General features: G+C 47.8%; 4 protein-coding genes and 1 long non-coding RNA gene across 7 annotated transcripts; 2 read left to right on the forward strand and 3 right to left on the reverse strand.

The window, feature by feature from the left end:
- The first annotated feature begins 1,180 nt into the window (after positions 1-1,180).
- BSX (brain specific homeobox) lies at positions 1,181-5,162 on the forward strand. The gene is made up of 3 exons (XM_048328932.1): positions 1,181-1,679; positions 2,528-2,724; positions 3,627-5,162. The coding sequence occupies exons 1-3, from the start codon at positions 1,412-1,414 to the stop codon at positions 3,870-3,872; spliced, it is 711 nt and encodes a 236-aa protein (XP_048184889.1). The 5' UTR covers positions 1,181-1,411; the 3' UTR covers positions 3,873-5,162.
- A 4,833-nt stretch (positions 5,163-9,995) lies between these two features.
- Positions 9,996-25,243, forward strand: LOC125338368. Of its 2 annotated transcripts, none has more exons than XR_007208259.1 (3): positions 9,996-10,081; positions 23,464-23,557; positions 24,476-25,243. It is a non-coding gene; the product is annotated as an uncharacterized LOC125338368 (long non-coding RNA). The 2 variants fall into 2 exon arrangements; XR_007208258.1 differs by lacking the exon at positions 9,996-10,081 and adding an exon at positions 21,416-21,902.
- Positions 10,418-25,874, reverse strand: JHY (junctional cadherin complex regulator). Its single transcript, XM_048329041.1, has 9 exons — positions 25,829-25,874; positions 24,424-24,835; positions 21,861-22,335; positions 17,716-17,826; positions 15,159-15,745; positions 14,178-14,433; positions 12,291-12,371; positions 11,552-11,674; positions 10,418-10,813 (listed from the first exon to the last, which is right to left on the reverse strand). The coding sequence occupies exons 2-9, from the start codon at positions 24,810-24,812 to the stop codon at positions 10,610-10,612; spliced, it is 2,226 nt and encodes a 741-aa protein (XP_048184998.1). The 5' UTR covers positions 24,813-24,835; positions 25,829-25,874; the 3' UTR covers positions 10,418-10,609.
- A 281-nt stretch (positions 25,875-26,155) lies between these two features.
- CRTAM (cytotoxic and regulatory T cell molecule) lies at positions 26,156-38,101 on the reverse strand. The gene is made up of 11 exons (XM_048329042.1): positions 37,849-38,101; positions 35,236-35,388; positions 33,173-33,325; positions 32,841-32,972; positions 30,663-30,833; positions 29,848-30,246; positions 28,938-29,000; positions 28,431-28,535; positions 27,932-28,078; positions 27,659-27,742; positions 26,156-27,503 (listed from the first exon to the last, which is right to left on the reverse strand). The coding sequence occupies exons 1-11, from the start codon at positions 37,895-37,897 to the stop codon at positions 27,352-27,354; spliced, it is 1,608 nt and encodes a 535-aa protein (XP_048184999.1). The 5' UTR covers positions 37,898-38,101; the 3' UTR covers positions 26,156-27,351.
- Positions 38,102-42,277: 4,176 nt separating this feature from the next.
- On the reverse strand, positions 42,278-101,096 carry UBASH3B (ubiquitin associated and SH3 domain containing B). 2 transcript variants are annotated; one of them, XM_048328688.1, is made up of 14 exons: positions 100,844-101,096; positions 59,757-59,810; positions 59,013-59,199; positions 58,365-58,563; positions 56,164-56,333; positions 53,677-53,885; positions 50,630-50,765; positions 49,666-49,786; positions 48,738-48,860; positions 46,722-46,814; positions 46,248-46,392; positions 45,525-45,631; positions 44,511-44,620; positions 42,278-43,426 (listed from the first exon to the last, which is right to left on the reverse strand). In XM_048328688.1, the coding sequence occupies exons 1-14, from the start codon at positions 100,993-100,995 to the stop codon at positions 43,289-43,291; spliced, it is 1,944 nt and encodes a 647-aa protein (XP_048184645.1). In that variant the 5' UTR covers positions 100,996-101,096; the 3' UTR covers positions 42,278-43,288. The 2 variants fall into 2 exon arrangements, with proteins under 2 accessions (XP_048184645.1, XP_048184646.1); XM_048328689.1 differs by having other exon boundaries at positions 59,753-59,810; positions 100,844-100,989.
- Positions 101,097-140,402: the final 39,306 nt, after the last annotated feature.

The following is a 140,402-nucleotide window of genomic DNA, read 5'->3' on the forward strand; positions in this document are numbered from 1 at the left end:
TGGTGGCACGGGGAGCTCTCTGTCCCCCTCTTCCCGAATTTTGGCAGCTGCTGAAGGAGCCACCTCTGTCCCCCGCCCCCTTGGCTGTGGCCGGCGCTGGCGGGGAAGAGCCGGCACGGCTGGAGAACTCGCGGGCCGCACACTCATTAAAGCCCGACGGTTGCCGTTTCTATTCTTTTAAAGCTTTTTCCTCATCTATTTACCATTTACCAGCTCATCCATATGGAAGGCATGGCTTGCACTTCCCTGAGAACTGTACTTTTAGGACTAATTGATTCGGGTAATTAATTTGTTCTACCTGCTGGATCAGATGGAAACGCTGTCCGTGTGCCCAAGGATTAGCACTTGTCTTTCTAACATCTTTCTTAATTATCTAATAGCATGGGTTGTGCGAATTCTGGCTCTATTAGAACACTTTTACTATTAACGGTAGTGATTGGAATTGTGATGACAACTCGATTTCAACAAATTAGAGCTTAAAATCAGGAGATGAAGGAGAAGCGCCTTCTTTTAATTTCCCTGAGTTTAACATCAATAATTAGAGCAATTTTCCGAGATGCGAACCGAAATTATCTCAGCTATGATGTGGTGTATCACCCTCATTTGAGCAAATTGACTCCGGGGAAATGAATGGTGCAGATTAAGGGGGTGAGGAAAGGGGGGGAAAAAAAAAAAAAAAAAAAAAAAGACAAAACAGAGGAAAGACCCCCAAATTAAAATTGTTGGCGCAACAGAGAGCGGGGAAGGGATGGGAACAAAACCGTGACGGGATGAGAGCCTGAGCGCGAAGGGCGAAGCTGCGTGCGCGGGGACAGGCTGGGAGCGGAGCGTGGGAAAGAGCCGCTGGTTTATTTTTGCCCCAAGTTTTTTGGTTTTGTTGTTTTGTTTTGTTTTGTTTTTTTTTTTTTAAGGGAAAAAAAGGAGATACCCCCCTTGTTTGGGAAAACGCCCCAAGCGCCGCGCTCGGTGCGGAGCGGTGCGCGGGGGAGGCTGCGCGGCTGCGGCGCTCCTCCGGAGAGGCTCCTCGCCCCCTCCTCGCCCCCGGGGTGGTTTGGGTGGCCCGGCAGGCCCGTCCCCCCCCCGCTCGCCATTGGCTCAGCGCGCATCCCCCTTCCCACCGCGCCTCAAAGGCGCGCAGCGCCCCGCGCATCCCCGACCCGCCCGCCTCGCCTCCCCCGGCTCCACCAGCTTATTTCTGGCTGGGGGATAGATTTTTTTTTTTTTTTTTTTAATATTATCTTTATTTATTTTGACTGCGGATTTAAAAAACCAATTGTATTTATTTATTTTCATCATTACTTTCATTTCTTCCCTGGCGGCCCGGGGGTGCAGCCGGCCGCCCCCTCTCTGTCCTCCGGCAGCTCGGCGCGGCTCCCTCCCTTCCCCGCTGCCCGAGGGGCACAGAGCCGCCATGAACCTCAACTTCACGTCGCCCGTGCACCCCGTCTCGACGGCCAGGCCCACCTCGTTCTTCATCGAGGACATCCTGCTGCACAAGCCCAAACCCCTGCGGGAGGTGCCCCCCGAGCACTTCCCCGGCTCCTTGGCCTCCCGCGTGCCCCTCTTGGACTATGGGTACCCCCTGATGCCCACCCCGACCCTGCTGGCGCCTCACCCGCACCCCGCCCTGCACAAGCCGGAGCATCACCACCACCACCCCTATTTCCTCACCACCTCGGGTAAGTGTGGCAGCGCCTGCCGAGTTTGGGGCGTCCAGGTGGGGACTGGGGTGAGGACAAGAGTGACAGAGCCGCTCTGGGACGGCCAGGCATCTTTCTACATCCCCCGCCACCACCCTGGCTGCACCCCCCGGGGCAGGAGCCCCTCGCCCCGGGGCAGCCACTTCGTTAGCGGGTGCCCGAAACCTTGAGGGTTTCCCTCTCTTTGCCTTTAATTTTATTTATTTTTTTTTTAATCACTTTTTTGGGGGGACCGATAACGTCGCTTTTTCCTCGCGTTGTCCAGCCGGGTTTCGCTTTTCCGCTTCCAGCAGCAGCGCTGGGGCTGTGTCTCTCCTCTTCCTCATCCTGGGGCTCTTCCTGTCCCGGGGCCCGTTCTTTGCTCTGCAAGGAGAAAACCCCCGAAGTTTCCCAAGCCATGTATCAGCGGGGCCGTGCAGGATCGCTTCCCCCTTCCCAGCCTTTTCCAGGGCTCCCCCGGTTTTTTCCATGCCCATTTCGTTGTGGTTTCGTCGCCGGGAGGGTTCAGGTGTCCCCGCCAGCCTCGAGTCCCCTCCGGTGGCAGCGCTGCCCGGGCTCCCTTCACCTTCCCGGGGTGGGCTCGGCAGGGGCGAGGCGCTTGGGAAATCCTCCTGTTTTCAGCACAACAAAACCCCCAAATCCCCAAACCCAAACCAATAAATCGACCTCAAAAACGAAATAAACGAAAAAAATAACAAAAAATTAAAAGAGGCAGGGGGAGAGCCCACCCCGAGCCGCTGCAGGAAAGCTCCGACATTCCTGGGGGTTCCCCCGGATCCATCTCCCTGCCCCACCGCAGCGCGGGTCTCCGCCGTGTGTCCCCCCAGGAATGCCGGTGCCAGCCCTTTTCCAGCACCACGCTCACGCCGAGCTGCCCGGGAAGCACTGCCGCCGCCGCAAAGCCCGCACCGTGTTCTCCGACTCGCAGCTCTCCGGCCTGGAGAAGAGGTTTGAGATCCAGCGGTACCTCTCCACGCCCGAGCGGGTGGAGCTGGCCACGGCCCTCAGCCTCTCCGAGACCCAGGTACGGGCAGCAGGGACTGGCTCTGGCACCTGTCCCCACCCCTCATCCCGTCCAGCGTCCTCACATCCCGAGGAGCGTCCCCACATCCCATCCATTCAGCATCCCCCGGATCACTTCCAGCATCCCCACATCCATCCCCTCCAGCATCCCCACATCCATCCCCTCCAGCATCCCCACATCCATCCCCTCCAGCATCCCCACATCCCCTCCAGCATCCCCACATCCCCTCCAGCATCCCCACATCCCTCCCCTCCAGGATCCCCACATCCCTCCCCTCCAGGATCCCCACATCCATCCCCTCCAGGATCCCCACATCCATCCCCTCCAGGATCCCCACATCCATCCCCTCCAGCATCCCCACATCCATCCCCTCCAGGATCCCCACATCCATCCCCTCCAGGATCCCCACATCCATCCCCTCCAGGATCCCCACATCCATCCCCTCCAGGATCCCCACATCCATCCCCTCCAGGATCCCCACATCCATCCCCTCCAGGATCCCCACATCCATCCCCTCCAGGATCCCCACATCCATCCCCTCCAGCATCCCCACATCCATCCCCTCCAGCATCCCCACATCCATCCCCTCCAGCATCCCCACATCCCCTCCAGCATCCTCACATCCATCCCCTCCAGCATCCCCACATCCATCCCCTCCAGCATCCCCACATCCATCCCCTCCAGTATCCCCACATCCCCTCCAGCATCCTCACATCCATCCCCTCCAGCATCCCCACATCCATCCCCTCCAGGATCCCCACATCCATCCCCTCCAGGATCCCCACATCCCCTACAGCATCCCCACATCCATCCCGTCCAGTCTCTTTCTCCCTTTAATTTTTATTACTTTTTTCCCCCCTTCTTTTTCCAATCTTTCTCCCCCTTTCCCTCCTCTTCTCCAGGTGAAAACCTGGTTCCAGAACCGTCGCATGAAGCACAAAAAGCAGCTGCGGAAGACGCAGGACGACCCGAAGCAGGCGGGCGGGGAGGAGAGCCGGGAGCAGAGCTCCCCCGAGCCCGAGCTGCCCGAGCCGGCCGGCGCCGAGCCCCGCAAGGGCCCTCCCGGCCCCTTCCTGCTGCAGGACCCCGAGGACGAGGTGGACATCCTGGAGGAGGGGGACATCAGCGCCGGCCCCCACCGCCTCTAGGAGAGCCGGGGCTCTCCTGCCTCTCCTTGGCTCTGCCCCGGCCCCGCGGGGCGCCCCCGCCTCCCCAGCCTTGGGAACGCGCACAGGGAAGGGGGGCACGGCTCGGGAAGGGGGTGTGGGTGCGGGGGGAGCCCACTCCCCTCCCCGGGGCGAAGGTGGCGGTGCCCCCGAGGGGGCCGGGACCCCGCGGTGCCGCCGGTGCTCCCCAGCATCACCCCAAGCCTGGGCTGTGCTCGGAAATCTGGTGCGGGGAGAGTAAAACCGAGTTTGCTTTAGGTTCCCCCTTTCCTCCGAAAAGTGTCGGACTTTTCCTCGTTCCCCGAACTTTCCTCGGGTTTAAAATAAATGTATACTCGTGGCAGCATGTTGTGGTTCCTGGGAGCGGCAGGCAGGGCGACTTGCACCCTTTATTCCCCAAATCCCCAAATCCTCGCCGCTCTTTCCACGCTCGCCGTCTCCATCCCCAGTGCGGGAGGTCGGGCAGAGCTTCCGAGACGTGCATAAATAAAAAGAATTGTAAGAAAAGCCCTCGAAGAAACAGGTAAGGCAAAAATTCCGGTTTATTTCATTCCGCTGTGGGGAAGGGAAAGGGGAGCATCACCAATAACTCGATCCTGCCACAGCTGCACGGAGCAAACGGCGCTCCCAGCCAGAAAAAAGGGATTTTCTACAGCTTGCAGAAGTGTCGGCAGCCTGATTCCTGCCCGGCTTCCAGGTGTGGATCCCAGATAATTCTCTTTTGCTCTGAAACAGCCCCGGAGCGGGTCCCGCGTTTGGCTCCTGTCCCCCCGCCTGCATCTCCCCGCTTCTCCCTGCGCTCCGTGTCGCGCTCAGCTGGAGCAGCCCCCGGCCTCGCTCGCTTTGCCTTTACCTTCCTGCCAGGGAAATGGGGTTCATTTCCAGGTAAATTCAGATTTTTATAATTTATTTTTGGTTTTGGGCTGAGCTGCTGGCTGGGAAATGCGCCGGGAGCGCGGCGGAGGCTCCGCATCTCCGGGGAGGAGATGGCGGGATTGGGACTTTCCCCGGTAGAAACCTGGAGCGGGGGCTGTGCTGGCTCAGATATTCCCTGGCAGCCCCCGCTGCAGCAGCAACACGGCGGCGTGGCGGTGTCTCGTTAGGTTATTTAATTTATTACCTTGTTTTTTGGTTTTTATCGGGAATTTCATTTGGTTGTCTGGCGTTATTAGCACTTTCAGGGCTTTTTGGATCATGGGACATGTCGTTTTGTGAGGAGAAAAACGTTTAATTTTCCTGTTTAATATATAAAATATAGACGATTGAAATGTGTGCGTTTGCTTCCTTTTTGTGAGTCTGCCGTTCTGTTTTTCACATGCAAAATAATAAAGATCACGCGTTGTGTGTAGAGGAAATCCCCATCCATCTATCCAGGAAAAGCTGCTCGGCTTTAAAAATCCTTTCAGGACAATAATTTCCACCAACAAAATGCCACCCATCTCCCTAAAAATTAGGATTCAGAAGGCAAAGCAACCGCTCTTCTCCTGAAACCTCGGCGTGGTTTGAAGCAGAGCCGGCTGGAAATGCCGCTCCCAGCTCCGGGGCTCTTCCCTTCTCCCAGCTCCCGTGGGCAGGGATGCGATGGGAACTGGAAAACCTGGAAATTTGACACTTACCCTGTGTCGCCCCCGGAGTATTTTGCTCTGTGCTCGTTGTCAGCCTCCCCTGAGCGTGTGTTTGAGCGGGAATCACTAAAAATGATAGAGAAAAGCTGTGCACGAGATTTATGGGGTAACATTTTTTTGACCACGTCTGCCACTGCTGTTGCCAGGGTGGAGCGTGGCTCGGGGCTGGCCTGGCTCTGCTGTAGGGTGCCAGATCTATAAGAAAAGGTCAAAAATATGACTCAAAGAACCCTCAAATCTCCGCTGTGTCTCCCCTGCCACTCCAGGAGCTCCCTTCCCAAAGTATTCCTGCTGATCAATAAACCAAACCCCGCCACCATCTTCACCTCTGGGCGGTTTTAGGCACCTTGGCTGACAGTTAAAGCTACAAATCATATTAAAAACTGCACCCGCTGATCCCTCAGGGACAAACACAGGCAGAGCGGGAATGTTCCCAGCCCAGGGATGTCCCCATCCCTGAGCCTTGCAAGGGAACAGGAAGATTTGGGAACAGGCTGCTTATCCCACAAAGTTTAGTGCTCAAAACTCCGAAACTGAGACAGCTGAAGGAAAGAGTCACTGCCAGAGAAACTCCCTGTGTCACCAGCCAGCTCCTGCCCAGCTGGGAGCAGTGCTGGAGGTGGAAAAGCGTAATTTCCAGACTCAGCAATGTTTTGGGAAGAGGCTATTGGAGAATGGAGATGGTCCTGGGAGAAAGGAAGGGCTGGGTAGGCGCTTTTTTTCCTTCTTTCAGAGATTTTTCTCTTGGAATAGATGAAATGAGGTTCTATTCGTGCATCCTGAGTTATTCTGCGACAGCAGCCGAATTTTTCCTGCTCTTTCCAAGAAGGTTGAGGAGTAGGGGAGAGATATAGAGCTGCTCTCTCTCTCTTTTTATTTTAAAAAAATATTTAATGTGCTAATTTGGGAAATGCTGGGATGGAAGTGGTTTGCAGGGAATAATTGCTGGAAACAGGAAATATCGGTGGATTTCCTATTTTTCAAGAAGATTGATTTTGATTAAAATTCTTCAGTGAATTTTTCTGAAATGAAATTGTTTTCTGGTGATTAATTTAACACTTAATTAGTTAATGGGTTTTTTGGTTGTTGTCATTATAGAAAATCAAAGCCCAGTCGGTAAAATCCTGCCATGAACCTTCGCTTTCTGTTTTGATTTTGAGAGTTTTCCCGCGTGCTGCCTTCAACATTTTGAACTTTTATGAGTCTGGAAAACAGTTCCAACCCCAATTCTTTCATTCTGTGGCCAGAGCTCCATAAAAGCAGATCAGATATGGGTTGTAAGGACACTTGTAGAGCAAGTAATTTGCAGTTTCTTGCTGTTAAACATGTGGGGGGGCTCAGCCCCGGGGGGAAGGTGTAAATAACCCACGGCCAAGCCCAGCAACGACCTGGGCATGATGTGAAATCCTTTCTAATCTTCCTCTCCTCATTTCTCTCTGCCGACTGATGGATTCAGTGCATTTTTGTTTTTATCACTGATGTCCTGAAGCGAAGCTTCTGCGGGTGTGGGCCATGCTGAGGAGCTTTTCCTCTCTTCTAGTCACAACAACAAACAGCATCACCTTAATTAGCTGCAAACTCCTGCTTGGATGGTCTTGGCTTAAAAAGTGGCTGATGTCGGTCTTGGATTTATCTTGTTTCTAGAGCTTGGATGAGACGCTGGTGGCGTGCCCTGGGGTTGGGACAGCTGCTCTCAGCATTAATGCAGGGGCAGCGGTGCTTGGGAAAGGCAGGAGGGTGTAAATGTGCGATCCTGACCCCACAGGTGGCTTTTCTGCCCGTGAGGGCACATTTTTGTCAAGGCAGAAGTTGGGTTTAAGGTTTTGTGATCCAGGTTTGTGCTGCCAGGAGCAAGCTGGCCACGTTTCAGCTATTCCAGAGACCACTGCAGGTGCTTCCCTGGGCTGCCATTCCCTGGTGATGTGCACTCTGTCGGCTTTGCTGGGGCTGCAGAACAAACCCTGCAGCGCTCCCAGGACACAAACCCAGCTCTGAGCATCACCTGCAGCTCCCCAGTCCGCCCTTGGGATTGTGCAAAGCTGAAGATGCTCCTTTAGCTCCAGGATTTTGGCTCAGCATCACTTCTGATCCACCAGGATGTTCTGCTTCAGCTGCCCGCCTTTACCCCTCACTGGGGTTCCGTGTCCCCAGCTCCTCCTCACACCAGAGTTGCTCCTTTGCTCACATTCCTGCTTTTTCTCACAAGGAAAACACTTAGGTTTGGGCAACAAGGAAAAGAATGGATCCCTGGCAGGAGACAACAACAATCAGGTGCTTGGCTGGCGACAGCAGAGCTCGTTCATGGCTGTTTGAGGCGTTCAGTGACTGCTGGAGTTGGGCAAAACCTCATCTGGTTTTAGTCCTCACCTTTTTTTAGAGCTGTAATGATGGCTGTGAGGTTTCCCTTTATTTCATGTTTTTAACTGATAAACATTAATATTTTTGTGGGGTCAGCAGCCTGCTCATGCCCTTTGTGAGGTGCTGGGAAGCCAGCTTTGGTTATTTTTGGAAGGAACACAATGGGGCTGATATTGCAGCAGCACTTTGTGGGTAGGACTGAAGCAGACCTCAGCTGCGACACTTCCAGAACCTAAAATATTAAGAAATGATGGCACTGGAAAGGTGTTGCCAGGAAAAGGTCGGGAATTTCCATGGATGGAGCACACAGACCCCTCTCTGTGCTCAGTGACACCACGGGACCACGGCAGGTTCTGCTCCCACTCAACTCCTCCCTCAATATTTAACAACATTCAAGGCCGATTTCTTATTTAAATATTTTGCCTTCCATTAAATTATGGCCTTTGCTTTTAAGCAGGTGGGTGCTCACTGGTCCCCTTTCTGTGCCACCATGTCTGTGAAGTGCAGGGAAAATCTGAATTTGTATTGAGGTAGATCAAAAGATTTTCTTTCCATGCAAAACCGCCTTTTTCTGGGATTTAAAACACCCAAAACACCAGGACTAACAGAATTCCTAAACGGTTTGTGAGATGTTCATCAGTGTTTATAAAACAAAAAAATTATTGTGTGCTGCTCTAGTTGCAGCATTGTACCCAAGTGTAGCACAGGTTTTGTATTTAAATGCTTCCTAAAAATTCACTGGTTTTTTTTTTAAAAAAAACCCTCAAACCCCCCCAGAAATCCCCCTAATTTATGGGAGGAGGATGCCAGCGAGGGAGGAAGGTGATCAATTAAGACATTAAGCATTTTGCACCACATGGACACATCTGCATGGCAGCCAAATAATGCAGCCATCAGCTCATTTTCAGGGGGCTGTTGCCTACTTCAACTCAGTGCTCAGATCAAAGAGAAAATGTCTGCTTGCATTTTCTAATCAGAAAAGGGATGCTAATTTAGGTTCCTTAATGTGTGGTGATAAGAGACTTCTTCAATTAACTGAATTCTATAGCCCAGAAAATAAAAAAAAAAGGGGGATACAAAGGGAGTCAGGCTGGAAAGGCAGAAGTTCTCATTAAATCAAAGGTCCAATATTCATTACCTCCAGCATCTGGGGCTAAACACTAAACATGGAGCTCATCAAAGGGGGTTTAATGGGTTAAATGGAGAATATAATCTAATTAAAATATTAGATACGAGTAAATAGCTCTTTGATATTCATCTGAAGGTTTCATTAAAACAGGCACTTGAGGTTTGGATTAAGGGGGGATTATCACTTTTAAGCAGGAACAACAAGTTGAGGTGCCCTGATCAGAAATGCTTCAAAGTGTTACCATTTGGTTTGAAAAATAAAAGTAGGAAAGCAGAGCCTGGAACCATTTCCCAGCCTGGCAGTGCCCAAAGGAGTGGGGAAAGAGGCTGAGGAAGAGGAAGGTTCTGTTCCAGAAGCTGGAATTGGATGTTGAACGCGACAAAAATATCATGGAAAACATTCCCCCTGCAGCCTGCCCCACGTTCCCATACTGGATGATGATTCTCCCGCCAAGGCTTCCCAAAATATTCTCAGTATTTCTCAACATTCCCAAAAAATGCCCTCAACTTCCAGCTGTGAGCCCAAGAGGCTGATTCAGGAGGTGGAGGGGAGGTTCCTGCCCTCAGGGGTGTCAGGAGGGGTTTAAAGCAAGGCCCTGCCCCTTTGCCATGAGGAAGGGCAGGGTGGGGATCACTTTTTCCTATGTTAAATTGGGAGCCTCCCATAAAAAAAGAGACCAAATAAACGGGATAAAGCAATTCCACCCCATCTCAAGGTGGTTGGGGCTTTTTTTTTTCCTTTTACCCAGCCTCTTTTCCAGATTTTAACTCAAATTCCCTTGCTGTGTGCTCTAATCACATTTCATATGCTGGCTTAATTCATAATTTACTAAGTTAAAGAAATGGAAGCATCCTAAGAAACCCATCTGTTTGTTGCTATTTTTACAGCCTTAATCTGTTAAAAGCTCTTTCCTCTCAAACATGCAGCTCTCAATTATCCTTAGTTACCCAATATATTTTCCAACTGCTCCTGGTTAATCCCAGATTCTCTGCATGCTCAGCCAGGACTTGTTTGGAATTTTCCTGTCCCGGATGAAGCTTCAACATTTTGGGCTTGATGTGGAAAGTCTTCACTGAGAGGTAACAGAGTAACAGTTCAATAATTAACATTGTGTCATTACCAGCTGCTGCATTTGGTGCATAATTTTGTTCTCTTTTTTAGTAGCAATGGGGGTTTTTTTGCCTTTATTTCTGGCCAAAAGTCTCATCTGCACTTCAGAAAGAGAAATACTGCCTGGGTTAAGATGATCAGATGAAACAGAAGTTTATTTTTAATGTTTTGTAGCTATGTCTGTATGCTTATATGTTTAAAAATGATCCAGCTGTGACAAGGCAGGAGCTGATTGCTCTGAAAGATGCAATTTCTGGATTATTTAGTTCAAAGAAAAAGAACAGAGGACCAGATTTAAAGTGCTATAAATGCAAATGGTCAATTTATTAAACAAAATAGGTACAGCTAGAACCAATTCTAACATTTAAAAATGGTTAGGCTTAAGGCAGTTTAAATTTCAGTGGGCTGGGAAATCAAGATGTGATGGTCATAATGGCTCAAAATAAAACAATTCAGGCATTTTTGCCTTGAAGAGATCGCTAAGATTTCCCAAACACCTATAAAATATGAAGGGCTTTGAAAGCAGCCACAACTTCCTTCTCCTTCTCGTGCCTGTTCCACAAAGATTCCAGGGATGGGATTTGGGGTAAACTGGTTCCAGCTGGAGCCTGGGGCAGAGCCCTTTCCTCTTTCACCTCTTGGTCTGGTTGCTTTGTAACGAAGGTCTTTGGTCTTGGAATCTTCTTGGCATATTCCAGAGCCTAAAACCAGGAAAATTGGGGTAACTGATTAAGAGAAAACCTGGCCAACATTTCCAAGAATATTTAGGTGGGTTGAGTAAGGTTTCTCTGAATTCCTGATCTTGTTTCTGACAGAATTCAATCCCAGATTGCTTCAGGGGTGACTGCAAAATAACCCAGGCTGAGATTTGCTTCCTGACACCACTGAAGGCCACCTTCGACACTGAAGAAATGTTTTTATTTAAAAAAAGGAAGAGCAACAAAAATCTAATAAATTTATAAACATTTTTCCCCAGTCTCATTAAGCTCTGGTCCTCAGGCAGGAGTTTTGCAGGTGAACAGGACAAGCTCAGGCTCTACTGCACTGAACTATCAAAACTAAAAAGCAAAGTGATGCCTGGAACATGGAAGGCTGTCCTGGACAGGGAATGGAAGGAGTATGACAGAAATCCCAGAAGTGGCAGAGCCCTGGTTTAACCTGGGATGGGGTTTGGGGTCTGTGTTTGTTGTGTGGATTTGGAAGCACCTCTTAAGTCTCCAGGGGGAGTTGCATTATCTCATGTTCCTGGTGAGAGAGTGTCTGGGAAGTCTCCTAAAAGAACCCAAACAATGCAGTTTTGTCTCCTTGTGGTTTAGGTTTGAGAATAAATGCAAGGAACTGAGGAATTCTGATACTGAACTCCACAGCTTTGTTCCTGGAGCCTGTGGCTGTCACTTGCCACCTTGCAGAAATACCCTTTAAAGGGACCCAGTTCTCACCTTCTGTCTGGACACCGATGACACCTGGGGTTTTGCAGGTAACCTCTGAACCACAGTAATATTTTTCATGTTATATTCATTAATCTGCCTGGAATATTCCTTTTGCAGCTTTAGCTTCTGTTTCTGAGAAAAGCAGAAAAGGGCTATGGAATTAAATGGCTCAGGGATCCATCAATGAAACCCTTTTCCCACCAATATTCCGTTCCCACCTCTGCTGCTGTTCAACCTGGCTTTGCCATTGATCCCTCAGCAGAACACAACAGGAAGCCCTGATAAATGGCACAGCTTTTTTTAGTTGCTTTTCCCTCTTAAGAGCTTTTCCCTGGACTGAATGGAGGATGGAGCTCAGCAGAAATGTGACAGGTCCATCTTTATTCTGAATGTCCTGAGCAATCTGTCTCCATTTCACCAGAGTGCAGCCAGATATTTTCTTGTGTTTACACAACTTTTACTTCCACTTTGAACATCTGATGCATCTTTACACTGGGAATGGCAACTCAGCCACAGGAGCGTGTCCTTTCCTGATGAGCAATTAGCCCTGATTAATTCCTATTTCTGGATTTAAAAAAATTAGAGGGTTAAAGTTATCCCCAGGACACTTGTCTTTCCTTCTATCTGAATTTTCCTTTAGGATCTCCAGCTAGCCAAGGATATAAAGTCCCAGATAATCATAAATTGCTTCTCAGCAGTGATTTCTTTGCCATTCTCCCCTGCTTGAATTCACTTTTGGGTCACTCACTTTCTCTTTGATTGCTTCATAGTCAGGTCCGAGGCCTCCAAGCTTCATATTCAGGTTGATGTAGAATTTTGAGCTACACACCTGAAAAACAAACAGCAAACAGATTTTCCTTGATGTGATTTCACAGAGAGATTCATTAAAGAAAGTCTTGTAGTGGAAACTCCAGGATTTAATTTGCAATCTCAGCCTTACCCCTGGCACGTCTCATTTAAAATAAGTGGCCAACAGGACTGAGTTAATGGCACAAGTCAAATGACACAGAATTTCCTTTGGATCCAGGTGGGAAATTGCCAATTATCCAAAGCACAAACTGATATTTTCTCAATCAAGAATGACCTTTTGTGAGCTTTATTTTGAAACAGCTCAAAGCCACCCATTTGATGGGATTAGAATGAGACTCCAAAGAAACTCTTGTAAGAGAAAAAGGTAAAATTACCCGATTTTGGTGGCAAAAATTATCAAGTGATGTTGGTGACAGTAACCTTTCCTTGTTCTCAAAGCTGCACTGGAAAGTTGTCCACAGACAGCTGAAAAATCCATGTTTTGCTGCACAGCAAAGCTTGACAAGTGAAGGCAGGAGTGATGGGTGATGCCATTCCAATCCTTCAGGACATTACACAAAGGCCCCAGTATCTCCCTAATATTTTTATTCTCTTTCAAGGCCGCTAGATTATTTTTGGAAGGGAATTATGTTTTAAATGCTTGTCAGTGAAGCTCATGGTGATCAGCTCTGCAGTAATTTCACCCACAGAATAATGCAGCAACACCAACTGCTGTATGCAAATAAAGTGGGCATTTCTTCAAAACACAGGTTCAAGCTGAACTCAACTGCAGAGAAATGAATTCTAAGCACTAAATTTCCTATTTGAGGTTTCTTTGTGTCAGCTATCCCTACTCTTACATGCTACAACTCACTAATTTTTGATTTTAGCCACTCTGAGGAGTACATTTAGCTGTGTCCCACAAAACCCGGGTTTTGCTTTTGCAATGAGCATGAGTGCATTTGTTTATGAGGAAAAGCTGGATTTTCCTGGGAGACACAAACAGATTCTCTGTGCATTCCTCACATGTGAAGCGTGAGAAAACTGCCACAAACACAGGACAAGAAACAAAGGTTTGAACAGAAAGGGAAGGAAATCTGCCCTTCAGTTACCATCATAATCCTGATAATTCTTCTTAGAGGCACTCAGGCAGCAATACCCAAACTGCCTCCTGGATGAAACACAGGAATAATTATTCCAGCTTAGTTTGTCTGCCCTGAGACTTGAAGCAAACTTCTTGAACATTTAATTGGTCATGGACAGCTCTCTGGTGTCCCCCTGCAGCTGTGTTAAGTGCTGACACCAGGAAAAGTGGACACACAGAGGAGACAAAGAGATCCAAGTTTTAATAAGGACCCAAATGGGATCATCAGGAGGCTTGGAATAATGTTTATGCTGTTAGCTTTACAAATCCTCCAAGTTTGGGGTTGGAATCCCTTGGAAAGCAGGAGATTTGAGCTGGCCAGCAAATGAGCATGAGCAGGATAATGGATGGCTCAGATCTGAGGCCAGGCTGCCTGCTGCTCCAGCCTGATCCTAAATAATTTTATCTGTGGATAACTTATGGGACAAACACAGCTCTGTGTGTCCCCGGAGCTAATCCAGACTGACCCAGGGAGAGCTGGTGGATCCATTTGCTCTTTGGACTAAAATGATTTCAGTGTCTGTTTCTACCTTTGTTCCATGACTTTTATTTCTCTGCTGGGTGTCCATGTGCTTCCTGTAACAATGAAATATTTCTCTGTTCTCATCACTTTTTTTTCACAAAGAACTTTGGATTATTAAGGAAAAATGTTAGAGGAGGCATAGAAATCTTAAACCACCCAACCCACATCTATTTTCTCACCTTCTTGCTGGCTCTGGGCTGGTTTTTCTTTTCCATTGGCAGGAGAGATCCTTCTGAGTTGCTTCGTCTCATTTTCCTCGGATTTCCTTCAGCTCTTCCTGAATCTCCCTGTGAACCCCCCTGTACCTGGGACAGGGCAGGTGGGAGCAAACTCCACAACCACTTGTCAGCAAAATCATCTCTTAAACCAGAAATTCCTGGCTGATGTTGCTCCATTTCTGTAAAGTGGGAGGTTCCACAAGAGGCTGTTGGTGAACTGTGAACAAAACATGGAAAAAGCCTTAAAAATGAGGGGGAAAGAGTAAAAAACCTTAATTTACACACAGCAGGGAGTTCAACAAACAACCTGAACATGGAATATGGGAACATGGAGATGGGAAGACGGGGATTTCCCAATAAATGACTTTGCTTGCACCCAAGTGTATGGAAAATAAATGGAAAAACTTGAAATTTCAACCTGATGCAAAAGTAGCTGAAGCCAACGAAAGGCTTTGGATCAGGCCTGCTGAGTACTGAAAGAATTATTTGTTTATTTGAAATAAAAACTTCATTTTTTTAAATCAAGACAGGTGAAATTCTACATGACTCAGGATTTTCCTGCTCTCCCCTTTAGGGACAGGATGGACCCTGGATATTCACCCTGAAAAGCCAATTTTGCTACAAACTCTCAATTTATGCACAATGCCCTTTCCTATCTGTATTTTAAACTTTTCCTCCCAGCCTTCTAGAAGGAAAATTTCAACTGGGGAAAATTCCATCCCTGGAGGACAGAACTGTCCTTTTCCAATGCCACATTTAAAAAGCAGTAGCTACAATGAATCTTCAATTAGTAGCAAATCATAACGGCAGGTTTGTAGCAAGATAACTTTATACTTCAGACTTTAAAGCATTTTCTTGTCCATTTGTTCATTTTTTGGGCATCACAGCGTTATGATAACATCATTTTATCACTTATATCCTTACCACCAACTGTGCTGATACCTGTTATCCTCATGAATATGATTTTTCAAATCTTGAAGTGGTGCTTGATCCTTTGCCCTTTCTTGAAAACTTGCATTAAAAATAGATGAAATACTCCTGAATTTTGGATGTGCCTGGCCACCAGTGCTGTTATCCCTGGAAAAATGCTGCCCAGGGATGTGGCTGGTTGAGTGTTGCCGTGGAATTCCATGGGGAGAGTCATGCTGGTGTTTCTTGCTCTCCTTGCTGGGATATTCTGGGTATAAATCCTCTGCTGGGTTAAAATTACGGAATATTGGGAGAAAACGATAGGTAGATGTGGTAAAATCTGGGTGAGTTGCATTTGGGAAATTATTTAAGCCAGTTTTGGATTTTTCTGCTGGGCCAGGACCAACAGAAGAGCTTGGATTCAGACATTCCTGCAGCTCTGTGCTGCTGTCCCGCTCCACTGCACTGGGAGCAGCCTGAAATCCTGGGATTTGCTGGTGCCAAGACTTTGCTTCTGCTGCTCCTCCTGGGAGCTGCTGGCTGTCGTTCCTTGGAAAAGCTCTTCCATTGAGAGTCTGGTTGGATTCTGTTTTACTTGTCTGGGAGAACTTGTGCTGCTCCTGAAACAAGTTACCAACAGCTGGGTGAATTTCAGATTTCAGATATTCCTTAAGAAGTTTCATTACACACATCAAAATCCCTCCGTGCTGCTTGCATCTAACCCTGCTCATGGCTGGACTTAACCCAAAATTCAAATCTGGAGGAACCCTCAGTCCAGAACAGAAGCAGAGACGTTATTCAGGTGCTGCACCGTGAATAATTCTGCATCAAGACTTTGCTTAATGGATAAAAACAGGTCCCTGCAGATGCAAACCAGATGTGGTAAATGTGGATTGAGGGAGTTTTATCTGCATGAGGTGCAAAAATAGGTGCCCTGAAGTGCCCAGGTCTAACCTTGTGGACTGGTGGTAGCTCCCTGTCAACCACTTGGAAAAAATGCTCCAAAAATCAAATCAGTTCTTGCTTTTTATGTACCAAATTTCAGGGAAAAATGGCTTTGTACATACTGTGAGACTGGCCCATGGTAGAACAGACTGATGCCAATGATATCAATAATTTTACTTCTAAACCAAGCACTCCTCCCTGATAAACATAACCCAGATGATAAAAATTCAAGAACTTAAGCACACCAGGACTGCTGTTTAGAGCCAAACTGCCACACTCTAAACCCAAAATTCATTAAAATTCATCACTTTCCAATTACAGCATCAGGTGTTGCCCACTTGGAGGAAAGACTTGGATTCCACAAATCCATTCTCAGCCCATTAAATCTCTGTCAGGGCTGAAATCCTCCTCCCCACCCTCCTGTCCCTCCGGGGTTCTTTTGCGAGCAACCCTTGCAGTCAGCACGGGGCAAATGCACTCAGAATAACTGGTTAATGGTAGATGTGAAATCCACACAACTCCAGGAGGTTTTGGGAAGAGCTTTAGCCCTTGGAATCCTGACTCCTGGAGCTTCATGTCCTGGCACACTGTGGAATTATCTATTTTGGCCTGCTCCCAGTTTGGCTCCTGCCAAAATTATTATCTATTTAGGAGATTATATGGTTGATAATCTAAAATTACAAACTAGTACATGGTTGTGTTTGATGGTTTGGGAGGATTCTGAGCCAGAACTTCACTGTTTGTGCCTTATTTGTCCCCTAAAATTAAGGTAGAGTTAATTAATTGCCATAAACCAGAAAATGCAACCAAATAATCTCCTAAATAGATAATAATTTTGGCCAGAGCCCAACTGGGAGCAGGCCAATGTTTCCCCATTTAAACAATGAAATAAATAAATACCTACTTCATTCTGAAATGCCATGGAGAAAGCAAATCTTTCCCAGTGAACAGCAGCATAAAATCCTGTTTGTATTTTATAGCACTGCAAATACCAGTCTTGAAATTCCAGAATTTAAACAGTGCCTGGATCACTTCAGATCCTTGCAGCACACAGAGACTAACTGGGTTTGCCAATAATAACCCTGGGTTTTTTATCAGTGATGATAACCTGGTCCCTTTATTGCTCCAAAGACTGGATGACTGCATTGGTTTCAAGGCCAGCATAAATCAGATTTATAGATTGAGGAGTGTGGAGGAAGCGAGTGCAACTTCTGCTTGGAACATTTTCTGGTTTCTGGTAATTAATTAATTAACTCCCCCTTAATTTTAGGGGACAAATAAGGCACAAACAGTGAAGTTCTGGCTCAGAACCCTCCCGAGCCATCAAACACAACCATGTACTAGTTTGTAATTTTAGATTATCAACCAAATAATGTCCTAAAAAGATAATAATAGATAATAATAGATGCTGTGAGCTCAGAATTTGTTGGCATTTTGCTTTAAATGCATTCAGTATATAAAGCACACATGCATTAAATGATAGTGATTACCTATTGAGGTATATTTAAGGATTTCTTGTCAGTAATAGGGACTTTAAAAGCAACAAGATGACAGTTTTAAACATTCAAATTCAGTGCTTTTATAGATATATTTCAATTATTAAATTCTATTGAATTTCAGTTATCAAATTCTCTTGAAAAGGAACCTTGAGCTGCTGTCCTTTTGGGTACCCATTGTCTTCAGGCTTCATCTTCCCAGTCTGGAATGCTGGGATGCCCTGGAGTGGTTCTTCATCAGCTGGTGTAGGATCTGTAACCTAAAAACCAAGAATGTTCATGGTCACAGCACAACCAGATGAAAGGATTTCAAAATCTTGGGGGAAATGATGAGAAATAATTTGCATCCTATTAAAATGAAAATGCTACAGTTTGGCTCTGTAGAATGGGTAACAAGGAGAGAAATGGCCAAAAGAGAAAAAGAAGCAAAACCCAACTCACAGCTGGGAGGGAGGATTCCTTCTACTTTTAAGAGGAAGAAAGGAAAGGAAAATTGCAAGAAGTGTGCAGCACAGAAACCTTCTTGTACTTCTCAAATGCCTGGGCTCCTCCATTTCTATGAGAGCCACTGGATGCACCTAATAACAGAAAAACAACCAGAAACCATCCCTGGCCAGGCAATCAGACACATCCCAGGCCTCAACAAGAGAGGCTTGCAGGAAAAGCTGGCAAAACACAGTAATGGGGGGTGAAAAGCACAACGAGGAGCTGCAGAAATAAAGCATGGAATGCACAGAGCTCGGCAAAACAAGCTCGCAAACAAGGATATCTTCACGTGGCCACAGTTGTGGGATAACCACGGCTGGAAATTGAACTGGAGCAAGTTTTTGAGGGTGGTTGGTGGCACTGCACAAAGCCAGGTGATACCCTTGTAAATATAGCAATAATTAAAAATTTTCTTGAAATACTTAAATTTTTTTTTAATCTATAAAAGTGCCGGAAATCCAATTTTTAACGTTTTTTTAATTTAATTTTTTTGTCCCAAACTATCTTGCCGAGTATTGTAGTTGATGAAGTGTGTTGGGCAGTGTCACTGTGATAGGGAACTGTGGCACAGGAACCTCTGCTCCCCTGCAGAGTAGCCCCACAGGAAAACCTGCACTGAGAACATATTTATGACCAAGAGAATTATCAACTGCAAATCATCAGTGGGAAGAAAATGTGGGAAGCTGAACCTCTCACTTTGGGGCTAAGAGATTAGGCCAGCTAAGAAAAGGTGGGCAGGGTTTATTGCTGAGTTTATGGGTGACCTCATAGCTCCAAATACATTGCAAATCCCATTAGTTGTGACTGGAAAAATTCACAAGAAAATTAAAAAATACCACAGAGGTTTTCCTGAGCTGTGGACAGACAGAGCTTTGCAGTGAATAAGATGTTTTTGGTGGAACCAACTGACTCAGTGCATGGATGGAGTGCTGGGCAGGTAAAACATACTTCTACGTTATCTCTTTGAAAGAGGAACAGGACACAACCTCTGCCAGCATTTTTTTTTTTTTTTTTTTTTGTGAACCATTCTATTAATACCAATCAAATTGAGAAAATGATCAAATGAAATTGCATTTTGAGAATCATAAGCTGTGTAATGCCTATTCTGTTAAATTGAGGCCCATAATTGCTTCTCCACTGAAAAGATACAACAAAGACAGCAATCATGGCATGTCATTATCCCAGACTGGCAAACCAGCCTTTGCAGGGAGGACTTCAAAGGCTTGTGGTTCTCGAATTGCATTTGGCTGCTATTGTTGAAGCACAGGCAATCTTGATTAGGTGTTTACACCGAGGGAAGGCTCAGTGCACACAGAGTCTGAGTGCCTTGGTCTAGAGCCATTAAAAAATTGTACATTATGTTCCTGGCTTTGAAGTAAGGGGCTTGGAGGTAGGAAAGCAACTCAGATTGAGCACAGCTGAGCTAGATTGGGCCACTACTTCTCTTTTTGCCTCTCTCTCTCTCTCTCTCTCAGAGAAACTCATCATGGGGTTCGTTAAGAACCAGGCAACACTGCAAAGAACTTGGTGCTATATAAAATGCTACAGAAATTAGTAAATATACAGATCAGCACGGGTTTCTGGTGTGTTTTGGTACATCCAGCACAGCTGTAAATCTTGCAGAGCGAGGCTGCAAATATTTCAACTCGTGTTATGTCAGCTGTGCACCAAGTCCTGCCCTCACAGTAAACACTCCCTCATCACCCCAGCCCTTGGCAGCCAGCAGTGAGCAAATCAATAAATCCAGCTTCAACCCCCTGCAAAGCTCAAAATAATCCAGTCTAGGAAACAACAGTTTGACTGGTGACATGTGGCTCATTTATTTCTGCACATACTTGGTGGTTTTGCACTTTGGATGCAGTTTTCCAGGTGAGGTGACCAAAGTTGGCACCTGGATCACCAAGATGCTCCCCTCAGGCCATTTTTCACCCCTCCCAACAAGACTGAGCCATGGATATCCTGGTTAGGGATAAGTAAATACTTCTGCCTGTGCTGCAGCAAATCCAAAGGTGGCTGACAGCAGGTGGTGATGCTGCTTGTGGAATCACACAATTATGGAATGCTTGGGTGGGAAAGGACCTTAAAGCTCCTCTTGTTCCACCCCCTGCCATGGGCAGGGACACCTTCCACTAGCCCAGGTTGCTCCAAGCCTGGTCCTGGAACACTTCCAGGGATGGGAAGTCCACAACTTTGCTGGAAAACAAGCAGTTGCAGCTGTATTGACTTGTCCAGGTTAGGAACTCACTTCCCTACCCACTGCCCGGCCCTTGCTGTGTCACACCTCTGCTGTCCCCATGGCCACTGCAGCAAGACAATCTCATAGCCCTGATTTTAACAGATTCCTTTGCCTATTTCATATTTTTGAACAGTGTCTGCACAATGAAGTCCTTATCCCTGTCTCCAGCACTTGGATAGGCAAGATTTCCAGAATTCCCTGAATAGAAAATATAATCATATCAACATAGCTCTAATCAGCATCCATCTACATTCATTATTTTTACCATCATTCAAATTAGAACTGAAAAAACCAAGTGCTCTTAATAGCTCTGCTAGAAAAAAAATTTTGTCCATCATTCCTGCCACTGGAATGTAGTCAGAAAATTCCCTCTAATGTTGTGTCAACTCTTCATTAGCCTTGGCAGAGGTGTCACTTGAAGCACAGAGTCCCTGGAGCTTTCCAAGGTAAGAATTTTCTGTGTGGAGTGATTCAGTGATCCCCCCCCTTCCCATTCTGCATAATAAGTAGCAAGGGAAAGCAATAAACTCGTTTATAATGGTTCATTAGGAACTGTAATTACATTTCCACTCGAACCTTCCCACAAGTTGGCTGACACTGTGCAGCCGGTCAGGACTTCCAGACACAAGTGCTGATGTCCAATATCAGATTTGGTCTGGGATCTTGACAGGCTTGGGATATCAGCCCATGGAAATCTCATTGAGTTCAAGGCAAGCATGGTCCAGAAGAAATCATGGAGCTGCTCCATGGGCTGGAGCCCCTCTGGAGCCAGGCTGGGAGAGCTGGGGGTGCTCACCTGGAGAGGAGAAGGCTCCAGGGAGAGCTCAGAGCCCCTTGCAGGGCCTAAAGGGGCTCCAGGAGAGCTGCAGAGGGACTGGGGACAAGGCATGGAGGGACAGGACCCAGGGAATGGCTTCCCAGTGCCAGAGGGCAGGGCTGGATGGGAAATTGGGAAGGAATTGTTCCCTGGGAGGGTGGGCAGGCCCTGGCACAGGGTGCCCAGAGCAGCTGGGGCTGCCCCTGCATCCCTGGCAGTGTCCAAGGCCAGGTTGGATGGGGCTGGGAGCAGCCTGGGATGGTGGGAGGTGTCCCTGCCCATGGCAGGGGGTAGGATGGGATGGGCTTTAGGGATCTTTCCAACCCAATTTTGCATTTTCTCCACTGACCAAAACCTGGAATAAGCCATTAGCATTAGAGAGAATCATTATCAAACTCATGTTGGCCAAGCAGAAAAAATGAGAGGCAGCATAAAAAGACCCACTGCTGAGGGGCAAGGCAGATGCCAGGAAAGGAAGACAGAATTTCCTAAGCATCAAGATTAAAAACTAGTGTGAGATCTGTGCCACTTTCCCGGCCAGCAACAGGCAGCTGGAATGTGGCCATCACTGGGCTTGGGAGTAACTGGAGATTTGTCAATTATTCCATAAAGGGTAAAAAAGATTCTCCCTGGAAATCAGAAGTTGCCACTTGCATGATGGATTTCTAATCTGCTTCTCTCCTCTGCACAGCTGAGAGTTTAACTCCAGACAAACCTTAGCCCATACAAATTAGGGAATATATAAATTTACCCACCTGCCTGTGAAGAACTTGCTGCTTCTTATTGTGCAGCTCAAGGTAGGAATTTCTCTTCTCTGACTGTAACCCTAAAGTCCGTTTATTTTTCTTCACAAAGTTTTTTTTTGCTCTTTGGGGTGGATCTTGTTGAATTTCAGGAGGAAAAGCACGGCCAGGATTATCTCTGGAATGAAATCCTTCTGCAGGTTCCCTCCTTTTGGCTTGTGGCCCATCAGGTTCATTGCTGGCCACAACATTTGCTCCATGAAAGCTGAATAATTCTGAGAGCGAATCCTGGGTCTTTGCCTCCTGTTGATTATTTTCTGAGGAGCCATCAGAATGGAGGTAAAATGAATCCAGTGAGAAGTCCTCACTGCTTCTTACAGAAGCTTGGGATGCTTTCTCTGCCTTAAAAAATTCTGCTCCCTTTTTTGTTCTCTTCCAGTGAGGTTTGTACCTCAGGTTGGAATATTTGTCCACAGGCTGTTTTTTCCTAATTAAAAAACAAACACCGAATTATTTCTGCATAAATTGTACAAATTCTGTATTATTTCAGTGTGTAAACAGATGTCCTGCTGTGGCCAAATGAATTATTTCGGTGTGTTCAGTATGGGATCAGGATCAGAACAGTTTTATGAAGTATTTTTTAGGAGAAAATTTAGGCAAGGCTTCCTCTTCCTTTTTAATTTTCATCATCAGTGAATGATAAATTGATCTCCCATTCAGATCACAGTGGATTACAATCATTATCCCAAATTTGGCATAGAAATTGTAAATCTTAGCAGAATCAGCTAAAAGGTGAAACGATAAATTGCATTATTTTGTTGTTTCCTTAAAATTATACAGTCTGCAAAAGGCAGCTTGTGTTGTTCCTTCTTCAAAGACTCTGCTGAGTGAAATAAAAGTGAAATTCCTGGTAAAATCAGTCTCTCAAGTGTCCCTTTGAGGCTGTCCAAGCAAGAATAGCCTCCAGCTCTGTATTCTTATTTTCTCTTCTCATTCCCATGAAACACCATGATGCTTTGATAAAAAACTCCGTCTATAAAAGACTTAATACCACTTTTTATTATAAAGCAAGCTGTGATTGAGATAAGAGTAGGAAAACACAAATCAGAGAGATCTGTGAGTTTTCCTATTTTTTTAAGGAGTTGCCAAATTCTTGCTCTGAATCACATTTGTCATAAAGCAAAGCCAGATGCTCTGCCTTAAAGAACCCCACAATTGATCCAATTTCTGATTTCAGATCTGATCCAATGGGAGGAAAACCAACTACAGGAGTCAAATACATCCAAATAGGCTTCCAAGAGATGTGCAGGCAGTGGCAAGAGGAAGGAATGAGGGAGAAAAAAGCTTTTAACACTGTTTTTCTCTTCCCTGGACCTGCAGCACAGCCCTGGTTTCTTGGTGAATCTGCCAGAGGGGCATTTACAGGCACTGAAATCTGGTTGATTCTTCAGCTCCTATTAAAGAAATCTGCTGGATTCCCCATAGTGTGGCCTAGTTAATGATATTAACATTTCCCTAAATCATTTATTCCCCCTTTCTCAGTGAGTTCCATGCCTCTGCCTATGTTTCAAGTGGCTCCTAATAACAAAATAATCTGTTTGTTTTTGCTTTCCAGGTGAGCATTGGTGCCACGGTATCCTGGAGCTGATTTCCAGCAGGGAAAACATCATTATTCCCAGCTGGCAGGCACTGCAGGTAAACAGAACGAGGTGAGGCTGTTTTGAAGTGAGTACAGAAATATGTGAGCTAATTGCAATGATTGAAATGGCAGAGGATAATGCTAAAGAGTCCCTTTGTGCTGAAATGTGTGCACAGAACCCAATTGTGGGACTCAGCCCAGGTCACCGCGCGGAGACAAAATGAGTGTGAAGAGCTCCTTCATCCCTAATCATCCCCAGACAAAAAGGGCACCTTTTATTCCTGCCCCCAGCTCGATGGGGAGGTTAGATGGACTCTGTGCTCCTCAACAAAAGTGTGGTGAGCAGACAGCAGATGCAGCATTTCCTCTTCAAATTCCGAGGTTGGTAATGGATGTAGAGAGGGGGTTTCATATGTATATGCTGTGATATTTGCTCTGCTTAATGGACCGCACTGGAGTACTTACTGGGCTAAGTTCAAACAAAATAAAATCAAATTTCCATTTAATGAAGAGCCTCGCATTCAGCACAGTATTCAGTCCAAAAAAATTACTAAAAATTAGAGCATGTTTCTAGTACAATTAACATCATTTGCACTCACAATAAAATATTCAATAACTGGCCATTTTGCTTGTTGAGGAGGTGAATAAAAGCATGCTATTAATCATTTAGCCTTCATTTGTTTGTCATTTTATTTTAAGTAGACTATTAAATTGAAACTGCACATTGTTATTACTTCGGGTTTAATGTAATCCCTTTAAACTCCAGAATTATTCCCAATTTATCCAGGGTTAAACCTTCCACGCATATGACAGGATATTCAATTTTATTTTACGTACCAAGTTAATGCTTTCTGAAGAATGTTTAAATGTGGCATTGAGGAACACAGGGTTTTAAAGTGTCAGAATTATTCTACTCCACTGAAGTTTAAACCTTACCTTCCACTGCCATAATTCTTTTGTTTTCCTTTATAATTTGTGTCATGCTCAGCTCCTTTCTCTCCTGAACTCATCTCCTCCAAGCTGTCCTCTTCCAAGCTGTCATCCTCCAGGATGTCATCAGGATCCAGCCCTACCAGCCCCTCGTTTTCCAGGATCCTCTGTTGGAGTCCCAGCTGGTACTGCCTCTCCTCTGCCAGGCTCTTGGAGTCGGATTCCTGGGAATCATCCGAACTGGAGGCAGAGCTCCCATCCCTTCCAGACGCCCTTTCCCAACTCGCAGGTTGGAAAACGGGTGGCATGAGGACTTTTGGAGGGACATGGATGTTATTCATGTTGTAAGTGTGTGGGGAAGAGACTGAAATGTGTTTCACATTTGAAGAATTCATCCCGAGTTTGGCTTACACCAGCTCTGTGTTTGGAGAACACACAAACATAAAACATTGTTACCTTGTCATAATATTTAAAAGCTGAGTTTTGGGTACTGCCATTGGCTTAGGCTCAGAATTTGACCTTCTGTTGTTCAGACAACTCTTTATTCTCATCTGTCCCACTGATTTTCCTTTAAGCAGTAATATCAAGGTCTCTACATATCAAATACAGGATTTATTGCTACGAAATCTCCACTATTGATAGCAATAAAGAACGCAGAACCAGCTTGCGACAAAGAAAATGAAGCTGAGGCAAAGCATCTGTTATCTGTGAACTTTTGAGAGTTACAATGAATTTTGTTTGTTCTCTTTATGCAACTTTATACCCCCTGGACATGTAAAAGCAGCAAGAAGGTGTGACAGGGAACACAGTGAGAACTGGAGCTCTTTCTGAATTAGGATGAGAGTTTTCTTTACACTCGGCAGAAGCGCTCAGCAGTCATTTGCACTGCCAGACATTCCCAAGGTGAAGTGGGAGGGAGGAAAAGGAGTGTTTTGTGCTGAAATGTGCCTTAGTCACAGTCCCCTCTCCCGTGTCCCTGTCCCTCTCCCCTCTCCTGTTCCCCTGTCCCGTCTCCCTGTCCCCTCTCCCCCGTCCCTGTCCCTCTCACCCGTCTGTTCCCAGCTCATTCCCGGTCCCTGTCCCTCTCACCCGTCTGTTCCCGGCTCATTCCCGGTCCCCTGTCCCTCTCACCCGTCTGTTCCCGGCTCATTCCCGGTCCCTGTCCCTCTCACCCGTCTGTTCCCGGATCATTCCCTGCTCATTCTCTGTCTCTGCCCCTCTCACCCGTCTGTTCCCGGATCATTCCCTGCTCATTCCCTGTCTCTGTCCCTCTCACCCGTCTGTTCCCGCCTCATTCCCGGTCCCTGTCCCTCTCACCCGTCTGCTCCCGGCTCATTCCCGGTCCCCTGTCCCTCTCACCCGTCTGTTCCCGGCTCATTCCCGGCTCATTCCCGGTCCCTGTCCCTCTCACCCGTCTGTTCCCGGCTCATTCCCGGTCCCGGGCCCATTCCCGGACGTGTCGCACCCCCCCCCCCCCCCCCCCCCCCCCGTTGCCACGGCAACCGCGAAGGACGCCGGCCGCACCTACCAAGCGCGGGGCCGGCGGGGGGAGAACGGTCCCGCCCCCCCGCGGGGACTGTGGTAGCGCCCGGGGGCAGCCACTTTCCCCTGAAAAATGGAATTGTTTCCATTGAGATATGGAATTATTTCCATTGAAAAACGGAAAACGCAGGGGATTTTATCTCATTCGATATTCAAACCCCATTTTCCACCAGTTTTTCGTACTTCCAGTGAGAAATAATAGGCTCGAATGTGATTTATTTAATGAGATTCGTGAGATTTACAGTGTCCAGTTCTGGGCTTCTCGGTGCAGGGAGGTGCTGGAGGGGATCCAGTGGAAGCCAAAGGGATGATGAGGGGTCTGGAGCATCTGTCTTATGAGGAGAGACTGTCTGGGGAAGACAAGACTGAAAGAGGGTCTCATCAACCCATACAAATATATCCAAGGGGTGCCAGAGAATGGTCCCAGACTCTTTAGTGGTGCCAGTGACAGGATGAGGAGCAACGGCCATAAAATAAAACACAAGTTACACCTCAACACGAGGAAGAACTTTTTTCCATGAGGGTGGCAGAGCCCTGGAGCAGCTGCCCAGGGAGGCTTTGGATTCTCCCTGTCTGGAGCCATCTGGACACATCTGGACGTGTCCCTGTGTCACCTGCTCCAGGTGAGCCTGCCTGGGCACGGGGGTTGGACTGGGTGATCTCCAGAGCTCCCTTCCCACCCCAGCTGTTCTGTGAGTCTGCAAATGATAAAAATCATTGTGCTCCACATTTCCTTTATTTTAGGGATCTGCTTTTACCCTTCTGGAACAGGAAAGGTTCCCTGGGATGGTGTGGCAGAGCTCTGTGGCTGTCAGGTCCTGGGGAACTCGCAGCTCTGCTGCTGACCTCATTCCAGGATTTGGGCAGTCCCACGTGGAACATCCTCTGCACATCTGAAGACTTCACAGAATCATAAAATCATTCACTAATTTGGGTTGGACTTCTGGTTTTTATAACCCTTTGGACATCAGGCAGCTTCTCAGCTGGGTTAAATCCAGCTGGAAGTCCAGGTTTGGGGTCACAGGAAGGAAATAAAAGCCACAGTTGGTTTGTAGGATTCCCTGCTCAGTCCCATGGTCACAGAGGAGGCGACCAAAGCAACACATAAATATCTTCATTTGGGCCTGGATGTCTTCACAGGACCCTGATTGCCGTGGGGTTGGTGAGCTGTTTCTGGCAGTGGTTGTAAAATCCCCTGAGGGTTACAGGTGAACCAGTCCAGGTTTCCAGGAGCACCAGTCCCATCTGCCTGTCCTGCTGGGTAACCAAACCAGCCCCAGGTGGCTTTGGGCTGGAGGGCAGCTCTTTGTCCTTCTGCTCCTTGAAATCAAGATCCCTGAAAACTTGAACACAAATATCAGGAAACTGCAGTTTCCTGCACGTTTTCCATTGTTAGATATCTGTCTCTCTTCCACACCTGAACATTTTCTCACTTATTGCCATGTTTTTGTCGCCTGGATTCTTCTCTGTGGTTTCCAGATTCTTCTCTGGGGTTTCCACATATCCTTCTGTTACATATTGCGTGTTGGATTTGGGATTGACAGCTAAAACAAAGCAATTATTTATTATTTATTATTTATTATTTATTATTTATTGTTATAATTTATTATTTATTATTTATGGTTGCCACCTGCTCTGGCCATGGTCAGCAGCACTTAATTAAAACAAGGATTAACTTATGTTGATTAAAGCTTTTTACCTTGCCCGTTCTTCTCATGGCCCGGACTGTCTTCGTTAGATCTGGATTTATAACTCTCAAGTGTCTGCTCTGAAACATCATTTTCTGTAGAAAAACCAAATTTAATTATGAGAACGAGATTTTTTTCCCCCATGATTCTTTCTCACCCTCTGCTTTGAGCATAAAAATCCTGAGAGAATGGTTATAAAGTGGGGGTTCCACCAGCCTGACCACCTCAGAGATGGGCTTGGGACAACAATTCCAAGGTCAGGCTTGGACAGGGCCATCCCTCACCTCTCTTCCACACTCCGTGGGCTTTCTTCAGCTTCACCATGAAGAGCAGGACAATGATGAGCAGCACGAAAATCAGGGCAGCCACCAGGACTGGCAGCAGGAGATTCTTCTCCTTCTTTAGGATGCCTTTGGATTTGGGATTTTGCTCTGTAACAGAGGTTTGTGTTGTTAAACGTCCTGGTGATTAAGACAAGAATGATATCACCTGGATGAACATGGTGAGACAGCAGAATTCACCTTTTTGGACTTCATTTTAGGATGTGAGGTCAAGTTTTTTATGGCATGAACAAGAAAAACTGATTGAACTCAGCAGCCTTGTGCTCTGGCACAGGAAACAGTAAAATTTAGCTTTTATTTTTTAGATGATACAAATGGTTGTGTCTCTGTGGTCTCCCCCAGGATCAGAGGATTAACCTGTCACAAGATTTGGAGGGGGTTTGTGGCCAGAGAGACCCAGGAAGCTCATGGCAGGTTTGGAAGCTCATGAAAGTGTTTGTACCGAGGGTGAGGGTGGAAATCGCAGTCACGTTTTCACATGGTGCTGGCACCTCTGTCCTGGGAGGTTCCTCTTCTGTGGCATTTCCACTGGCTGCTGTTTCAGTCCCTGGAGGAAGGGAAAGGAGAACAATATTTCTCTGGAGGGATGTTCAAGAAGTGCTCATTTCCCCAGCAGCTTCAGGCCGCCAGGTGCTGCCCTTGACTCCAGGTCTGTGCTCACTTCCCTGACTCTGTGTTTAACTTTATTCTGAAGCTCACCCAAGCTTTATGAACAGCAAATCCTCAGTCTCGAACACATTGTTAGAGAAACAATTAAAACCAAGCTGAGCTTGGTCATTTGGGGCTTTCCCTGGGCATCGGTTTGCTCCTCTTGCCTGAAAAACCAGCCATGAGCAGAAATCCTCCTGCTTAAAGCAAATATTTTGGTATTCATGTCCTTGACTACTCCTTTACTAACAAGCCCTGTCCCTTGCCACCACCCCCTGTGTCTGATGAGGTAAATTCTTACCACTGAAACCCCCAGAACTCGATGAACCTCCCAATTCTTCTGCTGTTGTCGTTTCTTCAGGCCCTGTGCAGACAAAGAGGTGAGCTCAGATTTCTTATGGACACAGACAATACATCCTTCTGTGTAATTATATACATAACATATATAGAGTATAATTAACTTGTGATTTGCAAAGCTGAGATGCTGGGGTGTGCTGTGTGTACCAAACCTTTGCATTAATAAGAGATTTTCCTTTCCTTTTCGCACGTGGTAAAAGCCACAGAATTCCAGGCTGGTTTGGGTTGGAAGGGACCTTAAAACCCCTCTGGTTCCATCCTCTCTGGAAAGATTCAGGCTCCCTTTCCATGCATGTTCATCAACACACGTGTCAGGATTTATCAGCCGAGGGTTTATCAGGATGGATTCATTTTGTGCTGTTTGTAACCACTGAAATATCACTTTCAAACCAATATAAACAAAGAGTTTGTGCATTTCTAAAGCAGCAGTTGATTTGTCACTGCAGGGCCTGTCGTGCTAAGCAGGTGCAAAACTCTTGGTGGGGTTTTGGCCAATTTATTTGGGCTGTGGAGCTTTTAATTGTGCTGGAAAAAAACTCCCGAGTTCAGGAAGTACAGCCTGGTGCAAGCAGGGATGAAGAATTGTTGCACAGTGCCATCTAGTGCAGCCTACCCAGAGCATCCCAGCCGGGCTCCCACCCTGCTGCTGATCCTGATCCTCATCCTGTCCTTCTTCCTCCAAGGAGGGAGATTTTGGCTTCTTGCACGGCTGGGAAGTTGAAGGAACAAGCGGGAAGTGCTGTGCTCTGTGTCCCACACTTTTCTGGGGCGAGGGATGTAACTCCGTGCCTGGCAGCTTGTCTGTGTTTGTCATTTTGGGTTTGATAAATTCGGGTAGCTGAGACCAAACTCACCATTCGATGTGACATCTGTGGGGGTTTGCTGGGCTGGTGGTGCTGAGCTGGGAACTGCTGGATCCTCTGGGGCTGCAGAAGGGCTGGGAACTGCTGGAACTTTTGGGGATGCAGAAGGGCTGGGAACTGCTGGATCCTCTGGGGCTGCAGAAGGGCTGGGAACTGCTGGATCCTCTGGGGCTGCAGAAGGGCTGGGAACTGCTGGAACTTCTGGGGATGCAGAAGGGCTGGGAACTGCTGGAACTTCTGGGGATGCAGAAGGGCTGGGAACTGCTGGAACTTCTGGAGATGCAGAAGGGCTGGGAACTGCTGGATCCTCTGGGGAACTGGAAGCTCCTGGGTTCTCTGAAGGGCTGGGAACTTCTGCGTCCTCTGAAAGTCTGGTTGGTTGTTTGGATCCTAAAGAACCCCCCCAAACATGACAAGAAATCAGAAGAGGCTTTGCCACTGAGCAGATCCTTGAAAAATGACCCCGCCCCGCTCCGTGCTCTGGGTTGTTTGGGTTCTCTGTCTGATCAGGGGTCACATTTACTGTCCCATCCTCCCACCCTCAGCTTTCCTGTCCTTGGAATGTATTCGATGCTCTGAAATGAGCAGTACAATGAAACACTTTGCTCTGGGGAGCTTGGGGCAGGTGCTGCTGCTCAGATCTGCCACCGAGGAACAACTCCAAACTCATTTTGCCCCAGGTTCCTCATTTAAAAGCAGATCCCACACAGGGGGCAGCAGACTCTGGGCTTCTGTGTGTATCTGCCTAATTTTTACCACCTCAGGGCAGTAAAATGGGACAGGCAGAGCTGGAGGAGCTGCAGTACCCGTGCTGGGCAGGTCCTGGAAGTGGAGAGATGCTATCAGCCTCTCTCCCCTCAGTGCAGGGTGCTGGATGATGCAGCTGGCTGTCACTTTGGGGCTGTAGCTGAGGACTCTCAGGGTGCTGCTTGTGCTCCATTTCTTCCCATCAGCTCCCAGCTGGTGCCTGGTGTCACCTGCACACCCGTTGGGAGAAACAATGTGAGGACTTTCTAGTCCAGAGCAAGAAATAAAAGCATTTATGTAACCCTGAAATCCTGTTCTCCATCCTTGCTGCAGTGCAGGTTTGACTCCTCCCCTTTTCCAGCTGGGGGAAGTTGAACACGAGGATTCCCTGCCTTGCCAGAAGGAGTTAGGGAGAGTCTGGTGTGATTCCCAGTCGTCCAGGTAATACTGATGATATGGGAAAATAAAATTGTATTTCATGTGACCAGAGATGTGTTTGAACAGCTCTGGTGGAGAGGGAAGTGTTTTGGATTTACCTGAAGTGCACAAATATTTCTGTTTATAATGCAGAGGTTCTGATGCTTCCCCTTGCTCTGTTACCCTTTAAATGAAAGAAACCCCTGATTTCCAAATGAACCTTTACAGATCAGCATTTCTCAGCCCTCTTTTCCACCCCCAGCAGGGCCCTGAAACAGCTCCAAAAGGATTTCAGAGTGGTTTTGCTGGGAAGGAAATCATCTTTGTCAGCACCAGCTCAGTAATTACAGCTGGTTTGCCCCTGCTGAGCCCTGGTGGAACTGAGGTGTTGCCAGTAATTAAGATTTATTAGCTGTTTTCTGATTAGTGTAAATATTTGCAGCAAGTGATTAAAGCTGGGAATGGAAGGGAGAGGAAGGAGAGTTACTCCAGGCCTTCCAAAAATGGAGAAAAACACATGCAGAAAGTTTGAGAAATAGTGGATTAGGACAATTATTTTTTATCTTTCAAACAATTAAATCTGTGTCGGCCACCTCTTCATGCAAACATTGCTGCTCTGAAAGCCAGCCCCAGATAAACCAACCCAGCAGACACAGCTCAGGCCCTGTGGGGCTTTCCTGCGGGGTGTGAGGCGACAGCTCAGGTATTTTCTCAGCTCCAAAGGCAAGGAGGAGATAAAGGTAAGGAGAGGTTTTTGTTAAAATGTTGGAGAAATGCGTTGCTGGCCTGAAGGAGGTGTTCAGTGTCTGAACTGTGCGTTGTGATGTTGCAAATAATTCACTTTATCAGGGTGCTTTCAGGCTTGGGGAACGCCCTGGATTTAGAAAAACGCTGGGAGAAACAGATATAAAAAATCAGGGGGGACACACTGAGGTTTTTACAACTTCCCAGCTGGTATTCCCCAGGCCCTCACCCTCACACACAGCCCAGCCCTTCCCAAGCACAGGCAGGAGCTCAGGACCTGCTTTTCCAACACCTGTGCACTGCTCTAGAGCACCTTTTCTGCACTAATACCCGTGTGTCTGCCAACCTGATTTCTTTTTATTACTAACTCTAATTTCTATCTATATTCAGGCCAGAAAACACAACTCTCTGTTGTTTTCTAGAGCTCTTATTTAAAAATAAACCATCTTGGGGCAGGGGAGGTTACAGGTTCAGCTTTAAATATGTTGCTTGGTGATGCAAAACACAAGTAAGAGCTTGTTGATGTGTGAAATAAAGGACATTTGCATCTGGGAGTGTTTTTCTCACATTTTGATACAGACGTGCACTGGAGCTGATAAGGCAGTGATTTTTAGAATAATGCTATTTATAGCACTATTAGAATGGCAGTTTTTGGTGTATCAGGTTAAAGGAGAATAAAGGCAGCTGGGGCTTTGAAAATTGTGGTTACAGGATTTGGGGTTTATTTTATCTCACTGAAATTTCGTGCTGAGGTTCCAGGATTTTGGGTTCATTTCATCCCAGTGGAATTCAGCGCTGAGGTTCCAGGATTTTGGGTTCATTTCATCCCAGTGGAATTCAGCGCTGAGGTTCCAGGGGTTTGGGGTTCATTTTATCCCACTGGAATTTCATGCTGAGATTCCAGGGGTTTGGGGTTCATTTTATCCCACTGGAATTAATGCTGTTCCCCAGACCTGCACCAAGTTGTAGGGATGAGGGGCAGACCCAGCTGAGGTTTCACCCCCCCGTATTTTTAAACGCCCCAAAACTGATAAAAACAAATTTTAGTGCTCAATCCCTGGGCCTTGAACTCTTACCTGGGAGCTCTATCCCATTGTCCAACAGCCAGGAAATCTGGGGCTGGGGTTTGCATCCCCAGGTGTAGCAAGACAGTTTGACACCTCCTCCTGCATCCTGGGACACTTCCAGTACTGGATGGGAAGGAGCAGCTGCAGCAGGAAGGTTTAGGATCAGTTTAGGGCATTTTCTGCTCATTTTTATGAGCGTTATTGGAGGGGACTGAGCTAAGAGGAGGATGATGTGTTAAGCACCATAAATTTGCATGGGAAAATGCAGGTGTGGATTTGAGGAGCTGGCTCTGTCTGCCCTGCTCCTCTGGAAAACAAATGCAGCAGGTGGGGGAACTTACCCAAAATCTCAACATTCTGGCTCTTCCTTTTGAAGTGCCTGCTGTAGTAGAAGCATCTGTAAACGCCTTCATCCTGCACTGTCATGTTGGACAGCTGGATGGATAATTCATCCCTGGAATAACGGAGCAGTTTGTACCTCTGGTCTCTTAAAACTGCGAGGAAAAGAAAAGCCAGCATGCCATGGGTGTGGGTACAGGAGAGGGAATCAAAGCATGAGGAGAGGTTTTATTTTAGGGCATTTAAAAATTTTTAGTTTTTACTGAAAACATCTCCTAGGACATCTCTGCTCTCCTTTCTCCCTCTTGAATTTCTAGTCTTTATTTCTTTCCTCCTGCTGGATGATTTACAGGGGCCCTCAGGGTCAGCCCAACAAGTCCATGAACTTTTCCCACAACTGCAGCACAGAAAATGCAACTTTCTGCCCTTAAATTGAACTGAAACTGGGGGTTTGTACAACCATCAAGGAGAAAGAGACCTCAAAAACCCAGACCTCAAAAACTCTTTTTATTTTCATTTTTTTTTTGGCTGGGGTTTTGTGAAATACAGAGCTGGAAGGAAATCACAGCAATTTATGGATTAAATATGAAAGGATTTTGAGACCACCATGATGTAAGGCTCATAACTGCCTTGTCATATTTGTAGGCAAGACTGGAGGGAACTGATTCCCAAAGTGGTTCATTGGAGAAGCAACGTGACAGAGGCTCCCGGTGGTGACTCAGATGAAGAATGAAAACCTCCATGTGCAGGGTCAGGTTTGGTTTCTCCCTAAACACAGTTGTTTTTCTTTTGTATTGCAAGAGAGTATCCAGAGAGCCTGAACTTCTCCAGGATCCAAATGATTTGGGAACTCCAGTCCTTGTGGGTGTTGCTCCTATGGATCCCCAGTTCCTTCCCTACCCCTAATAAATTGCCTCCCTCTATGGCGTAAAATACTGGGAACATAAATATGTGTGAAAAAAGAGACATAACTGATGGAGAGGTGATTTCCTCCAAGGTCTTGTTAGTAAATAATCAGATTATTTGGCTGCAACAGGGGAGAGGAACTCCTCCCACAGCCTGCTGTGGATTTTGGGAGCTTGGATGTCCCAGCAGCACAGGGTGGGTTGCAGTAGCCCCATTTCCCACATGGGTTAGCCCCATTCCCCACAGGGGCTCAGCACTGCGTCGTTTTGGATCCCATCTGAACCGAATTCCCGTGCATTGCACCGGGAGTGCTGAATTTGGGATCCTGGATTGCACAGGCCCCGTTACACACAGGGCTGAGCTATTTCACATTGCTAATGAGCACTCAGCCCATTTATTCTTGTAACTAAGTAGGAAAAGAGCTCCTCATGACATTTTCTGTTTAGAAATATTGGCAATATTTATGGGAAACACCATAAATTGGGCTGGTTTGGTGTGGGTGGCAAGAGCTGCTGGCTGTGATTCCTGCAGCAGCCTCAGAGGACCCTCAGCTCCTGGGCAGTTTCCATGGGAGCTGGGTACCCCATTTGGTACTTTATTATTATTATCATTAAAATCTAAAGGATTTCACAAGGAATATTGATTAGATGCAAAGGGGGAAGGCCAAGGCACTCCTCATCCTGCAGAGCTGTCGAATTTGGACCAAGAGGAGGAGACAGGACAGAGACGTGAGGTGGAGGGAAGAGGAGGGGAATGCAGAAATTGCAACTTTGGCTGTGCCAGCACATCTTAAAATCACTGCTTTTTCCCCAAAATCTCCTCCTGATGCACTGCATCGAATTCCCTGAGTGGAAGAGTGCCCAGGGCTGTGAGGAACATCCACTCTCGTCTCCCTTAAAGCCACAAGTGCCTTCTGTGCTGATCTCTGGGTGCTGCTGCGAACTCCAGCTCTTTCCTGGGAGCTCTGCTGCCAGACCCCTCCTGGGAGTTTCCATTTCAGCAGGAAATGATTTACCAGGACTTCTCTTGTGCTGGGAAGGGGCTGGAGCTCAAACCACCCCCTGAGGGAAGGAGTCACCCTGGCCAGGGTGGCAGCGGGGACAGCCCAGTGCCCCCAGCCCCGGTGGAAAGTGACACCACGCTGGGGTTTCACACTTACCCTGCTGAGCGTTGAGGAAAATGGTGAAACCGTGAGGGTTTAACCACTGCAGGGTAGAGTTGCTGTCGCTGAGGGTGCTGAAGGTGCAATGTAGGTTTAGGTTTTCTCCCTCCTTCAGAGACACAGTGTCACTGGCAGCCCCTGGAAACCCCCCTGCCATGCACCAGGGGGAAAAACAAGTGGGAAATTGTGACATGGAGCAAAGCACCGATGCTTGGCACAGAGTAATGTGCCGATTTTCCTTTTTTTCAAGGGTTTTTCTCTAGTTGTACATTGCCAGGATGGTTGTAGGGATATAAGCAAATCACTGTCATTGGACAGGTCTGTGTGGCAAAGGTTTGGGATTGTCACCTGCCAGCATGACCAGTTTTAGTTATTAAACCAGTTTTAGTTATTAGCCAATGAAATATTTCATTATTAGCCAGTAAAGAACTGATAGCAGACCCGTTTCATGCACTCCCTCCCTGTATTTAAACACAAACATTCAATTTTCAATTATTCCATTATTATAACTAAATAATATTTAAGGTCCCTTCCAACCCAAACCATTCTCTGATTTTATGTCCAATTCTGGAGCTGTTGACCCTGATTTGCTCAGTGTGTGACTGAGCAGTGAATGCTTTTCCAGCACCTCTAAAAATGAGGCTTTTTTTATTCAGAAACCATAATGCTACAGCTGCTTGGAAACTTCTTTTGAAAAAAACCAAACCTGGCCCAGCACAGGTTACTAAAATGAAATTTCATTCTCTCTTCTCCCAGTTCATTTCACAGGCAGGCAGTAAAATGTGGTTTTTTTCTCCAGACATTCTGAGACAGATAAAACACTTTGTGAAAACATTTGATGCCCTGGCATGAATTGCCTTCTCCAGACAAAATCCATGCCCTGGAGAATACTAAAAGTGGTGCCTGGGTTGGAGTTCAGTAAATGGACAGCAGGAGAGTTTTGTTTTTCACCCCTGTTTTGTGTGTTTTCATTTGATTTTCCAGGTAGCTGTCGGCTGCCATTTCCCACTGCAGGTTGGGGAAATGAATCTTTCTGGGCTTCGGGGAAGATTTTCGCATTCTTAAAATTTTAAATCCCTCAGAAATGAAGTTTTTTTCGGGCATTTTGCTGATTTTTTTTACTGCTCGAATCAGACTTAGCTCCCTGCAGGACTGCAGCTCCTCATGGGGATTGTGGCTGTGCCTGTCCTTGAGAGGACCTGTGGCAGGAGGTGAGAGTTGTTTGAGAGTTGTTTGAGAGTTGTCTGTGGTTTTCCACAGGCCCCTCGGGTATTTCTGTCCCCGTGATGGTTTCCTGTCACCAACACCAGCGTGGGGTCTGGCAAATCACACCTTTGGAGGTGAGAGCGGCGGGGCTGAGCAAGAAGAGGTGGGGGTGTTGCTTGCTTTTCCAAACCAGCACAGAAATGTAATTTCCATGGGAGACCACTGGAAAATGGGCTTCATTCAGAGCATGACTCACAGGACAGCTCTTCCTGCACGGGGGCTCTGCTCTGCAGCCACTGTGGCCCACGCCAGGACGGTCACTGAGCATGGGAGATGTCCCCCTGCCAGCTCCAGGGATGGGGGCTCTTGCACCATGCGGATCCCACCTGGAAAAGCCACTCTGGCATCAAGTACAGTGATAGATTCACTTTCTCAGCAGGGAAGGACAACAATTTCGTGCTGGAAATTGCAGGTTGCACTGAGCAGAGTGGTTCTACTCTGGTTGCTATTAATGGAGCCCCCAGGAAGTGACAGAGCTCCTTGCACTGAACCTTGCACTCAGAGCATCGGTGCAGAGTTATCTGTGAGGCTGTAGCCCACAGAGCCGCCCTGTTTAATGAGTTATTTTTGTCCTGGCTGCTGACCTGTGAATGGAGCTGAATTAATTCTGGCAGAGGCAGCAGCTACAAATTCATCCTGCAGGAGTCTGTGGCAAAACTGGGGGAGAGGGGTTGTTCTGAGAATTAGCAAATTGTCAGCAAGAACCCTGCAGTGGTTTCTGCTCCTGAGTCTGCCAAGGAGGGAGAGGGAATATTGCTCCAGCACCAGGATCGTGCACTCATTTCTCCTGCAAAGGTCAGGAGTGAAGCCTGCAGGGATCCTGAGTGTGGATTGCTTCTTTGTTCCTTCCCTCCTTGGATCCTTCCCTCTTTGACACAGTCAAATATGAATCTCTCACACTCCCCTGTGCATGAGAGACAGAGGAGGTCGAAATAAGCTGCCTGCTCTAGCAGGAGTGAGGAGATTGAGCATCTAAAGTGCTTTTCTTTTCCAAAGTACTTTGCAAGTGCTCCCTAAATTACTCTGACCTCTATCAGCCTCTTTTTATGCAGTGCATGAACAAAAGCACACTAAGCAGTGACCCTCTGTCCAAATTTAAGGCAGAATCTTTTGATACCCCAATACTTTGCCACCTCAAGCGTGCCACCAGCTGCTGGAGGTGACTCGATCTCACTGATCCTGGGTTTAGGAGTCAGTGAGCTTTAGGAACGGGGTGCCAATATTTCCCTGTCACCCAGAGACCGACAGCACAGCCTTGTGCCCGGTGTGCTGGAGCTCCGGGAGCAGAGTTCTCCGAGCTGGGCTGGAAAGGGGAGCTGGGATGAGACAACCCCCATGGCTTACCTTGCCGCAGGAGCAGAGCCACGCTGAGCAGCACCCCGGGGACGCTCATGCTGTGCTGAGCTCGGGCTGGGCTTCCTCTCTCTGCGGGGCTGCTGCTGCCGCAGGTCCCTTTTCAGCACGGGGGGAGCACATTTACCGTGACTTCATCAGCACCGAGGTCTTGCCCCCTTCCCTCTCTCTCCTCTGTCCACACCTCGTGTTTGTTTCCTCCGTGTTGGCGACTGCTGAGAAACCAGAGACCTCACGGGTCCCTCAGACGGAACTGGTGGGCGACAGGACTGGTGGGCGGACTTTGTCTTGCACCCCTCCAGCTCTGCCTGCCTCAGCTCAGGGAGAGATGCACGGAGAGGGGAAAGGTAAAACATCCGAGAAGTACGGGTTTGGGGTCACCCTGCTGCAGTGATGCCACAGGATTTAATCTCCCTTGGAGGTTGAATTGCCCGGAGGCACCCGGGAAGGGAGCACTCATATGGTGGATGTTGGCAAGGTTGCTTGAAAACCCATTTAAAATCCCTGGATTTAAACAACATCGCTCTTGTGCCACTCTGCTGCTGTCCCGGGAGGTTTTTGCCTGGCTCTGCCTGCGGGGATGCTGGAGAAAGCAGCAATGGGCGAAAGGGAATTTCTGCGAGCGGTTTGTGGCTCTGCAGGGAGGGCAGAGCTTGCTGAGGCGCTGGGGGACATCAGCAGCTCCCAGGGGGCACAGTTTGGGTTCCCCGTGTCCCCTTTGCAGGTCTGGTTATTCCAGTTTAGGGCCCCCCCGGGGTGTGATAACCACGGACATCACATTTATCCAAGTCTATTTTATGGTTTGTGATTTCCAAAAAAGAAGTTTTGGCAGATCCTCTTCTGGCCCTCCATTGCAGCTGCCCGAAGTTCGGTGTGGACAACTCTTACCATCAAAATGAACTGAGTTTAATAAGATAATTACGGCTTAAAACCCGGTTGCATTTGCAGGATGTGGGTTGGAGCAAAACGGACAAAATGGTTAATTATAAATCCATTGTGTGTTTTATTTGTGATTCATTCGGACCTGTTTCCATGAAACTTTCAGGTGCACGGAAGGGCATCACTCAGTGGGCATTTGGTTGATAAAAGCTATGGTTTTATGCTCATCATCATTAATCAATTTTACTGGAAAACAGAGCTGTGGCTCACGAATTTAAAGCAGTTAGGTTGAAAGATAAAACTCTTACTGGATTAAAAAAATCCAGATTAAGAAAAATGTGTTGGAAAAGTCGGTTTGGTTGGAAAGTTGTGCCTTCAGTTCCACACAACCAAACCTGAGACTGGAGTAACTCTGGGGAAAAACTGAATCCAGAGGGAAAACTCCATCCCTGAGCATGGAAAACCAGAGCCGAGAGAATTTTGTGCCATCTGCTGCCACGTGAATGAATTTCAGCCTCAGAAAAGGAAAAATTCTACCACGCTCCAGAGGAAATCTGAAATAGGAAGGGTGGTTGGCATCTTTATTAAATCACCTATGAGATACTTCTGTCTGACTTCCAAGAATTCCATTTAATGTGAGAAGCAAATTAAAATGCAGTGGTTGTTTTAACAGTTGTTAGCACTTGAAACTGAGATTAAAAACAACCACCCACCCTCCCTGCCTGCCCCACCCCCAAAATAAAAAAATACAGATGTCACAGGTAATTACAGCTATTTTTGGCAATACAATTATTGGGGTTTTTTTAACAGCAAACATTTTTTTTCCTCAAATAAATACAATCTGCTCACACTAAAAAAAACCCCAACATAATAATTAACAGAATGATACAACAGGTTGAAAATGAAACAAACAAACAAAAAGGAGCCGTTGATAAGATCAGGTCTGAAGAGATGTGACAGAGAGAAAGTTTGGAAAATACATTTTAATGGGAAATAACGAAGGAAGTGGCTATTTTCTGTTGTGGGTCATGAGGATTCCCTAGGGAATGCATTTGAGGAAGTGGGGAGCAGCAAGAAGCGATTTAGAGCCTTTGCAGCCACTCGCAGCCACTGTTAATTGCATTTATTTTGTTCCTTGATCGCCATCCCAAGCTCGTCTGCTCCCCCGGCCCTTCCATTTGTGACTGAAAAATCATTCCCTCTGTGCCTCTTTTTAAAGAGACGAACCCAAACCACAAACCAAAGCCATCATTTGGGGATAAAAATGATCACTTTCGTTAAATTCACTGGAATTTAATAGCAGAAGGAGCTGCTCTCCGCCAGCTTCTGTCTGAAACTGTTCAGTCGGAGTGAAACGGGAAATAGCAATTTTTTTCTGAAGTTATTATGGTCTGGATCCTCATTTTGCATAAACAAGCAAAGCTCTGTTGATTTGGGTATAACGACAATTTAATTCTTGTCTTTTTCTAAGCCATAAATTGCAAATGATGAAAATGAAACATTAATTCTTGGCAGGTTTGCAGCTTTATTTCTTAATTGTGGAGAAAGGGAAAAATCTGGGAAATGCTGTTTGCCTCCTGGAGTAAAACCTGGGATGTGATGCAGCTCACAGTGAAGGAAAAGACTCTGGAGGGATCAGGTTTAATGTTCTGGGACAAAACACTGGAGTGATGTTAAATCCACATTAATGAGCAGCAACGGAGTGAAAGTGAAGCAGCAATTCCTTTGTACTCTTGACTTCTCAATTAGACATTTAAAAGGAATACCTTTTTTCTCCTTTTTTCCCCCCAAAAAGCTTTTTCAACATGAGACTGCTTAACACAAAACCCCCAAGAAAACTCAAAATGCTGAAGAAAATAAGATTTTTCTCCCTGTGATTCTTGACACCTAATTGGAGACAAGACTACAGTTGTCAAAATATTTCCCAAACATCCAAAAATATATATATATTTTAAAGAAGAGTATTTTAACATCTACCTCCTCAACCAGAACACTTTTTTCTCTATTTCTATATGCAAAGAGCAGCTACCACCACTCAAATTGTGCATTCAGGTTTTGCTCCTTCTCTGTTTCACGCTTCTAAAAAAACTCCTTTTAATGTCACAACTCCAGCAGGATCTGAGTAGCCTCCACTCTTTCTACAGGCAATAAATATTAGAATATAACAACATTTATTGCCCCAATTTACACCTCACTGGCATGAAACAGAAAATCTGGAGAATTCATATGCCTCAGCAACCAATTTTTTTTTTTTTTTTTTGGTGTGATTGTCAAATATTTCATTTCAAACTTTTGGCATGGAGGAAAACAAGCCAGAAAATGCTCTTCAGAATGTCCATACACAGCCAAAAATAGTTTAAATTACAACAAAAAATTAACCTGACAGCAATAAAACCACACAGGAGCAGGGTTTTTTTCCTGCCCTGTCCTAAACTTCCTCCCTGACTTTTCAGTTCCATCCCTGCTATAATAATGCCTAAGGTGTGTTACACAGTCCTCAAGGTACAAATAACAGAATATTCCTACGGATTGTGGGAATATCCGGGATACTGCCCAGGATGGGCTCTCTGCTGACTGTAAATATGGACAGGATGTGCTGTGCCCTCCCTGGCGAGCTCAAACTTGAGCTCAACCCCTTGGGATTGGTTTGATCCCAATGGTTTTGCCTCGTTTGGGAAGAGGGAATTGCAGTTTGTCACTCCTCAGTTGTTGTGGCAGCTTGCGGGAGGTGACACCAGCCCTGTGCAAGCGGAAAATCCACTCAAACACCACCCAAAATTTGACTTTTTAATGAATAATAAACATCAAATCTGGCCAGTGTTGACTCCTGTGCCTCTCACCCATTTCAAACGAGGGCATGCAGCACTTTGAGCAGAGGCAGAGCTGGGCAAGGACGGCAGAAAGTCTCTCCTGCCACATCTGAGCGGGCCTTGGATGCTGTTTTTTATTATTTCGTGTTTTTAATTCATTGCCCAGAGCAGCTGAGGCTGCCCCATCCCTGGAAGTGTCCAAGGGCAACCTGGTCTGGGAAAAGTGTCCCTGTCCATGGGACTGGACAAGCTTTAAGGTCTTTTCCAACCCAAACCAGTCTGGGATGATCCCATTTCTGTGAATACTCAGACTTGTCACCCAAACGAAGAAAGGAGAGAGCCTAAATCTCTTTCATCCCATTTAAACACATCTTTAAGTACCTGCTGACAGCAAGTCTGCCCTGCTGAAGTGTCTGCAGCAACTTTTTGACCCAAGACTGGTAATTTTAGATAATTCTAATCCTAAAAATCCCTGCTCTGATGGCACTTTATGTTATAAATACCCACTGTGGTGTATTTTGTGGTGCAGCTGGTTTGAGCATCCTGCAGGCTCTGGCACCAAGAGGATCCCCCTTGTGATCCCAAACATTTTGGTTAGAGATGGAAACCCTCCTCTTCCACTTTTCCCCCAATCCCAACCCTTCCCCCAGTGGATAAATAGCATCTTAATAAGCCAAATGTTGTTCCTAAATTTAAGAGTGCTGGGTTTTTTTAGCTGCTTTGTCTTTATCACAGATGGCACTTGGGAATTAAGGGTAAGGAAGCAAAGCACTCTGCAGAGGCTGAATTCCAACAGTTTTTCATTCCATCATTCCTGGAGCAACCTGCTGGCTGCAGAATCCCACAAAGGGACACAAAGCCACCTCTGGGTTAATGGCCAGCACAAAAATCCCGGTATGAAAGGGGAAAACCCCTTTTCCAAAGCCTTCTGAAGGGAATTCAAGTGGCACAAACCTTTTAGGCTGTGTCTGGGCACAAGGGTGGATGTCAATAATCAAAGGAATAAAAACCCAAATCTGAACTTCCTAAATCTCTCAGGTTTGGTTGGAAAAGGCTTCTTTAATCTCCACTTCAAAGAAATTCCTCCCAGCTTTTGTTGTGCTGACTTTTGATGCTCCAACTTCACCTGGACCTGATGTGAAATTCAGAATTTTCCTCTGATGCAGATCAACACCAACCAAAGCACAACATCCAACAACATTCTGAGCACTCCCAACTCTGTCTGCTCAGGCAGAGCAGAGGAATAACCTGGTGCTGCCTGCAGAGGCAATGCTGGACTCCCATTTCCAGCGTTGGGGACACACTTTATTTTCATGGAAAGTGCTGAGGCTTTGGGGGCTGTGAGCAGAGCAAGCACATGGTGCTGAACAAGCCTGCAGATGCTTTGCAAAAATAGCAGTGAGAAAACAGCCCCAGCATCCTGCCTGACCCAGGGCTCACTGTTCCTACCGTGGTGCAGTGAAAGTGTCACCAGAGCTCCCTTCAAGGTGGGGAAACCAACCTCGAGCTGAGTCTGTGCTGTGCAAGAGCCTCAGGCTGGATTTTCATATTTTCTCCCCCCTCAGATCAGCCCCTTTAGCTGAGAATGAGACTTTTTTTATGGCTGTGGCTGTGTGAGATATGCTTGGAGTGACCCACTGGACAGATGATGAGGATTTTTCCCACTGTCAATAAAACACAAGGAAGAAGAGACATTCTCCAGCGCTTGGAAAGGCCATGGGTTGTCCTTGCTGGGCTTTCCCCTACTCCTGGAGCAGGGTTTCTCTCCAGTTAAAGCCTCCAGTTGGTCCATGTGTGAGAGGCAGGATGGGAGGGTCTGTGAGCTGCCAAACACCAGTGTCTCCCAGTTCTTCGCAGGAGCAAAACCCCAGGTAAGGAATCTGTGAGGAGAGAGATGGAATCAAGGCAGTGAGCAGGGACTGAGCTGGGCAATCCCAAGGGATGTAGCCCTGCTGTGCTACTCAAGGGTTTCACCCTTTTTTCTCTCTTTCCCTCTCCCAAAGTCCATTTTCAGGAAGTGACTGACTGACTGTGCACCACTGCTTGTGCAGAACACTGGGAAGAGGAGATTACACCCTTGGAATGCACTCTGAAAATGTAGTTTTAAACGGAATGTAGCTTTAAACTGAGCATAGTTTCAAATGGAATGTAGTTTCAAATGGAATGTAGTTTTTTAAATGGAATGTAGTTTAAACAATGTAGTTTTAAATGGAATCTGGTTTTAAGTAGGGGCCACATCAAACTAAATGTGGTCCCAAACCAGCACAGCTTTGGAGGGAAATGTGGATGTTCCTGCAGCTCAGGTGTCCCCACATGAGCCCTGAATATGCGAGAGAGCCTCTAAAAGGCTGGCAGAGAGCAGGAAAGGAGAGAAAGTATAAAAACCCATTATAATTTCCAGCTTTTGGATGGTTAACATCTCTTTAAATGAGAAGGGGAAGTGCTCTAGGGCTGAAGTGCCCTGCTCGCTGTGCTGAGGGGCTTTGGGGCACTCTGCACAGCTCCTGGTACCCACAAAGCACCAAACAATCGCTGCAAACCCCTCCCAGGTGGGCACCTGACCCCAGAGAGCACAAAACAATCGCTGCAAACCCATCCCAGGTGGGCACCTGACCCCAGAGAGCACCAAAAAATCCCTGCAAACCCATCCCAGGTGGGCACCTGACCCCAGAGAGCACCAAACAATCGCTGCAAACCCATCCCAGGTGGGCACCTGACCCCAGAGAGCACAAAACAATCCCTGCAAACCCATCCCAGGTGGGCACCTGACCCCAGAGAGCACAAAACAATCCCTGCAAACCCATCCCAGATGGGCACTTGACCCCACATTCTGTCCCAGCCTCTCAAACCCTTCTCCTTCACCCTCCTGACAGGAGTAAAACTCACAACAAAGCCTGGTTCAGCAGATTGCAAATTGTTTTTCCTCTCTGCAAAGCCAGGGCTTTGCTCCTTGCTGGCAATTACCTTTCGGACCATCTGTACAAAATCCTTGGAGTTCTGAGGCGACAGCCCTTGGAGCTGGCAGGTACAGGCCTCCAGGGAGGATGCATGAGCCACTATCAGGATGTTATTTCCTGAAATAAAAGGAGAAACACAGGTTGAGGAGGGAGGCAAAGCCAGATTTAGGGGCTGGTGCTCAAGATCAAGCAGACATTTAAAGCACTTTATCATATAACAGCACATTATTAATGGGGAAAATGTGATTTGTTAACAGGTTTAGAGCGTTTCTTGGCTTTCAGGGTAATGGTTAAGCTGCTCCTACTTAGTTTAAAAATGCTTTCTGGAGATACCAAGAATTCCAGCAAGGTTTCAGCAGTGTTGGGAAGCAGATGCTTTCTGCCTGTGCAGAAATTAATTCCTATGACAACAAACACTTTAATTTCACTGGCTGGCTTTCCACAGTGGCAGCTTTACGTTGCCATTTCCATCCTCCTTTACAACCAGTGCCCCACTGGGCTACTGAAGTCTGTGGGCAAAGCCTTAAAACCAAAGCTCAGAATGCAGAGGCAGGTCAGTGAAATGAAATCAGTGAAAACACCAGAATTTAGCAATTCTGAGAATGTTGTGAATGAAAGATAACAGCTGGGGATTTAAAAAAAAAATTTCAGTATTGTGTTTGGAGAAATGTTCTAAGGTCTCTTTGGAGGAGGAGCTCAGACAGGAGAGGGAAAATGCCCCATTTAATGCGGGGAACACATAGCAGAGGGCAAATAACTCATTTATGCCCTTGGGAAACAGCTGCCATTGGTAGGGATCCCTAAAAAAATTCTGCTATTTAACTTTATGGCCTTTTCTTGTAAGCTGAGTGTATCTAAACTCAGTTCTGATGAACACAGGGGTTCCCAGTGCTTCTGGGAGAGAGGATGAGAGATTCAGGTGTGGGAATTCATCCCCTAAAGAGGGAAAAACTGGTCAGGAATATTGGAATCCACATCCCAGCCTGATTGGCTTGGTTTTCACCCCCTCTGCAGCACTCACCTTTGCCTTTACATTCACTGATGATTTCCTTTGTTACCTGGTAGCTTCTGCTTATGTAGGTATCATAAGACTCAGAAACCACCAACTTGCTGACAGGAATATGAGGTCTGTGAGCAGAAAAACGCATCCAGTGAATGGTAAAAATAAAGAATTCTAAGTGCAAGGTCTGTGAGCAGAAAAACACGCCCAGGTTGGTTTTTTTTTCTTTACCTTTTCCTTCTTTTTTCAAAGTTTTAATGTTTCAATTGCTTATTCCACCTGAGGGTTCTTAAACACAGGGGTGCAACAGGACAAGGGAAAGACCAGGATTTCAGGTGATACCTAAAAGCAGATAAGGCCTGACACAAAATATCTGTCACCAAGGCCAAGGAGGTGGCACTCCTGTATGTGTTAACTGAGCCCAAACTCTCAAGTTTTAGGAAAAGCATTAAAAATGCTTTGGGGGTTCCTTGGAAACACAAAAGATCCCAGGACAAGGAGTGCTGGAAAGAAAACCTCCATCATCAGGAATATGGCTGGAATTGCCAGGGATGAGGGAAATTTGGTTTATAATAGGCCTTTTTCAGGTCATGTTCAGCACAGCAGCCTCAAGCCTGCTCCAAGTTTATTTTGGGAGCCTCAGCAGCTCTTCCAGTCAGTGCCTAAACATCAAAACTCAGCAGAGTTTGGTGCTAAATCTTCAAATAGGCAACAGCAGACCCTCTCAGCCCCCTTTTGTGCTACCTGTAGGTTGTATCAACGCTTAGAGTAGCTGCAGCTAAATCCACAGGGGGTATCCAGGCTGGCAGAGTGCTCCCAGACACCCACTTGGTCCACTCAAACAAGCCTGGCTCTATCCGGATTTTCAGGTTGTTCTCCTGTTGCATACCTGGAAAAGAGGGAGAGGAGACCAGATATCAGTGGGAGTAGCTGGGGAGGAAGAAAGCAGCTTTAGTGCTTCAGTTTGACTGTTAATTTATTTATTTTCTATGGAAAATGAAGTACTGAGTGCATGTCTTTAATATATGCCAGGGAATGTCAGCCTCTGGCTGGCAGCTGGTGCAGTTAGAAAAGGATTCCTTATGGATTGTGCTAATATAAAATATATTCCTATGGAAATTGTAGTTACCATCCACTTAGGCCCATGCTTTTTATCAGTTGGTCAGTGTTTCATGCAGAAAGTGAGGAGAATTCAGCCTCTCCCTCGTGGGTTCTTACCTTTCAGGATATTGTGAGCTGTCTGGACACACCGCAGGGATGGGGAGCTGTAGATGTAGTCTACAATGGTATTTGTTTCTAGCAAGGCTTCACCTGCAAGAAAGTTTTGATCTTTGTGAATAAATGCAGGTAAAATGGCATTGCAAGGAGCTGCTTCTCATAGGTCTGGCCAAAAAAACACCCAGAAAAATTGTAAAGGTCTTGGATTTGATTTAATTTCATTTCATTTGTAAGCTGTAAATCAAATGATTCAACACAAAGCTAGCTTAATTCAACTGGCTGGATTCTCAGCTAGCATAAACCACCATTTCATTACACAGGTGGGAGATCACTGCAAACGAGATAAGAATCAACTCCACTGTCAGGGTTTTGAATATTCCTGCAGTGCCTCCGGGAACCAAAGGAGAGCAGGGATCTGCTCAGGCTTGTAGTGAGCAGCAGCCACATTTTTGTTCTGTTGGAAGAGCAGGACAAAGGAGGGGGAGCAAGGAGGGGACATTAACCCTGACAGTGGCTGTCACCATGGCAGGCTGACCTAGAAATCTCTTGGGAGAAGTGGGGTCATTTAGAAGGAGAGGGACATCTACCAGCCCTCTGTCACAGGGAAGCTGCTCACGGGCTTTGGTCATCACAGGAATTATGGCAGAAGCACCATCGAGGTCACACAGTGCCACCACAGCTGCAGCCGTGTCCTTGGACCCCTTGAATGCCACCAGCAAAGCATGTCCTTGGAACCTTTTAATGCCACACAAAGCCAGTCCTCAGACCCCTTTATTGGCACCAGCAAAGTTTGTCCTTGAACCCCTGAATGCTACCAGCAAAGTGTCCTCAGACCCCCTGAATGCCACACAAAGTGTGTCCACAGACCCCTCTAATGCCACCAGCAGTGTCCTTGGACCCCTGAATGCCCCACAAAGTGTGTCCTTGGATCCCTGAATGCCCCACAAAGTGTGTCCTTAGACCCCTTTAATGCCCCACAAAGTGTGGTGTGACACTCCCAGCCGTCCTTCCGTCATGTCCAGATTGCAAACCCCGCTGCCATGTGGCCAGGAGTCTGAGCATCCTCCTCGTGCTGCTGCTGCTGCTGCTGCTGCTGCTGCACAGTGATTTATTTGTGTTCAAAAAAGCCAGGATAATTTTAGCTGCCCTAGTTTGGATGTGACCAGCGAGGAGTGCTCGGAAGGATTTGAGCTGGAGAAAATGCTCAGTGCCGGAGCTCGTGTCTTTAAGGGGCTGGGCTCCCCTCATCATCACAGCTCTCAAGATGTGCTCTTTGAATGGCAAAGGATTTTCTGTCTGTACACAAACCAACAGGCTCAGCAGTCAGGGACAAGGATGGGGAGGGTGGGAGAACACCGGAAAAGATTTGGGCTGTGTTTATGACAATATAAAGCCAGGCAGATTGATAAACGTGTATTGGTGAGGCAAACTGGAGATGAAAAAAGCGCATTTTGCATGAGGTGCCAGTCACACTGCTGCAGCTCTCCCCAGCATCGATAACAACAAAATCTTCCCAATGCACCCATCCTGCTGATGGCTCTGATTTCAGCCCATGTCCTACAGATCCTGCTTTGCCTTCTCCTCAGCTGCAGCAGCTGAAGGAAATGAACTGAAGGAGATTTCCTTTGAAAGAGGGAAATTGCTGGGGAAGGTGAGGGGACTGCAAAGCTCCTTGAAACGTTTAAATCCCATTAGCTCAGGGCATCCAATCAATTTCCTGCCTTGCACTTTACCTTTCTCTGATGGGGGGTGTGGGAGGAAGATTGTGAAGCTTCCTTGGGCAAGCTCTTCGTGGAATCATGGAATAATTTGGGTTGGAAAAAACCTCCATGGGCAGGGACACCTTCCACTATCCCAGGTTGCTCCAAACCCCATCCAGCCTGGTCTTGGACACTTCCAGGGATGGGCAACCTGTGCCAGGACCTCCCCACCCTCACAGGGAAGAATTCCTTCCCAAAATCCCACCCAAATCCCACCTCCTTCAGCTCAAAGCTTTGCCTGCTGAGCAGCACTTACCCACGAGCCTGGCCTGGGTGCAGCCCAGCACGGTGATGGGAGCGTCTTTCTCGTAATCCCTGAAACCACCACTCCTCTGAGGTAAGTTGTGAGGCATATTCAGGTTACTGCGCATGTACCTTCCTGCAGGGACAGGTGCCAAGCTGGAATTATTCCCTCAGACAGAGGCAGAAACATCACACCTGATTTTCCCCTCTCCCACCACCTCGGCTGTGCTTTGCAGCTCCTGCCCAGGCCTGGCTCGTGAGCACTTTTTCCCATGTAAATCCATCAGGAATCTCACAGAATTAAATCAAACACCTTTCACCAGCTCAAAGTCAGCACAGAATGTTGTTAAGGTTTTAAAATTTTTCTTTAGAATCGATTCTCCCCAAGGCAAAGTCACTTCTCTCCCACAACAAATACACTTTTACAGGAGGCTGGAAATGTCAGAGCTCTTCAGGCACAGTTTAGAAAGAAGGGAGTTGTGAAATCATCCTTCAAGAAATTGGTGGTTTTGAACAGAAAAAAGACTTTTAGGACAAATTTCTGATCAGCATTAAGGCCAACAGAGCCTGAAGTTACAATTTTTTCACTATAGTCTGAAACCCAAGCATAACACTGGGTTGAAAACACCAATTTGTGCCCCCAAAACCACTCTGAGCAGTGTTATTTTCATTCAGGACTGAGAGCCAGCAGTGCAAAATATTTTCTTGATGGTAGCAAATGTTTTCACTGAACACTGGCTACCAACATCATGCCTACTTTGCTCTTTGGTGATGTAATTGTAGAGTGTACCGCAATATTTTCCCAAATATTGGCAAATGGAGTATTTCCTCCCTGGATTACTTTCTGCTGCTGACTGCCAGCACAAAAAGCATCATTTTATGTAAACAACCACAGCTTCCACCAGGCAGTGGCCACTCCTAGGAAACCCCCCCGGGCTCACCTTTGGCATCGAAGCACTGGGACAGCCAGTACTTCCCAAAAACCACATCCATCCTCTCCCCGTGCCTGCAGACGAACAGGCAGCGCTTCTGAGGGCCCGGCTGGCTGCTGATCCTCAGCGGCTGCAAGGGAAACAAAAGCAGCTCTGACCTTCAGCAGAGACATCTGAGCGACCCACAGGAGCCAGCACCAGGCCCCTGCTGCTTTGCCCTTGTGCAAACACCACAGGGAAGGCTGCAGGATTTATGATTTTTATGGATTTATGGAGCTCTTTGGGTATTTATCATCCTGGTAAGTTTATGCTGCTGTAAAGCTGCTGAAGGGGGCAGAGGATGGGGCCCTAAAGGAGGGGGAATGATGCCTTAGGTTTTAACTTTTATATTTTTCAAATCTTGTGCTGCTCAGTGTGTGACTCTGGAGTTTCTTGTAGCCTGTTAATTTCTGCTCTCTCAGGCCAGGCAGACATAACAAAGCCTCTCTGGGCCTGCTCTCCAAGGACACCCAGACCGTCCTAGGCCCAAAATATAAACCAAAAGCCTCTGAGAGGGGGGCAAGCTGAGGGGAAATTACATCATTAACTGAAGCTTTAATTGGAGAATTAACCCTGCTATGCCAATGAACCAAACCTATAAAAGTGTGAAGAACTCATGACCTGGGGTCCACCTCAGGGTCCATTTTGAGAACAGCCTCTGGCTCCCCAGGGGTACCTTTGAAGGCCTTTCAAATAAATTCCTACCTTTATTCCCTTACTCCTGTCTAGTCTCTGTTTTTAGGTGGCCTCTCAAGGCATCACTGCCACCCCATCCTCTGCTGAAGAGGCAGTTTGGGGACAGGGCTGATTGTGCCATTCAAAAACTTTGTAACTCGTGCTGCAGGCAGTGAAAAGAGCCCCGGGGATAAATTTTGGGGGAAAATCCATTCACTGGGAGCTTGTCCCTAATGATTTACGGCTGCGGGGTCCCTACCTGCACGTTCTGGCAGATGATGGTCAGTGGCCCTGCGTCCCCTGGCCCTTGGTCTTCCTGCTGCCTTCTCTCCAGAGCTCCGTCAGCGAAGGCTTGAAGGGATGGGGAAGATGTGGTGTTCAGAATGGAGTAGGACCTGCCAAAAATAGACAAATATTGGCTTTGGGAATGCTTTGTGTGCTCAGGCTGCTCTCAGGATGTTTCTGTAGCCTCCAGGAGCCGGTGGTAATTACTGTTGCGATGTTATTTCGTTATTATTTGGGTTTTAGGGCTGCCCAGAGAGCAGCTTGCCAGGTGATGCTCACACATGAGGAGGCAAATTCCATCTCCACAGGCTGTTTCCTTAGAAACAGGTTACAGAACAGTTCCCAAATTTTGGTCTGGGAAGCTCTCTCTGCCCTGGAATATTCTCATGGAAAATGCCAGGACCTTCCTGACGACCACAGGATGCTCACTAACATCACCTGGGCATCAGTTCACGTCACTGACCATGGGCTTGTGGTCCAAAGTTTGGGAATTAAAGGCTACAGGGAGTTTTCACTCACCTTTGTAGCACAAGCTGTGCCTTCAGCAGGAAGCTGGGGCCTCTCCCTGGGCATTTTTCAGGGTTCCTGTGCCCAGAACAGCTTCTACCCCCTGGCAGGGACCTGGCACACTCAGCCCTGTTGTTCCTGCATTATTCAGTGCTGCCTGTTCCCTTCCCCACCTCCTTGGGAATTTATTCCCCTCAGTGCTTCCTGTTAAGTGCAGCCAAAGGGATATTACAGACCCCATTCCCCCTCGAGGGCCTTGCCTAATGATGAATAAAGCTCTCACTCCCAGATCCTCAAGGACTTTGACCAAAACCCTGGGGACTAAACTGTGACAGGCAATTCCAGAAGCTGCAGCAATCCTCTGCTGACTCAGTTACCTCTGCTTAGTCATTAAAAGAAAAAGAACATTATCAGGTAATGGATGCGGTCATTTACTTTGACAGAAATAGTTGCCAGAGCTGGCCACTTTTCAGTGCCTTAAACATGTCAGGAGTTGCTTCCTGATAGCACCCAGTTAGGAGAAAATCTCAGAGGGGTTTCACAGCTGTTAAAATAACCTCGAGTGCCTCTGCCAGAGGGACAAAAATAGGTCACCTGCATGATTTATATGATTTAAAGGAGAAAAAAACCCCACCATGCTGTTGGTCCTGATCTGTTATCTGGTGGAATTAGGGTGCAAGGGTGACACTGAGGTGCTGGATTATTCCTGAGTTCCCAACAAGGGCTGGCCCTGCCTCAAGGAATTGCCCCCCTCATTGCCCAAACGCAGGTGGTGCATTGGAGTCAGCACAGATCCCTCCTCACTGACCCCAAAACTTGAGTATCTCAGTGTGAACAGAATCTCAATTCTTACTTAGGACTCATCTCTAGTTCAGTACAAAGTGAATTTCTTCCAGCTGTCAGCCCCTCCTCCCATTTCAGCCCTTTCCTGCCTTGCCCATATGACAATTTTTTAAGGACACTGGTCTGGAAAATAACAAGAAATTTTTTTGTTACCCCACTTCCCTTTGCCCCCAGGAGCTGCCACTCAATTTCTGAGTCTTTCTTTCTTTCTAAGCCTTTTAATAAAGGCCACGAGTGCTTCACCATCTATTTATAGATGGCTGGACTTGCTGGGAACGATGCTGAGGCAAAGGCAAACTCTCTCAGAGTGCCTGGAGAAGAGCCACCAGCCTGTCTCCAGTGCTGCCTCCTTCCTGCTGCTGGAAAACAGAAACTGCCAGGCTGTTCCAGCTTAGTCATCTCCTAAGGACAGGTCATTGTATGGAAGCTTTTCCCCAAGGCTTGTGGTTCCTCTGCTCAGCAAACAGGGACTGAAGGCAGATAACAACCTCTCCTGTCTTCTGGGTGGCGCCTTGTCTTCCCTGCTCTGCCAGGGATGAATGAGGGGTGAATGAGAGATGTCTCTCTGTGCCTGATGGAGTTCTGGGCTGGGGAGGACTCAGGGCTGAGCTGGTTTCCAGAAGGGAGGAGGTGGTGGTGCCACATCTGGACATCAGAGCCGTGACTGCCCCGTGCCTGCTCTGTGTCTGTCCCTCACCACCTTGCTCATGTGAAGCCTGAAAATTCACAGCCAAGGAACAGCCTGGGGTGTCCTTCTTTGCTCTTTTGTTTCCTGCCTTTTGTTTAATTTGAGGAGGCTCAGTCTGCATTAAGTGCTGAGTTAGGTCAGTTCTGTCTGGCCTGTATCAGGGGTTACCAAATGCTTTTCCTTTCTGCTCAGACCCCTCCCCACAGGGCAGCTTTGCCCACTGAAATGTGAAATACAGACAGTCTGTGTTTTGTTCCATGCCCCATCCCTTCCCTGGGTATCTGACCTGCTGCCTGGTGTGATGGGACCAGATTTGTGTGATTTTATGGTGCTTGGAATGTGCCTCTCCCCCCTTTTTGTCACCTTTTCCTCTTCCATAGAAACAATTCCCTCTGCTCCAGGTTTGCCAAAGGTGTTTGGGTTGCTTAGATATCAACCCACCCCTCAAACATAACTTTTTAAAATTGCTGTTTAACGAATTCCCACAAAAGTCAAGAGGCATAACCTTATTCAAAGGTGAGGGCTGCATTCTCACTGAAGCCAGTGGCAGGCTTCTAAAAACCTTGCTAAATACCCTAAGAAATGTTGCTGATCCAAAGTCCTTTTCAGCAGGGTGTCAGGCACAGAAGATGCCTCTTCCCAAATTAACGCTCAAATTTACACCTCTCTGATCCCAGGCCCACCTCAGAGGTGCCTGCACAGCAGTGCCTACAGCAGCCATCTGCTCCAGCTCCATTAACCAGCAGCAGTCCTGGGAGTCATAAAGAGCTGCTGCAACATCTCAGCTAAAAAAATCACCTTGTCCTCTAATCCCACGCTAAGGTAGAGCATCTGCTCCTCCTTGGCTGGTGAGACTGGGCTCTGTGTGCCAGCTCCTTCCCCTCAGTGCCCTTCTAAGCAGCCCTCCTCGCTTCCCAGGTGAAATCCCAGCTGCTGAGTCCCTTTTTGCAGCCATGGGAAGTGGGGTGAGCAGCTTTACCTACCCATGGAACACCCAGGTCCCACATTCATCCGCCTTGGTGATGTAGTTTTCAGGCAGCAGCCCCGAGCAGCCAGTTGCAAGGGAAATGCCGTAAATCCAGCCCTCACTCGTGCTGGTTTGCTCCACTGGAGACATGAAAATGAAATCCCCTGGGACCAGCTCCAGCTCGTCGTCGTTCTGGGGGGTGTAGGGGTAGATCACCTGCAGAGTCTGGGGGAGAAAAAGCACAAAAGGGTTGTTAATGGAAGGGAATCTTCAGCAGAGTGGGGCAGGAGCACTGCCAGCCTTTAACCTCAGCTCCTCTCCCAGAGCTTTATCCAGGAAAGCTTTCCTTCAGGGAATTCCTGCCACTCTTTTCTCTTGGAAAGCTTTTCTAGGCATTTAATTCTTCCCAGCTTGATTCCAGTTGTGTTTTTGGTAACCAGGAGGGCAAGGGGTAGATGATTTTTAAGAGCAAGCAAAGCCATGACTGTGTGTTTAAATCCAAACACCCCATTAAAAATGGAACTGAGTTCTGGAATTTAGACAGCTCTGGTGGTCACTGACCATTCTTGATCTCCCTACTCATGTTTGATCTCAAAGAGCAGTTCTGTTTGCTGTTGCCTTTGAAGACAGAGCAGAGACATTATTGGGGAGCCTAAAAGATTTGACATGCTGCCCTCAGAGCTTGGAATTCATGGGAATGCACAGCAAAAAGCACAGGTGATGAGAAATTCTGGGATGTGGCCACACTGTTTTCTTTGTGTCTCCTGACATGAACAGGATTAAGTTGAAAGGTGGGGGGAAATCAGTGAGTGTGATTCTGTAATTCACTTGAGCATGAGGAACCCACATGGATCGAACACCTGCAAGTAGCTTTCCTTGGAAGTGGCCACGGAAATCCTCCATTTAGGAGGAGAACTGACCTGTTCCCATCCCTGGACAAGCCTGACTTCTGTGGTGGCACCATGAAAGAAAAGCCACCATCTGCTGAGCAGCTCGGCTCTCCTGCTGGTGGCAGCCCTCACTAATCCTCCTGCACCATCTGTGGCATCTCCAATGGAAGGTGGGAACCAGTCCCTGTCCCCTGATAGCTCAGGGCCAGACCCTTCACACGGGGCTGCAGTGGGATCTGCAAAGCTGGGGGCTGGTTTCCATCCCAGCTCCCCGTGCCATCAGTGGAGCTTCTGAGGGACACGGCTCTCTGGGTGGAAAGGAGGCTGACACACGTGGCAGCACAGCCTGGGCTGGCTCAGAGAGCTCTCCAGGAGCTTTGGCACTTCTGGTGTTTCCTGTGCTGGGCTAAAAGAGCTTTTTTCCAGCTCGGCCACAGATTTTGTGTGTTGGTCCTGGGCAATGAACTCTGGGGAGTTAATTGAGTTGGGAGCCTGAGCCTGAGCAGGCATTTTCTGGAGGTTCCCTCCTCCAGACATTGATTCATCTCGTCCTGAGATGGACATCCGAGATGTCTCAGATGTCTCATATTCTGGAGGTGCCTGTTTTTCCACCCCAGGCCTCAGACTGGCTCAGACATGAGGTCAAACTTTGGGATATTTCCAGTGATGATGGATTTCACATGTGGCTTCTCTGTGCTCAATCTTCAAAACGAAATTAATATTTTATGTTGGAAAACAACATAATTAAAGAAACTATCTGATGAGGCTTAGATACTTCAGGTATAAGAATCCATATGAGTAATTGAAATATAAAGGCTGTGAGGGTGTTTCCTACATGATGAAACTAAATGCTGTGGTTAGGAATAAGGTCAAGACTGTACAGTAGAACTGGACTGGTCAGGTTAAAATGCTGGTCTGGTTCTGGAGAGATCAACTCAACTTACACTGAGCTCACAGGAGAGTCATTATTAGAATTAATTAATCAGCAGGACATTATTCCCACAAGAAGCAAGGAATGAGGTAGGTGAAGGACAAGTTTGGACAGTGTGAGTAAAAATCCCCAAAAAAAGGCAATAAGGTCTGTTTGTTGACTGGTTTGTTTGGAGTTTTGGGGTGTTTTTTGGGATGAAACTGATGCCTTTTCCTGGTCCTAAAATCAAGAGTCATACACGGTTAGAAGGGGAAAAGGGATTTTACCTTGATATTTATTTTCAGGATCCTTAGGTGCACACGTCCAGGCCATATGCATCAAGATGCACCCCGCCGAGTGTCTCCTCCCCCAACATTGGGTATATCATTATAGGTGTTACTAATTAGCAGGTCTATCAAAGATTCCCCAATGAGAGGCTCAAGTGAGCCCCCCTCCCCAAGGAGCCTTCCCTGGATGGTTCTATCTTGGTTTACAGAATGTGTTCTGGAGAGGACCTTGGGCTCTGGGGCACACTGATTCCCAGCTACGAAGCTTCTAAAATGTTGAGTCTCTCAGCTTGACAAACAAGTCCAAGAATGTAGGCAAAAAGCACTGGGAATACAGAAGCTGTAAAAAGGTATAAGAGGGGTATAAAAGAAAAGGCAAAAATATTCATGGCATCAAAACAGCTCCAGGACTTTACCTCGTGGTTGACGAAGCGAATGTCCCGGGAGAAGATCGCGGCCACCCAGTCGCAGCCCAGCTTGACATCGATGCTCTGGGCCAGCTTCTCCAGCGTGGGCAGGTGGCTGCTCTGGAAGTGATAGGCCAGGGTCACGTGGAGCTGCTTCTTGTGGGGCTCCACGTGGACATCTGCGACGGGAAGAGGAGGGTTAAAAACCCCTTTGTGCTGGATTAGTGACTGTCGCCTCTAACGGGAGCTGGACTCCCAAAGGTGCTCAGGAGGAACAAATTGTAGTTCACTTGGGAAAGGCTGTGGGGTCTCTGATATTGCAAATGGATCAGAGGTTCGGGGTCTGATTCAGCCCTGAGTCACAGCAGGGTGCCCGACAAGGCATCCTTGCCAAGCAGCGGATGGTGTGACAGCAATTATTGCAGCTGTGAACACGCTGCATCTCCTGCCAACAAAAAAGACGCTTCTCCAGATAGTGGGGAGGCTTTCATGAGCACCTGAGGATCTGTCCAAAATAAGCAGGTTAAAAAGCATAATTTTTACTCTCCCTCCATTGTTCTCTCTGCTGCACTAACAATTACAGATCCATGGAATTTGCAGGTTCGTGCAAGTTGATTAAATCGCTTCCCCTGACATTAGCTGGATTATCAGTTTAGCCACTGAGGGTGAGCTATTCCCACACTGTGGAAACATAATAACGATTCAAAATGGCCCAAAAAAAGAACCTGCATTAGGAAAAGATTCCAGGTGAAAGTATGTGAAATATTGGGGCTCTTCCAGCAGATGTGGAAATCACAGGATACATTGTTTGCGTGTAATTTATTCTTGCTTATTCAACCAAAAATTGCAATTAAATTCGACTGATTATTCAGTCACAATTGCAGCTATTCAGAGATTTGGCTCCAAGTGCCAGCCAGGGGTAGCTTTGCAAGCTCATCCATCTTTTTTTTGTTGTTGTTATTGTTGTTTTTGATCAGCAATAAAAAATATGTTCAGGATCTCTGAAAAAAACCCAGAGACTTTAATGTGATAACCCACCCAAGTTGTGGCTGCAATGCAGCAATTGCCTTCCCCTAAAAACCCCCAATTTGGCCTGAATTGGAGCAGTCTCAGGGGCAGAAGATTGTTGGAAGCCACCAACGCTTCTTTATTCTGGGTCAGTGGGGGTTTTTTTGGGCAAAAATTGCACTTTTGGCTGTGCTGGTTTGGAGGGGAACACTGATCCTGCTCTCATGTGGCTGCAGTGTCCTTGGACCCACCCAATGTCGGCCTTCCAGAATCTTCTTTTGAAAGATAAAATTCCCTCCTTCTTCTAAAGGGAAGGGAAGTTCTGGGTCAGGTGAAAGCAAAGCATTCCAGAGGTTCTGGACACTTCTGGATCCCTCCTCTGGAGCAGGGGCAGACTCACAGCATTCCTGCATGGTTGTGGGGTGCCTGTCCAGCATGGAAACACCCCAGGAATGCAGAATTTGCTGCCTCTTGATGCATTTAAACTCCAGGATAAGCCTGGAATAGCGAAGGACTAAACCAGTTGTGTTGTGGGCAGCCCAAGCTGAGCTCTCTGGTGATGGAGGGTGGGAGGATTAATCAGGGAGATGTTACAGTGCTCCTAGGCTGTTGTGACTTCCCAGTTTGGAGGTAACTGGGGGACACCCAGCGAGGTTGTTCAGCAGTGGAGACCATGGGAGGACGAGGTGTTCTGGTGATTTCTCCTTCCAGAAGCAGGAGAGGACCGTGGGGACAGCCCTGTGAGCACTGAGGTTGGAAAGGACACTTGGGGTCTTTTCTGGAGCCCTCTTTACACCTCAGACATGCAGTGAACAAACAAACACAGCCTTGAAATGGCCGGGGAAAGTTCCGTGGTGGTGGCTGGAGGCAGAGAGCGGGGCAGGAAACGCCGAGCCCCGCTCAGAGCGGCTGTGTGAAAGGTTAAGGAACCACCAAATGTCAGCTTCCCTTTCAGAGACAGCACTGAAAACTGGGTGTGAGATAAAAGCACTGAAAGCCAAAGCACCGGGAGGGGTGTTCCCCTCACTTTTCACTTAAAGATCAGGGATTTGCTTTTGAGCTTTGCATCAGAGCTTTGGGCTTCTGAAAATGCCCCAACCGTGAGCTTTGGCAGCTGCTTTGCTCCTTCGTGGCATCAGAGCTTTGGGTTTCTGACAGTGCCCAACCAGGAGCTCCTGGCAGCTGCCAGGGCAGTCACTCACCTGCTTTGGAAGCCGCCTCCGCAGCGAAGTCTGCTGCAAACTTCTTGAGCACCTCAGCACTCTCCTCCTTGACGAAGAGCCCGATGAAGTTGGAGGACGTGTACAGCTCCAGGGGCAGCGGGGCCGGGAATTTGCATTTCCAGCGCATCACCGTGGCCTGCAGGGCTTCCGTGAGGGCATCGACCTTGCTGTCCTCGCACTGCCAAGGGAAGCAGGACAGGCATTGCTCAGGAAAGGAAGGGATGTGGGTGGGTGTCAATGGTTCACCTTTCCCCTCATGCAGTGAGAAAAAGCACAGGGGCATGGAGAAAAAAAAAAAAAAATAAAAAAAAAAAAAATCTATGTTTAGAAATGCTCAGCCCCTCCCTTGTCCTCAAAGCAGGATCAGCTATCCCCAAGTAACCTTCGCAAGCTCCCCCACCCATTCTCATGCTAAGGATCACTGGAGAGGATGAGAATTCGGTCTTCTGCTGCTGCTCTTCCCTGAAAACAACAGCTTAAAAAAACAATTACCTCCTCCAGAAGCCCAGGCATCAGCAAAACCTCCCCAGCCCCCCTCTAAACTGGGAGGAAGTCTCCAGGCTGAGCCTGGCAAGGGCTGCTCAGGAATGGCTAAAGGAGAGACAGGAGTCTCTCCATGTGCTTTACCATGAAGAACTGGCACAGGGTGATGTGTGGGAAGATGTTGTGAGCTTTGTTCTTGCCACAGATCTGCTTCGACTGCTGCCAGAACTCCGACAGCTTCTGCGCCAGGGGCCCGGTGGGGCGCAGGTACAGGACGTACTCCCGGGGCAGGGTGTCATCCAGGAACGGGTCACCCACGTGGGAGAAGAGCCTAGCAGGCAGAAAAAACTGTTCAATTGAGAGATAATGACAGATTTCTTTTCCCCAGCAAAAAAAAACCCCTTTTTCACCAGCTTCCCATGTGCTGGCTGCCATTCATTGTCCCTTTACAGGAAAAATCAGCTCTGGCGGGTCAGGCACTGCCTCGCTTGCAGCCCATTATCACTGCTAAGTAATACCGAAAATTGGGTTTGAGTTTCAGGCCGGCGCTCTGCAGGTCTAACCCAGGTCACTGCTTCTGCCTTTTCTGCCTTTCAGTGTGTGAAACACAGGGAGGAGAGCACCAGGAATGGCTCCACGCCTCTGGGAAGGCAGCTCTCAGCTTTCCTGCTCAGCTGCAGAGAGTGGGGGGGTTCCTTCTCTCACCTGTTCCTCTTCCACCAACTCTCTCAGGCCAGGCTCATTTCTGGATTGCTTATTTACAGCATCTCACTAATTCTGCAGGTGCTTTTCAGGCAATGCCCCTGTTTAAACATTCCACATTCTAATGGCTAAAATCCTGAATTCACCACTTCTTTTACTTTTTAACATTTATTACTTCATACCAACCAGTCGCATGCTGCTTGAACACTCCTTCCACCTGTCGATGCCAGCGCTTTTTGTCTGCAGAGAGAACAAAATAAAGAGAGAATTTCAGTGCTGCTGGGTCCTGTGGCTCCTGCCACAGCTGCTGCTGTGTGTTTGGAAACTTGTGGGATGCCCTTTCCAATTCTCTCACCCCTGGGGCTTTTTTCTGGATGTGCCACCTGTCAAATCCCCATAAACTGTTTGAAGGGCAAAGTCACACAGCCAGGGCAAAATATGAAATATGGACCTCTGGGTTTTCCCACTTCCCACTTTTTCCGGACAGAAAAACACCAGCATTTGATGGTCTCTTTGCTGGGAATTTTAGCATGAAACCCCAAAGGTTTGGGTCTGAAAGTGCAGGTGTTGCACCGAGGACAAGAAAAATTCAACTGCCACGAGAGGGCACAAAGCAGAGATTTTCCAGGCTAGAAAAGTTCCCTTCACTCCTGGCTACACTCAAAGAGCTCTTTTGCTTCCCTCTCTTCAGGATGCCTCTAAATCCCTTTTCACTCCAGCTGGGAACACCCAGGTCTCCTGTTCAGCAACTTTTCCAGAGCAGACCAGCACAGCTAACAGCTTTAGACATGGAACTGTGTTCTCCAAATGCTCGACACCAACACTGGAAAGCAGCTGTGGATCAGCTCAGCTCTGTGACACCAGGGACAGCCAAAGGGAGGGATTCACCCAGAACCCAAATGGAGCAAGAACTATGAGTGGAGGAGGCAGAAAAGGATAGAAATTTCATGGTCATGGGGCAGAGACAGGCTCTCAGTTGGGGAAGGTGCAGAATTCCCCATGAGTAGGTGATTTCAGAGCTTCCTACTTAAAGGAAAGGGGACAGACTGCAGGGTCCAGCCTGTAGCTCTGGGTTTAGAGCAGCTGGGACCCTCCAGGACTTGTGACCGTGCTTGTGTCACCCTTTCTGTCTGCAGTGACGACTTTCAAAGTGCTCTGACAACCACGGAGGATATTCCTGCAGCGTCACCCACCAGCGCCCAACCATGTGCTGTTGACTCAGCTGCACTTCAGCTCTGCCCTTGCCGTCCCCACCCCTTGAATATACACATTTTTGCTCGTTTGGAGGGTAAGAGGAAGGCAGAAAGATAATGCTGCAAAAAAAAAATTTAAAAAGGGCTGTGTTGCAAACGTGTGATTATGAAAAATACTTCCTCCCGAAGCCGTTTTGCTGCCCTTATCTGCCAGCATTCCCTCGAGGTCAGCAGAGTGCTGAGCCCAGCACCTGCCCTCTGGGAGGATGGATTTGGGGTGGTGGCCACCGTGGGTTGCTGTTTCTGCCTGGCTGACCTTGCTCTGCTCTGGAAAATGTTCGATGCAAAGCAGCCACTGCTTTGCCTTGGAAAGCAGCTCAGGCAAAGGCAATGAGCTAAAAGATAAGGGGGACCTCTCAGGGAGCAGTGCCTGTGGATTGTCCCTGCCCTGCTTCCATCATTTGTTGTGCTGCCTTTGCCCAGTTCACCTCCCCTCCTGTCCGGGTTGTTTCTGCTCTTTGAAACACCACTGGGATGTGACTCTGCAAAACTCTCCTCTGAAATGTGTGAGTTAAAACTGCCCTCCCAGAAAACCTCTGGCTCTGAAATGAGCAGCTTCTCCGGGATTCCCTCTGCCCAGACCGCAGCACAGGCCTCTGGAGGAGCTGTACACAATCCAGGTTCTGCCACCCACCCTCGGTGACTCTTTTCCTCAATGACCTGATGATTCCTTGGAACAAATCACACAGCAGAGCCCTGCTGGAATTAACTGCAGCTCCTACAGTGCCTGGGGACCCCAAAGGGCGCCAGAGAACATTAGGCTGGACCCACACACGTTTGTTCATGTGTGATTTCCAGAGTTGCCTCCATCATCCACAGGGACAACCAGCTCCCTTTTCAATTTAATTTTCAGTGTGAGGAGGAAATGCTGCACAAAGCAAACAAAGCCAAGGGATATTTTTATCCCAGGACCTGTAACTGAGAGGTTCTTTTCTTTTTTTCCCCTCTTACTTTTTAATTGAGTGCAGGGGATGGTGCTGATGACTGATAAGTCTCTGCATCCCTCCCAAAATTCCACCCTGGCCAAAACCTGGAGAGGACCCAACCTCCAGCTCCCGGGCCAGGATCAGATTTTTGTAAGTCGAGTACTCAAAACTGGTCACAGCCATACAAAAGTGGCCTCATTTTCACAACTGCTGAGTGCAGGGGGAGCTGGAAAACATATCCTGCTCCTGAGAAAATCAGGTCACTTAATTAGGTGACAAATTATGTCTTAGGTGCTCAGATTTCCTCACACTGGGTAGCAAGTGTTGGCTGGAGCATTAGACAAAACTGTGACTCAGATGAACCAGAAAAGAGGAGAAAGTAAGAGAAGAACTTATTTTTTCAGCATTTACTCGATGGTATTACCCAGTAACCATTTCTGGTCATGCCAAATGGATTCAGGTAGGGCATGAGAAGCTTTGTGCAGCATTGCTGGTCCCCTGAGCCACCCAATTCCTCCATCTCTTGGCTTCTGCTGCCCCTGAGATGAAGTGCAGGGAAATGATTTAACAGCACCCAGCAACATGGAATAGCAATTTTGAACAGCAAGGCAGAGGTTCTGTGCAACTGCAGGTCTGGAGAATTCGGGGAGGGGGAAAGAAAATCCTGATAGCGATGGCTTCCAAAGGCACAGCAGGTATTTTATTCATCAGGAAGAATTAGATGTGTTTGATTCTTCAGCCTCAAAGCCCTCCCCATGACAAGGCCCAAGGAAAACCACTCAATCACTGCTTAAACAGGATGAAATACTGCCAGGAAGCATCCCAGCTGAAGAGCTGCCCCCTTGGCCCAACACACGACAGCAGAATTGGTGTTGCTGCCCCGGCTTACACATTAATGTGTAAATGGTGCCCATTTTAACCCCAGCCCACTCAGTGGCAGAGCACAGAGCTCTGCGTGCTGCAGAACTTCCCTCCTTACTGCTGAAGGATTTTTGGCTTCCTGTCACTTCTGGTTGGGAAAAAAAAAGGGGAATGTCAATTCAGCTCGGAAATACATATCAATAAACATAAAATATAATGGCCAAATCCCATTTGCTTCAGAGGAAATGGCTGTAATGGGGAATGAGGCATTAACCATAACGAGAACCTCCAGCCTCAGAAGCACCACACAGAAATCCTCCCTCTGTTGAGTGCTCAGCCTTCTGTTTCTAGTCCAGTTTAAAAAGTGCTCAGCTTTATTCAGGCCCAGCTTAAAAAAGGAGGGGCTGCCAGTGGCAGTGAACACTGCAAACAGAGCAAGAGCAAGGCATGGGGGAACTATTCTGAGATAAAACATGATGCAGATAAAGACACCACTAAAAAAGTGTGCGAAGTTCAGGGGGCTGATGCCTCCAGCAGGGATTTCCATCGGCTCTCCTTTCATTTCACCAATTGTGCCATCAGCAGAGCTGAGCTGGCTCTGCCTGCGAGAGGGACCTGGATTTATTCTGAATTTCTGCTCTTAGAGGCTGCAGAAAACGCCAGCAGCAGCCTCTGCCTCCGCCCCAGCTCCGCAGGCACCGAGGGATTTGGGAATGAGCCCTGCAGGGATGGAGACAGCCCCTGAAAGAGAGGGAATGACCAACTCTGCCCTTTCAGCCCTTCCCTCAAGCCCACAGAAACTCCTTCCCCCTGAGCACAACCCCTCAGAGGGGTGAATTCATCACCCGAGTCTTCGGCCCATCAAATATTTAGCTGTGTAAATGAAGATTTTTTTTAAAAATATGATGGAAGTACTTGGCTCTCCTGATCAGGACCCACTCCAAGGCCTGCCTGACAGGGTAAAATAGGAATTACAGCTCATAATTGATGCCAAATGAGTTTGAAAGAAGGATGCTGTCAAACAGAGCATTTTTCCTCAGGAATATAAAATAAGCACCTTCATTTTTGCTTGTTTGTGCCTATAAAACATATTTATATAAACATATATTCAACTAGCTCTGTGTATCTATTTAAAGCTTGGCTTTTTCCACCTCTGTTGGTTTATGGTGAAAGAATAGAAAGCAAAAATGCTGGCTGGCTCCAGGGAATGGGAAAAAATAGGAATTGTCTGGCTGCAGCTGCTGTTTGGAGCACATCTCTCAGTCCAGGTACAGGTCAGGAGCCCAAAATTTAAATTTCTCCTTGCCTTACATGCCAAAATCATGGGGTGGGAGGTCCCAAATTCAAACTCTGCTCTATAACCTACAGGAAAGCTGTTACAAAATCTCCACAAACAGTAAAATTCCCAGTATTTTCTGTGAGGTTTTTTCCCAAATCGCCAATCAAGTGACCTTTACAGATTCCTGAATTTTTGCAGGTTTAATCAACTGTTTCTTAACAGTCCAACAGTGGAAATGTGCCTGTTCTAGGCTTTCAACACACAATTGCACATTGAGGAACAGTTTTGCAAGGAAAATTTCTGTGCATTTAATGACTTGCTTATGTGGTGTAGGGAAAAACACCCGAATTCCTGGCTACCATGAATTCCTTAATTACTCTCCACACAAAAACAGCCACAGGCAGGTTTCTTCCCAAATGTGCTGTGCTCCTCTGAATTCATGCCGAATTCACTCGGCCACCCCAAAAAAAAATCATATGATGCTGCTTCTGTTCTTATTTGGGTGACCTTCCTGCTATAAATAGGGACAGGACAGGAAGATATCACCAGGGATCCAGTTCCTGTTTAGGGCAGGGGGTTGGGGATGTTCCTTTTCTGCACTTGAGAAGGAAAAAACAACAAAACCCCGGGTGTTTTTGCGAGGAGAACGACTCCGATATGAGAGCATGGCAGGATAATTAATTCTTCTCCCTTCACTGAGTCTTACCTTAACTTCTCCCGCTGTTTTCCTGCCTGATGGATGGCAGAGATAAATCCCTGCTCACGCTGAACTGAGTGACTCTAATTGCAGCCACATCCCCCCCAGAGCACGAGCTGATTTTACACCCCAAGATCCCCTTTCGGAACGCGCCGTTCCCAACCACATCCCCGACCTGAGGTCAGCAGGGGCCACGAGCAGATCCCAGCCATGGAAAACACCCAGGTCCTGCCTGGAGCACAGGAACTTCCAGAGGGGCTGGGCAAGTGCCTGGGAGCACAGGGACTGCAAGAGCTCCGGCCGTGCTGCATCCTGGAGGTCACGTAAATGTTTATGGAAGGTGCCTGCTGGGGCTGGAAATTCCCTTCCTCCCTCTTCCCAAGGGCTGGCTACTCATTCCCAGATCTGGCACAGCCAGGGAAGAAAGGCAAAGGGGAAATGTGATCAGAAATCAATTTGGAAGCACGCTGCTGGGTGTTTGTAGTCTCCACAATTTAAAATGCTCCTTTTTTTCAGAGGACAAGCAAACTGCAGCCTGGCCACAGGAGGAGGAGGAGGAGGAGGAGATGATGATTTTTATGTGCAAAGAATGAGAGCCTGGGCATGTGTCTCCTGCTTTTTAGAGTTACGTAAGATTTTGAAGGCGGATTTCTCTCCCCACATGTGCACCGAGTCATTCCCTAATCCCCTGCTTAGCCGGCTTGCTAAAGCAGGAGGAGAGGGAAGCACAGACTCCTGAGAAGTGGCCGGGATAAAGGCAGGAATGTAGCAGCCATTTACCATTTCTAAAGAGACACAAGTTTAAAGAGGAAGCAGGAGAGTCCCTTCCTTAGAGCAACAACAGGGCAGCTTTTTATGAGGCGTGGGATTGCATGTCCCGCTCCTGCCAGCCACTCCGTGTCCCCGCAGGATGGAGGAGGAACAAGGCACAGGTTTTTGGGCCGATTTGAATTGGTCACACCCCATCAGAATTCCTCTGTCCTTTCATTCTCCCCTTCAGCTGCAAAGCCCTGCCATTAGGTTTGCTTATAATCCTGATATTGGTTTTCTTTTCAATTTCTGGTTTGGATGACATTTGCTGTCTGGCTTCCTGGTTCACTTCCTTCAGCCTCTCTCCACATGTGCTAATCTAGAAATGTATGGCTGCTCAAACAAGCTCTGAACATAGCAGGAGGCCCGAAGCTGGGAATTTAAGAAAATGATGCCTCACAATTCCCTAATAAACCCACAAAAATTGGCAGCACCTCAGCTGCCTGGTTCAGATTCAAAACCGTGATGCAGGGCAATCACTGCAAAATGGGGACTTGGTTAAGGAAGGTGGGAAATAACTGCTGCTCTTACAGGTTTTGCAGCATTGTGACCATCAGCAAAACAGCCAGATAGAGTTAATACAAATAAATTCACTCAAAACTGGAGCACACTCAGCAGGGACTCATCCCCTTTGAACACCTGATTTTAACAGTGGCCAGAACGCTGCAGTGACCGCGAGTTCATTATTCACAGGGAGCAGGAGCTTTCATCTCAAAACTATTAATCCATTTTTAGCTAACCAGGAAGACAATGTCCTTGCAAGGAGCCAAGCTGGAGGTTTAAGGATGCTCCAATGCACCATCTGGAGGCTCAGTGATAGCCAGAAAAGGAAGCAGTTGTCACGCTGATTGGAAAGAAATTAAGTCCCTCGCAGCGTTTGAGGCAAACACGACGATTTCTTCTCCCTAATTGCTCTTCTCCCTATCCAGGAATGAGATTTGCCACAGCTCTGCTTTTGGGATCAAGGTGCTCTCATTGCCACAGCCCCTTTCTCCCATCAGGGATGGGGTTTGGGCTGGTGGAGCTTCCAGGGGGATGGGAAGCGGGGCCAGGTGGCTGCTCCTGGCACCCCACGAGTCACCAATGTCCCGCTGCCACCTCGGCAGCTCCTGCCCCTCCATCTGTCACAGCCCATCCGCAGCATCCCCAGTGCCCAGCGCAGCTCCAGGACCTGCTGCCCCAAACCTGAGAGCCCTGCACACCCCAATTCAGGGAGGTGGAGCAGGTGAGGGATGCTCTGAAGCTCCCCATACCCTCTTTCTGCCCCTAGTCCTCAAGGCAGCCCCACTTTACTCCTCTGTACATCAAAATTTTTAGCAGATCTTTAGGAAGGGAAGAAAAAAAAACAAAAAGAAAAGCCACAAGTAGCACTTTAAAGTGCCAGTGTTAACATTTTCCAGCTTCTTGGGGTTTCAAAACAGGAAGTTTGGGGGCGGTGCAGTTGCACAATTTGCCAGAAAGCTGCTGTTCTGTGAAGCTGGTGACACGGGGCTGTACCAGGAACTTGAGCCCGGACGGCCACCAAGGATGTGACTTTCTGGGACTAATTCTCAGTAGGTTTTGATGTGCTGCTCCTGTTTGCAGGAGTCTGAGCTCCTCTTGGCTGCCAGTGGAGAGCTGATTTGTCCTCCAGAGCCCGAGCAAAAGCCGGTGCTCCGGGGAGGTTTCCCGGGCTGACAGAGGAAGCGAGCAGAGATAACACAGCCCAGGGCCAGCGTGGTACAGCCACAGCCTGAACACAGAGTGCTGAGTGCTTGGCTTGGATCTTGTGAGGAAAGCTGTGATGCAGAATTCCTCCTCGGTGAGAGTCCAGGTCTTGGTGTGATGGACACCCTCAGAGGGAGAGTCGGAGTGTTGGTCTGGACTTGTTGGCAGCGACAGGATTTGGATTGAGGTGCAAACAACAGGTTTTGGTCAAAACTTTGCCAGGTTGGGTCCTGCACAGCCAAATCATAGAGTCATGGGATGGTTTGGGTTGGAAGGGAACTTAAAGATCATCTGGCTCCACCAGGGACACTTTCCACTGTCCCAGGGTGCTCCAAGCCTGGCCTTGGGCACTTCCAGGGATGGGGCAGCCACAGCTGCTCTGGGGAAGCTCTTCCAATGCCTCACCACCCTCATGGGGAAGAATTTCTTCCCTAAATCTATTCACTCAGTCCCTTTCTATCCAGTGAAGAAGGGAGTATCTTGTCTTTGCCAGAAATGGGTGAGTTCAGCCACCCCCATCCCAACATCTGGACTCTGCTTCATTTGGTGTCCTTTGCCCTGATCATTTTTTCCATTATCCCCTGCAACATTCATTCTGACCCCTTATTTTCTCCTCAAGTGGTGATTTTCCCTTCCTCAGGGGCAGTGCCTCCCCATCATGGAGACTCTCACAGGTTCTGTGTGCTCACGGACTCACAGCTTTGCTGAAAAGGCAAACCCTAGAGATGGAAAACGGGAAGTGGATGCCTGGCGAGAAGCTAAGCCCGCTCTCACACCTAAAATAGACTCAGGCAAAGCAGCAAGAAGGAAGTCTTAAGAAATTAAGGAAGGTGGAAGGAAGAAGAAGGGTGGGGTGCTGAAATAGTTGGGTCAAAGGCAGAAAGAAAGACTCAAAATAGCCTCCTGCTCTAGACAGCTCTGTTCAGGAAATTTTTGAAGCCTTGTCATTTTCAGTAATACACAGGTTTCACAATAATCCAAATCAGTATTGCTCACCTTTTTTTGGTTATCTAGAGGGGACCAAATTATGTCAATATCTATTATGTCAATATCCACGTGGGAGGTGTGGCCAAGAAGCCGAAAACGCTGTAGGAACAGGGGAAAAGAGGGTTCATGCAGCAGATGATGAGGGACATTTGCCACTGACTCAAGGCTAAAACACCCCCTGAAAGAGAATTGGGGCTGGGAGTCCCCTGGTACCACAAGCTCCATTTGGGGGTGAGAAAACACACACAGGGCTCGGCCTCTTGCCTCAGAGATTTTGAAGTGTGCGGTTACAGCAATGAGCTACTGCTAAAGTCAAAGTTTCCATCAGGGGAAAGAGAAAACAAGCGAGGTAGCAAGCTCTGCTCTGAATTTCAGTTTGGGGGGCTGTATTTGGTCTCCTTCAGGTCACTTTGGAGTCCTCAGGTGATACAGAAGTTATAAAAACGCACAATTATTTTGCTGTTATAACCATGGTAAGTTGTAAACTTGTGGCCAGACTTGAAACTCGAATTCCAGCTTATATATTAAAAATGACCCTGCAGTGTCTGGCTCAGTAATCCGTTTTTTTTTGTTGTTGGTTTTTTTTTTTTACATGAGGCCTAACCAAGAGATTCCAAAAAGTTTCAATCTTCACTAGGGAAGGGTTAAAAAAAGCCCCACATTAAAAATAAATACGTTTGAAGTCTAAAAGGGAACAGGAAATGAAGACTTGTGATAAACTGAGAAACAGTGAGATAAAGAAGGATCTAAGAATTTAATGAGAACACTTCACCACAGACTGGGAAGATTTCCCTGCATACTTGCCTGATTTTGTTATGGCCTGTCAGCTCTAAATGGAGAGCCTTTATTCCTGTATCTGATGCTGCAGAATATGTGAGTGAATTACAAAAAAAGCAAGAGGAAGACTTTAACGAGACCTGGATTTAGTAATTAGCCCTACACCGAAGAGTACTTATGCATCTCTTTAACTTCAAGCGTGTACTTACAGACTCCAGCCCTGCTCTTATGCAAAGCAGGTGCTGGAAGGTTATTGCAAATCAAGGCTTTGGGTCTCTTCTTCCTCCCAGCACAATTTCCAAGGATTTTAAACCAAGTGTTTGCCGTGATAAAAGGAACTTTGTTCAGCTCCCTGCAAACCTGGGGATTTGATGCTGGCAGGTAACACAGGGGTGTGTTTTTGCTGGAGCGTTTGCTCACAAAAATCCCCTCAAGCAGCAAAGGTCTGACACAACTCTCAGCACTGCACATCCCCTGCGGTCCCACTCCATCCCCTCTCCACGGGATCCTCCTTGACCCAGTTCATGGCCTTTAATTAAAGTCTCCCAAATCCAGCGGGTATCACAGAGCACTGGTTACTCCAGGGCTTAATTCTCACGTTTGTGGGGGAAAAACGTCACCTTCCCGTGCCCCAAAATGTCTGTTTAACACTAAAATGCTTCTGCAGCTGTGTCAGAGGCCTCAACAGGGCCCAGCCATGGTATAGATCAGAAAATACCAGCTCAGCAGGTCTCTCCCTCCATCATTTCAGTCTCTGCTGAGCCACCTGGGTAAACACAAGCAGTGTTAATCTTCAAAAGTGCCCAGCACACGGTTTCCTCTGACCACAGGGGATGGGAATTCCCAGGGCTCAAGCCCTGCTGAAATCCTGCCAGTTTTACAGCACTGACCACAAAGGTGTTCCACTCCAATTCTGTGTTTTTCATATCCAGGATCAATGTGATGTGGGTACTACGATCTGATTAAACCTCCTTTTTCCTCTCCTCTCCTCTCACCATTGCCATTTTAATTTTAGACACCTAAGAGGTGGCAGCAATGGGGTGGGAATAGATAAGGACAAAGCCCTCATCCCTTTTTCCTGAGAAAAGCTTGCTTTGTGTGTGCGTGAGGATCAGGGACACAGCCTGGCCTGTCCTCCACCTCCTTTATCCCTGTCCTTGGCCAAAATTTCTACGGATGTTCTGTGAAGAGTGGGAGATTTGGGGCTTCCCTTCAGTTCAGACCTTTGCCCACAAGGATTCCCAGCTGAGCTGTGCTGCCTGAGCATGAAGCAGCTTTTCCCATGGTTTTTTCCTCCCTCCCCAGCCAACAAACACAGCTCACACCTCATCCTAGCACCTCACCAGCACCAGGGACACACTTCCTCCCATTGCCAGGGCTGTGTGGGAGGCCAGGCCTTGGATGCTTGCCTTGGAGCCCTCGTTATCCAGGCTGAGCTCTGCAGGCAGGTATTGTCAGACAGACAGACAGACAGACAGACACCCCCCATGAGCAGCACCTCATTTCCAGAGCGCAGCTCTCCCCCGCACTGCAGCGAGTGCTGCTGTGGGGGTGTGCTGCTAAAATTATTCATGGGGGAAAAAAAAAAACCTTTTACAACTGAGCCCCATCTTCTCTGGGTTTTCGTGTGTGGCTGATATCTAGAAAGCAGCCTGAGAGGTGCAGTTTGACTTTCCTGAATGCAGAAGGAGCCTCTTTTTCCATCTGTTCTGGCCTCTCTTTCCACCCTGCTGAGGAGGCAGAGTGTCCTGGGATGGAATCAGTGATCCAGGGACAATTCCAGCCAGGCACTGGCACTAACAGCAGCATTAGGAAGTAGAAAAACACCTTGCAGTGTGGCTACTTCAAAATACTATCTGTGCTCACAGCAATACCCCTCCTTCCACCTGTCAGAGTGGGCTCCTGGGAGATGGAACCAGAAAAATAAATAAATAAAATGAACGGCAGGTGCTTAGAAGAGTTGGTTGTAAAGTCCTCTTGGTTTCTAAAGATTAGTTTGTTCTGCAGGCTCCTGTGGTGATGGCAGAGCACCCAGACTCATGTGAGGTCCCTTTTTGGTAAATATTTAAGAGCTGCCTCAGGAAAAGTAGGCAAGGAAGGAGAATGTATCAGTTCAGAGGAATTCTTTGCAGTAAATTTCAAGGGCTGATAGAGCGAGGCATGCCTGATAAGTCACAGAATCATGGAATCACGGAATGGTCTGGGCTGGAAGGGACCTTAAAGCTCATCCAGTTCCATCCCCCAAGCCTGCCATGGGCAGGGACACTTCCACTATCCCAGGGTGCTCCAAGCCCTGTCCAACCTGGCCTTGAGCACCCTTCAACCTTTTCTCTGCCTCTCTCAGGTCTGGTTCTCAAAGGAGCTGGGGCTCACAGGACTGTGCAGCACCCCTGTGTGTGCCCTTGGGTCTCTCCAACTTCCTACAACAACCCCTGAGCCTGGGATATTTGAACCCAGCGTGGCAGAGACGTAGAGCTGCCAAGGGTATTTCATGTCTTGCAGCTTCTGTGTGATAGAAAAATCAAAACAGGCTCTTGGACAGCTCCAGGAGTGCACCATCTGGAAAACATCGGGAGGTGAGCTTCCTGGTGATCAGCCATCAGAGGATCCTGCCAGGAACAGGCCCTAGGATGGGCTGCAGCCACGGGAAAAGCATCAGCCCCCAGACAGAGGCTTTGGGAGTGGTCCCGGCACTCCCAGAGCTGGCAGGCCAGGTTCAGAGGCACCTCAGCTGCTCCGCACGTTCTCCTGCCATGGATCCAGCGGGGCAGGCAGGGCTGCTGTGCAGAGAGGGAGAGGACTGAAGGGCTCAGATCTGAGTGCATAAACCACACCAGCACTGTGGTACAGCCACAGCTGCACAGGGAGGGGGAAGGTTTTGTAGGAAATGCTATCCTGGGAAAGCCAGAAGAGCAGAATGTGTGTGTTGAACAAGAAGAACGTGTCAGGTACAGCAGCTGAGGCTCTGAGTCAGCCAATCCTGCAGGTAAAGGGCTCCCAGCTGCAGCTCTGCAGGCTCCTGCCCTGCCAGGGCCAGCAGCTGCTGCTCAGGCTGTGCACAGACACAGGAGAGAGCACAGCCCTTCCTCAGTCCTGCTCTCCCAGCCTGCTCTCACTGCTCCCACCTCCCTGCACCCCCACAGAACACCCCTGGGAAGCAGAGATAAGCAGGTTCCACGAAAGGAGGATTGCTCTGTGTGTGTGCAGGTGTCTCTCCCGTGTCTCCCCTCATCCCCAGAGCAATACAAGATTTCAGGCTGCAGCTGAAACCAGACCCTTTTTCTCAGTGCAATCCTCTTTGTTCTGCAGTCTAACACCTCCTGCTTTCTCTCTGCAAAGCACAAATAAATCACGTGGAGTGAGGCTGAGGTGAATTATCAGGGCGAATTCTGTAGGTAGCAGACAGACCTCGGCACCATTTGGGAATTTGGGGATCTTTATGGAAGCTGAGCCCAGTTCTGCCTGGATTCCTGTGTGGAAATGACTCCATCCTGCCAGGCAGGTGAACGTGCAGCTTGCTGAGCTGCATGGAGACCACGAGGCTTTCACAAGAGCTCAGCATCAGCCTAATTTTGCTCCCACTGGTATTGAATGAGGCAGAATTAGGCTGGAGCCGAGCTGCTGAAAGATCTATCCTATCTTCCTCTTGCTGTAGTTGCCTAAAAATAAGGAGTCCAATTAAATCTACAGCAGTACAAAGTATGAGGGAATGTATAATTAATTTAAAAAATCAAAGGCTGTCTTACAGCGCTGATCAGCATTTAGCAATGCTGCTACCAGCTCTTACTCTCTTCATTCTTCCTTTTTAATCAGTGATTATTGTTGTATCTCCTGACAGTGTGATCACATATTCTGATGGTATTTCAACAACTGCATTCCCTGGGAGCTGTAAACATACCCACAGGAGGAAAATGAGAGAGGGAAAAATTTATTATCCAGCCCAGCCCTGGTCCTGACATTTAACTGGAGCCCTGATTTTGGTGAAGGATGAAAATTTGCTCGCTGTGAAAGTCAAGGCTTTCATTTGCAGCACAGCCCTGACGAGAAACTAAAAGCTGTGAGAGAAGAAATTGCATCTCCAAGGTCATCTCCCAGAGTTATCACTCTCCTTATTGCTGTTTTTCTGTATCCAGCACTCCCAAAAACAAAAAAAGGGTTTTTTTTCTTGATCTACCAAGAGAGCGTCCGGTGGCCACCTGTGAGCACAGGGCTTTGCCACCTCCCAAACAAGAGTTTCACACTGGTACTCTGCCCGTGCAGCTGAGGGGAGCTGGAGAGGACGTGCTCCTCGCAGTTCTCCTGGCAGGAATCCCCAGGAGCTGCGCTGGATTCGCAGCAAATCTGCAGTGACTCCATCTGGGTCCCGCAGAGCAGAATCTGGCTTTTATTTTGGGTGCCAGCTGTTCGCGGGACAACAGCGAGGGAGGGTTTGTGCCAGCCCTTCCTGCAGCCTCTTGCCCGGGTTATGCCCAGATTTCCCCACTTTTCCCTTATCTGGTGGCGTTTCAGGCTGAATCCCTTCCTTCGTGGCACCGTTTAAAAGCCTCCTGCCACAGCAAGGACAGACTTTTGCCTCGAGGAAATTCTGAGGGGAAATCTCTCCAGAAGCCGGGCAGGGAGGGCACCGATCGGTCACTCTGTGCAGGGAACGAGTCCTGTGGCCAGGGCACCATTCCCCTGGAACACAGACCTGCTCCAGGCTGCCCACACTCCTGCAGGGCACGTCTGCTTTGCCGTGGGTGGCTTTCCAAAGAGTTCAGATGGTTCACGGGCTGGAAGTGCCTGGGATAAGAGTGAGGTGGAGTCCAGACCCTGCTGCCACGCCAGGTTATGTGAAATTCCTCCTTCCCTCTGCCTTTTCCCTGCCTCTTGCTGTGCCCCATCCCTTTCTGCTGCATATTTAGCCCACGGATTCCCCCTGGCACTGCCAGCTCCTGCCATGGGTGATATTATCCCAGGGCTCCTTCAGCAGCACTGATGCCATGAAGATTTTTGCCTTTTCTTTTATACCCCTCTTATACCTTTTACAACTTCTGTATTCCTGGTGCTTTTTGCCTACATTCTTGGACTTGTTTGTCAAGCTAAGAGACTCAACATTTCAGAAGCTTCGTAGCCAGGGATCAGTGTGCCCCAGAGCCCAAGGTCCTCTCCAGAACATATTCTGTAAACCAAGATAGAACCATCCAGGGGAAGGTTCCTTGGGGAGGGGGGGCTCACTTGAACCTTTCATTGGGGAATCTTTGATAGATCTGCTAATGAGTAACACCTATAATGATATACCCAATGTTGGAGGGAAAGGAAGAGAAGAGAGACACAGAGACACAGGGAAAGACTCGGCGGGGTGCATCTCGATGCACATGACCTGGACGTGTACACCTAAGGATCCTTTAAATACCAAGGTAAAATCCCTTTTCCCCTTCTAACCGTGTATGCCTCTTGATTTTAAGACCAGGAAAAGGCATCAGTTGCTGGTGACCACGAAGGGACCCTAAAGACCTTGAAACTCGCAGTCTTGGGTTGGAACACATCTTGCTTTGCCCCTCTCTTTGCCAGCAAATTACAGAGAGGCCGGAGCAACAATCTAAGACTGTGACCAGGACTTCAGGACCCAGCACGGAAAGGCATCAGCACCGTGGCAAAAATCACAGTGCAAGGCTCTTTAATTAGCACAGGCAGACAGAAATTAAATCAACTGTGAGACGTAACCTATCCCCAGTGAGGTCTCTGCACTCCCCAGGGGGAGGATCTCTCACCTTAAGCCAGGAAAGCAGCTTTTACATATGACTCACCATTTCTTTATCCTCAAGAAAATACCTTTTGTAAAAGAGCTGATAAAAGTTATTAGGGAAAGATCAGCCATCCCTAAGTGCAGTGAAATTCAGTAGGAAGTTCTCTCCCTGCTGTAGGTTGGTGTAGAGCAGCTCAAGCAGGACAAAAAGGGATCTCAGAGTTCTCGAGGGACTTTTATTTGTACAAACATCAGCCCTGGGCTGCGTTTGAGTGTTTTTCTGTCAGTTAAGCAAAAAAAAAAAAAAACCCCTTTTCTTTTCAGTTTGAAACATAATTTCCTGCATTATTTTAATATTCTGTTCAGTGCACTTCTGAAGGATCACCCCTCCCAATAGATTCAGGGTTCCAGGATCCAGCTCTGCCACTGTCAGATTTAAAAATAAAGATCTCTACAGGAGGGTTTTTTTTTTTTTTTTTTTTTTATGTAAGGAAGAGTAATTTTTACTTCTCTGCTGCCTTTGCTGACTGGGCACTGGTTTCCAGCTATAAGCTGCTGCTCTGAACGACGCATTTGAAGTTATTTTTGAAATGTGTTATTACCCTGAAGTTGCATCTCTCCCTTTTTGATGCATAATTTAGATTTTAGCCTCTCATAAATTACATGCCTAAGGAACAGCTGATGCTTCTGGGAAAGAAAAAAATAAACCAACCCAACAATAATAAGACTGTACAAAGTATTCTTTGTGGAGCCTGTTCTGGATATGAACACATTTATGCTTCTCTGAGTTTTCCCCTATTTTTGTCTCTGGGATGTTTACACAAATACAGAACCTCTATTGTTGGGTGATTCACCAAGATCAGTGAATCTCATGAATTCTCCTGTCATCTGCAGCATGAAATCACAGCTCTTTGTGGGACCCAGATGGATGGATGGAGTAGAGAAGAAATTAAAGTAAATTTGCTTTTTCTAATGGAGGAGCTTCTTCCTTGCAGAGCAGGAAGGCCAGGCAGCAAAACTCAAGATAAAACAGGATTATTAAAGTCGTGAGGGGGCTTGAGCAACTCGATCTCGTGCTGGATTTGGTTCTATTCTGCTGCTTGATGTTGACAAATCCATTTATTTTTGGGTGCATTTTATCCTCTGCCCAAAATAGAGGTAGGGAGGTCTCTGCCTGTTGCTGCTTTTCTTTAGGTTACCATAGAATTTCTTCCAAAACCTGCTGAAAAAATTCCCAGTGGCTTCCAAATGTCTCCGGCCTTAACGTTTCTAATAGAAGGTGTGGGCATTTTGGACAAGGGTATGAAATGCCACAGCTCCCTACTGAACCTGGCTTAAAATTAGTAATGCCAGGTCTGAAGTGAATTAAAATCAGGGAAAATAAACCTTCTGTTGCAAAACAAACTGAAGATTTCTGAAGGCTCTGCACTGTACCTGAGGAATTGCAACTGAGTTCATCTGCTGCTCCTGAGGTTAAAAAGAAGAGGAAATTATTGCCTGAAATTATCTATCCAAGGAAAATTGAGATACAAGGGGGGATGGAAAAAAAAAGTTTAAAATGGGATGTTTTTCTAAGTATTGGAGGCAACATCAGCAGGTTTTTAAGTGTGTCATTTATAAGGGAAGTGATTCAAATGAAATTAGGCACTTCAAAAAATCAGCGAAGTGTTGTGGACCTAATAACCTTTGAAGAATTTTAAAAGCCATTTCACACTCGTATTGTTCGAGTTCCTCCTGTAATTTTACCTCTCATTGTTGTGGTTTTAATGGCACAGCTCCTAATATCAAGTGATTGTTTCAGAATCAAGGAGTTTCATTAGTAAAGGCAAAGTCAATCCATGCCCTTCCTGTCTGGCGAGAAAAGCTTAAGAAAACAACTTCAGTGTGTCCTAAATCGTAATAGAAAAAAAAAAAAAAATCTCAAGTTTTAACGTTCTGATAATTAAACCTCACTGTCTTTAAGCCTGGCCCAGGAGCTTCTGTCCTTAGTCAAGCCCTGAGTTTTGCAGATTTCTGCTGGAATAGGCACAGGATGGAGAGGAAAAAAGCTCAGAAACTCCAACCCTCAAACTTTGTGGCAGTTCCCCAGAATTATTACAAATCTCTGGCAGTTTTTAGCGAGGATGTGGCTGATTTGCTGTGTCCCTCCGTGCCATTAATAGGGAGAGCTCCAAGAGCATTTTTTGGGGCAATCCACCACCATTTAAAAACCTCCTCACTACACTGAAGTTCCCATCGTTTTCCTCCTCTCAAATCAAGGTGGTTTGAATTATTTCAGACACTTCCCACACAGAAAAGTCTTCCTTGAGGTTTTTTTAAAGCCTTTGGCCTCCTGCACCAGCTGCAGGACCTTTGCTAAAACCAGGAATACAAGAACCTGGATAAAAGCCAAACCAGCGACAGCCTCACACCTTGTCCAAACCCATGAGGATTAAGCACTTTATGTAGCCTGAAAAATCAACTTTTCCCCCGTCTGAGAGCTACACATTTCCAAACCCAACACGCAACTTCTGTCAGCATTGAGAAGAGGTGAAATTTTCCAACTCGGATTTCTTTTTAGGGAGCGGAGCTTTTTGATGACAATAGAAAGTTCCGCTCAAGCGCTCTGCCGAACATTTCAGCCTTTGCCTTGCCTTTGTGGCGGAAATTTGGGGTTGCAGGGGGTTGCCGGGAGGTCACCTGGGGGCAGGTTGGGTTTATTATCCCGCAGGCTACCTCTGGGAGAAGAAAGGTAACAGCACCGCCCCAAACTCCGCCAACACCCTCCACAAAGGGGCTGGAATTTGCTCCGAAAGGGCTCAAACAATAACCTTTCAATGGATTCCATCACTTCCGTAATCAACAAAACATGATTCCCTCTCCGGCTTATCTGGGTGCCAAGTCCTGTGCCTGCAGTACAATGGCTGCATTGTTCTTGCAGGCTGCCGGCTAAAATGTATTTTGGTAACTGCTGCTCTTTAGAACACGATTGTCTGCTGACACTTATTCCAGCACAGCCTTAACTCCTTCCAGCCACAGCAACCTCTTCCAAGAAGGGGTTTGGAGTTTTTTTTCCTACTGAAAGGAACCTAAAGCTGGGACTCTCAGTGTTAGATAACATGTAAATGATGGTGAGTCATAGTGGAAAACCGTAGATAAAAATTGCACAAAGGCTTATTTAAGATCCGTCTCATGATTTCTTCCCTGTGCATAAGCGTGTGAGATGTACTCACACACACACCCCAGAATAATGCTACTATTTGTCCATCCCTCTGCCCTGCAGCTGCCTTGGAAGAGATGAGATCCAGAATAAAAATGTACTCGCACATTCATGTTCATATTCATTTCCATCTCACATTCCCCACCGAGGCACGAATGAGCCCTGAACCAGCTTTAATCACTGGGACATTTGTGACGAACACCCCAATTCCCACAGTTTTTCTCATGGAAAAGCTTGCTGGGTTTTTGCTGGATTACTAATGGGATATTCCTGCTTCGCAGCCTGGGAAACAGGCAGCTGCTGGGTGATCCTAAGAACCCAAAGGCTGGGGATGGATTCCAAGGGACAGCTTCCCAGATTTCATTCCTTGAGCTAAAAAAGGAGCACACAGGGCTACAGAACTGCTTGGAAAGAAGGTCAGGGCAGGCAGAAGATCTGACTTGTGGCAGGAAACACTGAGAACAAGGTGCTGGGTTTTTTCACTGTGTGCATGTGGTATTTCTGTAATTCAAGCTGCAGCAGCAGCCAAGCTCTGAAAACAAACCCAAAAGAAGAGCCAAATATGTCAGTAGGAACTGGAGAGCAATTCCAGCAGTGACTGAGAGTTTAAGGATGGGTGATATTCCTTCCTCCTGAATCAGGAACCTGCGTGAACTCCTCTGCTTAAGGAACATCCAGAGAGGACAGAGAAAACAGCTTGGCCAAAAATATTTTCATTCCTGAAGGACACAGGTTGACAAATAAGTGCCAGAAACCGTGGCTGGATTTCTGGAGAAAGGCTGAAAAAGTGCATTATATTGTAGAGAAGGAGTTTCCATCTTACTCATCCTGCCCAGCTCCCCACAGCCCAAAACTGTTCCCGGTAGGATCCTTTTATTTCTCCTTCCAGCTCAGCGCTGGGAGGCTGAAGGAACAGGGCCAGCCGACCTCACAATTAGAAATGTTCTTCCTAATGCTCCCCCGTAATTTGTCTCTGCTCATTTTCATGCATTAGCCTTTATGAGCTTCACGAGGCCACCTTAATTGCATTCCCTTCTGCCTGCTCTGGGAAGGGCTTTTTCTTTTTCTTTTTTTTTTTTGCATGGATTGAAAGCAGGGTTTGGAGCCAGTGTCCTGGGAGCAGGGAGCTCTGGCAGGGATCATCATCATCATCATCATCATCATCCCTCGTGGGGAACAGCACTGGGTGCCAGTCCCACGTCCCTGCCACAGGATGCTCCAGCCAGGGCTGGGATCCCAGCCCTGTCCCTCAGACAATGCCCATTTTATTCCTTTCATTCACTCAGGGCAGCTCTGGATTTCCCTGCTTTGTCCACAGCTCCCTCCTGGAGGTACCTCAGCAAAGTCTCGGTGATTCTTTTCTTCCTGAGCACCTCAGCTGGGATTTTCACAGGCACCCTGAGCTTTGGGAGCTTCCCAAATCCCAACCACCTTGCTTTGCCAAGGTCTGCCTTGCTCCACTCCTTCAGCCTCTCTGAAAACACCATCCCTGAAAGAATTCCTGAGTCAGAGCTCATCTGTGATGTCCTTGCTGGAACTGAGCTCAGCAACTCCAGAGGGAAATAACCAGTGTTGTGTGTCACAAGGGCTAATATTCCTGTTTTTTTAGGAATACTATGGATGGACAGGGTGCAGCCCTGCACTCCCACCTCTGTGCAGGATGAGGAAAGCGAACCTTAATTTCCCCTCTTTCAACTTGAATTTGTTAAGAAAAACTCTTAGCAGGCAATCTGACTTTTTTTTCAATTCCCAACCATTTTTAGGAGAGGAAATAGAAGGTAGATAAGTGTGGCAAAACGGGAAAGTCAGGGTTGAGGTTTGTAATTTGCTCCTGCAGCAGGAAGGTTTGCGCTGCAGTGCTGAGGTGTGTGATGGATGGGGACAGAAACAGGCACCGAAATTTGGCTTCATTAAGGAACATTCACAGGGCTCAGGAGGGATTTTTGAGTTTTGCCTGCAGACAGATGAAGTTTCACAGGAAAAAAGCCACGAGGATCCCACGGAAATGATCTGGTTTAATGCTTAAATGGAAAGTGGAGAAGCCAAGAGCCTGACAAGCTGCCTGGGGGCTCTCAGCTCATCTCCCCAGCGGGACAGGGCCACGCTGCTCTTGTATTGTCACCGAGTGCCATGTGCAGGGTGCTGAACTTTGATCAGGACCTGCTTCGTTGTCTGCATCAGGCTCAGGAGCTCAAAAGACCCAAAAAGCGCCTGTGCAGAGCGGGGAGAGATGTAAAGGCTAAAGGCTGCTCCAACCACCGAGTATCAACTTCGTCCCCCACCCACCTCCCACACACGACTAGAAATAACTTGAAATAATTTATTTAAGTGTGTCTGTATTGCAGTTACGTCTTTAATGACTTAAAGGCATGGCGTTTCACTTCGGAATAAAGGTGGGTTTTCCATCGTTTGAGGGGAAGCATGGCTCCTGCACCCGATTTCCTGAGTTTTTCTGGATGTTTTGCAGCGCTCGGTGGATTGAACTCCAGGCTGCTGTCTCAGGTAGTCATTACCCTCATTAACAGGGAGAAAACCACAGCACAAATGGGTTCAGCAGCTAAACTTAGCACACAGTAATTCAGTGAGAGAACAAGGAACAAGGTAATTCTCCCATCCTGCTTGCTGAATATTAGAAGAAAAAAAAATACATCTCATCTTCCTTCTGCTTCTGTTGTTTGCTGCCTCAGGCATCGTCTTTTTGTGGATAATAATCCATTCAGGGCAAAGAGTTAAGGGGAAATGTTTATGGCAGAGTGCTGGGACATCATTTAGAAAGGAGGAGTAGAAGGAAGCACACACAGTAAAATCTCATGTTGGAATTAGCCAGGCTCATTGGGGACGGAAGCATCCGAGTGAGTCACGTTATGAATGCCATTAATATGGTGAAGAGTGCAAATCCCTGGAACTGTCTCTCCTTTTCCCTAAACACTTTTGCCTTGACAACAGCCACAGTTTAGTCCAGCTGCTTCCAGGAAATTCTGATTTTCATCAGTTTAGCGTATCGGTACATCTGTAGAATTAATTTGGGTTTTATCAGCAGAGGAATATCCTTGAATGTGTTTTGTTTTTGTTTTAATGGGCTCCACTCATTTTGACCTTGCAAGTGGGCAGGAGAGCTGATAAAACCTTGTGTTTGTTGTTTTACCACAGCACAATGACTGAATTGTAAGGGAGAAAAAGAGCTGAAAGACCCAACAAACTTTGGTGGTTCCTGTGCCCACAGCTTGGTAGGGGACAGCACATCCCAAAAACAGGAGAGGATTTCACCTCATACTTTTGGCATCATTTTCCCCATCCCCTGAATCTGTTAGGCTGGAAAAGACCTGTGAGATCACAGAGTCCAACCTTTCCCCCAGCGCTGCCAGGTCACCACTGACCGTGTCCCCAAGCACCACATCCACAGGGACTTTTATAATTCCACCTGCTCCCTTCTTCTGGGTTAAAACCATTATTTAGTGTGTGGCATCCACCCGAGGGTTGGAACAAATGATCTTTAAGGCCCCTCCCAACCCAAACCATTCCATGATTCCCAGATTCTGGAGCAGGCAGAAGTCTGGGATGCATTGGGGGTGTCCCCATGTGAACATAATTCCCCTCAGCCTTGTGGTCTCCACCCGAAATGTAACATTTGGGGAGTCCTGCCCTGTGAGTGTTTCCTCCTTGTAGCTGAGTAGGAAACAAAGAACCACTTCCTGTGCTGTCAGTGGGGCAAGATGAAAGTCGCTGTGAGTTTTGCATTTCTCTGGGCCCTGAAACAGTCAGCAGAGAGCAAACAGCACGTGGTGCTACCATTTTGTTACCAGAGGGAATCTCCTGATCTTTAAAACACCATTTCCCCCCCCGTTTACAGTGCAAAAAAGCCGATTACAGCCCCCAGGCTGACAATTCTCAACAACCCCCCAGCCAAACCCAAGAGCTTCTCCTTTCTGAGAAGCTACAGAAATGCTCTTTTAAAGGCACAACACCTGAGCGAGGTGTCAGCTCACATCTCAGCTTGCCTGGAACAAAGCAGAAAGCACGGAGGCAGCCGGGCCCTGGCAGCCTCTGAGGCTCATCCTGCTTCCATTCCCCATTCCTGGTGGCAGATGGCAGCTTTGCAGGGGTGTTAAATCTGCTCATAACTAATGGGGTGTTGCTTCTTCGAATGCTCCATCCTTTTCCACGGGAGCGAACCATCCATCTTCACTAAAACATGGCACAACCCAACAGTAAAGAGACTAAAATGTGACCGGGGCTTAAAAAAAAAAAAAAAATTTTAAAAATTCGCACCACCTACATCCCCCAACCCCCTCTCAAACAAACAGGGCTGTTTACTACATTTTCTCATGTCTTCTGTCAGTTTGAGAGCTGAACCCCGTGTGCTGTTCACAGCCACGCTGCCCAGGAATGCTGAAATACGAGGGGTGGGAGATGCCCTGACCTCCTTCAGGCCCGGAGCTGCTGTTTGTTCAGAGGATAAGGCACAGTCCCTGCCCTGAAATGCTCACAGCTTAAACAGAGGAGGGAATAAACAGCCCATGGGACAGAGGATGGGATAAACAGTCTTTGGGATCTCCTGGAGGGAGAGGGGCAGATGTGTTGTGTAGGTCTCAGACCTTGTTTTGGTAAGTTTTCCACTCCCAAAGCAGTGTGGCTTCTGCAGCAGAACCATCATTTTGGATTTTCCCCTTTTCCATAAGCTTGGCTGTGTCTGGGAGGGTCCAGCTGGTTGACAGGCCACCAAGGAGGTAAATCCAGCATGGCTCCAGCTGCTGCGTAGAATTGAAAGTCAAGCTTGATCCAGGAGCTTGCAGCACTCGTAGGGACAGGAGGATGAGGATTTGGAGAGCAGCTTTCACCCAGGACACCCCACTCTGCACCCCCAGGGTGTCCCCCTGACACCCCTGTCGTGCACTGCTGTGAAATGCCCCGAAGTTTTTGCATCAAACACTCTTTTTTTCAGTGGATTGTTGTTAACAACACCCAGAGGGGCTTTCCATGGCAAATATTGAGAGTCAGAGACACCCCGAAGCCCAGGTAAGGCGTGTGCGGGATGTGAGACGGGGGGTTGGGTGGGGGGAGCCAGCGGGTATAGGACTGCCCAATGTTTGGTCACTCACATGACTCTCGGCTTTGCTCCAGAACTGAAAATCGAGACCTGTTTGTGTGACTCTTTTTCCATCCCGTCAGCAGCTGAACCTTCTGTCACCTCCGACCGCTGCACCTGCTCGCAGCAGAACCCCCAGAGCAGCCTCCAAACGCTGCTGAGCCGTGAGGTGGCCCGTGGCCAGATGTGATTCTGCCCTCCCAGGCCTGCAGGGAGAAATTTTGGTTTTCATCCCAGCATCTGGTGTGCATTTGGTTGCAGAATAAAGGTTCATTCATCCTCCATGTGCAGATCTTCACCATCAAAGTGCTTCTGCCCAAACCCATCTGGGTAAAGTCCTCATCTCCACATTCGTGCTGTTGTCCCTGAACTTTTTGGCCTCTCATAATTTTCTTGCAAGCCGTGGTCAGGGAAAATCCTCTTGCAATGGATCTGTTCTGAAGGAAGGGGGTAGAAGACAGCCGGCCGAAGTCCCTGGTGGTCACAGCATGAGCTGTGCTCACCTGGACAAGCTCTTGGAACAAGCTCTGTTATCAGGTGTCAGGAAGAATGAACAAACAAAAGAGGCACCAACCGGATGCAAGGAGTTTTCCCACCCACGTAGCAGATGCAGCAACACCTTGATCTGCCACCAAGTGACAGCCCAGCTGTTTATCCCTCTCAGTCACCTCTGGAAGGCTGTGACCTTCCCTTCCAGGTCGGAGGAAATCGGGTGGCAGGGATCCCAGCGACTTCACAGCTTGGCTCTGGTTCAGCTCTAGGCTCCCTTTCCTGCAGGGCTGATCCTGAGCTCCTCCCAGCTCCTTGCTGGTGCAGATGTCAGCTCTCCTGGGGCTCCTTTCTTCTGGAGAACGGGGCAGAATTTCCTCCCAATATTCCTGTATGGCTTCCCCTCCACCTCCAATTAACTGCTATCACCCACCCAAGAATTAGCTCAGCTAAGAATCCAAGGAATTAGGTGCTGGGATTTGCTTGGATCACTCTGCACCATGACTCTGTAAACTGGTTTACAGCTCTGCTCATCCCAGGGCTGGCTCAGAGCAGAGCCACATGACTGCTCTGCCTGATGATGGCTCGCTCCTGCTTTTGCTGAATAATTTCTGGGCTGTTCCACCAAGGCTGGGTTCAGAGGATTTAGAAGTGAGGTGTGACACAGCCACCCTGGCAGCCAGGAGAACAGGGGAATACCGGGCAGATAAGGCTCTCACACTGAAATGTTAAGATAATTTTTTTATCTAAAAAGCAGAAGGGGGATTTCCCACTTCTGCTAAATGCTTTTTGGCTTCCCATTAAAAGGGAATTAAGCTCAATAGTACCCACCAACCTCTTGTCTGCAGTAACTTGTGTCCTCAGATCTCTCCTTTCCTTCAAAAATCAGTAAGATTGAGCTCTAGATTCCAAGCTGTACTTGCTATGATTTAATTATGAGTCAGAGCTCTGCTCCCATTGATTTTATGTGTCTTTGCAATATTGTCTTTGAAATCTGTGTCACACTCCTGCCCTCAGCCTGGTACCTGATGGGCTCACAGCAAGCAGATGCCCAGCCCAGATGAACCATGGCTCTGTTAGTACCTCCTGCAGGCCAGGATTTAAATCTGCCTGACCCAACTGTAAAAACTTCTACTAAGATTAATAACTGAACTCTTCCAAATGCATTTAAAAGAGCTAAGGGCATGTCGATGCTTTCTCCCAGGTCTCTCAATAAAAACACACAAGCAGCACCCACACAAATGTTTGAGGAACAGAGGGCTTGGATATCTTTGGGGAGAGAGGGAAAGCAGAAGTTTGACTTTATTTTGCCAGTAAAACTCAAGTCCTCTCTGCTGAACCGGCTAAACTCAGGTTTGGATGCTTCTAGATGTGTTTAAGCCACCTAAAATAAAAGCTCAGGAGCCTTGGGCATCCTCTGGAGTTGATGCGGATGGTTCTTCAGACAACCTGAGATCTGAACTTCAGAGTTCTTGTGTTTAAAAACAGAAGCAAACACACTTGAGAGCTTTTAAGATGATGCACGGAGTGGTGGGACTTACTGGCACACGTTGTTGTGGTTGAAGTATAAACGCAGTAAGAAAAGGAAATTAAAATTAGGATTGGCTAACGGAAATGTTAATAACTCTGCAAAGGTGAGACTTTATTCACCAAGCTCCTATGAGCGTGGTCAGCAAGACCTACGAATACGTTGTAGGACAGTTTTGTGTTTCCAGTGGCAGCCTTTGCACACAATTTCCTTGTGGCTGAATCATTTCACCCTGCAGACCCTCCACAACCATTCACTGGGTGATTAAGATGCAATTTTCAGTCTTATTACGTGATGTTTGTCATCAGTCTTCAGGTTCTTTTCCAAACCAACAAGCTCTCATGGTTTGTGCTTCTAATTCTGATGGTTTGTATTGTAGGGGGGGGGGGGAAATAAAGAAGAAAGCAAGCCACACACTGGCCACAAATGGCTGCTAAACTTCAAATACCCACTGTAGGAACACTGTACATAAATGTGTGCAAATGCCTGGATATAGATAGAAAATAGGTATTTTCTGTGTATTTTTACAGCTACCAGCCCTAAGGAAGCTCAGGGATTTTCAGCTTTACACATCTGTTGTGTTTGGATAAATTTTTAACTGCCTCAGGATGTTTTTGGGGGAGCTGGGGAGTTGCAGAAATGCTGCAGAGATGAAAGAAGCCATTTCCTTTCCCTCCTCAGGTTCAGAAGTGCACAGGAGACAAACTGCCCCTGTGCTGGGTCCTGACAGCTTCCCTGGGACTGGCAGGAGGCAGAGCACGGAGAGAACCCAAACACCAGTGCTTGGGTGGAAGAAGGGACCTCCACTATCTTCTAGACACTCTCTTATGGCTTGTAAAGATCGTGGAGACACAGGAAAGTCAGAAGTGATCCAAGAAACCAGAAGAACACAACTTGCAAAAAGTCAGAGCAATTCTAAAACTTGCACACTTCAGGAGAGGGAGAATTACTGTTCCTCTCCTTTGAGTGCGTCACAAGGAGCGAGGGAGAGGAAGACACAACAATCCTGTATTTCAACATTTCTTTTCACCTAAGGTGGGCCAGCAGCAAAATCACCTGGCACCAGAGCAGTGCTGTCACCAGAGCAGTGCTGTAAGCAGAGCTGACCCCAGAAATAGCCACTGCTGGCAGATTTACAGCTCCACATTTCTGACCTCTGCTTCCTGCCCCGAGCAGAAACAGTTTCATGCTGTGCCCCATCCAACGCTCCTGGGAGAGGGAAGGGATGGAGAGCAAGCCAGGGACTGTGTTTCTGGGATGTGTTCAGTGCTCCCAGACATCACATCAGGGGAATTCGAGGTTCTGCAAAAGCAGAGACCCTGAGAAGGGAAAAAATTTGTGCAATAACCCCGGCAAAGCTGAGGAGCACGGCTGCAAAGCGTTAACATGATGGGGAGGAAAGGTGGCCACGTGTTCCCAGTGATGCTGAACGACCTCTGTGGGAAGGGACGTGCTCTGCAGCTGGGTGGGAGGTCACAGTGGCCATGGCCACCTCCACATCTGCTCTTCTTGTTTCCCCAAACCTCTGCAAAGGTGTCCCCTGGCACGGGGACTGGGTGCTCACAGGGATTCAGGAATCTCCTGAAAGTCAAACCCAAAGTTAATTCAGTGCTCCCTGGAAACTTTAACCGGTGCCACTAAAGCACAGCACCCTCTGAGGGCTGGGTTTGTTGGGCATTTGCTGTGTGGAACCATTTTGAACACGTGCAGAGCGGGGAAATGACTCTGCTCTCAAGCAGGCTGTGCTCAGCTTGCTCAGGGAGGCAGGAACAAAATATTCCTTTACCTCAGTCCGTGCCATCCCCTGAGGTCAACGGCATGTAAATATATGTTTAGGGCTCTCTTAAATCAGAACCTAGAAGTCCTTCTCTGCATGCCCCAACAGGTTCCATTCAGCCACCAGCACAGGAGATTCACTGTCACCAGTTATTGCGAGCATTTACACATTCCCCTCCCAGCCCGGCCCTCTGACCAGCTGAGCCCTGCCAATCTCCTGGCCAGGCTTATCACATTTCCAGAGCTGACTTGGATATCAGCAGCACACAAGGCAGGCAGGAAAATCAATGCTTCCAAAGGCTGATGAATCCAAGGGAATGATTCCTCTTCAAGGCAGCGTGCTCTGAGTGAGGCCGGACAAAGGGAAGCTCTGATAGCGATTGATTTTTGCGGGAGAGGAGCTGCATCTTCGGCTGTGTTTGAAAATCAGTTGTTTAAAGGTAAAGGCAAAAAAAAAAAAATCCATGCTGGCTTGGGGAAGGTGGTTGTGGCTGCGCAGAGGGTGCAGTGATGAGGCTCCATCTCTAATGAAGAGAATTGAGAGGGGCTGTGCTGCAGATACAGAAGTGCTCTGCTGTGAGAAACGAGACGGGGAGAGCTGATAACGAGAATGAAGAACTTCCTTCGATTATTGCCTCTCATTTCCTATAATGCAATCTACATCTTGAAAGAAAGCTCTTGTGTTAGATGTCAGATCCCTCTGCCTCCTCCGTGTGGTTACAAGATCTTAAGCAGCAGCATTGAAAGGGAAAGGTTAACCTGAATGAGGTAGAATATAAACCTCTTTTTTTTTCCCCTGAATTATAAGATGCATGAATGCAACGTAACACCACAGGTACACGAGGAGCCAGTGCAGATATGCAGCCGAATCTGGCACGCAGCAGAGTGCAGAACTTGGCTGGGGGAGCAGCCAAGACATTGCTGAGAGAATCACTGAGACCGAACAGGAGGGGCTGGAATTGTTGTCTAGATGCCTGAATACTTCGTAAAATCTATCCTCACACACCACTGAAAACAACTACAGAATTCCTAGATTATGTCAGAATTCCTAGATTATGCCAGGTTGTGTGCTCAAACTGGACTGTTAATTCGCCTTGGATGAAGGACAGGCTCAGTTTGCCATGAGCAGGTGCAGATTTTGGATGCCTCCATCTCAGTTGTGGAAGGGTTTCCGAGGAGGGCGGGATGCAGCTGGGAGTGCTCACACATGCCTGCTTTGCCATGTTGAAACCCGAAAAATTGACAGCCAGTTTTGAAAACAGAAGCTCAATCCTTCTGTCCTTGCAGCTCCCCTCGCTGCGAAGGGGCGATGCAGATAACACTTAGCACCCTGCTGATGGCAAAAACACTGCCGGGAGATTTCTCTGCCTGCCTCACCCTGCTGTGGGTGGCAGAACAGTCACAGCTCTTCCAGGGCAATGCCTGTGCTCAAAACCCTGTTCCTCCACAAGGAGGTGAGGGCCATGGGCAGTGGGCACAGCAGTGAGCAGAGCCAGAGGATGGAATGGCACATTTCAGACCAAACAGGATGCGCCAACACATCAGAGAAAAACCCTCCCTGACAAACACCCAAGAGGAAATGAAATTAGAGCCGCTAATCCTGATAACCAAATCGAGCAGTTCTAATGTGGGATGGCAGCTAGCTCACGGTAACACCAGCAGCAAAGGGCTCTCAGCAAAGCTCCACCCTGCACTGGATTTAAAACCAAAATTGTTTCGAGGCCGAGCTGAGTAATCCCAGTTAAAACCAACGGGGCTGCTCATGCGTTTGAACTTGAGCAGCACATTTGAATTTCTTGCCAGGTTGGCACCAAAATCCATCTGGGGCTCCTCCCCCGAGGTGGGACCCACATGTGGGGACCTGTGTGGCTGCTGAGAGTGCGCTGTTCAAAGGGTGCCGTTCCCTCTGCCCAGCTTTGCCCTAAACTTCAAAAACCACGGGGATGTTTATCCCTTAAACACCCCTCAGCACCTCCCAAACCTGCCTGGGATGCTGCTGATATTCTCTGCTTGTTTTACCACCACTACCACCACCACCACAAAAGCCACAGTTTTGAGGAATTTTCATTGCAACCAAAACCTTGTCTCTGCTTTGACTCATACCTTGAAGCAAAGGGACAATTATCTAATCACAACATTCAATCCCGTTTTGGTAAGCTCATCTAAATTGTTCAACTGCTTCAGCTACTTCAGTGATTAGAGAGATATTCCACAAATAAACTGCCTGCGTGCTCCTGACACTCAAAACTGATGTGCTGCAGGCAAGGGGAAGATAAAGCATGGAAAAAGGATTCCTTCCTCACCATCGCTTACACCCAGCCTAAGAAACCACAAAATTTCACGTCTATTACTGAAATGAAAGTCACATCAAAGGTCCTGCAAGATTTGGGGATGCGCTGCAGCAAAACTGAAATAATATCCAGCGGGTGCAAGGTTGAGGTGGATGCCTGGGACAGCAGCTAATTGCCACCTCAGAGCACCTTTTGGGGTTATTTATGGCCTGATGGCAAACCCAAATCACCCAGCTCCAAACCCAGCGCTGCCAGAGACTCTCTTTGTGTCCTCAGGCAAAAACCTTAAAATGCTTTCATGCTCCTTGCGAGGTGCTTAATTTGCAGAGACACTGAGCATCCCTTCGCCAAGATCTCCCAGAGTGGCTGCTGACTTCAGCTCATCCATTCTGGACTTCCAGAAAGGCCTTGGCTTCCAGACACAGCCAGGCCCTCAGGTTTCATAATTTAGTTCCTTTCAGAGAATAAACCCAAACCCCAGGAACACAACTTCCTCCTGTGTGCTGCTAAGTTAGAGTTTTAGGGGATTTTTTTTTTAAACTTTTGGTGATCCAAGGGGGAATCCTGCCCTTTTTGTGGTCCTAACACAACTCCTGTGGCCCATCACTATCACAGCTGGCATCTTTACTGAATTTAAACTCCAGAACACCTGTGAGACAGGGTGTTACTGCAGTCCTGAAGGCAAAAGAAGGCAGCACCCTGCACTTGGAGCTGGCTGTGGCTCAAGGAACCAAGGAAGATGCTTTTTCTGCACTGGTGGCTCAGTTGTGTTGCTCATTCCAGCTTCCTGTAAGATCTGACAAGGTTTTCTACTGACTTTTCGCTGTCAGAAAGGATAAAACAGCCCCTGTGAGTGTCCTCCTCACTCCCACAGAGGTACGAGAGGGTTTTGGGTGCTGAGTTTGGGTTGGGTGCTCTGGCACTCGCTGCTCTCATCCCTCCCCATGCCTGCACAGCCCCCGTGGCTGTGAGGAGGGGCTGAGGTGCCATCTCTGCCATCCTTCTCCCCTAAAACAAGCTGCTGACAGCAAATACGTAAAATTCCTGAGCTGTCATCCAGGGAAATCCCATGACACCTCAGCAAGCTCCTGGTCCTCTGGCTGGAAAGCAGCAGTGGCAGCAATTATGGGAGAATTTTATCCCCATTTGTCATGGAGATTGGTGGGGGCTCAACAGAGGGAGGAAATATTAAGACACGGCAATCCTGTTCCCCTACTTTGGGATCCCAGAATTTACTTCCAAACCTAGCCCTGCCAACCTGGCCTCGGGCTCTTTGGGGATGACACATTTCTGTGAAAGATTCTTCATTTTCCCCCTCCTGTTGTCACATTTTCTCCGGGCAGCCCTGGCCCTACGCTTTGAAAGTTCCCCTTGCAGCAGATGGGCCTCGCTGAACACCAAGAACGAGCACAGGAACCAGCAGCTGGTCCCTGGAGCTGCCCAGGAGAAGATGAAAAGGATCTCAGCAGGCCCTGTGCCCTCGGTCAGGCTGACTCACAGCAGAAGCCTGGCAGGACACAGCCAGGGCCGAGATCACAGGGCGATGAACAAGTTCCTCCACGTGGGATGCACTTCCAGAGGAGTTACAGGCTGTGCTGATAAAAGCTGGCAAATGTTGGTAGGAATATGTGAGTCCAGCTGAATCCCAGGCACACTCTGCACTTCCAGCACATCATCCTTCCCCCTGGAATTCCCGAGGGCTGGAAGTCCTTTGATCTCAGTGAGGATAAGCAGCTTTGGGACAGGAAGCGGAGGAAGATGGAAAAGATACATGGATCCCCAAAGTCAGGGTATTTGTAGGGAGTTAAATCCTCTCTGTGATAGCATCTGATGGGCTTCTTTGGGAAGCTGGATGATGAAATGAAGAATCCTCAGAAAGCCTGATCTTCCCATGCAAGTAGAAAATTTTACCTCAGGGAGAAAACAGGACCTACCAGGGGGAGCAGGTGATTTCCCCCCTGCAAATTGCACTGTTGTTACCAAAGCTAAGCAACACTTAAAAATCCCCCCTCACAGAGCTGGTTTTGGGTTGGTGTGAGGGGTTCTAATTGTGCAGCTCACCCCACACAGATTTCATGACAGAGATTAACTGGTGGCTAACAGGACAGAGGATGGACTCTCCTGTACTTGCTGTGATCCTGGAGGGCAGCAGCATCACCACACGCTGTGGGGCTCTGTGGGCCCTCCCTGACTCATCCTCTGCTGACGTCTCTGAGACCCAAATAATCAGGGTTCCCATGGATCCAGCTGCCTGGAAAGGCAGTTTCATGTGCCCCAGCTCCAGGCAGGGAGCTGGAGTCACTATTTATAAAACACTCCACGGCCCCAACACATCAATGTGCTGTGAAACACCTGAGGTTTCTGTTTTCCTTCCCAGAGGCTTTGGTACTGACTCTTATTTATGCCCAGGCTTTTTTGCATTCCCTGAACGGTATAAAATACCCATTTCTCTAAAGGAAACTCTGCTAGCAGTGAAAGTTGGGTTATTTCTGGGGAAGATGCTCAGCTGGTGTGTGTTATTACTGCTCTGACAAAGGAAATGGTGCTGGGCTGATTTACACTGCTGGAAGGCTTTGCCCCTCAGAGCATGAATGCATTTATGATACAGCCATGCAGAGACTGTAAAGGGAACAGAAATGTCACCTGTAAGGTGCAGCTGTAAACTCCATTTACTCCCAGGCTTGCTTCTGTTGCCCATGGACTGGTGTGAATATGAACCAGCTCCAAATCTGGGTTAGCTGGAGATTTCTTTGAATGGAGCCTGGAAGAACTGGCTCATCCCTGGCTAATACATTGTGATTTGACACTTACTGGTGCTTGGCAGCTCCTCTCCAGAGGAAATATTGATTGTGAGGCAAAAATCCAATATAACTGTACAACGAGGGAGCAGGACATCATTGACACCACTTAGAGCCTGCAGCTCTGGAGAGCCCTTTGTCTCGAGTGGATGGCAAATGTTAATTAAGGTGCCCTCTCTGGCACCAGAGCCTCGATGTATTGTCTCAGGCTACATTTTCCTGTCTGTAAAATGGGAATGGCACTTATCTGGGAGTGGCTGCTCCTCACAGAGCGGTTCTCAAGCAGCTGTGGATTTACCCATCAATCCAACTTGCTGTAACTATGGGTAACCACCAGGAAAAAGGGATTTTGGAGGCAACGCTGGGATCAGGGCCTGGCTCCTTCCTCTGTGGCCTCTCCCCATCCTCCCCTCTAGAGGCTCTTTCTGGCTCTATTTAGTGTCAGCTCCTGGAGCAGGAAGGATGTTTACCTTTCCTCCAGGGCTGTGGTACATAAAAATCAGGTTTCTGCTCCCTGGGGCCATGGAGGGGAAAAATGATCCCAGGGGTTTCATCTCAGCATCAACTCAGGGCCTGAAATTTGCATCACGAAACTGCAAATTGCTCTCGGTAAAATGGGGAACAGCTTAGAAGAAAAACAGCACCACCTCATCCCTTTCAGGTCTTCCCAGTGCCATCTAATGCCTGCTTGGGTGGAAATGTTTGGGACATCTCGGTCTCAGCCGTTCCAGCACGTGCTCAGGGGCTTGGATGAACTAGGCCATTAATGGGATGAGTCGTGAAAGAACGTGCTGGGTTTCATTAAGCAGAGGGGAAAGAAAATAGTCATTTTTACAAATCAGGAGATGAGAAAACCTCCCTGAAACACCCCCAGCTCTACACTGGCAAATTATGTCACAGTCAGCAGCCCCAGATGATTAATTGTGCACAGTCATGAAGAGCAGAGCACCACTTCATGAAAGGGTGAAAAGTGGCACTTGCCTTGCGTTTGATAACGGCAGGGGGTGACGGGTGTGAGTGCAGCACCGTTAAAACCCTTTTCCATGCCAGGCTGTGGGTGTCTCTCAGAGTTCCCAGTCTTTGGGTCTAGCACAGAGGGAAGAGATCCCAAGGTTTGCTCAGCCACATCCTTCCCAGCAGCATTCCCAGGGGGTTCTCTTGCTGACAGGGACTGGCCTGCGAGGTGCTGGCAATGCCAGAATTCAGCCTCAAGGGCACAGATTTGGTGTCTGGGGAAAGCAGAGACATCAAACACACCTCCTCTCCCTCATTCCAGGCTCAGTTTATAATTACTGGTTTACTGTTTAAATTTTATTCAGGTCCTGAGCATACCTGAAGGATATTGTCACACCTGCACGTGCAACTGCGTTCTTTTGAGAATCTCTGTGAGAAATGGGAATTCTGAGGCTTCCCAGGGAATGGAGGAGCCCTCCTGCTCCCCAGGTGTGTGAGGCTGGTGTCTCTTAGCTCTGTACGAGTTGTGGGTGTTCAGGAGTACCTCAAGCAGCACTTTTGGCTGCTGGGACCTGCTAAACTTTAGGAGAAATTTTAGGAGAGTGGATTTGAAGGGTCAGCACCTTATGAACACAGACAAGAGGTCCAGGCTGTCTCAAACACTGCTCATGCAGGCTGGCAGCTGCTTTGTCACGGTGACTTCAGCAATTCCTTCAATTTCTCACTGGGTTTTTTTTCCCCTCCACTTTGCTGCTGTCCAGACTCAGCCTCTGTGCACAGCCAGGCAGCTCAGAGCGAGGTGGGGACAGAAAAACGCCCAGGACTCTCCTCTTTGGGTGCTTATAGAGGGGGTGAGCAAGACCCAGCGTGGCAGTGCAGCCCATTGTGGAGCACAAAGGCTGCAGAGAGTCCCAGTGCTGGAATCCAAAACGCTGTCAGCTGCTGAACTCCAGCTCCTTTGATGACTCTGCTTGTTGAGGATAATTAGACTGGTGCAGCACAGACACACACACGGATGTCTCTATTCTTCGTGCAATTGCACAGCACATGCTGTGAATCCACGATGAGCTCTTAGTTAAAACCCAGGGCAGCGTTTTCAACTGTGAGCAGGATTTGGGAGTCCAAATTCTCTTTCAAAAGTGACTTAAAACCACCAAAGTGTCCTCAGGAGGCAGCAGGGTTAGCACTCGATATTTAAAAGCACCACATTTTTAGGGGTTTTTTTTAGAATTTTTTTTCTCATCATCTTTCAAAGAATGGAATTCCCCCCTGACTTCTGCCAGTCTGGAGGGCTTGCAGCATCCTCTGAGCACAGGCTGCTGCATAGCAAAGTGGCAGCAAAAATCCAGGGATGAGCTTCCAGAGGGCTTCACAAGAAGCAGAATCCTACAGGAAACAGCCCAACACGCTGCCACCGCCACCAAGGGGGAAGGAGAATCAGCATTTAATGCCAACAAGGCTCCATTCAAACATGTTGGATATCCGAAATCCTGAGCTCCTCCAGCGACTCTTTGTCTTGAGAATCTCATCAGTAAATTTAAACAGGCTCCTGACAGTGGTGTCAGGTCTGGAGATAGGTGTGAAGAGAAAGAAGAAGGGACAGAAGAGATAACATCGATATCTGTATCCCTGGAAGCTGATAGGAAGCTTGAAAGGGAATTGCATCCTAAGGATCAGGTTTTTAACTGCTTGGGGCTTTGACACAGAAGGCACAGAGCAATTTTTCAGCTCCCTCAGTGACATATGAGGTCTGGGTTGCACTTTCTGAGCTCCTCTCCTTCCTAGAGCACAGGGTAGGATCAAGTTCAGGACCTTGGCTCCAAGACAAGAAAATCATCAGAGGGACGGAAGCCCAAGGAAATGCTTTCTTGTCACCATGTAATTTTAATACCAAAACAAACCAAGCACTCAGGGACCAGGAAACTCTCTGACATCTCTGTCAGCGTTTGCCAAAGTCAGATAGCCTTGAAAACCACATCTCAGCAATCCAGGGAATGCTGGCTGCTGGCTGACCCGGGACCTCCCTGCACGCGGTGATGCTGCTTAAACACTCAAATACGAGATCCCGGTGAAGTGTGGGGTGTGCAGGCACTAGAAAGGGGTTTGCTGTTTGTTTTCCTCCCTGAACACACACACGAGCTTGCTCTCTGGGCCAGCAAGTCCCACAGGGACTCGCTGACCTTGGCTGAGCAATCTTTGTGCAGGGGTGCTCTGTCCTTAAACTCTTTCCTCGATGTTTGTGGCAGAAGCATTTTCTTTGTGGATATCAGCCCTGAATATCTGATTGTTCCACATCTGCCAGCCAGCAGATTTGATTAATGGCAGTTCTCTGTCCAGCATCCTGAATCACTGAGGTAACACCAGCACTGCTGCTGCCATTATCATTTTACAGTGTGATCTTATCACGACTCCTTTGCCTCTGATAAGAGATCTCCCTCCCCCTGAAAATGTTGTAACCTGCCATGGAAATAGTTGTTGTACTTAGACCAGATCTAAATCTTGTCATGAATGGACTGAAACTCCACAGATTTAGGCGCAAATATCAGCCTAACTACAGATCTGGTATCTAAGCTTCTCTGTGCCTCAGTTTTCAGAATATACAGTGGAAATAAAGAGCCCTCTGTGCTTTATCACTTTGGGTCTTTAAAGTAAGGAACATGGAGATCCCCCCACCCCAAACACACTGGAGCCGCCGGCACAGAACAACCCGAATCCTGCAGGAATCATCTCAGTCCCCCAGCAGAAATCTGCAGTAAAGGCAATGGAAAAACATTAAAAATCCACGTGCAGAGCAGCCACGGGGCTGAGTCCCAAATGGATGTTTCTGAAGGCTTTCTCCAGAGCACCTTCCTGGCAGCTGCTGCCTCATCTCACTGTCCCTGTCCCACCGCAGACCTGTTGGATCCCCTCCAGCACAGATGGAGAGAACTGTTCCGAGGCCTCAGAGCTGACCCAGGAATTGCAATACACAAACCAGAGCAGTTCATTGCTCAGACTGTTCCAACCTCATCCCCTAAACCCCAGCGTGGGCAGAGCTGAGTGCAGGGAACCAGCGGCTTTTGCGAGTGACCTCCCACAGGAGCACCTCCAGCCACTTCTGCCCCTGCCACCATTTGGAAACAGGTCACAGACTCTTCCCAGGAAGCTCCTGCTCACAAATGTCCTTGGGCAGCACTGGAAATGGAAGAATTGTCTTAGATGGTTTCTCTGCCACACAATCCACGGCTCTATCCAAGCCCCAGACTCGCTGTCTTGAGCGATCAGCACAGACAGAGCATTGGGGGAAGCTTTTCCCTTAGCTCTTGTGCCTACAACACCTGCATTTTCTATTCAAGAGTTCAAGATTTCTTCCAGTGCTGCTAAACTTGGAAATCACTTCCAAAGGAGCCTCCCAAGCTGCTGCTTCCACCAACATTTCTGTCCATCGGTTTCTTCCCTCCGTATGGGGTTTCCCTCCACACCCTGGCCCTGCACGAGTCACTGTGAATCAGGAAAACCCCTCAAATGCTTGGGCTCAAGTGGAGCTTGGGTCTGATTTTGGGCTGGGTCTTTGTAATAGGATGAATTTCAGCCAGGAATATTTGCAGAAAACAAACACCCTGAAGGCAAGGCCGTGCAGGAAGGGAAACCACTTCAAAATCCAAAGATTATGAGCAGCACTTTGCTTCCATGCAGTAATTCCCCAAATCCAGCACCAGCCCTAGAGGAAGGAGAGACTCCCAGCCTTGCTGTGCTGAAATCCTGCGATGTTGCTAAGTCTGTTACTAAGCAAAACATGTCTTAGCAGGCTAAAAACCCTTTCAAAAGGCCAGAGAAGCCTTTACTGTTTGTAAACTTGATCTGAGCTTCATTTCTTTGACGATAATGAAACCCTGAATACTTCTAAATTCTCATCGTTTCTGAGAAGGCAAATCTGAGTCAGACTGGTTTTATTCAGGTCCAGGGGAATTAACTCCTCTTCAGGCCAGGAACACAGAGTTAAACCCTTTTCCAGGCCCAGATGAGGGGAAGGAACATCCATTTAGTTTTGGAAAGCTTTGCCACCTGTGTCGTCTCTCCTGCTTATCAGAGACAGCACAGTGACAGAAAAAGCACAATATCTCTAATTTAAGTGGTCTGGTTACGGGCAGTGATTTACCCAGGCTGAGTAATGGCAGGACCAGGGAATTATCTTCATTTTCTTAGGCCTGGATTTCTTCTGAAACAGCAGCTCAGAGCTGTGGCTTGAATTCAGAGTTGTATGCAGCAACTGAAACATTTGAAATTTTATACATTTACATATTCATGCACAAATGTGAGCGCAGAATTAAAACACAGAAAGCAGGATTAGTTCTTTTTCCTCATGGTATAATTTGAACTTTCTGGTTTTGCGGATGTTCTGGAGGAGTTTAAAGGCTGACATGAAACTTTTAAAACTTGCAGATTCTGGAGCTGCATTGATTTCTGCACCATGCAGGATAAATAAATTTCAATAATTTAAGTTTGGTCAAAGGTCATGTTCCATCCTGACTGACACTGCAATCCATCACTAATTTTTTTTTAATCTTAGCCTTTTATAGACACATTATGGATTTTTTTTAATTGCTTCTACATGCATAAGAGTTGTAAGTGATCCCCTGTAAATTACTTTGTGCTTTTTCTTCTCTCTACTCTCAGGGATATACAGGGATTAAACACAACAGGGAGAGGTGCTGGCAAGCACACTGGATGAGAATTAGGTGCCAACCGCTGATAGGAAATTCCTAACAAGATGATAAATAATATTTTGGGGCAACTGGGAAATAATATTTGTATGAAAACTCTTTCTGGAGGAATCCTCTTGTTGCGTTTGGGGCATTGAAGCACTGGGGGTCTGGTTTGGCCTTTGTGTGAACAAGGGTGAAGTGTTTTTCTTGGTGCCCAAATTGCAAAATAGGAATTGTAACATCACCTTTGCCTTCCTTCCTTGCTTAAACCAGAGACTCCTTGGGATAGGGACAGCCTGTGGGACCAGACAGTGCGTAATCCAACGGGCTAATTGCAAAATAAAATAATAATGGCTGTGTGCTGGCAAAACCCAGCAAGGCAGAACAGCAGCTCGTGGGGCTGCTTCAAAGGGATGACACACAGCAGCGGTCGGAGCAGGTGCCACGCTCAGGCAAAAGCTCCCAAAGGTGCTTTGAACATCACCCTGTGATTTAGAGGAGCCCTGAACTGGAGCTGGTGCTGGGAAGAAGGAAAACAGACAGCCCTGTGACAAAAAATTCTTCAGAGGGGGGAACAGGGAAAACCCTCAAGGTCTCGGTCTGGGCTGGGGGACGTCAGCGCAGCCCCACTGATTTCAGTACCTGGCCTCAAGGTAGCTCAGTTCAGAAAGCACTTTGGTTCAGAACTTAGTCCAGAAAGGAAGGACATGTTCTTTGGTGGGCCCTTTGTCCCCAGTCCCCCATAAATCACCTGCAGGATGGACAAGTAAAGGCTCATTTAATAACATACGATCCACGGCAGTTTTGCACTCCCTACCTGACATCCTCTCTTGGTTCCAGCCTGGCTCAGCCCATTTCCTCCCCTCAACTCACCTAGTCTGCATTAACCATTCAGAAACACTTGGAAATCGCATTTAACCTTTTACCTTTGATTATTTTAACATACACAGGGTAAAGCTAGAAGTCAGGCAATGTAAGTTCTCCCCAGGATCTCACTCCTGGTTCAATACCACACCTGAAAATTCTGATTCCAGCTCACCCCTGTGTCTGTGACCCTGCCCAACCTGCTCCTCTCTGTCCACTGCCACAAACAGTTCCCCCTGGCTCTCCCAAAAAGCCAGGAGGCCGCTGCTGCCAGCAGCGATGGTGTTTTGTGACATGCCTGACAGACTTGTCTGACAACTTGGAGGTTTGTTTTGCTTAAGCCACCCAAGCAGATGGTCACCACTTTTAAGTACCAGCCTGGCTCGTGTTCGTGTGCACAGAACTGAAATCCCATTTCACCGAATTCCGTCTCCTGCTGCAGCTGCGGCTTTGGGGCAGTAAACAGAGGTGGGAGAGTTTTGGAGGAAAACTCACAAGGGCTTTGAGGCTACTTCTCCACACCATCTCTGGTAGGGAGATGATGTTTTTACCTCCCCGGCATCTTCATATTCTCTTTCCCACTTACAGAGAAATAAGCTCTGAGTTAAAAAGCATTTTCTGGACCTTTAGGGAATGTCCTTTTGCCATGCACTCCTTTCTCTCAAGCTCCCAAACCCGTGTTCCATTCCACATCCTACCCTTGGTGGCACTGCTTGGATTTTATTGGGTTTATTTCTGTTTTGCTTCCTGGCTGGATTTTAATGATCAATTATTGGTAGCATTTCCAGCCGGCTGGAACAGGAGCACTCAGTGCTCCTCCAGATGGGATGAGGGGTCCCTCTCCCAGCAGAGAGCTGAGCTGTCACACAGGCTTATCTTGAACTCAGTATCAACACATCTGCCTGGCTGGATTTCCAATAACTACTTTTTGCACTTAGGGATATTTTACCCTTTTTCTGGCTTGCTCCCTGTGTTTAACCTCCTCTGCTCTGCACGGTGAAGCTCTGAGTGCATTTTAACAACTGTCAGTGCTTTCCTGGGCAGGAATGTGACCCATAGACACAGTTCCTGCATCAGGTAAGAGCAGGGCTGCCTGGCAGCCTTGATGGCACTGTTGTGCAGGTAAGAACCACTTTCATTCATAGGATTAAGCTGGTTTTTTATTCCAGCTCCACTGAAAGATGCACATCTTTTCCTCCAACCGAGCAGAGCATGAAGTCACCGCTCTGCTCTGCTCTTCATTTGCATTCGCTGTACCTAAAAGCTGTGTGCTGATCTCAGGAGACAACTGACAGCCACAAGGAGTGCAAAGCAGCACCGTGGAAAACAAAAATAAGATTTCCTGCATGTGCTGGTGGATCCATGCAATCCCATGAACCCACAAGGAACATATGTCCTTAAACTGCATGTGCCTGTCTCTATATTCATAAAAAAGCCCCCTGTGACAAGATAGGCTGCAAAACCCCGGAGTTCTGATTGGTATCAACAACAACCAGAAAACTTGAGCAGATCACGGAACCATCCCGATCCCCCCCGGTTTCATTTGCATCCTAAAGCGAGCAGTCGCACTTCAGGAGTCACTGTTCCATCACTAAGTTGTCATTAGTTTGCTGCCTGATTAATTTAAAGCGTAAGCACAGGCAGGGAGATTACACCAGGGCATAAATTGGACAAGGAAAAACCGAACCACTTCGGGCTACGTATGGAAATCTACTTCTGTTGTTCCGTTGCTTTTAGGGTGATTTGTACACGGATTAAAGAAAATCTCCCGGCTGTCCGAGCTAAAGCAATTTCAGCTTGGGTTGCAAAAACTGCCTCCCTGGCGACCTCCAACTTCCCGGCGATTCGGGCGGGCTGCGGGGACGGGACCGGGTGTGCCCGGGGCTCCTGCCTGGCCGCGGTGGCCACCGAAGGATGAGACCCGAGCATCCCGCGGGTCCTGCAGCATCCGGGAGCGCATCCCCCGCTGCCAGATGAGCATTCCCAGCTGTCCGGGCCGTTCCGAGAAGGCATCCTCGGGCCGTATATCCCCCGCAGCCCCGGAGAGCATCGCTCCGCTGCCCCGGCAGCGCATCCCCCCGGCTCTGGGAGCCGGCAGAGCATTCCCTGCTGCCCTGGCTGCTCCGAGAAGGCAGGAGCGTGTCCCCTCGCAGCCGGGGAAGCACTGCCCGCTGCCGGGAGAGCATCCCCCGCTGTCCGGGCCGCTCCGGCAGAGCACCCCCCCCGCTCCGGGAGTGCATCCCCCTTCTCCGGCAGCGCATCCTTCTCTCCGGCAGAACATCCTCCCTCTCCAGGAGCGCATCCCCCCGTTCCGGCACAGCATCCTCCCTCTCCGTGAGCTCATCCCCCCGTTCCAGAAGTGCATCCCCCCGCTCCGGCAGAGCTTCCCCCCGCTCCGGCAGCGCATCCCCGCCGCTTCCCGGGCTGGATCCCCGGCTCCCCGACGCTCCCTCCCCGCGTCCGGCCCCGCTCCGGTCCGGAGCAGCGGAGCCGAGCGGCGCCCGCCGTTTCTCTCTCTATCCTCCGTAAAGCGAAAAGAAAGGAGGGGGGGAAAAACCCCTGCGGGGCAGAGACTTACGCCCGTGCTTTGGGGAAGCCCATGGAGAGCAGGATCTCCAGCGACGAGCCATGTTTGATGGTCCCGGCGCGGTGCTGGCGGTTCCGCCGGGGGATGACTTTGCTGTACAGCTCCTCTCTGGCAGCCATGGCGAGCGCGGCGGGCTGGGCCATCAGCGCGCAGCCATCGCCGCCCGCGCAGGGCCATGCACGCCGCGGGCTCGGGGACAGCGCCGGGGGGTGGCCACACGGCTCCCCGGCCCCGAGCGACACCGCCCACACGTGCGCGCCCCGCGCCCGCCCCCGGCAGCGCCCGCGGAGCGACGCGGGGAGCGCAGCCGGGATGCTCCCGCCCCGCGGAGGGAGGGAGGCACAGGGGTGGGTGGGTGCGCGGGAGCGGGCAGGAGAAAAGGAAGGTTTCCTTTAATTAACAAAAAAAAAAAAAAAAAAAAAAAAAAAAAAAAAAAAAAGAAAAAAAAGAAAAAAAAAAGGGGAAAAAGGGAAAGGAGAAAGGGAAAAGAGAAAGGGAAAAGAAAGCACGTGCACGCGCGGTTATTTAGGTTTTATTTATTTATTTATTTATTTGGTCCGTTTTGCATTTCTTACAATTATTATAATTGTTATGTTTATTTTTTTATTTATTTGTTAATATTTTTCTTTTGCCTTTATTATAATTCCTGTACTATTTATTTAATTATTTATTCTTTCCTTTTTTTTTTTTTTTGTCGTTAGTTTTTTCCTTTATTATAATGGTTATATTTATTTGTTTGTTCATTTATGTATTTATATATATACATCAAAAAATTCTGGCTTTCTTTCTTTCTTTCTTTCTTTCTTTCTTTCCCTCTTTCCCTCTTTCTTTCTTTCCCTCTTTCCCTCTTTCTCTCTTTCCCTCTTTCCCTCTTTCTATCATTTTTGTAGGAAATCCTCTCTGTGATCCCAACCAAACTTCACAAAGAGCAAAGAGGGGAGCTCAGGACCCTCCAGGTCTCCCTCTGCCCCGTAGTGTCACAGAATGGTTTGGGTTGGAAAGGCTCTTAAAGCCCATCTCATTCCAACACCCCCTGCCATGGCAGGGACACCTCCCACTGTCCCAGGCTGCTCCAAGCCCCAATGTCCAGCCTGGCCTTGGACACTGCCAGGGATCCAGGGGCAGCCCCAGCTGCTCTGGGCACCCTGTGCCAGGGCCTGCCCACCCTCCCAGGGAACAATTCCTTCCCAATCTCCCATCCAGCCCTGCCCTCTGGCACTGGGAAGCCATTCCCTGGGTCCTGTCCCTCCATGCCTTGTCCCCAGTCCCTCTCCAGCTCTGCTGGAGCCCCTTTAGGCCCTGCAAGGGGCTCGGAGCTCTCCCTGGAGCCTTCTCCTCTCCAGGTGAGCACCCCCAGCTCTCCCAGCCTGGCTCCAGGGGGGCTCCAGCCCTTGGAGCATCTCCATGGTTCCTCTGGATCTGCTCCAGCAGCTCCACCCGATGCTGTTTGTGGTTAACCTGGATGTGGTTCGAGGCAGAGGAGCTCTGCTCCAAAATTTTTACCTCATCCTGGTGTTTCCAGCAGCTCTGCTCTCCTCCCACACTGCAGGTTCCTATGGGCTACCTGGGACAGATATTTTCTCCTCCTTGTATTTCAGTTCATCCTTCTCCTTTGTCTTTTTTTTTTTCCCCTGACTTTCCCTTTTCCCCACTTTTCCTTTCACTTTTAAAGCCGGGCAGATCCTGCTACTGCAGCTCCCAGAGCAGGCCCAGTGGAGAACAGCCTGAAATCCCAATCCTGCCAGCAAATAAAAACCCATTAAGAGGCATTTTTAAAAATAGTTTATGTTGGGGAAGGAAATCAATACTGGCAATGACAAATCTATCACTGCAGTTGTTATTGTTCACATTAGGGAAAACCAACAGCCCATTTCCATTCTGTTGTATCAACGAAGGGAAAAAAATTCCCCTCCCAGCTCTCTGCTCACTCCCTGCCTGTGCCAGTTGATTTTCTGCCTCTTTATCCACAGGGAAAAGCCACCCCTGAAGCGAGGATGCCATGGAAATTCCAGCTCCAGCTCCATGACACAAAAAACCAAAACCAAACTGAAAAAGTGCTGCTTGCTCCTCTCTTAAAATCACTTTAAAGTCCTCTGATGTTGCTGAGGTTCTTTAATTTACCCCACCATTAATTGGCAAGGGCTTCATTACAGTCAGAGGGTGAAACAACAGAGAGCTTAGTCGTGGATTTCAGATGTGAAATCAGGATCAGGCATCCAATCTATTCCATTTTAATGCAGGAGGAGAATGAAGGGTGTTAATAACAATATTTTCTATCCCATTGTAATTCAGGAGGAGAATGAAGGGTGTTAATAACAATACTTGTGCTCAAAGATGGATTGCCAGAAGGGTTTGTCACCCATGAACTCATTCCAGCCACGCTGGGAGCACCACAAAGGTGCTGAACCTGTGATGGGGAAGATGAAAATCCCAAATAAACCCCAATCCCACCTTCCCATCTCCCAGCCAGGCAATTCCCAGGGGAACAGAGGACCTGCAGCCAGCAGAAAATGTTTGGACTTTTCTCCCTGTGCCTCCTTCCTGTCCGTTTTGGTGCTCCAGCTGAATTACTCAACCAGGAAATAACAATAAAAATGAAATTTGCTATGGAAGCAGCTTCCAGGACTTTGCCCAGATGGGAATTTCTTTCCTCTGGCTGTGACAGATTCACACAATCAATTAAAAAAAAAACCAACAAAAATCCACATTAGAGAAGTTGCAATGTTGAAGTTTCATTGGTTGGACAAGTTGCTGCATCAAACAAGAAGGAACAGGAATAGGATTTTTTAGATGAGACTGGCTGGAAATTATTTTCCAAGCCTGCCAAGATCATGTCCTTGGAACTTTAAGGTCCCTGCATTTGATCTGGCTGGGTTTTTTTACATGGAAACATTTTCTTTGGGAAGCAGCCCTTTTTCTACCCCCAGCTATCAAGTGTGTGCCTGGAAATAAAGCTGCCACCCACCTTTTTTTCCTTTTTTTTTTGATTGTAGGCTGAAAATGAAAGCTGTCTCAGTGATCAAATAGGGAAAGGGAAGAAAGTAAAAGTAGAAAGCAAATTTTTTAAAAGAACACCCAGAAAAATGTGTTGCAGCCTCCAAAATTAACAATATTTTTAGAGAAAAATCAAAATACACAGAATGATTGGGCCTGTATGAAATCAGTGATATTCAGTTTATTTAAAATGCTGCCAGATTTTCACAATAAAACCTTTCTGGTTTGGTTTTTTAACTTTTTTTTTTTTTCCACATGGCCTTGTGCTGCTGGCCTGATCCTTGATATTTCTATGCGTGCTCACCTATTGCTGCTCATAATTTTCCTGTTTAGTGCAACAACTCTTGGGTGCCCAAAGCCAGAAAAAGCGTGCAAATTCCTGCAACAAGAACCTCCTCTGTGTGCTCTGTGAGATTCTACAGTTTTCCTGAGTGAACTCCAAATATCATCCCTTTACCTACAGGAAAATGCATTTTTGGGGGATTATTTTTGTCACTTCCTTCGGTGCAACGCGGAATTGAGGGGGGAGTGTTTTAAAATGCCACGCTGGACAGGGAGGGGGGGATTCCAGTAGGAAGAGCTCAGGCTCCTGAGAAATTTGAGCCAAATTTAGCCCTTTTCCCAGCCTGATGCTCCCTCCTCGTGCTGCCATGGGAATTCTCTGCTCCCTAACAATGGGAATATTCTGAAATCAACAGCACAGCAGAGGAAATGGAGCAGGGGCTTTGCTTTCCCCCTTATCCCATATCCATCCTTTATTTCCCCTTATCCCACGTCCATCCTCCTTTTTTTTTTTAATTTCCCTGTGTGCTGAAGGGGTGTCAGCGAGCAGCTGGATGTGCTAAATAATTAAAAAGAAAACTCAGCCCACCCTCAGCACTTCCCCTCCCCTTCACACCTCCTTTTATTTATTTTTTTTTTTCAGTCTCCCGAGTTTCCAAGTGTCAAGGAACGGTGATTTATGGCTGAGGAAAACCAACAGCTGCCTCGCACTCGATTCAAGACAGCACGAAAACGGAGGGAAAATGCTCAGTTAGGAGTTTTTGTAGAGCTGAGAGCAAAGAAACAGCAAACTTCAGCCCATGTGCTGTGCTGGGAACCGCTGTGGGTGCTGAGGCTCGGTGGAAGTGGAAGAACAACATTCCTGAGAGCAGCCTGGAGGCCTAAATCACCTTTGTCCAGCTTTGTTACCTGTTTGGGCTGGATAGCTGAGCTGGAAGGAGCCTTTCTTCCCAGGCCCATCCCGCAGGGATAATTTCCTTCCTTCCCATCCATCTGCCAAGGTACTTCCACGAGCCTCCCCTTCTCTCATCACCACAATATTTGAGTCCCCCCAGAGGGTTTAAAAATAGAAGGAGCAGCTGGTTTATGGAGCAGGATCCTGTGCTCTGTCCAGAAGGCTGCGAAAGGACTTTCTTTCCCCATACCTCCCTCACCTCAAACCTCTGCCACAAGATTTTGGGATCTGGGAGAGTTATTAGGGTTGGAGGAGCAGGGATTTCTTCATCCATCTCCAGCTTTTATTGCTTTTGGGGCTGGGACTCCAAATTCAGCTGCAGATGTGGAATTGTGGGGTGGGTTCTTGCTGGGTAAAGCACCACGAGCTTCATTAGATGGGCATTGAGAATTTGCTTTTCTAGCTCAGATTTCCTTCAGTTTTGGAGCGTGTTTTCCTCATTAAAATAAATAAATAAAAAAATCCACTTTGATTTCATCATAGTCCCTTGATTTGGGCTTAGAGTTGTGGAGTTGAGCGGGAATAAGAGGCAAAATGTCCTTCAGGTATTTCAGGGCAGGACATGACAGATGTAGCCTAGAAGTAAAAGAGAAATAAAAGAACACGTTTATTTTAAAAGGCTTTGAGCTATTTTTGGCTGTGCTGTGAGAGGAAGGACTTTCTTGTTGGGCACTGACTCAGTGCTGCAGCTCTGCTCCTCCAGAGCTGGGTTCTGGGGGTCCGTGGAGGCTGCTCAGGGCAGGATTTGCCTTTCATGGGTCATTAGAAACCAGCCAAGCTGGGGGTGTGGGAGCAGTGAGTGGCTGAGGCTTTGTAAAGTGAGGCTTTACCCTCTCCTAACTGGCCAGGGCTGGCTTCTTTCATCTACGTGGAAAAGAGTTCCATTCAGCAAATCTTCTTTTAATTTCTCCTGCCTTGGCACAGCAGCTGGGGGAGCTCTGGACAGTGAGCTGGGACAAACCTTCCAGGTGGGATTTAGCTAAAGCAGCTGGCAAATTAAAATACTGGTATAAAATCCACTTTTATTGGTATAAAATCCAATATTCCAAAATATTCTGGGCTGGAGGAGAAGCTGGTTCTGCCGTGGGCAAGAACTCTGCTAGTGGGAGAAGAGTCGAGCAAACAAAACATCCCAAAGGCCCCAACTTCCAGCCCACGTGCAAGAAGCATCTTGATCCTTGGCTGTGTTATCTCCTGGGTCCCTGGCTGGCCCTGCTGCACTCGTGTGAGCCCAGTTTATTACCACCATCATTTATTTGCTGGGGACTGAGCCAAGAAATAACGTGGTACAATAGAAACTGCTGGGATTTCCCCAACTCCCCCACACAGCGAAATGTGCTGAGCTGCAGGAGGTTGTGCAAAGTCTGCAAAGCCCTTTCTGCAAAGCCCTTTCTGCAAAGCCCTTTCTTTTGGGGCTTTTGCATTGCTTGGAATTATTATTTTCTTGTGGTGATTTGTTCAGCTGCATTCCTGGGCCCTCGTCGGATCCCTGGAGAAAAAAACTGCTTTTGTTTGATGGGATATTGGAAAGGAAGGGAAAGGGGTGCTTGTGGTCACTTGAAATCGTCCTGATTCTTTGGTAGAATTGGTTGAAATTGTAGAATTGTTTGGAATAATATGAGAATGTTATATGAGGATGTTGGAAGAATATGAGGATTGAGTTCATTTGATCTCAAAGGCAGGCAGCAACCAGCTCAAATCAATGGAGTGATGCTTTGGTTCTTTTTCTCATTTTCCTTCAGTTATTTTTGCTTTTTAACTTTCCTCTCTTTGTGCATAACAACAGCCTTTGAATGGAGAAGAGCCTGAAAGTGCTTCTGTGAAAATGCTCAGCCAAGTTTCACAAAGTTCATTGAAACAGAAATAATAAAACAGCACATGGTAGAGATAAGCAAAATCTGAAAAGAAAATATTTCTAATGTAGTCATCAACCTAGGGACACAAGAGACCGATTTTTAATGTTTATGATAAGAATTTTTTTCTGGAAAACATCACTTGAACAATGCACATCTTCTGATTGGAGAAGAGGATTATTTTACACGTACGTGTGTGTCCATTATCAACACATTTATGTAGCTTGAGAGGAACTTAAAGCTGTAATTTCAATATGAATGAGCACCATCCAACATCCTGCTTCTGCTGGAAGTGTCTGCAATTTATTTCATATTTAAATCTTCATTAGATGAATGGCTGCTCTCTGTAAATTAAATTCCACCGTCTGTGGCTGCATGTGTAACTCTTTGCAATCATTTACTCAAACGTTACATTCATCCTTTGGAGCATAAATTTCCATGGAGCTTTGATTTCAGCTGCTTCTCTCTTTGTGGGACTGATGCTGAGGATTAAATACCCTCAGTCCAAACTGATCTGGATTGATAATATTTAGCATAAACCTTGCTCTTGTCATCTGCAAAAAAAAAAAAAAAGAGAATAATTCAAATTTCCTGATGAAGACAGCGCACACATATGCTTAATTTTGCTGCTCTGAGTAGCCTCGTTGTATTCCCAGCAAGGAAACAGTTCCCAGGATCTGCTGGGCTGGGGCCCAAGGTAAAACTTGCTGCCTTATCCCACCAAAAATGAATTTGTCAGTGCTCGGTAGCTCTGCCTGTGCAGCTCTGCTGGCCTGGAGCAGCTCGCAGTTGTTTTATGCTGCTTGTGCTCCGTGTTAGGATTTTCAGGGATAAACAAAACAAGGGAGGCAAACAAGGGAAGAAAAGAGTTCCTGTTTGCAGATCGCGGCCCATCTGCTCCTCATTCTGTCTGGCTCCGGGAGCGTTTCCACGCTGCGAACATCTCATTCCAGAGAGCACGGGCACAGCTCCCTCCTCCGGAGCTGCGGTCCCGTTCCCCCGGCACCTGCGGGTCCCTGCAGGACCCAGGGAGGTGACAACAACCCTGGGGAGGTGACAGCTGAGCTCTGAGGGGCTGCTGGGTGCAGGAGATGCTCCCTGGAGAACTCCTGGTGAAGGACAGAGATGTTCAGGAATGGGAAAAAAAGAGGGGGTGAGGTGGGATGGCAGCAGGGCTTGGTGGCCACCGACTAAGCAGGTGTCAGCCAGCATTCCCCTGCCTGGATGGAGGTGCTGCCTCAGTGACAACGAGATAATGAAGCACGAGGATCTTTAATCTTCTGACCGAAGGTCTTCTGACACCTCCTACTGACAACTCCTAGACAACTGGCACCTTCTGACACCTCCTAGAGTTCCTAGAATGCAGATCTCCTCTGAGTTTTTTGGACATGCAAAGGCATCCTGCAAAAACCCTCTTTACAGCCTCAAAATAAATAATTAGAAATTAAAGAAAAAAAAAAGGTTTTGTTCAGCAAGGTGTTTTTGAGTCATTCCATGGCATCGTTAAGATGGAGAATTGTTGTGGCTGTGTTCAAAGTACAGCCTGAAAGTTCATTATCCCCATCAAACCTGGTGGGATTTCCTGTATCAGCCTCTGAAACACTGGAGGGAAAAGTCCTAAAGTGGCTGGATTCAGACTCCTGCTCTAGGCTTGGAAATGTTGTCATTTTAGGGGCACCGTGACAAAGAGTAGCTGATGGAACAGTTGAGTTTAGATGAGGAAAAACATGGATAATTATAAACGTACCTTGATGCAGTCCAGTTGAACTTAAGCCTGGGTTTAAATGACTTTGAACTTAAGCCTGGGTTTAAATGACAGCCTTTGCTTAAGTATTTGGAGCGAAATAAATGGGATCAGCATCACTACAAGGGCAGGGGGAAGGCTCCACCAGGAAATGTCCCAAATCCTCCGTGCCCCTGGGTGTGAGCACAGACCTGAGCTGGATCCCGCTGCTCTTTCCCTGCACAGGGCTGGATTTTGGTGCTGCACTTCCCTCTTGTGTTGGCTGCTAAGACTGGATTTCCTCTGCCTGCAGCGTCCCCCTAAATCCAGCTTTAATTCGCCTTTCTGTGATTCTCCTCTTCCCTAAGATTTTCTGGGATAATTCAATAATTCCCCATGCCATTTTTCAGTTTCCCCCGTTTTTGTGCACTGAGTAGCACAGTGAGATAATTCTGCCCAGCTTGGCAACCATGTGGCTGAGGCTACAAGAAGAGGAGTTGCCCTGAGATGGTGACATTTTGACTTTTTGATGAACAAAAAGAACAGATTTCACCCAAAAGGGAGAGGTCCTGCCTGTCCTTTCCCCCTCCAGTCCATGGGGTTTAAACCAGTGCCAAAATCAGGGTCTGTCCCAGGGCTATTAAACCTGAAGTATGGTTGTATACCATGATTTTTTTTTTTTTAGTTTTGATGAGTTTTTCCATCTGCTGTTGTGTTCCAGCCCTCGTTTCTAACTCTTTCCATAAGAAAAAGCATGGAGCAGTAGAAAAATCATGAAAACAGAAGCACAGTGACTCCAGTTTGTTGTCTCTCACTGGGATGAAGAAGGAGGTTGAAGCTACCTAATCCCAGTGTGACTAAAAGTGGCTTTTTCCCTGGTTTTGCCGTTCCTAAGCTTTTTTTTCCTGGAAGTTAAGGTCTCTGAGAGGCATTTCAAAGCAGGGATCTATGATTTCACTGCATTCTGCAAAATATTTGGGTGCTTTGGCAAATCCCAAACCTCTAACCAACCCAAACCTGTGGTTTTATGGCAGATGGGGTGCTTAAGACCAGAAACCCTTACAGACAGATGCCTCAGCTCTGGATGTGACACCATAAGGAAGGCAGGGTTGGGATCAGCTTCCCCCCCTCAGCTCAGCTGAAAGGGATTTCTCACACTGAATATTGTATGGGAATGTTTTCCTCCCGTGTCTCCATGAGCCTGGGAGCTGCTCTGCTGAAATTCATCCATCTCTGGGGTGAGATGCAGTTGCTGCTTGGCAAAAGTTCTCCGTGGGTGTTTAAGTATGGAATTTCTTCCTGTTTTTCCCACACAAACCCAGTGCTCCTCAGTGTCCACCCCACTGCTCCCAGCTATTGATTTGGAGCAGGAGGAACTTCCCAGCAGGTCAGGGAAAAGAGGGATGAGAGCACTCAGTTTTAATGCAGCCCCCAAATGACTTGTTTCCATTTACCCTTCTCCTTGAAAGCCTGGTGATTATTTATGACAAAACAAGGAGGAGGGGAAAAAAAAAAAATGAATGGAGGTCCAGGATCTGCAGGCCAGGAGTGTGGCTGAAGATGAGGGTTACAGACATGACGTGAGGCCTTTAATGGGGCTGCATTAAGGTTTGGCTGGGATGGGATCCTGAGCTGCCTCTCATTCCTTGGAGGAGTCCAAGGTGCTCTGGGAGTGGTGGAGGAAGTGTTGGAGCTTGTTAGGGATGATTTTTCCGTCCTTGGAAAGTCAGGAGAGCTTTCAGTGTGGAAATAAGAAATCCAGGGCAAAGGGAATGAACTGGTTTCGTTCATCCGCGCTCTGGCTCAGGTGGGAGGCAGCATCCAGGCTGTTCCTCAGTGGAGATTCCTGTTCCCTGCCTTTAAATTATCCCTGGTAAAACATTATCCTGGTCAGGAGCAGCTGCCTCTCAGCTGTTCAGGATGACGGTGAGGTGACTCATTTTTTGTGCTAAGTCAGGTTTTCTGTGCATTTTCAAGAGGGTTGGGAATGAACACCTTAATTTCTGTGCCAGCATTTGCACAAGTGTTGAGTGTAACAAGCACCAGGTGAAATCAGGCACCCAGCAAAGCTGTGCTAAATAAAGAGCTGCAGGAGCTCAGCCCCTCTCGTGGTGGATCAGATCTCCCTGGCTTTAGGGAGGGGAAGTTCCCAGTGCCTCAGACTGAGGTTTTGGCTTATTTTTCATAGAGCTTCACCAAGTTTTATCCTGTTTCTTGTGCTGCGGTCTCATAAAGCCTTAAAGAAGAAAAGAAGCCTTTGGAGGTAGGAAAAATTTCATTTATCAGCTGGGAATTCTGGGTGTGGAGAGGAGTCTGTGGTTATAGCAAATGATTGTTTTGTTATGTACAGTGGGAACAGTTTTTGCAAGGATTGCTTGGAGGAGAGACATGAGATGATTATCCCTGTAAATACTTGGTTTTTGGGCACTGAACTGCTCTGGGATGGTGGGGTTTGGAACTACAGAGCAATTGGTAATGGGATTTCAGCCTGCAAACCCTCCCTGAGACCTGAACTTCACTCTCCAGGTGTTTTCTAGGAAGTTTCTGAGAAAGGACCATCCCAGGGTGTCGGGAACCTCCAGTTTCTCTTTGGAACATCAGTGGATGCTTCTCTGTAATTCTTACCCATCTCAAAGGGACCTTTTCCCTCCCCAGGGCCAGGTGAAAGTAGTGAAAGGAGCACCTGGAGAGCTTTTTTAATCAGAAAACGGCTTTTTTGCCCCATCTAGTGGGTGCACAATGTATTGAACCTGGAGTTTGTTGTATTTTAATCCCAGCGTTGAGTTTACCCAAGGCAGCTCGCGGTCCCTGATTTCTGTTTTGCCTTCTGGCTGTTTGGGCAATAACTGTGTGTGGGAAATGCACAGGGAGAGGTGGATCTCACTCAGAAACAGCTCAAGCTGTTTGAGAGAAATTGTTGGGAGAAATGAGTAGGGCACACTTATCACAAAAGGAGCAGCTTGGAAAAGGCCAGGATTTTCTAGGTGAGGGCATGAGGTAGAAGGGGATGGGTGCCCAAAACCAAACTTGCCCAGCTTTGCAGGCCCTGGGGTGGAGAGCAGCATTAGCTGAGAGCTGAGCACAGAGAACTGTGTTTCACAAGGGGCTGAGGAACAGCCTTGAAAACCTTTCTCAGGGATGCTGTAGACCCCTAATTTTCTCTTTCTGTTTTTTCCTTGCAAATGAATGTGAAGAGAGGACAGCAGCAGTTACAGTGGCAGGATGGAAAAAGGCTCTCCAGCTTCTCTTGGAACACCTATTATTTTTTATTTCCTATTCTCTTTGGATTTCCTCTGAGGTGGCAAGTTCCCTTTTCACCTGGTGTGACCTCTGAGGAAATCCCTGGAGCCGAGGGCTGGGAAAACAGAGCACTGGAGGATCTCTCTGTACATATCCCGTTCCTTCCATGCAAACCCAGTTATTCTCCTGTGCTGGAAGTTTGAGATAGGAAGGGAAATTTTGTTGCGTCTTAAGATTTTTGAGCAGTAGCTGCTGGTCTATGTGTGGTGGGATGCGTTAATAACCTGTGGCTGCAATTGCAAACCACCCTCTGTTGGAAAAGGTGATGAGCTCTTCCTGGTGATGAGTATTCCTGGCTGCAATTCAAGAATGACAGGTTGCTTAGAGAAGCCTGTGGTTTTATCACTTTCTTCCATCCAGATGTTGAGCCCAAGCTGTGATTTTTCAGAGAACTTTCACAGGGAAATGAGATTCCTTGAGCAGAGCAGCTGCTGGCTCAGGGGGCCAAGTTCTCACCTGGGATGTGAAAGGCTCTGGTCTAAGCCTGGCTCAGAAAACAGATCTGAGCCTAAATGTGGCATTTTCGTAGAGTAAAGAATGGTTTGGTTTGGAAAGAGTCTTAAAATTCATCCAGTTCCACTCCCCTGCCTGGGGCAGAGTCACCTCCCACTATCCCAGGTTGCTCCAAACCCCTTCCAACCCAGCCTCAATCCCAAGGGAATTTGGCTGGATGGCTCCGTGCTCCATCCTGTGGTTTGTTCCTACAGGGAATATCTGACCCAACATCCTTCACATCTTTTTTTGTTGTTCTGGCAAAGTGTTTCTCAATGAAGGTTGTAATAAGAAATTCAGCCCAGCTGCTGTGGCTCCTGCCAACCCCAACTGGCCTTGCTGTGATAGGGACACAGCTGCTAACAGGAAAATAAATAAATCCACCGGGGAAGAGAGGCTGCACTGCAGATCTGCATTTAGGAACAGGCATTCTGGATTGGGACCAGCTCTGTTATATTGGTGGACAGTGGGATTCAGGTCATTTGAGAGATCTGTTGGGATTTTCCAAGGGTTTGGAGTGTATTTTGTCCTTAGACATCCTCGTGGAGCTTGCAGGGGGCCTGAAAGCAGATAGCAAAGAAGGTTACAATAATAATAACAACACCCTCTCCATTTCATGCTCTGATCAAACATACAACACTCAAGGGAGCTCCTTGGTCAAAGTTCAGTTCCTCACACTTCCAGTCAGCTCTAGGACTCAGGGGGAATTTAGAATATCTGCTTCACTCCTCATCAGGCACAAAATATCCAGTTACCCACTGGAGAGCTGCAGCAAAGGTGGGAAAAGTCACAATCATCAAGCACTGCTCCAAAAAATGGAAAGGAGAGGAGGAAATCAATGCTGTTGCCAGTGTCCAGAGGTCTTCCCACGGCTGGCATAGGCATTAATTCCCAGGTTTTCACAGGGGCTGGAGGGTGGTGTGAGGTGGAGAGATGTGATTAACACGTTAGCAGAGTGCTGGGACAGAATTTCTCTCGTCTGCCCAAGCAGCTCCGTGGAAACTTGCAGAAAACAACAGAAACAACAGGAGAAAAAAAAAAAAAAAAGAAATTCCCTGCCTCAGAGCACGACAGATGGGTCACCTCTGCTGTAGGTCACTTCTCAGAGCTGCTGCCAGCGTGGAGCAGACTCAGAAATGTCAGAGTGAGGCAACTGCAGAGCTGCAGTGTGGAGCCACAGGGCTTTTGTCACAAATGTTCCAGGTTTTGGTGCTGCCAGCCCAGGTGCAGGGTACCAGGGCTCCTCACAGGGTACAACACAGACACTGTCTGCTCTGGGGGGGCTGGAGATGAAGAGCTGGGCAGAAGGGGCAGCCTGCAGCTGCTGGAGGATGGAGGAGGGCCGCAGAGGTGGCTCAGGGTTGCCACTTGATGATGGAACTGCAGATACCTTTAAAGAATGGTGCCCTGGGATTTGTTCAAGGCTGTGCAAGGAGTTTGTAGCAGAGCCAGGACCTGCATCCAGCTCTTCCCAGCGTGATGCCTTAAGAATAAAGGCTATCTTTCATCTAAATTAAAACCCCACCATTTTCCAGAAGCTTCAGGGCCTCTGTCTAATCTATTCACACAGCATTCATCACCATGGCATCTAGGTGCCACTCTCCTCATCCCTTAACCTTGCCAGAGCCTGTCATGAATATTCCCAGCATCTTTTATGGGTTTCCAAATGAGCTGAACACGCTCTTCCACTCTCTGCCTCCACCTCCACTGCACCCAGCCTGCCTGATAAACAACCCAGCCGTTAGACCCACAGAAATATTTAAAAAAGAAATAAAGATAAAATGCCAAGAGGGTTTCCAATTAGCAAATCTTGCAGTTGGCCGTATTTTGGAGCGTCTCTGCTGCCCTCCCCATCAGAACTTGGGCACGCTAACAGCACAGCCTGCCAGCTGCATGAAATCAAGGCATCAGGCTTTTTTTAATTGAATGCATAATGAGGTGACTGGCAGGTTTAATTAACAAAACTCATCCTGTGTATGCACCTGGAGGTGAAAATAAGTTTAATCAAGAGGAGTTGGTAAGTGCCAACAGCTCTGTCATGGTTCCCCCTGCTCCCCCCTCTTATTTTGGTTTGTTTCAACCAGGCTTTATATTTGCAAAAATGGCTCTGGGTGCTGATTAATTATCTTTTGCCCAAGATTGATGAGTTGTTGCAGCCTGCCTCGTAATGAGAGCCCCTGCTCGTGGAAAAGCTGCACTGGAAGCTTTAATAATCAGGCTGCCTTAGATAAACTAGTGATGGCAAACACTCAAGGTGCCTGAATTACAGTAACCCTTGAGGACTTCATCCATGTGAGGAAAATTTGTCCTCAAAATGTGTTGGCTGGCACCCTGTTACCAAGGGAAGGTGGATTCCTGGTGAAAAGGGTGGTGTGGAGCCTCCTCAGAAGTTAAAGGTTGAGGGAGAAGCCATGAGGGGTCTGAATTACTTCTGGTTTGAAATGACATCATTGGAGGGACCCTGGCTTGGTAAAAAGTCATGGACAGAAGGTAAAAAATGCCTGAATGCCTTCCCTGCTCCTGCAGGCAAGGCAGGAGGATAATTCCCACATTCTGTGCCATCATTCCCCCCAAGACAGGGCACCCCCACCATGTCCAGCATCCGCCCTGGCCCTCCTGCACCCACAAATGCTCATCTGGGAGGGTGGGGCTGGAGAGATCTGGAGCCCAGAGGTGATGGTGGGTGAGTGGGTGTCCCTTGCCTGGCCAGATTTGGACAGCTGGTGGCTCTGGGGGTGCTGCTGGTCCCTCACCCCTCACCCAGCTGGGGAAGGTGTCTCCCAAGCCACGTTCTAGCAAAGGTTGTGGGCGTTGCACGGGGAGGTTAATGCATTCAGCCTGTCAAAATATTCTCCCTGCTACTCACCCACTTAACATGCCCTCTCTTTCTCTTGCCTGAAAAGGCATTTGCTATGGTGTTCTAACACATGGTCTGTGTTGGAGATGTTACTGACAGCTGTTGTATGACTGCGGGAAGGGAATTATGACTCCCTAATGATAACATGTCACGGCGTGTCTCGCTGCTTTTCTTCTCCTCTAGCTGTACATTTCTTCTGCCAGTGCCTCAGTCACTGCACGCACGCACTCTGCTGTGGAGCAGGGACGTGTGTGCTGAGAGCACGGAAAAATGCTCTGAGTGCTTCCACTTCTGTAAATAACATGGATAAAAAAAATCTCCCCCTCTGCTCCTGAGGCCCCTTCTGGAGTTCTGGGTCCAGGCCTGGTGCCCCCAGTGAAAGAAGGACATGGAAGTGTTGGAGTAAGTCCAGAGGAGGCCATGAGGTTGATATGGATGGGAGAGTTGGGGTTGTTCACCTGGAGAGGAGAAGGTTTTGTGGAGACCTTACAGCAGACCTCACAGTCCCTTTTGTGGAGAGGGGCTCTGCATCGGGAAATGTCACAAGACAGCGGGGAATGGGTTCAAACTGGAATTTGGGTTAGGTTTTAGGAAGGAATTGTTCCCTGGGAGGGTGGGCAGGCCCTGGCACAGGGTGCCCAGAGAAGCTGTGGCTGCCCCTGGATCCCTGGGAGTGTCCAAGGCCAAGTTGGAGCATCCTGGGATAGTGGAAGGTGTCCCTGCCCATGGCAGGGGTGGAATGAGATGAGTTTTAAGGCCCCTTCCAACCCAAACCATCCTGGGATTCCGTGGAGCTGTCAGAGGAGATGCCCTGTGGGGTAACTTGGCCTTTTGTACTTTGGATGCTGCATATCCCAACATCCCATCCAGCTTTCCTTGGAGCTGCTGGAGCCCCAACCTGCTCAGTTAAGGATCAGGCATTCAGAGTAATGAGTGTGTGTGCTCAAGTGTCCTGCCAGATTAACCTCTTATGTGACTTTCATAGCTTTTCCCTGATAACCTCTGGAAAATAAATACATAAATGGCTGAAAGCTGTGGGAGAAGGAGCCTGTGAGACACATGGAGGAGTCTGTCCTAGTGGGCCACCACAAGCCCCTCTCTGCTGTGCTTGAGCTGGGCCCTCACACCTCCAGCCTTTGCAGGGGGTCTTGTCACGAAAATCTAATGAGAAGTGACCAAAAAAAAAAAAAAAAAATCTTTTACATCTGCTTTAAGGAACTTACTGGAGTGACAAGTGTGTTTAACCTAGATTTTAATTCCCCTGGTGTGGGAGAGTTCCTGTGCCCAGGCAGAAGGCCCAGAAGGGTTATGCATCATTTACAACCCCGTGCTCCAAATGAGGGGCAGGACGGGGGCAGCTGGGAGTGGAAACGCAGGTTCAGAACCCTCAGCTCAGCAGGAGCCCCTGTTCTGTGCAGGGGCAGAGCCCAGCTGATGAACAGCTTCTGGCAAGGGCAGCAGGGCTTGGTTTGCTCTTGCTGCCTGCTGGCACGACAGAGAAACTCTCCTTTCCCCATGGCAAGTCCCAGCTGCTGTCTGCATGTCCCCTCTGAGCACCTCCCAAGCCATATCTGCGGGACTTTGAGAGGTTTTGGGGTCCCCTAGAGCCACCCAACAGGTAAAACTCCCCTCTGCGTGGTCCCTGCTGAATTCCTGTTTGTCCATCGGGGGTGTTGCTGCTGCTCAGGGTAAAAATCTTCTAATTCTGGGCTATTTTAAAGAGAATCCTGAAATACCTGGAACTAGAGAGGCACCAACAGGTGGCTGGTGATACTGGAGATCGTGTGGAGGGTCAAACTGGGGCTCCTGGAGCTGAGAATTTGCTGAGCATCCCAGAAGGTCCCTGAGAGCGTGGCTGAGCTGCTTGTGCTGTATCCAGGCTTATCATAGTCCTGAATGGAGAAATTCCCGTTGGGATCTGCTGTCTGTTTCCTCCTGTGAGGTGATCCTAAAGCCCTCTTCATCTCAGGATTTTGGAGATTTGAGGCAAGTGTCTTAGACTTTTTTTTTGAGTAGGAGTTAGATTTTGCAAGTGTTTACCATGGTGACCTTTTAGAACCACTTGAAAGTGCTGTGGGATTCCTTGTTTTTTTTTTTTTGGTTTTTTTTTTTTTTTTTTTTTTTTGTGTGCTTTTTTTTTTTTTTTTTATGGGATTCCTTGTGTTTTTTTTTTTTTTTTTTTTTTTGCGGGATTCCTTGTTTTGTTTTGTTTTGTTTTTTTTGTGGGATTCCTTGGGGTTTTGAACATTCCTAGCTCATTCCTGGGCTCCAAGCTGCAGGACAGGCCAGCAAGATTTCTCCTGGACAATCTACCTTTGTCTCCCAGAAGGGATTTGTGTATTGTTTCTGGTTTAAGAGCATCAGCTTGCAGGAAGGGAAAACACCTCGTGGAAGTTCTTTCAACACCTGGTAGCTGTGACAACCACAAAAACCTGACCAGGCTGCTTTCCCCCTCTGCTGCTCAGGGTGGTGTCTATGGGAACGCCTGTACATCCTCACTCTTCCAAAATCCACTCCCAACACAGGCAAGATCCCATTTCCGCTTCAATTTAGGCAGCTGTGAGAAAGAACAGAGATTTCTTCCCCACTGCCACTGAATTTGGGGTGAAATCCACCTGTTTGTAGCAATTCCACAAGAGCTCTGCACAGCACCAGGCTTGTTCTGTAGGAATGCACCTCTCTGTCCCACTGCCAGGAATCGTTTGATGTCCTAAAAGTTGGTTTTCTTTCGGGATTGATGCCAGGAGCGGAGCCAAGCCGCATTTCTCTTCCTCCCCTTTCTGCCGGTGGACACATGGATGAGAACACAAGCAGATGTGCACAGGGCGAGTTTTTCAGGCTTTTTTTTTTTTTTTTTTTTCCACCCCAGAATAATGTAAATATGGATCAGGTGTCTGGGAGAGGGGAAGAGCTGCTCTGGGGCAGGGCCGGGGAGCCGCAGCCACAGGAGGTCAGTGTTGCACTGTGGAAATGGCAGCGAAAAGTCAGCGTGGCCTTGGAGGAAAACTTGACCCAGGAGGGAGGTTAATTCCTCTCGGGCACCTGTGAGGAGTTTGCCACGCTGTGCTCGGCAAAGCCCGGTGCTGGTGGAGGATGCGCGGCTGGAAGGAGCGGGGATGGGTCACAGGTGGGGCAGGAAAGCGGCGGAAGGAGCGCGGAGTGGATGTCACACCTTGGGGAGCTGGGAGCAGGCACTCAATGGCTTGGGGATGGGCTGGACATGGGAGCTGCAGGCTTTCCCCTCCACATGCTGGCCCTGCTTTCGGCCCAGCTGGCCCCTTGCAGCTCTTTGGTGGAGGAGCTGGAGCTCCTCATCCCGTGTCCGGCATCCCTGCGGCCGCGGCGCAGGTGGGCGGCTCGCCGGCAGCTTCGCTCCACTTATCAAGGCTTGAAAAGCCTTTCCATGCCTGATCCCAATCCCTCCTCCTGCGATTCCTCCTTCCAGGGTGGTCCGGGGGCAGGTTGGAGCAGGAGGCGTGAGGGATGCTCGCTCGGCTGCTGTCGGGGCTGGCTGCTGAAAGGGGATTTGCATTCCAGGAGATTCCAAGGGCCGTGTCCAGCCGCTCTCTTCCCTCAGGGCTCTGGCTGGGCCCATTCCTAGGGAGCTCTGGCAGCTGTTTGATGTGGTGGCAGCGCTTTTAGAGAATGGCTGGGCCAGTGACAGAAGTGAAACTCGAATATTCTCCAGTAGGCTCTGCGGTTCCTTCATTAAAAACAGACAGATAAACAAACAAATTACAGCCCATTATGAGCATGTCCTTCAGTTCCTCTTCAAACAGCTTTTTGCTGTTTTAAAAAGCCTTAAATAAGGACACAGCCTCCCCAGTCTTGGCCATAAACTGTTGGCTTTAAGCTTTCCTTGTGCCTCTGGATCCGTTGTCTTTGCTGTCTTCGGAGTGTCTGATGTGAGCTTTTAATTCGTTTGGCTTTTCCTGGTGAGAGGCTTCAGAACAGGATTCCTTGTGTGCAGTCTTTGATGTTACACCACAAAGAATCTCCCCCTTTTTCCAAATGCTCTGCTGAACCCCCCATTAAAAACAAAAGGAAAAAAAAACAAAAACCAAGAGTTTCATGTAGCCAGGCCGAGAGGAAGTGGGGTGACCCATGGAAATGGTTTTTGTGTCCCTCACAAAGGCCCCAGTGCTGTGGTGATGGGCTCAGCCAAAAGAGCCGCACTCATTTGGGCAGGGCTGGGCTGTCTTTGCAGGCTTGGAAACATCACGTGAAACACACTGGGAAAATCCAGCCAGAATCTTTCCTCCTCCAAAAGAAGATAAAGACCTGTTCTGCTTCCTCTGACACTTAGTGGCTTCTGCTCTGCTGGCACCGAGCTCCTGATGTTGGGACTCTCCTGCTCTCCGTGCCTCAATCTTTGCATTTGAGCACCTGGGATTGCTCCTGCTCTTAAAGCCGAGGGAGCACCATTGTCTGCACCCCAGACCGAAACAAAGCTCTCCATTTTCCCACTCTGTGTCTCTGCCTTTGGCTGCCTCAGGGGCTTTGGGACTACTTTGTTTGGGCCCCTGCTCGTGGACTGAACCCAGAACAGGTGCCTTGGGTGCAGCCTGTGAATCCTCGGCTTGGTTAAAGGGCTTTGTTCCCAGGGTGCTTTCGCAGAGGAGAAACCTATGCACTGACCCTTTTCAGGAGTATCTGATGCGTGCACTGTGATTAGAAAGAGTAGGGGAAGTTAAAAATAACCTGTGGAGGAGGCATTCTAATGAGCAATTATCATTCCTTTCCATTGACTTTTTGCAGCAAGACTCTCCATGTGTTTAGTCTTCTCCAAAGAACATGCCAGATGTTAGAGTGAGTGACTTGTTAAGTCCCTGAATTCTATAATTCTATTCTCACTGGTGTTCTGAACCATTGTCAGGTTCTTTTTTTTTTTTTTTTCTTTTTTTTGTAACTATTAAAATAATTGGGCCCTGAACATTCTGACCTGATAACGCTAAAGAATCTTGGCTGGCTTTCCTAAGGGTCAGGATTTGTGAATAGAAAACTCGGGGAGGGTTTGCCAGAACAAAGAAATGTTTCTGCATGCAAAGATCTTCAATAAGTTAATCTGAGGTGGAATCATCTGGCTTCAGAAATCGTGCCTCCTGGCAAAATCTGACTTTTGCATTTCAACGTCCTGAACTTTAGTCTTCAAGGAAGCTTTTGTGCTTGTGGGGCTCTGCTTTTCTCCCAAAAGAGAGCTCTTTAGAAATGATTGACGACAGGGCCGATTCCACCTTTGCAAAATTTTCATACGGGGGAAAAGCAACGAGGAAAAGCAAAGGTCTCTTTACAAAGCCACCGGAGCCCTTTGCCGTCCCCGTTCCCTCGCAGGAATCTTAATTGGATTAAAATACAAATCTGTATATTGTGATTTTGCATGCCATGGATCCCACCCTCTTGTTTTTAGGCGCATTGGCCAAACTCAATGAAGTGCACGGTCAATGTTTGAGCTCTGCCTTTGGTGTCCCTCGGTTGGAGCTCATTAAGCATTCGGGGAATAATAATTCTGGGACTTGAACTTTGATCTGAGGAATCTGGGAAAGAAAGGGCCGGAAATTGCAGCAGCCTGATTAGCTACCCCAAGTTGATCAACTTTTCTGCCAGATGCAGGCAGAGCTCCCAGAGGCTCCGAGACAATGGTGGGGGTGAGGCAGAGCCGCTGCAGCCGTGTTGTGTCTGCGCTCCCATCACATCCCATTACTGTCTGCCATGCAGATGGCACTTTGAACCACTCCCCAGCCAACCAGAGCCTTTGTCCAAAATATCTACTTGGCAAAAAAAGTGATAATAATTTATTTAAATTTTTTTTAACCTTAAGCGTTTGCTGGTTTTCACACATTTGCGAGTTGTGCGGTTTCGTTAGGGCTGGAAACATCGAATTATCTTGAGGAAACCTTTCCCTCAGAGTTTTGCCTGAGCTTTTCTTGAGCCTGACTCTGAATTTGTGAGAATTTGAGTGGGATGCTATGAACTACAGTGAGGCAAACCTGGGCTAGGCTGCATGTGCTGGAGTTTTACATGAGCAGTACTTTATTCCCCAGGAGGAAATTTAGATTGGGGTATAAAACCTAAAGTTCTTACATGTGGAACGAGGCAGGGGTTGCCATGTGTTTCCATTTCCCCCAAAAATATCAGGAGAATCTCAGCTGGAATTCAAGCACATGTTGTGGCAACCCAAACTCGAGGAGGAACCAGCTTTGGAGCTCTGCTGTGTCTGGCTGGGGATTTTCTGACCTTGGCGACTGAAAACTCCCAGCTGTAACTGAGACAGGAGTGGAACGAAGCTGCTTCTCCCAGGGCAGAGCTGGAGACTTGGATATCTTCCTCCTTGGAAAGGAGATGTCCCTGCCACCACCAGAATACCTCGATAATACTGAAATACTGACCCCTCCATGGCTGGAAAACCTTCCTGAATGTTGTTGCTTTTCCTCAAAACTTTGTACACTCAGTTTCTGTCAAGAGACACATCAAATGTCTACCTCAATATCCAAGGGAAATAAATATCCACAAGCTCAGTGCCATGTTTCTGGATGCTTGGCCAGCTGGCAAAGCAGGAACGGGATGTGGAGCTTTTCCAGAAGGGCTTCTGATGAAGACAGGGTTGGTTTTTTTTTTTTTTTTTTCCTTGTTCATGCTAGAAATCAAATACTAAATATTGTAGTTGAAAACCCAAATGATTTAGGTTCCAGCAATAAGACATCCTGGTGCCTTGTGATTGCGGGGCTGTTTGATCCTTCTTTGGTCCCTCTCCCTGTCTCAGGCTCAGGGGTGATGCCTGGTCCATCACATGGAAATGTACTCAGGATGTTTTCCAGGAGGAAAATCGCTGTCAGAGCAAATAATATTGTTTGAAAGAAAGTTTCCTTTTCAAATGAAAAAACGTAATGCGATTTTGGCAGGCTCCCATCTGCCTCCCGTTGCAGACTCTCCATGTTATGGTTGTGTGTAGCGTCAGGAACTGTCTCTAATGTGATTTTGGAAATTCTGTGTTGAGTGGCTGAGTCTCAGTTTTCATGGTGGAGAGGTGTCTCCTTCTCAGAGCGCCAAACATTCTGTCAGATTCCATGTTTTCTGTCCCTATATAAAGCTGAGCTCTGGTTCCAGGCTCGGTGACGGAGGAAGCTGACACTATTCCAACATGTTGTTCATATCCTGAAGTCTTTTAATTTCCCCTGGCTGCTGCTGCAACAGCACCGTTTCACTGAATAAATTAATCACAACCTAAGATTTGTTGAATGTGAAGCCTCAAAACCCAGGTTCCACTTGTGACTTGGAGAAAGCTGTTCCAAGGGGGTGCTTTGGCATTATTTTTCCCCCTCCATGGGTGAACTGGTTACAAGAACCTCTGCTATTGTTGCTAGAAAAAGTGGCTTCCTGTGATATAAAGTAATTTTTCAAATAGGAAACATATGGCTGGTCCCTAACAACAAAGTAATATTCAGGTGCTGATGGCATATGCCTCCAGTCCTGTTACAGGAAGCTCTCTTGGAAATCTGGTGGCAGAGGCTTATCCACACTGATTTTCAGGAAGTGGGGTGGGGGGATGGAATCTGAACCCGCGATCAGAAAGAAATACATTTACATTTTTAATTTTGCTGGGAGTTCTTTGCTGTCCCTACCGTAGGGGTCTCTGCTGTGCATCCCCTGGCAGCTGTAATAAACAAATCCAGGGGGAGGGCTGGGGTGCTCTGTTTAATACTCACCTGAGGAATAAAAAACCCTCATGATTTCATCGGGAGAGCCCCTCTCAGGGGTTGGGGTCCCACATGAGGAGTGACAGGAAATGGGGGAATGGCTCTAAACTGAAAGTGAGGAGGTTTAGGTTGGATAATGGGGGGGAAAAAACCCCAAACTTTACTGTGGTGAGGCCCTGGCACAGGTTGCCCAAAGAAGTTGGGGCTGTCCCATCCCTGGATGGCTTTTTGGGAGCTCCAAGAGCTGCTGGGGTCGTTGTTCTTTGAGCTACATTGCTCTTGTTATGGTTCTCAACCTTACTACAGCCAGAGCTTGGACTGAACCATAGCTGGGGACATTTTTATCTTCCACTGCTGGCATTTTTGCTTCTAATTATTAATAATATTTACCTTTCTTTCCTTTGGGAGCCCAACTTTTCTTGCTCCTGTGTTTTGGCTGAAAACTTGAATTTTTACTTAATTATTAAAGTGGTGTTCATTAGAGCCCAGATATTCAGGTCGCTTCTCAGCTTGAGCTTGGGTTGGGCTTGCAGCCCAAAGCAAAGCTGGTCAGAAGGGGCTGATGGGGATGTGGGGATTTACTGTCCCAGGGAGATGTGCCAGACAAACCAGAGATGTGTGGAATCAGCCCCACAGGTGCAGGAATCACATGCCTTTGGTGTCAAGCCACCAAACTTCACTGTGGTTTTATCTTCCTTCGCAGGATCTTGCATTCAGGGCAGTTCAGAGTGCTGCAAACCCCCCTTTCCCCCATCCTTGCCTTCATTATTGCTCAGTTACCCAATTAGTGCTCTCACACCTGCAGCTTCTTCATCTACAAACATGCTGTGCCTTTAACCCTTTGGAGAGTCACAGCTGGAGAAATGTCAGGATCGGGGCGGGGGAAATCTCTGGATTTGGAGTGACTTTTGTGTCAAGAAGGGACTTTTGAGTTTGTTTTAGCCCCGTGTTTCAGGAGCTGAGAGAGGGAGTGATTTTTGTTTGGCAGCGAGCTCTGAGAAGGCAAATGGCTTTGACTCCCAGCATCAGGAAATAAATAGACAAGCAAGAATGCCAAGGTTTCCTAGTGGAGATCCTGAATCCTGTAGGAATCTTCTCCAGAGCTGCAGCAAGTTGCAAAGAGACACAACAGCTCGGCAGGATTGATTAAGTGCCTGCAACTCTACGTCTAAGATAGTGCTGTAATAAAAGTGACAAATGGGGGAGAAGAGTGTGGCTGCTGGAAACTTAGCACGACTGAAGGAAAAAAATGCACAGGGTAATTTATTGGCAATGCAGAACCATCAGCAGGAGAGAGGGAACCTAATTCAGCCCGATTAATTAGGTATGGGACTGAAACCTTGGTCTTGCACAGCTCCAGCCACGGAGTCACTGGGGCTCTCGGAGGACTCTGACTGCAAAACCTTGAAATGAATTTTAATTGTTGGTTCAAGTTTCTGCCAGAACAATAACCAGGAAAACCCCTCTGGATAGACTTCGGGTGGGAATGCCACCATTATCAGCAGCTTCCAGAGGCTTCACCTGGGTGTTCTGTGTGTCCAGGGCTATTTCAGGGTTTTAAAGAGCTTGTACTGTTTAAAAGGGCAGTGTGGGGCGGCACAGCCTTGTCCAGCTTTGTGTCACTCTGTCATCTCCAGAGGTCCCTTCTGACCTCAGCTCTTCTGGGATTCTGTGCCCTCCCAGACCCTCAGCACCACCCCCCCCAAAACCTGCAGGTAGTTTAACATCCACCCTCCCCTCCCCAGCCCCATAAACACAGCGCCCTGCTGCTAACAAAGAGATCTGGGCTCGTTCCCCAGGTTGTTTTCCCTTCTCCCCAACCCTAGGAAGCACTAAAACCGTATGGGTAGGGTGGGATGGAGAGGGGAAACAGCAACACCTTCCAGGAAAAAAGAGATTCTGAGGGATAAAGCCCAAAGAAGATGTTTTTATGGGGCTGGGTGAGGCTGCTGTGCACAGAAGGGATCCCAGCGCGCTGATAAAAGGATAATTTCATGTGATGTCATTCCCAGCACTCCACTGAGGCTCCGGGCAAAGCCAGTGTGGTCAGCTTGGGGCTGGGGGGGAGCAGAGAGGAGGAGGAGGAGGGCATCCCAGAACGGGAATGTTTTTACAAATAAAGGAACACCACCACAAAAACCCCGCTCCGGCTCTGCCTGCCCTGCTCTGCCGGCAGTGCCTGGGCTCGTGTGTGCAGGCTCGGAGAGAGCCGGGAGCTTGTCCTACAAAAATGATTTGTTAGACAAGTCCAGCCGGAGCTGGGAGCAGGGGGAGGTGGATGCGAGGAGCTGGGGCGGACGGGGAGCCTTGGAATGGGTTCAGGAATGACTGATGGGCTCCACTGAAAATTTTATCCGACTACTACCTTATGGAAAAGGGGGGGGTTGAGGAGGGAAAGGGGGAAAAGTGAGAAAAGGCAAATGGAGAAAGGCTGGGCTGTCTGCTCTCCAGCATCGTGATATTTTATTTTTCACCGCTAAATGCAAAATTGATTTTTTTTTTAATGCATTAAAAAAAAAAAAAAAAAAAAAAGGCAAGCAGCCTCTACCTCTCTCTTCTAATTCCCAGACAAAGGAAGCTGAAGCAGACACCCCAGACAATGGATAGTCCCGTCTCCCTTAAGCATTTGCCTTTCTCAGCAGTTAAGGTTAAAAAAAAAAAAAAAAAAAAAAAAGAAAGAAAAACCAACCAGAAAACCCTAATTGAAGGAATGAATTAAAAAGATGACCCCGGAAAACGTGGCAGCCTTTTTATTTGATGAGGAATCAAGTTCACAGTGTGTCGGCAGAGGTGCTGCGGTCCGGGCTTTTATTTGTTTCCTGGCAATAAGGACATTCCTTTTCAGCCTGATATCATCCTCTCATCTTCTCCCTCCCTCTTTCTATCCCTCTCTTCCTCGTCTCGCATCCTTTTTCCTTCCTCCCTTTTTTTCTCCCTCACCCCCTCGCCCTTTTTTCTCTTCGCTTGCCAGTTCAGGCATTCTCACATACATTACCCCTTCCTTTCATCTCCGGAATGACCTGAAATGACCTTTTGCCTGGCACTAGACGTGACTTAACTGATAATAGCAGATACTTGGGGGCCTCAAGCGGTGGCTTGTCTCGGCACGTAGAGGGAGGGGAAAGAAAGAAGAAGAAGAAAAAAAAAATCCTTTTTTTTTTTTTTTTTTTCCGAGGGAAAGCACGGGTTTCTCTTTGTAGCAGCATTTCCTGCGAGGTAGCAATTAATGACACTTTGTGCTGCTCGTTGTCCGTGAGATAAAATCCTTCAAAAGCTTCCCCAGGAGTGTCGAGCCCGAAGCTGTTGAGGAGCAAAAGGAGGGGGAGAGAAATCTGTCTGCAAGTGGTTAAAAACTCCACAGCAGCATTTTGATGCCACTGGCTACTGGTGCTCTGCATTGCGTCTTCCTCGTCTTTGTGCTCCAAATACTTGTAGGAACAGCACAAATGTCCTTCTGTCTCCAATAATCGCCACTTTTAGGTGACTAATCTGGGCAAAAGGTTATTATTTGGCTTCTTAATGTCCCTTGAAGCCATCGCGGCAGAGATAAGATTGCAGCCAGCTCCGCTGGGGCTCTGATTTTTTAATTTTCACTATTTATTTGGATACTCGGTGAGGCTGGGTGAGTTACCACAGCAACGACTCTGAGTCTTGAACATGAAAGGGCTCTTATTGTGCCATGTGGTGCCTCAGAGATACAGAGAAAGAAGGAGGCGGGGAGGAGAATTCCTCTTTAGGGAAACAATAGCCAGACATTATGTGAACTTTTGGGGCTTTATAATAAAGTTTGAAGCGGGGAGGGGGGGAGAAAGGAGCTGCGGCAGTCTGCAGTGAAAGGAAAATATGTTGACTTACAGGAGTTTGGGAAGAGAGGTGTATGTGTTTATGGAAATATTAGTTAATTAAGTGGGAAGTAAAAGCTTAATGTATAAGTTTGTATTTAGTTCTTTTCTCTGGCAGATCATTCAGATCAGAGCTCAGGGGCAGAAGCCGAGGGGCATTTAAAAAAAAAAATTAATTTTATTTTTTCAACTTTGTTCTGCCCTTTCTCTGTCGAGAAAGCGAAAGGGGTGCCTGTTAGAATGTCGAGAAAGGTACCGGAGTGCAGCCTGGCTTTCATTGTCCCGAAAACAGAGCGACTGCAGCTCCAGACAATGGGAAAACGTGGATAATGGGGTTACTAAAGGGTGCAGAGCAGTGAATGGCTGCGTGTGGGAGCAGCTTTGGTGCCGGGGAGCTCATTAGTTCAGATTTTCTGCCACCTTGGCCGGGCCCAGTGCCACTCCAGTGTCCCTGCGTCGGCTCCCCGTGTCCCAGAGTGGTTTATTTGCTCCTGCGCTGAGCCCTGGGTTTGGCTTTACCCTGCAGGGCGAGCTCAGGGTGTCCCAGCTCTGTGGCGCACTCAGATTCCCACCTTGTGTAAAACTGGGTGCAAAAGTATCCCAAAATATGCAGGCATTAATCCAAATTCCAGGGTGGCAGCATTTTGTGGGGGTTAACATCCTGTTTTCTCCTCCTCAGCTGCCTTGACTCTGCAGAACTCATGAGCTCTGGCACCCTGTCGCCTGCTATAACTCAGGGATAACCCATTTCCTTCCCAAACACCCATTTGCAAGTCAAGTTGGATTTTTTTTCTCCCAACTCCAGCTCCAGGCATGGCCAGAGTTTGGGGTGAGGGCAGAGAGGGGGGAATGTGTGATGGGGGAGCAGGGATGGACCTGCTGGAGATAAGAACTCTGCTGGTTCAGCTTCCAGGGCTTAGCCCGAGGTGGCAGGGAGGTGTTACCCATTATATTCTGGTTTTCCAGGATGTGTTGATGCTGGACAATCCCCAAAACTCCCTGGACAATCCCCAGAACTCCCTGTGAAAGTCATCCACATCTCCCATGCTCGGATATCATTCATTTGGGGTGAACCTGCAGCTTGCCCTGCAATTTCCACGCTTCAGTCATCACAACTGAGCAAAGTTCTTGGAGTTCCCCTAAAATTTCAGGGAAATGCCAGCTTTTGATGAAGGAAAAGGGATTTCACTGGGAGTTAGCATTGTTCCCACAACTTTGAAACAACCCTGAGTTATTTCTCCAGTGCTTCCCATTCCTCTCTGCCCTGTGGCGTTCAAATCTTGGTGTACTAATTGTCAGTAAATTAAAATCAGATATAAAAGTATAAAAATATGGCTGAGTTAATATTATGGGTGTAACCATCTCTCTGTGGAGTCTTTGGAATGTTTGATCTCATCAGCTGCTTCCAGGTTTGTCCATGCTTTGTGTATACATTGAATATTTGCTGGCCTGGAATATTTTTATATCAAAATTCTTTTCCCCACCATTGTGTGTACTTTAGGAACTTGAAATTTTGGATGATATTATGTAAGCACTTAGGATTCCTTTCCCTCTCCAGCACAAGTTCAAACCCTCTTCTTAATTAATTACCTGGGTTTCCAGCTCTTCTTTTAAGAAGCCCGTTGCTAAATTGAGTGAAGTGGATTAAATTACTGTTGCAGGTGGAGAACAGGGCCAATCATGGTTTATTGCCTGAAAAGCATCACTGCCTGAAGTGAGGATGATTGTACATTCCTGAGGATGTGCGAGTGTCAGCTGTCTAAATGTCTCTGCAGCAGAAAAGATTCCTGGTTCCTTTCATTTATGGGGCGCCTGGAAGTTAGGCTGAGATCTGTCAGGATAATACTGGCACTAAACCTCCCTCTAATTCTCCAGCTACACGTGAGTGTGAGATTAAGGGAAAGAAGTTGGGTTAAATCTCTAATCTCTTTGTCAATAAGAAAAAAGGATGTGGTGGAGAAGTGATTTGGCTTTGATGGCTGGTGAGGCTGAGGAAAAATGGGTCAGAAGTAGCATTTTACTGACTGTTCCTAAGCCAATGACACCTTAAATGTGCTGTCGTCATCTCGGTCTTCCCTGTGGTTGGACCAAAGGCCACATCCAGGCACCAAAATCCCAGAATTTCCTGCTTTTCTCTTGGCACAGCTTCCTCTGAACACCTGGAGGCAGCCAAGAGGGAACACGGAACAGAAAGTGGAGCTGAGACCACTCCAAAAACTCCCAGTCTGGATTTAATTCTGTGTTTGCAGAGTGTCTCTCACAGCAGGGCTACAGGCGCTGTGCAAGAGCAATAAGAACAGCATATAGAGCAAGGCAGAAATGGTTGTAGGCAATAAATTGGCCTTTTTTACTTAAAAGATGTGGATGTGGCACCTTGAGGGCACGGTTTAGTGGTGAGCTCAGCAGTGCCGGGTTAAGGGTTGGACTGGATGATCTTGGAAACTGATCATTTTCAATCGAAATGATTTTATGATTGAACATAGAAATGCTTCTGTACAAACGTAGAGAATGAACCTATGAACTCCTCATGCACAGGCTTCATAAATAGAGAGATAAAGAAATGAAAAGGACAGAAAGGGACGGGAGCAGAGTCCCAGCAAACGGACAGGAGCCCACAAAACCCTGCAGCTCACCTCTTTCTTGGTGTGGAACCCCCTCCATGCTCTGAGATGTGGAAGCTCTTTCCATATCAGACACCCAACAGTTGTTTCCTCTTTAATCAATTGCTTAACTCCTGCGAGTTAAAAACACCAACAATACAGGACTTAGAAAAGCTTGGGTTATTAGGAAATCTCTTCAGAAACTGGGGAGTAAATCAAGCATGTGGAAATGGCTGTTAAAAGCATCTGTATTGCTCGATAATTTGAAAATGGAGAAACATGAAAAGGAAATGATGTCCACGGCGAGTTGGAGGGGTTTGTGCATCTCAGGAGACGCGAGCTGGAAACTGGAGCGTTGCTTAAGAGTTCTGACCCATGAAAAGTTGTGTCTCCTTCCAGCTGGCAGGAGAACAGCAGTAACTGTGTGAGTGCTGGCCCTGCCTTGCTGAGTTCCGCAGCTTTTGAGAGAGAAAGGAGAGGAAAAGCTTTGAACCCTCTGCCTCTCCCCTCCCTGCCTGTCCTGCTGCATGGGATGCGATGTGGAGCCTGGCTGGTGCTGGAAGCTGGGATTCCTGATGGATGTTCCCATCGTTCCCATTAATTCCCATCCATGACCTTGAGCACAGGACTGCAAATCCTCATTCTGAGTGGGAGCAGGGGGTTTGGGGTGTTATAAAGTGAAGGCTCGCTGTCTGTGCTTTCCTGCACTTCACCCTCTGGAATACAGGAACTCCTGACTGGACTGGCCCAGTTCCCAGCAGAGGTGCTGGGGCTTGGCTTAGCAAGGCCAGGATGCAAGGACAGCCAATCCAGCAGCTCAGGTGAGGGGCAGGCAGGCAGGCTGAGCATTCCCAGGGCCTGGAGAATCATCCCCACGTGCCTTAAGGAACCAGCTGAAGCTGGGAAGTGCTTAGGGAATGCTCTGTGAACTGAGAGTTGTGGAGCAGGATGGGATCTGCAAACTTCAGGTTCAACCTCAGAGCAAAACTCAGGCTGGAGCTGAGAGCTCTGCATCCCTCTGGGCTGCATGAAACACGTGGGCACTGGTGAGACAGGAGGCTCCTCACTTGCAAGGAGGCTCTGTTGGGAATTTTTTCCCCCTGGAAGTTGCAAACAGAAGGAAGAGAAGCTGCAAATAAAGAAGGAAAGCAGAGATTTACCCCTGCATTTATTTTCCTTTATTTTATTTAGGAATGATTTGCTATGAGAGGCTCTGGTTGGAGCTGACTCTGCGCTCTGCCTGCCTGAGGAAGGTTGTGCTCTGCAGAGGAGATTTGAAAGGTCACTCATCCAGGGAGAGGAAAGGGGACTGGAGCTGAGTGCTGACACTCCCTTGGTGAGGGGGAATGCAGGTGCTGGTCCCTGCTCCAAGCACTTTCTCTTGGATTGTCCCACGGCTGTTTAATGCAAAGTAAAAAGATTTATTGTTGAATTAAGCCTGTAGTGTTTCCAAATACACAAGTGATAAATACCTGCCTGCAAAGACGCTGCATTTAAAATGTGCCTTCACTCTTTACTGTGAATTTCTGCTGAAGTTCATAAGGGAAATCTGTTTTCAACCCCACTTTGCAACTTCTTTCTTTCTTTGACACGTTTTTCTGTGTCTGAGGTACCTGAAGTGCTTTGATGGCTCAGCAGAGAGGTAAATGCAGCATCTCCTTGTGCATGGAACAGGAATGCCAGAGCACCATCCATGGCTCCTGCTTTGTTCAAACTGCAGCTTAAATAGCTGAGCTTCTCCTCCTGATGCATAGGTTTTACTCATTAATGATTTTAATTCAATTAAAATAAATAAATTCCTTGCTGGCAGAAGAGCAGGCCCCCAGCAGAAGTATGGGAAGAAGTCTGGAGTGGTTTTTCCTCTCCTACTCTGGGTACTGTTATTTGTTTCTCTAAACCTTGTTTGTATGTAATTGTTTGTTCAGACGGCAAAAAAAGCTACAAACACTTTACCACGAGGTGTAGCACTCAACAGCAAGAGTTTTAGTCCTGCTGGCTCTTTTACAATTGCAGGTTTATGGCAGGAACACATCTGAGAGTGGTTTCCAGGTAAACAGCAGACAAAGTTCTGCTTGATGGAGATGTTGTGGGTATTTACTGCATTTACCTCTGTAACAAATGAAAAGCTTTCACTCCTCTGGTAGGCACCAAGGCAGTTACTTCAAGGTCTCTGGTGATCTGGAGCTGTGTGAATTCACCCAGACACCTTAAAAACTTTAAAATCACTAAAAGAGCTCATCAAAAACCTAAAAAACCGAAGTATTATGTTTGGTGCGGATTTAAAGGGGTGATGCAGCCACAGAGACAACAGCATTTGCAGGACAAGGGACTTTTAAATTCATGGGACAGAAGACAAACATCCCCTGCCACTCGCTCTGACCCTGCAAACTGCTTAAATGGGATAAGCCAAGTTACCAACAGGCAAAGAAAGGATGAGGGAGATATTGAGAAGAAAGGAGAGTTCTTGGAATAAATCAGCGACCAGGCCGTGGTTTGAAAAGGCAGGGAGTGTGTATTTGATAGAAAAAATCCTCAACAAAGAGTAAATGCATTCAGGTGAGAGTTAAAAATCAATTGGTGCAAGCTAAAGCTGTTTGTGAATTTCTGGATATAGAAATGTCCATCATTAAATGTCAATATATCCATCTCAGTTTTAATGACATTTTCCAGGAGCTCGTTCAGGTGGGATGATAAGGAACCCTGCTTTCTTTTTCTGTGGGCAGATAAAATACTGTTACACCATACCAAGGTTGTTCCAATCAAGGTGGTCCTGTTTAAAATGCTCCATCTGGGACCACCGTGGCTCACGGGGGTGCTGGGTGGCTCCTGCAGAGCTCCAGGGCTTGGAGACCCCTAAATCTCAGCTGTTCCTTGGGGGAAGGCTGTCGACTCCCACATTGTCCCACACCTTTGCAAAGTGCTTTAGGAACCCTTAGCAAAGGCAAGGTTTTACAACCCTGGGGGTGTGGGAACTTCAGCGAAATCTCGCTCAAAATTCAGACACTGCTCTGGTTCTGTTACTGTAAATCTCCAAAATGAAGGGAGGAAATGACACTGTCACCTTCCCCCCCAGACTGTGAGGAGTTCAGCACCGTGCTAGGCACAGAGATGAGTAGGAAATGCAGAGGGAGAGCTCAGCAGTGCTCCCAGTGCTGCAGAACTTGCTTTGTCAATCCTTGCCGCCGCTCTCCCCTCGCAGCCCTGCCCGCGCTGGCAGCCAGGGCTCCTTTTGTTGCAGGGCCAAAGTTGAACTCACCAGCGACTTGGAGTGGAAAAACTGAAATGGATCCCCTCGATTCACGGGGATGATGAGCCTCCTGTGAGGAGCTCTTGGAGCTGGGATTGAAGGCAGGCTGTGCTGACTCTCAGCCCAGGGAGATGATTAAGGACGTGGATATTATTGCCTTTTTTATGCCTCAGCTCTGTTGTGGTGCCCATGGACAGCTGGCATTTTCCTCTTACAGCCCTTCCCCTGCTGCCAGCTCCTGGGAAGTGCTAAGTCTGGAGGTTTGCATGTGGGAATTCCAGGTTGATGTCCAAATTCTGGCCAGCCACGACGTAGGGTGCTTAATTTAGGCTGGGAAAGTCCATCAGAGAAGTGAGCAGTTGCCTTTCAAAGAAATCTTCCAGCTTTGCGGAGGTTGTAGGATCATGGAGGCCAGAAAACCAAACTCCTGACCTGGTCTGGGTTTTGTAGAGCTGGTTGGATTTAGGGTCCAGCCTCATTCCCATGCCCCTGTGATGGCTGAAAACGCCTGCATTTTGGTGCTCCTGGTGGTTGTTTTCTGCTCTAAACTTCACGTTCAGCTCTGATATTCTCTGCACTACGTTCTGCTCAGCTGAGGCATCTCCACCAGGCTGGGATTAGGCACCAGAAAACTCTTTAATCCTGTAGGGATTGATAGCAGCAAGTCCTTTTATGCTGGCAAAAACACATCCAACCCACTCAGTGCAATAAAATGGCTTTTAGCTCTACTTGATCAGAAGCACAACCCTAAACCTTGTTGCTTTATACCAGAAATTACGAACAAATCTTGATTTTTTTTCCCTCTTTTTTTTTCCTTTCTTTTCTTCCCTTTTCTTTTAAACTATCATGTCTTATTGAAGCTGAGCTGTTTTCAGCAGCACAAATGATGCAGCTCAGCTCCTTCAGAAGAATTGCACTTCAACATCTCTCCACAAGTATTTATCACATGTACCTGTGCACACAAAACATTTAGCCTTGAGACAGCTCTCTCCTGAGAGAAGAGAAAGATTAAATTCCCTCAGCTCAATGCTGCTGCTTGTGCAGTTTGTCTTTTTCTCCTCCTTCCACCAACTTTATTTTGCCTGGAATATAAAAGCAGAGGTTGTCACAGGGAAATGCCCACTGTCATTTATTACCCTACAACAAGACACGGATAAAAAATCATCATTAATCTGATTTGGGAAGCTGAGTTGAATCCCCTGGAATTTTGTGGCTGTGGCTGCACCTTTCCTGCATTATTTGCTGTGTCAGCTTTATCATAGCAATCTTTGATTACTTTTAATCAGGGAATGTGAAGTGCCTTGCCCAAAGTTGGGTGGAAGATCAGGGGGTGGTGGTACAGCCTTAGGAACTGCAGTGCTTCCTGCTCTGTCCTTGCACCACCCTCAAAGCTGAACTTTCTTGTACTTTAACATTTAACATGCCTGGATTACCTGCTGCACCCTGGAAAATGTGCCAGCTACATTTGGTATTCCATCAAAGTAATGCAGTAAATCCTTCTCGATTTTAGTAGGTCTCAAAGTTGGAAGACATATAAAAATATATATAAAACATGGATGTAAATATAAATATAGCGTTAGTTTGGTAAATTTTTGTACACTTCACACCCTTCCACTCCGTTTCTCCCTTTGATTCTGGCTACTGGGGGTTTGACCAAAGAACCTCTTCAGCCAGGATATGCAACCTCAATTTCCTTAATTGAATTCCCAACAGCAACAGGCCCAAGGTCCCTTTGAGTCAGGCTTTGCTTTGCCTCTGGAGCCAGCTCTGAAGGTCCCTCCTCGGCATCCTTGGCTCTCTTATCTGGTGCAGTGCCAGGATCTCCTGGAGGCCGCTCTCTTGGGGACATTTGGGGACACACCTGAGTGAGTTCTTCCACTTGTCCATAGGAATAAAGGCTCCTGGGTCACTTTTTCCCTCAGTGCAAGGTTGGAATAAGCTTTGCTGGAGCAGCAGGGCCAGCTCCACCCACCACAACAGGCTCCAAAAGTCACCCCAGTTATATCCCACCCCCAAACACCCAGAGCTTCTCCCGGGGCTGTTAAAGGAGCCTGGAAAAGCCGGGATGTTTCTCCAGACACTCGCAGGCAGAACATGCTTTTTGCAGTTCCAGCAGGAGCCCAACTCCCGCTGAAAACCAAGAGATTTGAGGCTTCTGAGTCACTGAAAGCCTTTTGAAAAGCCCTTCTGCGGCCAAAAGCGAACATGACAGTTCAGAGGACCAGAAACCGAGCCCCACCCTTCAGAGCCTTGCTTTAATTTGTCCTTTCCCACCAAGAATTGAAGGATGGATGGATCTGAGCGCTGAGAACAATGGGGAAGCAGACAGCATTCCTGGGGAAATCCAGTTTTTTCCCTCTGTAGTGTTTCCAGTGGCCACAAGGAAGCACGGACAGGTAGGGCTGAGCTCGCCGTGCTGGCACATGCAGCAGTGCCTGCTGCTTGTATTTGGTGGAAAAACCGGGCGGCGTCTCCAATCCCCCCGGGCAAAGAAGATGCTGTAAATAGCATGGCCACGTTTCAAGCTCTCGCAGCACAATGGGAAGCAATCCAGGATTTTCTGGTGTCAGGAAGGAGAGCAGGAACGCGTTTTATGCGTCCTGAGGGGAAAAGAGGGAGGCAAAGCTGTCCCAGCTGGAGCTGCTGGCTCTGGGAGGGGCGGGGGTTGGCACTGAGCATCTGAAGGAACAATGGTCCCCTCCTGGATGTCGTGCCCGTGCTTGGTGGGCTCTGTCTGATGGGCTGATGCCACGCCAGAGCCCGTTCCAGGTCTGTGCCCCAGGGCACAGCTCTGCTGGTTAAACAGAACGTGTGGGCAGCAGCCCAAACCCCGAGCAGCTCCTCTGGCCAAAGCTTGAGCCGCTCGCTGGGGGCTTTTCACTCACCCAGGCTTCCCCCAGCCCTGCTCCTGGCTCATGGATGCCTGGAGGAGGCTGTGTTCTCCTCTCACTGCTGCTGACTGTCCATCTAATAGCTCCTAGACATGGGATATTGCCCTTTTTTCCTGCTCTTTTCCACCCTGCCCAACTTTCTGCCACTTATTGCAGAGCCCAAAAGGTGTTTAAGCACCTCGGTCATTGGATGGAGTTACCTGTCCCAGCTGCAGAGTCAAAGGTAGGACCGATCCCAGTTTGAAATGAAATTACTCTCAAAAACGTGTGATTTGTGTGTCAGAACAGGATATATATGTATCTATTAAACATATAAAATATGTTTATTTTCAGATGGAGATATAAACATATTTCTGAGCTCATTTTGAGGTGCAGCAGCCACCCTAACTTCGGCATCCAGTGCTCCATATAGTTTCCCCTAAATAACTCAGAGAAGAGTTTTGTGGCCTCGGATGCCCTGGATGATTTTCCTTCCAGCAGGAAAACGGGAGGGAGTGTGTTTTCCACTTGGACACGGGACCCGTCTGAGAGCTGGGCCAGCGCTGTGCTAAATAAATCATCGTGCCAGGCGCTCCTGGGTAATTAGGCATGAAGGGAATCAGCAGTCTGCTCCCCCCGGTGTGTGACACACACGGCACATTTGCCATGTGCCTGCAGCTCTCAGGCCTGGGGGATCCACCAGGAAAATGCAGCCAGCAGCCCTGGGGTGCTGGGGAGCTGCGGCAGCAGCCGTGGGAGGATGGGATTTGGGATTGGTGAGGGTGGGATTCCGGGTTGCAGCTTGGATGGCTGATGCAGTTCTTGTGCGAGTGGCAGCAGGGCTGGGACGCCTCAGCTCTGGGGTACCCGGGGTCATGTCTTGCTGCCACCCCAGTGTCACACCACGGTGCTCCAAAGGTGCTTCACTGCCGTGCTCTGCTTCTGGTGGCAATTCAAGCTCAAAGAACGCCCGTGTCTTGTTCATCCAGCTGGGCTGCAGGAATGGTGATGGGAGGAAGGAATTCCATACTCAGAGGGTGGGGAGGCCCTGGCACAGGGTGCCCAGAGAAGCTATGGATGTCCTTGGATCCCTGGAAGTGCCCAAGGCCAGGCTGGACAGGGCTTGGAGCAGCCTGGGATAGGGGAAGGTGTCCCTGCCCATGGCAGGGGGTGGGATGAGATGAGCTTTAAGGTCCTTCCCAACCCAAACCATTTTAGGATTCTCTGAACAACTGAGGGACATGAGGATGTCTAGAATCACCACTCTGTGTTTAAGCCTTGGGTCTATCAGTTCAGAGCTTCAGGGTAAATCCTTTCAGTCCCTGTCCCCCTGCTCTCCATGTCTCAGCCTCAATGAACACTTGATGGGTTTAGTTCTTGGCACATCCCAGAAAAGCTTCTGAGATGGTCCAGGGGAGATAAAATTCCAATTTAGCTGCCTGTTAGGAAAGTCCCCTGTGAGGGACTTTATGCATCTGAGGGGAACTAGGGACTTTCCTGACCAAAGGAAAGCTTTGGGATGTGAAGTGGAAACAACAAAGGGAAAAGCTTTTGGTTACCGTGTTTGGGTTTAATTAGCCTGCCACGGCTGCTTCTCCAAACCAGCCCAAAACTTTCTCTGGGGGTTTCCAAAACCTCTTCAAGCTCTGTGCACTGGAAATGCAGCACAGCTTGGTTTTGTCATGTAGGGTTGGGACTTTTCTTTTTATGATCCTGAAGGAAACAAGGAAGACCAGCGATGTCTCCTGGAAACAATTTTTTAAAGAAATGACATCACTTGGCTACACTTAGGAGCAAAGTGGTTCTGAACTGTATTAGTGTGAATATATTCCTACTGTGCACTGTCAGAATTTGCAGGCTCAATTGGGTCTGTGTTCTCAAGGTCTGGGCCATTTGGACTCCAGAAGTTTAATTTCTGTCGTGATTTGTCCTGCTCACATCAGGACCCGCAGCCCTGTGGAGCCTGCCTTTGCTCAGACACTGAGGTCATGATGGAGTTTTAACCTATTTTAAAATTTAGAGGCCTTAGAGTGTAATGTCCCATGCAGTTGTGACTGGGATTAGTGCTCCTTACCCTGACAATATTATGGCCTGTGTTATTTCAATTCTTGCACTTGGCTTTTTCCCTGATGGGGCAGTTGGGGCCATCAGAGACTCCAGGACAAAAAGGCTCCATTTCTACTGCTATTGTGGAAGAGAATTGAGATGTGAGAGCGAAGTGGAACCTCCAGGAAAAACTGGAAAGCCTGAAACACAATGAAAAGCTTTAAAAACAACCCATCCAATTTTGCAGAATTGCTTCTCTCCAGCAATTCCCCCTGAATTTTGGGGGGGGGGGGGGGGGAAGTTGCTGCTGTGCAGGGTTCAGACACAGCAATGGTGTAAATTGCAAACTGAAGTGCCAAAACCAGTCTGGCCTGTGCAGGTCACTGGAGTAGACACAGCTCTTGCCTGAAAGCATTTGTAATCTAAAACCCCGGCACTATTCCCACTGGAGGTAATGACAAAACTCCATGTGATTGCAAACGGAACAGGATTAGACCCTAACTAAATAAAAGGAGCTTTTCTTTTCTTTTTTTTTAAGTCACCAGATACTCCTTCCCTACGACAAATTCAAATACCTTTTGTTCAGGAGCCCAAGAACTGAGTTTAGTCTGGAGAAAAAACCCAAACTTCTTTCCTCACTTTCAAGCAGGTTTGGAAAGACAAGATTTGAAAGAGAATTCCCATCTGTTATTGGAGCATTTAATCATTCTCTAAAAGCCAGCGCAGTTTTATTTTCTCTGGGGAGCGAGCAGCATTAGCTGAGGCATAAAGCAAACTCCACCAAGTGTAGAAAAAACTCACCCTGATGTCCTGTTTGACAAACTGACCTGCGGGTCACAACCTGAGTTTATTGATCCGTGGGGCCTTGTCTGGGTGCCGGGCATGTTTTCTGGACTTTGGTTTCAGCTGCATTCCTCACTTCTCAAAGAGGGGGTGTGGATTTCTGCTAGGAGTAACCACTGGGAAGGAAGTAATGTTCATTAAGTGTGCAGGCAGTGCAGGACGAAGCATGCTCAGTGCAAAAGCTTCTCTCCCGTGCCTGTCAAGCCCGAGGTTTGAACTCATTCCAGAATGCTGGATTTACTTTTCAGGAAGAAACAGTACCTGGCTGGGCTGTGCTTTTCCCTTCCCTTCCCTTCCCTCCTCGGAGGAGTGGAAACAATGTCCTTTTGATGCCGGGTGCCTTCCTGCCAGTGGGAATCTCGCCCTGGAGAAGGAGACAAACTTTGCTACCTGTGAAACGAAGACTGCTTAGGTCAGTACGAGGGGGCGCAGAGGAACTTTGCGAGCAGCTTTTGTGACTTCTGAACTCCCTGTTTCTGCTCTTCTCTATCCCTTCCCATCCTGAGCAGAGCTGAACTTTTGGGGGGAAAAAAAAAAGTTCAGCAGCTCCCTCCTTGTTCATTCTCTCTGCTGAAGGTAAACTTGGTTTAAAGAAAACAGCCTGAGTTTGCTGGGAGCTGAGCTTAACTTTTGAACACTCAGCTTGCTGATAGAACAGAGATTTGTTTTCCTTACTTTTTCTTCTCTTTCTTCCTTTTTTTTTTTTTAGTGGTTCCTATAAATGCAATCCTGGGCTTCCAGCATGTGTTTTAAAAGCCTGTTCCCCCCTCTCTCCCCGCCCTCTGCCTTAGAGCTGAAAATGAGACTCGTTCTTGAATAATAAACTCTGTGTTATCAAGCAAATCTTGTGGCTTGTTCATGTGATTGTTCCCAGTCCCAGCATCGATGTTTTTTGCCTTTTAATATGTTTTCCAGTTCTTTCTGGAAAAGGAATTGCAAAACTCTTAGCAGAGAGGTGAGAGAAAGTAATTTTAGTTGATAACTAAATTTTACTCGGTGGCTGAATTTTTGAGCTTTTCAAATTTTAAGTGCTCTCTACTTTCTGCTTTTAAAAGCATATTTAGGACTCCTGTCTCTCGAGGATTTGAAATATTCCGAACCTTAGAATGGGAAAAAAGAATTTTTCATCTTTTTGGGAAACTTTGTGCTGCCTAATGGAGATTTTTCTGAACATAGGCCAAATGGCCAAGAAACAAAATGACCACTGAATAAGAAGTGAAATGGACTCAAATAATTAGAAACTGCCTGTAGTTAATGATTGTTTGAAGTGGGTCAGGAACATTTGGCAGCTTCTGGTGTTAAATTTTGTCCTCGGCTATACTTGGGAATGGTTATGTGGCTTATCAAAAGTTGGGATTTAAGTTTGTATGTTTCAGGAGGGGGTACAGACTTGGGTATTTGAATTTTAGAAACTTGAAAGAAATTAGTTAAACACATACAAACATGAAATCCTCGTGTTTAAAAGCTGCATATTTATTATTTGGTTGTTGTAAACCGGGAGTTATCTCATGCAAAGGATCTCAGTAGGAAAAAAGGGATAGCAGGTATAACTCCAAGCTGCAGGGTCAGCAGTGGGAAATATCCTTGCAAGCTCCACGAGTTTTGCTGCTGCTCACTAAAAACAAAACTCTGCACAAGCCCCTGTGTGCAGAGGGGGACAGGAGGAGTGGGTTTTGCTGGATCTCCCAGTGGATTCCCACTGGGATTACCTGCCTCGTGCCTGGGGAGGGACGGGGAGCAGCCAGGCCAGGCAGAAGGAATCTGCAAATACCCAAAGCTGGAGCTCTCTGATCTTTCCCCACGTTCACCCCTGAGATCCAAGGGAGTTTTTGATGAGGGAAGGCTGGGGAAATGTCTTTGCCTTTTGATTTGGGGGCCTGGTGGGGACCGTGGTGCTGCAGATGGACACGGGGTGGCCACAGGGCTCTCTCCCCTCTCTACATTCCAGCCCT

This window comes from Corvus hawaiiensis, chromosome 25 (genome assembly GCF_020740725.1).
Source record: "Corvus hawaiiensis isolate bCorHaw1 chromosome 25, bCorHaw1.pri.cur, whole genome shotgun sequence".
Taxonomy (NCBI): domain Eukaryota; kingdom Metazoa; phylum Chordata; class Aves; order Passeriformes; family Corvidae; genus Corvus; species Corvus hawaiiensis.

Bases quoted from the DNA above. Each gene is read 5' to 3' on its own strand.
- BSX (XM_048328932.1), top strand. From the start codon at position 1,412: ATGAACCTCAACTTCACGTCGCCCGTGCACCCCGTCTCGACGGCCAGG. The intron at 1,680-2,527 runs GTAAGTGTGGCA...GTGTCCCCCCAG, and splicing joins CTATTTCCTCACCACCTCGG to GAATGCCGGTGCCAGCCCTT. The intron at 2,725-3,626 runs GTACGGGCAGCA...CCTCTTCTCCAG, and splicing joins TCAGCCTCTCCGAGACCCAG to GTGAAAACCTGGTTCCAGAA.
- JHY (XM_048329041.1), bottom strand. From the start codon at position 24,812: ATGAATTCTTCAAATGTGAAACACATTTCAGTCTCTTCCCCACACACT. The intron at 17,827-21,860 runs GTGGGTAAATTT...CTTGGTTTTTAG, and splicing joins AGCAAGTTCTTCACAGGCAG to GTTACAGATCCTACACCAGC. The intron at 11,675-12,290 runs GTGAGTGACCCA...TGCTTTTCTCAG, and splicing joins ATGAAGCAATCAAAGAGAAA to AAACAGAAGCTAAAGCTGCA.
- CRTAM (XM_048329042.1), bottom strand. From the start codon at position 37,897: ATGAGCGTCCCCGGGGTGCTGCTCAGCGTGGCTCTGCTCCTGCGGCAA. The intron at 28,079-28,430 runs GTACAAACACTT...CCTCTGTTACAG, and splicing joins GATTTCCACCCTCACCCTCG to AGCAAAATCCCAAATCCAAA. The intron at 27,504-27,658 runs GTAAAAAGCTTT...GCTTTGTTTTAG, and splicing joins CCATGAGAAGAACGGGCAAG to CTGTCAATCCCAAATCCAAC.
- UBASH3B (XM_048328688.1), bottom strand. From the start codon at position 100,995: ATGGCCCAGCCCGCCGCGCTCGCCATGGCTGCCAGAGAGGAGCTGTAC. The intron at 59,811-100,843 runs GTAAGTCTCTGC...TTCTCTCTGCAG, and splicing joins GGCTTCCCCAAAGCACGGGC to ACAAAAAGCGCTGGCATCGA. The intron at 53,886-56,163 runs GTAAAGTCCTGG...TTTCTCCCCCAG, and splicing joins TTCGCTTCGTCAACCACGAG to ACTCTGCAGGTGATCTACCC.